General features: G+C 36.4%; 10 protein-coding genes across 11 annotated transcripts in view; 4 read left to right on the top strand and 6 right to left on the bottom strand.

The window, feature by feature from the left end:
- Window positions 1–5,175: 5,175 nt before the first annotated feature.
- Window positions 5,176–13,492, bottom strand: LOC121323431 (SAP domain-containing ribonucleoprotein-like). The gene is made up of 10 exons (XM_041264528.1): window positions 13,414–13,492; window positions 11,078–11,183; window positions 10,321–10,388; window positions 9,242–9,294; window positions 9,028–9,142; window positions 8,568–8,641; window positions 8,037–8,056; window positions 7,697–7,722; window positions 5,495–5,572; window positions 5,176–5,410 (listed from the first exon to the last, which is right to left on the bottom strand). The coding sequence occupies exons 1-10, from the start codon at window positions 13,432–13,434 to the stop codon at window positions 5,363–5,365; spliced, it is 609 nt and encodes a 202-aa protein (XP_041120462.1). The 5' UTR covers window positions 13,435–13,492; the 3' UTR covers window positions 5,176–5,362.
- Window positions 12,780–35,030, bottom strand: pms1 (PMS1 homolog 1, mismatch repair system component). The gene is given in 9 exon segments (XM_041263769.1): window positions 12,780–13,796; window positions 14,222–14,382; window positions 17,446–17,567; window positions 18,394–18,615; window positions 24,935–25,195; window positions 25,301–25,450; window positions 26,668–26,723; window positions 32,084–32,200; window positions 34,962–35,030. Coding segments are annotated over 9 exon segments (1,326 nt in total). The 5' UTR covers window positions 35,016–35,030; the 3' UTR covers window positions 12,780–13,613.
- Window positions 35,031–39,889: 4,859 nt separating this feature from the next.
- ormdl1 (ORMDL sphingolipid biosynthesis regulator 1) lies at window positions 39,890–47,133 on the top strand. Its single transcript, XM_041264854.1, has 4 exons — window positions 39,890–40,004; window positions 42,295–42,474; window positions 44,684–44,835; window positions 46,037–47,133. Exons 2-4 carry the CDS (start codon window positions 42,301–42,303, stop codon window positions 46,170–46,172), a joined length of 462 nt encoding a protein of 153 aa, XP_041120788.1. The 5' UTR covers window positions 39,890–40,004; window positions 42,295–42,300; the 3' UTR covers window positions 46,173–47,133.
- A 749-nt stretch (window positions 47,134–47,882) lies between these two features.
- adat3 (adenosine deaminase tRNA specific 3) lies at window positions 47,883–49,703 on the bottom strand. The gene is made up of 2 exons (XM_041264853.1): window positions 49,630–49,703; window positions 47,883–49,131 (listed from the first exon to the last, which is right to left on the bottom strand). The coding sequence occupies exon 2, from the start codon at window positions 49,118–49,120 to the stop codon at window positions 48,053–48,055; it is 1,068 nt and encodes a 355-aa protein (XP_041120787.1). The 5' UTR covers window positions 49,121–49,131; window positions 49,630–49,703; the 3' UTR covers window positions 47,883–48,052.
- A 250-nt stretch (window positions 49,704–49,953) lies between these two features.
- Window positions 49,954–53,890, top strand: osgepl1 (O-sialoglycoprotein endopeptidase-like 1). Its single transcript, XM_041262779.1, has 7 exons — window positions 49,954–50,507; window positions 50,952–51,339; window positions 51,746–51,950; window positions 52,119–52,267; window positions 52,542–52,672; window positions 52,787–52,858; window positions 53,800–53,890. The coding sequence occupies exons 1-7, from the start codon at window positions 50,248–50,250 to the stop codon at window positions 53,882–53,884; spliced, it is 1,290 nt and encodes a 429-aa protein (XP_041118713.1). The 5' UTR covers window positions 49,954–50,247; the 3' UTR covers window positions 53,885–53,890.
- Window positions 53,891–54,415: 525 nt separating this feature from the next.
- On the bottom strand, window positions 54,416–70,673 carry ankar (ankyrin and armadillo repeat containing). The gene is made up of 23 exons (XM_041262780.1): window positions 70,054–70,673; window positions 69,278–69,715; window positions 67,827–67,990; window positions 67,086–67,201; window positions 66,807–66,987; window positions 66,471–66,693; window positions 66,149–66,184; window positions 65,730–65,931; window positions 64,973–65,181; window positions 63,640–63,744; window positions 62,944–63,188; window positions 62,178–62,346; window positions 61,606–61,847; window positions 61,317–61,470; window positions 59,956–60,117; window positions 59,216–59,322; window positions 58,838–58,960; window positions 58,447–58,605; window positions 57,765–57,882; window positions 55,252–55,361; window positions 54,895–55,091; window positions 54,737–54,783; window positions 54,416–54,620 (listed from the first exon to the last, which is right to left on the bottom strand). The coding sequence occupies exons 1-23, from the start codon at window positions 70,667–70,669 to the stop codon at window positions 54,430–54,432; spliced, it is 4,314 nt and encodes a 1,437-aa protein (XP_041118714.1). The 5' UTR covers window positions 70,670–70,673; the 3' UTR covers window positions 54,416–54,429.
- A 1,125-nt stretch (window positions 70,674–71,798) lies between these two features.
- zgc:136439 (uncharacterized protein LOC678627 homolog) lies at window positions 71,799–78,393 on the top strand. Its single transcript, XM_041264447.1, has 9 exons — window positions 71,799–71,921; window positions 75,025–75,233; window positions 75,835–75,924; window positions 76,393–76,472; window positions 76,767–76,882; window positions 77,000–77,097; window positions 77,340–77,408; window positions 77,487–77,545; window positions 77,766–78,393. The coding sequence occupies exons 2-9, from the start codon at window positions 75,042–75,044 to the stop codon at window positions 77,884–77,886; spliced, it is 825 nt and encodes a 274-aa protein (XP_041120381.1). The 5' UTR covers window positions 71,799–71,921; window positions 75,025–75,041; the 3' UTR covers window positions 77,887–78,393.
- Window positions 78,394–78,418: 25 nt separating this feature from the next.
- On the bottom strand, window positions 78,419–84,059 carry asnsd1 (asparagine synthetase domain containing 1). Its single transcript, XM_041264446.1, is given in 6 exon segments — window positions 78,419–78,665; window positions 78,871–79,052; window positions 79,211–80,370; window positions 80,373–80,587; window positions 80,589–80,743; window positions 83,844–84,059. Coding segments are annotated over 5 exon segments (1,833 nt in total). The 5' UTR covers window positions 80,618–80,743; window positions 83,844–84,059.
- A 7,544-nt stretch (window positions 84,060–91,603) lies between these two features.
- slc40a1 (solute carrier family 40 member 1) lies at window positions 91,604–101,156 on the top strand. 2 transcript variants are annotated; one of them, XM_041264451.1, is made up of 8 exons: window positions 91,604–91,936; window positions 92,162–92,229; window positions 94,703–94,862; window positions 95,544–95,659; window positions 96,624–96,750; window positions 97,663–97,908; window positions 98,290–98,940; window positions 99,140–101,156. In XM_041264451.1, the coding sequence occupies exons 1-8, from the start codon at window positions 91,900–91,902 to the stop codon at window positions 99,457–99,459; spliced, it is 1,725 nt and encodes a 574-aa protein (XP_041120385.1). In that variant the 5' UTR covers window positions 91,604–91,899; the 3' UTR covers window positions 99,460–101,156. The 2 variants fall into 2 exon arrangements, with proteins under 2 accessions (XP_041120385.1, XP_041120386.1); XM_041264452.1 differs by lacking the exon at window positions 91,604–91,936 and adding an exon at window positions 93,377–93,462.
- A 9,893-nt stretch (window positions 101,157–111,049) lies between these two features.
- wdr75 (WD repeat domain 75) overlaps window positions 111,050–126,043 on the bottom strand; it is a 15,430-nt gene continuing 436 nt past the window's right edge. The window contains 22 exon segments of the mRNA XM_041262866.1: window positions 111,050–111,835; window positions 114,098–114,152; window positions 114,155–114,188; window positions 114,341–114,478; window positions 114,900–114,956; window positions 115,267–115,333; window positions 115,335–115,407; window positions 117,165–117,260; window positions 117,359–117,453; window positions 118,121–118,301; window positions 118,615–118,766; window positions 120,086–120,261; window positions 120,434–120,549; window positions 120,662–120,721; window positions 121,164–121,322; window positions 121,545–121,633; window positions 122,828–122,975; window positions 123,464–123,509; window positions 123,759–123,883; window positions 124,452–124,551; window positions 124,649–124,714; window positions 125,304–125,433. Coding sequence (XP_041118800.1) covers window positions 111,625–111,835; window positions 114,098–114,152; window positions 114,155–114,188; window positions 114,341–114,478; window positions 114,900–114,956; window positions 115,267–115,333; window positions 115,335–115,407; window positions 117,165–117,260; window positions 117,359–117,453; window positions 118,121–118,301; window positions 118,615–118,766; window positions 120,086–120,261; window positions 120,434–120,549; window positions 120,662–120,721; window positions 121,164–121,322; window positions 121,545–121,633; window positions 122,828–122,975; window positions 123,464–123,509; window positions 123,759–123,883; window positions 124,452–124,551; window positions 124,649–124,714; window positions 125,304–125,433 — 2,374 coding nt within the window. The 3' untranslated portion in view covers window positions 111,050–111,624.

The following is a 126,043-nucleotide window of genomic DNA, read 5'->3' as shown; positions in this document are numbered from 1 at the left end:
CATCCTGCAAATTGAAAACTTCACAACACCAGCATACAGATTCTAAAAGAACCAATGTCGTTTGGACTGCCATCTTAACATTCTCTATTCAGGATTAACATGCATTTTAGATGACCCTTGTTCCAAGATTTTAATTACAGTGCAGCTTGCCCCGTTTCAGGAGAGCTGATGCAGCAGAAATTGGCAGGACGTGCTGCCTTGTACACAAGGGGCATATCAAGGTAATTAGTGGAGATTAACTGACGATCATATTTGAACATATGACCAGGCAGAGCAAAAGGTCACGCCAGATTTATTTTACCATCTGTCATAAAATTCATACCTGAAAGTCTTGACAGCATATATTTTGGATTATATGCATGCATAAACGCTAATAAATCACAAGTTACATGATTACGGTATGGACCTAGGCTATAATTAACGTTCAGCTAATAGCTCATTAACAAGGACTCTTAAAGAATGCTGGTACATGTTTGTATGTGCATTGCATGATGTCAAATTAAACAGCCTCAGTTGCAGTTTTAACCCCCTACTGTTGGTGTTTCAACATTCACATAAGAGAACAGATTTGAAAGGTCACAGACAGATACTTGGGATTCCACATACAGTTAGCACTTAATTTAGACAATTGTGTTAGTCAAAGTAAAAAATAAAAATCAAATCTTTACATATTTCAGCACCAAAACCATATTTCATGTTTTTACAATTTCAGCACCTAGATGTGTTCCAATTATCTGGTGTGCTTGGAAAGTTTGGTATAACTACCTGGGGTGGAAATGTTCTATATGTGTAATAAAATAAGCATTGACAGTCCAATGTTTCCCTCTGCAAGCTTAGCTATTGAATGTCATATTGTAAAATAAAATCAAACTAAAATAACCTATTTCAAGAAAAGAGTGTTGGTATTGCTTTTGGTCTAAATAAATGCACAACACTGTTTATTTGAATAATGTTACATCTCTGATACTGACGACACAATATACTGTAGCTTCTTGATTATATGGGATAGAAATAAGTGAAAGTGTTAAATTTCATTCAGGGTACCAAGATGAATTTAAAAAAGCACCTGGTTAGAAATATAGCTATGAAGTTTCACCTTCAAATAACACACCTCCAATTAAGTGACTTACCAGTACGGCGTGTCCTAATATAAATCCATCAATGTTTTTGGGACGAGAAGGAAAGACTGTAAATGCCAACAGCAAGAGAGGTCCTGCCAACACTCACTTTGCAAATACATTAATAACCTGTTTGACATTTACAATTGCATATTTGTTGCCATAGCACATTCTCAGTCAAATAAAACTGATTCTTATCAGTTGGCGTACACATTATACATTTTGTTTTGGTTAAAAAAATTCACACATATCTATTTATTTTAAAAGAAATTAAACAATGGCAGTATTTTATACATAAATTAATATACCCACGTCATCAAAATGTGCTGTACTCTTCCTATTTTAGTTCTGCTAACGAAAAATCCACATGGGCCACTGCACTAGGTTAGCAGGTTTACCTTGGGGAATCAGAAACATGGTATAGGTTACAGCCACTAAACGCAAAACACATTTTTTGCACGCAGATACATCATACTGTTCCTTATGCAGTACAATAATGGAGTTAATACAATCAAGCACTATATTTGTACTGTAGAACATAAAATCATGCCATAGCTGTTATTTCTTTTTCTTCAGCTATGTTGTAGGGAAAAGGAACCACATACCCCTCCTCGTGTACCACATGGAACAGGTTACAGGCAATGTGCACTGTTTCACCGTCCGCTAGCCATAAGCACGCATTTAAACACATGGACTGTCCTCATAGTCCTGGAATTGTTCTAGCACTAACAACCTTGTTGCAGCTTTCTTTCAGCAATCTAAAACTGTAGTACAGTCCACTGCTACATACACATTCTTATAAACATAAAAAAGCTTTGACAATAACCCATTAAAGTCTGTAACTGTACTTGTAAAATGCTAAATACATTAGTGCAGCTTAGTTGCTTTGTAACACATACACCATGTGCTTGAGTAAAAGCTTCACAAATTTGGGCCAGTAACCCAACTAGGAGATAATCGAATTCTTCCTGCCAGTAAACTGCTGCTGCAGCTAGTTTTCTTGTTCCTATCAGCACAGCCATACAAGGACACAAAGTAGCCACCTACAGAGACCACTACTGAAAGCGCAAGTCTCTGCTAACCCACTTACTACTGCTTACATGAGCTAGGAATTTGGCTTGAGTGTTTACTCTTCCTAACGAAACTTGAATGCCCTCTCTGGGGCACCCTGTTCTTCCTGATCCCATAATGTAAACTGAGGCTATACGAGGCTTCTAACGCTGCATTTATATATTTTTTAATTCGAGTGGAAAAATTTGCACCATTAAAAAAAAAAAAAAAGCATATTAAGTCAGTTTCTAAATACCACAAAATGACAACAGACGAGATGTGGATGAAATATGAAATACATATTATTAATAGGTTTAGACCATTAAATAATATGACATATTAAACTGTACTGTATTAAAAATGGATACACCTGTTAGGACCATGTAAATATGAAGTCACCATCCTGTAGATGAGACTGTAATACTATAGAAGCTGTTGCTTTTTAAAACAAGAGATGCCTATAAAATATCATAGAATACAGTACTGAACACAAAGCCAATATCTCAGTCACACGACCAAAATATGTCAGCTACAATAAGTCACAGGTCAATATCACATTTCACCCAAGGAGTTTCCATAACATTGCAAATGATGTTGCAATCTCAAACAATTTGAGATATGAGCAGTTGAAGTGACGATTGCACAGAATTACATAAAATAGGGGATACCTAATTATCACAAATTCTGTGCCTAAAATCATAGTTTAAAAAACATGTGTGTATAATGAGGTGTATACTATTGAGGTTTAAAAGCCTTCTACTTGTTTAAGTCAATTTAGTAGAATGTTGCATTTCTTTCACACTCATGACAGCTAACACAGAGCACCTAGCTCTTAACTTTTACACATTAGTAGTACAGGGTAATTGCTGACTACAAGCTAAAGGGCAAAGATTGGTCACAAAAGACCATTAATATTGCAATTAAACTAAATTCAAACATGTCATATCTGGGGACTAATTCCACAACTTGACAGATTTAGAAATTATGGCTCATTACATTCTAGTCATAAATTCACTGCTTTGCGCCATGACCAGTAGGAGCTATAGTAATTAGAAGTTTTTGAAAGTCATGCGTTTTGACATGTTTTAAAAATCACTGCCGACAATTTCACAATTACAAAAAGGGGTCTTTATTACACAATTTGATTTGTGCAAATAATTAAAGCATCGTGTTTATTGGGTTTTAGATAAGCATGTATAACAAATTGCAGTATAAAGTTTATTAGATCAAAAAAAACAAAAAATACATTTCTTAATTAATAAAAGTGTTGTCCCAGAATTTTATTTTTTGTATGTTCTGGTAAGTAAGGGACTTGTTATGGGCATGTCCAACAGGGTTTAATCACCACCCATTACCTAAAACATCTCAAAACTAGGATAGGCAAATGATACAATTGCAGTGGTTACTCAAATGCAATTAATTTCTGATTAGTTTTCCCCCCAAAAGATGGGTTTCAAGAACAGTGGCTGTACCAATCTTAGCAGTCAACCCATCCAGACCAAGACCAAGTGCACTTGTGGAATGACGGATTATTTATTTAAATAAATAAGTGGTAAAGATCTGGAGTAATATTTCCTTGAAGGTTTAATTTATGAAAACAATTAAACCCACCCCTCCAAAGTTGTGTTAATCTTGAAACACTTTCAAAGGGCACTCCATGTGCCTAGAAGGCAAACACACTTAAAAATCTGTCATGCATCTGGAGTTTATTTTCAACAAGCAATTGTAGGTCCCTTACTGTCTCTGCATTTGCTGGCAAAACCCAGAATCTCACTTGCTATTTCATTTACAAACTTCAGCCACAGCCTTGTGATGAATGTTACAGGTACTGATTTTCTTTAACACAAGGTTTATAGCTGCACTGAATACAAGTTTGTGGTTCATAGACTTCTGCTGAGAGGTCACCACTTATTTCTCACTTAAATTTTTAATCAAAAGTCAATGAGCCAAACAATGAAGTTAGACTGAAAACCTCAAAATCAAATCACAGCAGGCACAACGGGAGTAAAACGGAAATTTCATTCATTTTAAATTACCCAATTTTTCTACCACCCTTGTGTTATTTGCACAAGTTATTTATTTTTTAATAGAGAGTTGATAAATTGAATTGAATTCACCAGGCGGCATGCAATAACTAGGCCAACATGAGCCTGGCAAGCTGAACATGCTGGGAGACACTAAACAGAAACTTCATGTGGCATGTGAACATTGCTGAACCAAAACATTTTTTTTTTTAAATGTGCACAAACCCCATGAAATATATTTTTTAATCAAAAGAATTATAATACTGAACAACATCTCAAAGACACATGATCAATATGGAAGATATAATAAGTCACAGGTCAGGGGGAACTTATATTTCCTCTGAGGAGTTTCCATAACACCAAGTCGGTAACTAAAAGATTACTCGACATTCTCGATCCCCTGCCAGTAAATACAACAGCTATCAGTATTCTGAAAAAGCACACCAAGGGGGCCCACCTATGTGACACGTGTAGTGTACCTAGACAATTCCATACAGAAGAAATACTGCATCCCCAAATCTATAACAGTGGCTCTCAATTCCGATCGATTCCATTCCCAATGGCATCCGAAATTACTGAACAGCCGTTGAGAACCTTGTTTCATACAGCTCTAACTGTTTCACTGAAACTGGGTTTTCAATTAGGTAATTAAGAAGCTGGTTTGAACAAGTTCTTTGATTGTGATAGACTGAAAAAGAGCCGAGTGAACCACTGCTCTACTGTTATATTCATAACTGGATACAAATGTTAAGTCAGACCTTGTTATAATTTCTTCTGGTTCTCTTACTCTAAATGACATCTGCTAAAGAGTGTTCTAACCAAGTTTCATCACAACTGGATAAGCAGTTCTACAGCAAAAAACATCACACTTTCAGGGCAGCTTTAGATTTCAAATATTTATTATGATAACTTGCAAAAGGATTACTGTGTGGAAGAAGCCAATTCTCTGAAAAGAGGTTTGTTATAAAATATACTGCAACACATTTTGACTACACTAACTAAAAAAAATAAAAATAACTTCCTAAACAAACATGCAAACAGAACAGTGAAAAGCATGACCGCACTTCCTTGTTTTAATTAACAATGACAATATTTAGTGTCAGCAAGTCTTTTTATCCCCCCTCAGTTTAAATTCTAAACACCCACAGTACTTCAACATTGTGTCAATGTTTAGTTCAGATTTATTCCAAAGCGCTCGGCTCTCATCCTTTTCTTGGCCTAGAAGGAGGGAAACAATTAGCTTTACTGGTTAGTTCTTATAAAACTGTGAAATATAGCAAATAAATTATACTTTGCATTTACCTGATTATCAAGCAGACTTGTTGTATCCATCACAATTCCAAATCGTTCCTTTCTCTTCTTTAATTTTTCTTGAGAAACCTAATTAAGTAATATGCATTAGATTCAGCAGTAACAATTTCTACACAAAGCAAAATTTAGTAGAATAGTCTACTGATAAATGGAATAGTCAGCTTTGGGTAGTCTTCAGTGAGTTGTGCTAGGGTTATTTGAATTCTTTCAACACTTTCACATTGCAAAAAGGCTACCTTATGATAACTACAAACGAGTGTCAGTGTCTTAGAATGAAAAATAAATACACATGGACACTTATGTCTTAGATGCTAGGATTGTGCAAAATGTTAACATTTGTTTTTCAAAGTTTTTGAAAAACTGAAAGAAATGATGTATGTAACAGTACCATGCCTGTGCTAATGAGAGCACTTGGTATATTATGGATGCAAAAAATATATACTGGCTGGAATGTTGTTTTACTCTGGTTTACAAGGTAAAACTAAAGATGATTCGTCTAACCATATCACATTTCTCCACTGCTCGGTAGTCCATTGTCTGTGCTTTTTGCACCACTGGACTCGCAAATGTGCATTGCCAGGTGTGATGAGCGGTTTGTGCACTGCAACCTGACTATGGTATCCTGCTCTGTGGAGTTCTCAGTGGACCGTTTTTGATGAAACTGGCCGCTCGCGCCCCAGGTTGAAATTTGGAGTCAATTGATCTGCAGTTCCTCGCCTGTTATGCCTTGCACTTTGAATTAATGCACAGATATCATGATCCTGGGGTATATGCTTCCGCCCACTGTTGCCCATTGCTGATGATGTCTTTCCCTCTGAATTCCATGCCTACATCACCTTAGACACCGTTGCTTGTGAAACATCAGCAAGTTGAGCTGTCTTGACCACGGAAGCTCCTGCCAAGCACGCCCCAACAATCACCCATCTTTCAAAGTCACGGAGGTCTCCTCTTGCAGGCATGCTAGCAATAATTACAAGCAACCAGGCCTGTCCAGCATTTTTAAACATTACTGTGAGACGGGAAGGATCTGGACTGGCCGTTGGGCGCATGTGTGAGTTGTGGGGGGTTCAGATACCCCATATATTCCCACGCTCTCGGGCAATATCTGGTCGACAGGAATCAGCTGTGAGGAATTTGTCTGATGTTCTGTCATTGGGGGGGGGGGGGGACTATACGCATGAGCCACACCTGTGTGGAACCCCTTGCTCTCAATATTGGTGTCCCTCATTTACCCAGGTGTTGCAATTTTTTTGTCCACTACCTGTGTGTGTGTGTATATATATATATATATATATATATATATATATATATATATATATATATATATATATATATATATATATATATATATATATATATATCTTTTTCTTCTTCCTAGCATTGTCCCACTGGTGCAGGGTCCGCTCTTCGGATCTTTGAACGCCACTTCGCTCGGTCTTGCGCCTCATTCGGGCGCAGGCTGCTGATTTTCATATCCGCGTTGATCGTGTCCTGCCATCGCTGCTTCGGTCTTCCACGTGGGTGCTGGCCGTCGATCTCACGATGGTAGGAGGTGCTGGCGATAGTTGCATCAATTTGAAAGTGTCATGGAGTATGTTCAGGTTCCAACAAAATTGGAAAACTTTTCAGGGGGTGAATACCTCTGCAAACACACACATACATATACACACACACACACACACATACATATACACACACACACACACACACACACACACTTACTTCAAGCTCTAAAAAGGCTGTTTTTTTGTGCTCCTCGACCTGCACATGTTCTTGATTAGCGTGAGTGAAGTACAGCACCTGTGCCCCCGTAAAACAGGCTGCACGTGCCAGTGAAATGAGGCCGATTTAGCATTTTCAATCCCACAGAGCAGCAAACATGTCATACAAGAATGAATAACCATTAGAAGAGATTATGTTGCTGCCTGTGTCATATAGAGGAATCACTTAACACAATTACTTTACCAAGAGATTAAAATGGGACCTTTAATTTAGGCAGAATTACATAGAAATCAGGAATAACACCACCACTACCTTGCTTTTAAGTAACCACAGGGAAAAATAACTGAAAATACAACAGTCTTGAAACACTCTCACTATTCTAATTCAGGCTTCACATCATACAGACCCATCTTTTGAATAATTATTTTAGCTTAAAAAATAAACAGTAATATTTGACAAGACACAACTTACAGTATTTTGTTTAATTTCTGTGCCACCTGTAAGGAAAGTGATAAATTACATTAAACAAACACCAGGCTATGGCATGTATAACTTACACAGTTCTATAATTTAACAAACAATCATGTTGGATAGCTTCACACTACAAATTATGAATACAACGTGTACACACAGCATAAAAACAGGAGCACTAACTCATGTTCCTGTGACTAGTTTCAGCTGTCAAGGTTAACAAATGCATATAATCTTCTGGGATTAGGATAAAATAATTACCAAACACACCTGCTATAGCACTGTAAATTGGGCATGTTGAGAACCCAAGAATGTCTCCAAAACTTGTTTTTTGTCTTACCGTAAACTGGAATGCCAAACCTATATAAAAAAAAAAAAAAAATAGTGACAAAGAAAATAAAGATCTTTTCAGCTAGAAACAGAGTTTAATTACACGTTAATAATCTTCCCTCTCCAATATATTGCAGATGTACACAATTCAACCCTAATGTAGACCAAAGATCCTTGTGTTCCACTCTGTGAAGAATAGGTCTTTCCAACACTTATAATGAATTAACCCTAAGGGTGCTGGAGTGCCACTAGATATGACAGTGTAATTACAACTCAACTAGGCATGCCAGTATCCAAATACACCATATACCTATAAAAGTATGTCTTGTGGGTCAGAAGATAGCAATCTGTTCCCCCTGGTTAAAAGACCAAGTCAAGTAAATATTTGTCTGAAAAAATTTGTGCAAACAGTCGTTTCAATACAAGTGAATGACAAATGCACCCTGGATAAGCAGTCTACTTGCTAACTGTTTAAAAAAAAAAAAAAAAAAAAAAAAAAAAGATAAAAACTGTTACAAAATCAGAAGTGGAATGAGCTTACCGAGCCGCTCGGGCTTCCTTCTTTGCTTGATCACTGACAGGTCTGCCGAATCTTTCCGTTCTCTTTTTAAGCCGCTAATCAGAGACAATAAGTAAATAAATAAATAAGTAAATAAAGAAATAAAACACATGAAGCCAAGACCTATATAGAGCACACTTCTGTAGATTCTTTAGGTTTTGAACAGTTCAGTAGGGTGAAATACTTGGCATCTCATTAAAACCAATCTTTATTGATATCCATTTGTTTTAAAATGTGTAGAACAACGTGTTTCGACACATTGGTGTCTTCATCAGGTTACAAACTATCAATGTTGATAGAAATACAGATAGATAGAAAACAGAGTGCCACTTTTTTGTAACAGACAATTTAATCTGATGCATCAAATAAAAATAAAATTCTACATGTATATACTTCCAACACAAAAAAACTCGAAGATTTATGATTAAAATATTGAACAAACCTCTTCTTTCGTCATTGATGCTACAGTTTTAATGCTCAGTTTTTCTGACTGCCTGGAACACAAATTTCCAACGCCTGGTCCGGAGACCACTTGAGGTACTGGAGTCAGGGGATTTCTGGGGGGAAAAAATGTAAATGAGGCTTCCGTGTCCACTACACAGCCAAAGTGTAGGGTTTGTAACTTCAAAATCAGCTATATTTTCCACTCTGCTTACTGGACATGTTCTTGCAAAGATTCTTCATCCTCAAGTACATCCAACTCCTCTTCCTTTGAAGAAAGGAAAACAAGAAGTAGAATTCATCAAAGGCAAACTCAAAATGTGCACAAAGACAACAAAGTCTACCATCACTAAGGCATCACTAAGGGTCATCTCATGTATTAAAGGTTCCATCACTAAGCAGTACAAAAAAAAACCCATAACGCAGCATTTCTTTAGCTTCATTAGCTCAATTGGGTCACCAAAACCTAGATCCTGGTGTTCAATATACTGTCCAAATTAATGTCTAGTTCTCAACATACTAATATATGAGACAAAGTACTGATCTGTGCAGCTGGGTGGAGCAGACCTGTGGTTCAGTTGAGACAGTTTGAATAATAATGAATAAACTTTTAAATACATTTGATGTATACATTTGAGTAATATAACAAACTGTATTGTAATATAACACTTAAGTTAAACCTTCAATAAGAACTACGTATTATACAATGCAGTAACTGCTGTAGAGACAGAGTTTTGTTTCATGATACCTTAAGGGATGATTTTGTAAAAAAAAAAAAAAAAAGGGTATAAAAAACAATAAATGTGCTATGAAAAAAATTATACAAAAAGGTCTAAATCAGCCAATGCACAATAGGGGCTGAAATACCCCTCTAATATTTAATGGAACAGGCACTACTCTTTAAAACATTATGCACCTGACTAGGCCATTTTAATCTCCACAGTATTCTCTGAAATCATCGCCATACTTTCTAGACCCTGGGTACTCATATATAACAGGACCTGGCCATCCTACTGTACAATGATAGCCTTGGACTAGAACATAACTGTATTTTATGTATTTATTTCACTTATTACTTCTAATAAACTTGAGACAACAATCAGGCGTTTTGCCAGATTTTTTAAAATGTTATTATTATTGTTCTGACCATATAAAACTCTGACATCAGTGATGGTTATATCTGATCATTTAATTTTCCCCCGATATGGAGTACCGGCAGAATTTCACCCCTGCCTGTAACCAAAGATATGCACACCTGGGATACAAGAAAAACTGAAAGAATGCCACTGCTTACCTTGGAGCTTGTACCAAAGACATCAGACTCAATGTCTTCAAAGGCAGTTTCTTCATCCACACTGTCTTCTAATTCACACAAGGAATATTAATAAGTTGAAGTGCATTTATCAAAAATGGAACCCCCAAAGCAATACCTTTGTTGTCTTTTCAGGTTAGAGTAATTTTTGGAAATTAAAAAAAAAAATCTTTGCATGGTCATATGCAATAAGGTAAGACAGCGTTTAAAATGCTGCACCTACTGAGCAAAATTCCACATTTTTACATAATTGAGACAGGGCCTCGATTGATATTGGAAATTTAAAATTTCCCAGAATAATGAAAGAAGCAATTTAGCAAATACTTTGCTACAAAATGCCATTTATCATGACATGTAGCAGTCTGACAGATTTAATGTTCACTATGCGGGCTTAAATCAGAGACAGTGGCTACAAAATTCATAACATTATGTTATTGATTAGCAGGAAAATCTTATGCAGGAAACAACTGCTATAAATTTAAAAACTTTGTGAGCACAAACAGTATTTTTTAGTTCCCAGTTTCCATCTTGCTACACAGGTTTCCACAACAGCTAGTCCTTGCTACTGATGTAAATGTGCTTTATGTGTCAATAGATCTATACTTCTATACATGAATAAGAAGGGCTACACGCAATTGCTTGTCAAGCTATGCACAGCTCCAAACAAATAAGGCATCAGGCTCGAGTTTTCTGCACAACTTTTAATATTGTATATTCAAATATTAAACTCATACTGTACCATGTTCTTCATCTTCGTAAGCCTTCACCAGCCTTGCCAAGAGTTCAGCCTTACTCCCTTTCGTTTTCAAATTACGAAGAGACAACTCCTGTTTTAGTTCTACAATCTGTAATTAAACTGTTCTTAAATTAGAGACTGCAGTATTTAAAGCAGGGACTGTTATTCTTCTTTTAAAAAATACTTTTTTCGAAAATAAATTATATAAGTGAGTTACAGGAAAGTAATTCCGCCTAGGGTTACTGTGACGCCATAAACTACGAGACCACAGATCGAGTAATTTATAAACTGTCACAGAACCCCGGGGTGTAACTGTTTTCCTGCAACTCACTGAAAAGGCACATCTATTCTTTTTATAATACATGGATACCCTTGTAATGTTAATATTAAAGAAGACAAGGTTCAGTACAGTTGGGTTTTTTTTTTTTTTTTTTAAACGTAGCGTTTCAGTGCTGTACAGACGTTCTATGTCGTTATCCATTAGTGCGTCAGATATATTTGGATGATTGCCTTTACCTTGTTTTACTTTCCAGTTCCTCTCCAGTTTCTCCGATTTACACATGTACCTGCTTTACACCATTTTTTTTTTCAACGTACTTTATTCTCATTTTGTTGATCACTCATTAACATTTCTGTACTGTGGGTGTTGTCGAGTGAATGAAAACGAGACATTTTGTGTTTTAATTGGAAGTGATGGTCTCGAGTCAAAGTTCAAATATATTTTCCTCTAGAGAAATTATCACTTTTCGATGTCACTGCTGGGGTATGATACCTTTTTACCGAATGGCTCAGAATGAAAATATAGCGTTCATCTCTCTCTCTCTCTCTCTCTCTCTCTCTCTCTCTCTCTATATATATATATATATATATATAAAACCTCTCCCCAATCGACATGTTAACCAAACAAGATTGATCAAGTAAAATAAACCATCTTAATTTATATGCAGCATGCTGCACGTCTTTTATTAAAGACTATGCATGAGCTAGCTAGACCCTATCTCTGTGCCGCAGGTCCCGATTGCAATGATAGTATAACTCGGGCTAAGCTCAACCCACGTTCAAAAACGTTGCATTTTTGCCGTTTGGGCTTTATGTACTCGATGTGACGTTATAAAATCAGACGCTACAAAGATAGTTTGCACTGGACTCAAAAAACAAAGGTAACAAAAAATAAATAAATAAAAAATAAAAAAATGCTGCACTTATGCCTGCCCTCGACTTCACAATTCTCAAGTTAGGTCGGTCGGGTCGGGTTCATCCAATGACGACTTGCGTCTACCATTTGATCACCTTGGTTGGAACCCCATCATTGGTAGTGATCCGAACCTAAAAACTCCGAAGATACATTCAAGTAAATTAATACAGAGAAAGAACGCACCTTAAGTTTTGTTAAATCTCGTTCTGCTTTGACAATAGCCATTTCAGTCTTCGCAAATCGACATTTCTTGGCTACGCTTCCGGTTTACATTAACGACGGTAGTTGGTTGTTTTTGATAAACTCAAGTCGCCCGCTGCTATCACATGTTAAGTGTAATACCTTCGTCACCAATTTAGATAATTGAAGAGTTGCATTTGCAGCGGTAATACAATAACTGGCGTGTCCTTGAAGTTAAAAGTAATATAGTAGGCCTATTATTATTATTATTATTATTATTATTATTATTATTATTATTATTATTATTATTATTAAAACGAGACAATAACAAAACAAAATATATTAGGCTTTAATATTGACAATAATTTGACTGACGCGGTGCGCTGTCTACATACTAATCATTTTCATTCAATTTATGACATTATCTCATTCTCCCAGTTTTCACAGCAGGGGTATGTTCTGATGAATCAACGGTAATACAATTTGGGAACTGCAGTCAGATTCTAATATGGTAGGATTCTAGTTCAGGAAAAATCTGAATAGCCAGAGATGCTACCAACAAATTCCAATACTCCTATGTTTACTACTGATCTCAGATCTTTTTAATTTGTATTATTAAGAATTAAAAATCATTGAATATACCGTATTATTATCCTCAAATATATATGGTCAGTTTTAAAATCAAGAGTTAACAATACTATTTGTAAAGTATAATATGGAAATGTTTTCATTCTGGTTTAGCCATTTATATCTACCCAGCCTATTTACGTAACTTACTGTAATATTTGATAAGTTAACCAAATGGGGTAACTAGGAAAATTGCTGTGTACCAACCATTAATACAATAATACAAAGCATACAATTTTTAACTCAGCTATAAACTCAATCACATGACCTCAATATGGAAGCCATATTAGGTCAGTGGGTCAATGTCAAGGTCACCCTGTAAATCTTAAGTCACTACCTCAAATGGTCCCTTAGTCATGAGGCTTTGACACTGGTGGTGAAAGCTTTTGTCTTGTGCTTTACATGGGGAATCACAGAGCACAGTTGTGTATTCAGTATGAAGCCAGTATCTTAGTGTTAGGTCTTGAAAACAAAGTCACGTAACCACAGTAGGGCCGCCATACCACAGGTCAAAGTGAAGGGTGCCGTTAGATTTTGTCAAAAGAGATTCCATAACACTGAAAATATGATAATATCTGCCAACAAATGGAAAAATGGGCGCCCATGTGTACAGCTCTGGCTGTCATTTCCAAGCTGTTCTTTCATTCTGGAGATTGTATCTTCAATATCTTCTTTTGAGAAGGTCAGTGGTAATTGGTGTGCTAGGCAGACAGCTTCTCCCTATATATGTACAATGAAAAGAAAACCAAAAAACAATAAAGCATACAAAAATGTGAATCACACAGTTTTTTTTTTTGTTTGTTCGTTTTTAATAGAATTCATTACAGTAAATGGAGCGTATTGATATTTAATGTCCCCAGGAAACTCAGTGTGTGATTTATAAAATAACAGTGCCAGTATCCATTTAAATTCACTTTCTTGAGAAATGATCTTTATAAAGACAAATTCATCAATTCAAATGTTAATGGTAATACCCTAATCTGTGTTTATACAGTACTATATTGCTGTGCACACAGGTGCTTTGCCACCACTGTACAAAACCACAAATTAATCAGATTTACACATTTTAATAACAAACTGTACATGTCTTGTTGCTCTATGGACCACTATTGTGTTGCTTGGAGCAAATATCTTCAGTTGCTTACCTGAAGGTAATTTTTTACTTTAAGCGGTCTGCCCTGTTGCACGCTTTTTGCTTTTCTGTTCAAAACGGCATTTAAAATTAACTTTAAATCTGATGTACTGTAGTAAGGCACACAGTCAGACATCCCTGCAACTTCCAAATGTCTTTCAGCGGCTGAGGCACCTAGCCAAGAAAAACAAAAAAAACCAGGAATAATATACACTTGATAATAAGTACAATCTCCAGCAAAGAATAATAAATAAATGTTTTGATTTACACTCCAGTGACTGACCAACAAAAACAAACTGGTCCCAAATACAGTCCTAAATGACTATTGCAATGCTGTACAGAATGGAAAACAAAGATTTCTGCTTAAGAACAAGGTGTACTCCATCAATCTTTTAGTTCCCCTTTAAAATACAGCTGCAACATTTTAAAGAATATAGCAACTGTTGCCTTGGGCAATGCCTAGCGTTAACAATGTATTCCCCTATGGCCTAATCTGTGACACTCCATAACCTGGCACTGGTATGAGAAATGTGAATTTAAAAATCGTCGCCCAGTGTTATTCCCCCAGATCAGGAATCTGTTGTCAATTGTGTTTAATAACAAGTTGTATCCAGGGTCAGCACGTGTCACTCCGGACGGGAGCAAGCCGGCGGACTGTCTAAGTGACAAACTGCCAAATTGCACGTGGACATTAAAACCGGTATAGCCATTGAAAAACGATCATTTAACAGGCACATTTTCTCCCCATTTGAAGGCAAAGTTACACCTTTTTCCAAGAAAAATGTTATGTTAACATATTGAATTACATACCGCTTTTTGGTTTTCCATATATTGAAAAAAATTAAAAATGTGACATTTCGATCTAACATAATACTGTACTACTATGACTGCTTCCGGTAGATATCATTTTGTAGTTTCTTTGATTACATGATATTAAATAAAAGATCTAAATTAAGTTCATATATATATATATATATATATATATATATATATATATATATATATATATATATATATATATATATATATGTCTCAGTCCTAAAATTCTGGTGATGCAAAACTTTTGTCCATAGCTGTACATTCTTCTTATAATATAAATAATGCAGAACCCCTTTTAGCTAAACCCTGTAACCCAAACTGAGTCATGTAACCATTTCCAACAGAAACAGAGCTTAAAAACTGACATTTTATACAAACTTGTTCCCCGTTATAGCAGTTTGTATAAAAAAAAAAAAAAGGAGTCTATTAAAGAATCCAGTCATGTTGTGGGAACACTACCATGCATCTGAAATGTGCGCATATCAAACCAATAATCAATCGTCGTGCACAATATTACTTCACATTTTATGAAGGAAGCATTTCCAATACATTACTATTCCAGATACACAGTCTGAAATAGGTGAAAATCATTAATATATTGCATCGAGTGGTGCTGCTGTGCAATATGTTACACAGATGTGGTCTGTCTGCACAATATAGCTATAAAATTACTGATTTTAACAGCTGTATGAAAAACAAAGCACACTCATTGGTATCTTCATTAGGTAAAAGTGTCAATTACAAATGTTATTAATAATAATGTATACATTATTTCTTCCCAAACTGTTTTATCTGAGGAAAGTCTTGAAAGCTTGTGTTTTAAAGTTTGAGGAATTGGTGTAACAAGCTCACCCCCCCCCCCCCCCCCCCCCCCCCCCCCCCCCCCCCCCCCCCCCTAAAAAAAAAACACCCTATTTTACTGTGAAAGCTTACAACTCCTTATTTAAAAAAAAAATCATTTCCACATGTTGGCATTCTAAATAAGAAAATAGGGTCAAACAGCTAATGTTTAACCGTTTTCACTCATTGGCAGATTTATGCATTTACTGTAGCAATGGCAAAATAAAGAAGATGGGATTGAAAGGCTTATTTCAGTATTTAGGATTCAGGTGCGGTGCGCAGTTCAGACTTGATGTACTGTATTATCACTTTCAAAGGTCAAACTCCTCAAATATTTTCCATGTGAGGGAGAAGAATCTGTAGCTGCTGCACCGTGCTTTATTTCAATTTTTTTTTCTAAAACGAAACAGTTACTGACACAGTAACTCTGTCAGAAGAATGTATGAGAATCTTCACCTGCACACCCTATAGTCTGATACTTTTCATGAACTATGAAAATAATAAAGCCAACATGAAAAAACAGCCCTTGTGATCCTAAAACAGTATGATTCAATGGGAAGCTTACATTACACATTGAAATGTGTTGTAAATGACTCTTTAACCCTGTTGGAAATTAATGCAAAACACTTTTAAATAGAAACTTCACGAAACTCTAATACTAAGGGAGAGCTTCAGTCTTTTTCTGTTCTACACAGACATTCAATCAAACATTCTAGGGGACAGTCAGCAATCCAGATAAGCTGTAAAGAATATGCAGAGCAATTTTGATGCACAGCTTGAGGTTGCATGTTATCAAGCTTCTTGTACTTAATTGGTTCCCAGTGTCTCAATGGTCAACTGTGAATATACTGCAAGCAGTGGTTAGGGAGTACCAACTTCCAGGACTGTAATATTACTGATATTATTAAGGCAGGACTAAATAGCTGTGAAAAAGACATTGTTGGATTCTTCAGATGGAATATAAGGAAATCCCAGTGTCTACATGTAGAATGATTGTAAATGAAGCTGTTGTTCAAAGTACGTTACAGTTAAAATTTAAGGCTGTAGTTGATGCATAAATCATAAGTTGCCATTACAGTATGAACAGTATTCACTGAAAGTACTCATGGCTTCAAGGTAATGTTGCATTTTGCTCACCCAAAATATATTTTATTCAACTAGTGTCTAAATTGGAGAGTATATATGTGTTTTAAAATAAATATGACTTTTTTAAATTAAAAAAACTCTTGACTCCTTGCTAATTCTGTAATGTATTCGGAGGCGAGAATGTATCCTCCTGTAACGAAGTTTGATTACATAATGTCCTAAAGTAGGGAAATAACAAGGGTCTTAAACTGCAATTTCCAATTATACCCCTAAGTGACAACACAGAAAATCAGATCAATACCCGGAACATTGTAGACAAAAAGGGTATTGTATGCACTACGATCACTTGAAACAAAGCTCAAAGCCTTTAACCACTTTCATATCAATGCCTCTTTCATATAATTTTTTTTAGGGCATTTCATATCATCCTAAACATGTTTAAAAAAAAAAAAAAAAAACGTTCAAAACAAGTACACTGCACATATTCCATACCTGGTCTGACTTTACATACGTTTGACACAAGCCTTGGGTCTGAGAAGGTCACTCCGTTCAACGCTGGGTCTTCCTTTTCCATGTTGTACAGCGCATCTGTATACTGCAGTCCTCCAAGCACACTGGATGAAAGCAACAATAAACTGTGCTATGACTTCAACTGAAATACTTAAAATTGTAACAGCAGTGACAGTTTTAATATTCAGGATGTACTGTACATGCCAAAAATAAAAGCAAAATACTTTGAAATAAGAAAGTGTCAGATAATCCACTTAAAGGACAAGATGGGAATTTTGCCATTCAAATTAAATATTTATTATGGAAGTTATTTAATCTTTAATGGAACTACCTTAGGGTATATTGACTGAAATTAACTAATTTATTACCACATTCTTACTTTATACATCAGAACCCAAATCCTATAATTTAGGCCCACTTGTGCAATCTGTCATACTTGAAGGCAATTTATCCTTCTTCATTTTTTGAGTGCCAACTTTAAACAATATCCTCTTTTAGTATATCACTTGGGATTTCACAAAAAAAAAAAAAAAAGTTGACCCAAACCTTCTTTAAAACATGGTTAAGGATGTTGGTCTCCTTTCATTGAACTACTAATTCAGTATTTGTATCACCTATAAAATATTATTATTTTATTCATCATGACACTGAGGTAGAAAACAATATAAAAATGCATTGATAAACTACCCATCTGTTAACTTTACAGGAGTGTCCAGGCACTCTGTTGGAAGTATATTAGTCTTCAGCAAGGCTTCTTCCACCCGAGATGGATATAATAACATGAGTTTTCTTCCAGATAAAACAATCCATGCAATGTGCGAACCCAGTCGGTTTACAAGTTGAAGGCCTATTGATTTTTGATGACACTGTTCTGAAAGGAGTCTAAGCCTGAGTTTTACTCAAGTCACAGAAAAAGGAACAGTTTTAAACACTATCTCCAAGTTGGATTTCTTTTCTTTCTGGCTTTGATAAAGCCTGTCGATTATTTGCTGGTTTGAAAGAGAAGCCTTGCGCTTTTGGATTTCAAGCTTACTACGTGCCAGTTTAGGACGCTTTTCTACCCCTTTTGAAAGTCTGTCACTGTTTTGCTCTGATGCTTTCTTGGTCTGTAATTTATATCAGTCCCTGTCCTTTTCAGCCTTGTCCTCATGTCTCCATATACAGTGGTTAAAGAAACAGGCTTATAACCAAGAGGTCCCTGGTTCAAATCCCAGCTTAGCCACTGACTCATTGTGTGACCCTGAGCAAGTCACTTAACCTCCCTGTGCTCATTGTTGTAAGTGACTCTGCAACTGATGCATAGTTCACACACCCTAGTCTTGTATAAAGTGCTTTGTGATGGTGGTCCACTATGAAAGGTGCTATATAAAATTATTATTATTATTATTATATATATATATATATATATATATATATATATATATATATATATATATATATATATATATGTAAGATAGCAGGGAGGGGGTTAAAATTCCTCCCTGCTAAAAACATGTGAGAATGCACGTTTGCTTAGTTATTTTATTGTTTAATTATTTAGTTATCCCCTGCACCTGGCGTTAATTGCAAATTAGAGCCAGGTGCAGGGTATTTAAAGAAAGCAGTTAGTTTGTTCAGGGTTGCTGAGGGAAGGAACAGAAAGTGTGCTCTGGTTCAGAGCAGTCAGAGTGAGGTGCTGTGAAAAACTGTGTGATTTTGTAGTTTAGGGTTACCGGTAAACAGCTTAGCTGTCCGGGGTTTTAGTTAGGGGAATCCTGACTGTTTGTTTGTTTTGTTTAATTTTTATTTGTGTTTATTAAAAGTGCGCATCAGCGCTACGAAAATCCATTTCTGTGTCCTGGGTCTGGTCTTAAAGGGGGAACGAACTGTGAGAGTTGAGAGGATCTTTCGCAATATATATTTTATCCTGATTCCCCCCAAAAAGTGGTATCCTAGTTTTACACCACTTCTGCCGAAAATCAATCTAGGTTTGCTAGCCATAAACCTAATAACCTTATGTGGTCTTAGTCGCAGTTGTTCTTCCCTGTAGAAATCAAATAACTTGATGAATATACTGCTTTATTTTTTTCATTAAACACTGCAATGTTAACTACTAATTGCTGGATAAACAATCTTATTTGTCAGTTGGTGAAAAAGTAAATACAAGGGATTGCAGGCATTCATCAGTTGCTGCCTTCTTTTAAACTAAATATAAAATAAAGAAATTATGCGCTCTTGCAGCCTCACCTAATTTGTTTTGTAGAAACTACAACAGCCTTTTATTAAGCTTTTAACGATAAGCACTTCTTAACTGAACATTCAGAATCAATTATTTGCAGGTGTTGTGAAAAATGGGTTTGGTGAAAAGGTCACCAGTTGTAACTAATTATAATATACTTGATCACATATGAAACCTTGATTCACTTTACTCTGGTGAATCTGGTCCCAAGGGACAAGCAATAAATCATACCCAAGAACACGTGGAGAGACCGTTAAGATAAAAACCATCTGCTACCTGTAAAGCTAGAGGGGGTGGGGGTGGGGGTGACCTGTATCCCTGAACAAAGTTACAGCTTTGACCTTACTCCATCGAGTTATACACTGTTACTAATTACAAAGCTGCTGTTGTCACATTAAGGCTTTAGATAATTATTGACCAAAACTACTGTGTATACTTCTTATTTAACTTAATCTGTTATCATCCTGTTTATTTTTAGGAGAATATTTTTTTTAACAAATGTAATCCATACTATAAACAATGGATTTCTTTGGACCTGTGTTGAATACTCATTTACACTAAGCAACTCTTTTGCACTCTGTATTAACATTGTTCATAGGGCTAAAGCAGTGGGCACACCTTTGAAATTTAAAGTATTTGAATGTTTCTCAGCATCCCAGCAACTGCAGACAATTAATTCCCTTAGCTGCCTGCTTCAACAGGACACAGAGTTTCAAAGCCATCTGGTGGAGACTGTTTGCATTGCATGTCTGGAACTGACATAGAATAGCATTTGCACAGTATATAAACTGTGCAGAATGTTCTGGATAGTTTGTGAACATTTGGAAATTGTCCAAGTTACAGTATCTGGACAACTGTGTAGCACCTTGTTCTACTCGTATTGAATAGGGCTTTTCAGAAAAAAAATACTAGGAGCAACCTACTAACTTCTGGCAAATTGCCAGATGAGGGGTAACTGACAAGATTTATTCGAACTTCAGCTTAACCCTTTACCCTGTATGGGATGTGGGTCCTAAAATGTAAGTATTGCTGTAAGAACCTTAGGAACCAATCTTCCAAAGACTTTTGGTTTCAAGTCCCACCACTGGTCATTAAACCCCCTTGAAATTTTAATTTTTGCTATTTGTACCAAGTTTAGGCCATAATAACTTGCGTGGGTAGTCTCCAAAAAACCACTCAAAGGTATGTTTGGATAGATGTTAATGAGATCTACAAGCATAAAGCTAAATATGGTGGTATCCTGGGATTTGGCAGATTTTTGAAGTTGCATTTGTCATGCATTCAAGGATTGCTTACGGCCACTTTGGTGAGGTTAAAGTACTGCATAGTTCTAGCCAAACTAGTTATTTCTTTGATTGTGAATTCTGTAAGAAGTGATTGAGAGGAAAAGGTAACAATGTGAGCTTCCACAAATGGCACTAGCTTGGTGCTGAGGGGTTATGAACTTGCATATGGGACTTGGGACTTAGTTGTTATGATGACACATTTGAAACTACGAAAACCTTACTTAGTTGAATTTTAAAAACCAAAAAGTGACAGTAAACTTTTTTATTTTTTATTTTATAAGTTGTGGTGCCTACCTGGGGGGATAACTGATTGACTGACCAACCATTTGTGAAAAAGCCATTTGCTGCATTCTCATGCTAGCCAATCAGACAATTTCAGGCACAACTGAAAGTCTTTGGTTTAGGAGGTCCTCGATGACAGACAGGTGTATTTAAACGGTGCTGTAGAAGATTTTTTTAAAAGACAAAAACATGAATTTAGTTTTTAAAACCCAACTAAGTAACATTTTGGTAGTTTCAAATGTGTCATCATAACAAAGAAGTCCCAAGTCCTATGCAAGTTTGTAATCACTCAGCGATGTGCTAGTGCCAGTGGAAGGTCACACTGTTACTTTTTCCTCTAGGTCAATCCTCAGAGAATGCAAAATTGAAGAAATAGCCAGTTTGGATCATTTGTTAAGTTAAGTTTGAAAGTTGCAATATGGTTCTAGAAAAAAAACACAATGAATTTGGTTCAAAGGATACTGTATCTTATTAACTCCTGGAATGTAAAATTGTAGAGGTCTAAATAAGGCTATTGTTCTACTGACCTGCTGCACATACAGACCCCAAATAATCAATCAAGTTGTACAGTGTTAAACATTCATAATTCGACAAACCAAAAGTAAATTCTTTACAAAATGAGTTATGCATATCAATTATTGTTCAATCAGAAGAACATATGTCAAGTTTATATTTCTTAATTTAAAACCCTACTGCTTATGATTTACAACAAACTCTACATTGCATTTAAAAATGTTTTGTCAGATCTGGTCTAAAGTTATGGAGAAGTTCAATTTGGTAGTTGGCCTGTCTTCATTTTCAGTGAAAAAACAGAACAAAAACAGAACAAAAACAAAATTACAAAGAACAGAACAATATTCACAAGACTAATCCTGTGCAAAGGTAGCAAAAATTTATTTTGAGTCAGATCAGATGACCAAGGCAATAACATGGCATGAACATATATCTACAAAGGTGTAATAAAATAATGGGTACTTGAGTACTGATAACCTTATTGGTTACATGTCATGTGGAATTTTATTAATATTGAACAAAAATACTTTTCTATGTCTTCCTCATTTCCTTCCTAATAGTTAGCATGTGCATTTTTTTTTTTTTTTTTACAAAATAATCTAATATAGTTGGACTGCAAAATGGAAATTAAAAAGATATGTGAATTAAAGAACATTGTCATGATTCAGTAAGATTTACTTGGTGTTGAATCTTTTGTAGTTTTTCTATGGCACTACTGCACTAGGTATTTATTGTCTGAGTTTGCCTAGTGCAAGTTCTCAAGATGTTCATGTTCTGGACACTTGTAAAAGCAACTGTTCATGTAATCTGTGAGACGTTTTATATTGCTACAAAACCCCAACATACACAGTGCCTTGCAAAAGTATTCAGCCCCCTGACCAATTCTCTCATATTACTGAATTACAAATGGTACATTTAAATTTCGTTCTGTTCGATATTTTATTTTAAAACACTGAAACTCAGAATCAATTATTGTAAGGTGACATTGGTTTTATGTTGGGAAATATTTTTAAGAAAAATAAAAAACTGAAATATCTTGCTTGCATAAGTATTCAACCACTGTGCTGTGGAAGCTCCCAGTTTGCACCGATGAAAGAAACTGCCCTAACGAGGACACAATTACCTTACCATTGGCCTCCACCTGTGAACCATTAAAGTTGCTGTCACATTTTCTGGATAAATTCCCACTGTTGAAGGATCATTGGTAAGGCTGTGAATCTGAAGGAAAATGAAGACCAAAGAGCATTCTACAGAAGTTAGAGATAAAGTAATACAAATGCATAGATTAGGGAAAGGGTACAAAATAATATCCAAGTGTTTGGATAGCCCAGTGAGCACAGTTGGATCAATAATCAGGAAGTGGAAGCTGCATCACACCACCCAGGCACTGCCAAGAAAAGGCTGTCCCTCAAAACTCAGCACAAGAAGGAGACTTGTGAGAGAAGCCACAGAGAGGCCAACAATCACTTTGAAGGAGCTACAGAGTTCAGTGGCTGGGAGTGGAGTAATGGTGCACCAGTCAACCATATCAAGAGCTCTGCATAACACTGGCCTGTATGGGAGGGTGGCAAGAAAGAAGCCGTTACTCAAAAAGTACCATCTGAAAGCACGTCTGGAGTTTGCCAGAAAGCATGAGAGTGACCCAGCTGCGATGTGGGAAAAGGTTTTGTGGTCAGATGAGACCAAGATAGAGCTTTTTGGCCAAAACTTCAAAGCGCTATGTGTGGCGCAAACCTAACACTGCCCATGCCTCAAGACACACCATCCCTACAGTGAAGTATGGTGGTGGCAGCATCATGCTGTGGGGATGCTTCTCATCAGCAGGGACTGGGCATCTTGTTACAATTGAAGGAAGAATGGATGGAGCAAAATACAGGAAAATACTGCAAGAGAATCTGCTTCAGTCCGCTAAAAAACTGAAGCTTGGGAGGAAATTCACCTTTCAGCAGGACAATGATCTCAAGCACAAGGCCAAAGCAACACTGGAGTGGCTCAAGAACAAAAACGTGAATGTCCTACAGTGGCCCAGTCAAAGTCCTGATCTCAATCCCATTGAGAATCTGTAGCACTATTTGAAAATTGCGGTCCACAAGCGTCGTCCAACCAACCTGAACAACCTGGAGCAAATCTGCCAAGAAGAATGGGCCAAAATCACTCCGACACTGTGTGCAAAGCTGGTACATACTTACCCCAAAAGACTTAAAGCTGTTATTGCAGCGAAAGGTGGCTCTACCAAATATTAATGTGTGGGGGTTGAATACTTATGCAAGCAAGATATTTCAGTTTTTTATTTTTCCTAAAAATATTTCCCAACATAAAACCAATGTCACCTTACAAAAATTGATTTTGAGTTTAAGTGTTTTAAAAAAAAAAAAAAATTATCGAACAGAACAAAATTTCAATGTACAATTTGTAATTCAGTAATATGAGAGAATTGGTCAGGGGTCTGAATACTTTTGCAAGGCACTATGTGTATATATATATATATATATATATATATATATATATATATATATATATATATATATATATATATATATATATATATATATATATCAATTAAATTGGTTTCTATTTATATATATATAAAAAAAGATTATAAAGAAGACTGCACAAACGTACAAAATATTATGATTATTATTTAAACTAATTTTTAAAGTTGAGGTTTAACGAGCAATACACCTACTTTCCAATGTAAAAAAAACGGTCCACTCAATTATGTCTTCATACAGTGATGTAAAAAATGTGCAGCACTACAGTAAATTTACTATCCAGTGACTATTGTTTGTGGTACGAATTACCAAGTGAAAGAAAAACGCTCCGTTATTAAATCACAGCTGTCAAGAAGATCCAGAGAGTCAAGAATAACACTGCCTAGGAGAATATATATACATGTATACATATAGTGTTTATATAGTCATGATGGAAAAAAGGGAAATGATTGAAAGGTTAAAACCTGGACTGGAAAATGTTGAGTATCTAACCTAATAATCAGATGCAGCAGTCTGGAAAAGACAAACATATCAACAATCCGCAGTCAGGATGACAGAAGGGACAAGCCAAAACCAATTTTCCACTCTATATTTTATAAAACCTTGAGATATGGTTTTTGTACCCTGTGAGTCACAAGGAATGCAAACTACTGGTTCAAAGGTAAAATCTGGAAACTTACTTCTTTTTCTCCTCTTCGCTCAGATTTTTCCACTGATCTTCAACACTGCTGGTAATCTCCTGCAGACTGGCCTTTGGATTCTCTTCTAGGATCCTTGGTCGCATTTCTTGCCCGAATATTGCACTGGCGGACATTAGCTGCCTCAGAGTTAGGTTGCTCATCAAGTCGTAGGCTGTAACCTTTGCCTTTTTCTCAGTCACTGCATTGGACAGCTTTTTGCATGGTCTATTGTTCGGACTTGAATCTGAATCTGCAGGTTGATTTCAATCTGGTTTGCAAATAGGCTCAAAAACTTTCACCGGTTCTAGCATCTCTCCTGTGTTGGAATCTTTCAATGCTCCAGCTTTCGGCAGTCTTTATTACCATCAGCCTTTGTGTCCATCGCAACTCCTGGGTTCTTCTCCGCGGATCTGGGTCGCTCTGGAGCATTGACCCAGAGCTGGAGCTGGGTCAGTGGGGTGCTCCGGAGCATGGAGCCGCAGCTGAGGTTTCCAGAGCAGCTCCACTATTTCCTGCCTTTCATCACATTTAAAAAAATAATTCCTCAATTATTCAGTTCAAACATTTGAATGAACAAAATAAAGTAGTATATAAAGTGCCTAATTCAGAATTCAGAAGTACTTTAATGTACATAATATTTGTGTTGATATAAGGGGCTGTACAAAATGATCAACTAGAATTATGTATTCTGGTATCTGGTAAATTATGTATTCTGGTAAAGCCATTACCTTTTATGAAACTAGTACAAGCATATAGAGCGGGTTCTTATAACTGCATAGAAGAGGACAGTGAGTGAAAGATTATAGGTAAATGCAATCCCAAACGTACAAAGGAGGCTAGGATTGAATAATAAAATAAAAGCTTGGTGAAGATTGGTACAAAATCAAGGCAGCTATCATATTCACAATGTCATGTGTGACAGACAGACCGCTGAATGATAAGTAAAATAAGACATGCTAGATATTGTACTTTATAGAACACTGATCCTATCCATGTAACATATATTTATAATTCTGCTGGAACAAACATGGTATTTTCATATTCAGATATCTGTTCAGGATTAAAAGAAAACTTTTAACAATTAAAATACAATGTTACTATGGTAGGCAAGAACACACATTATTGATTACAGGTTTTAGTGGCTCTGGAGCCGGAGCATGGCTCTCCATCAGCTCTGGAGCCATCCTGGAGCTGAGGAGCCGGAGGTGGGGATCTCCATCTGCAAAGCCGGAGCATGGCCAACGCTAGTTGGAAGTACTGAATGAGCTGTGAAAATGGGAATCATCTCAAAATGACTGAATTAGCTGCCAATATTGCATGGAGCTCAACAGCTGCTGTGCAACTGTGTATTTTAATTACAGATTTTAATGAACTTTCTAATTGCTCAGAAGTGAAACATTTATAGTAGCCATTGTTGTGCACTATTTATACTGCGCCATTACAGCATTGTTAATTGTAAACCGGTGATCACTGACTGCAAGACACTGAGTGAGAAAACATCCCTGAAGTAAAACACAGCCCATCATTGTTGGCTTTGTTGATACTCAGAAACTACAATACTAAGTATACAAGCTTTCTATTTGCATACAACTACTGCTTTATGTTTTACAACAATTCCTGAGGCAACCATTAGCCAATCTGCAGCAATTTATATTATGCAACGATTACACTGGCAAGCTGATGTAAAAATCCCACTTCAGAATTAAAAAACCAGGAGTTCCCCAGTGGCTCACCTGGTAAAGCAAAGTGAGGAGAGTTGCTTTGGTCCTGCAGGGTAGGAAGGCAAAACCTGGACAAAGAAAATAAAGCCGAATCAATATGGGTCAGAATAACGGACAAAAATTCAAAGGGCATAATAATAGGAGCATGCTATAGACCTCCAGATTCAGATGGTGAGCAAAATAATCTGTTATACAATGACATTAGAAATGCGTGTAGCAAAGGAGAAGCCATACTAATGGGGGATTTCAACTTCCCCCATATAAAATGGGAAAACCCGGTGGGTAGCACGAAGGATGAAATTGAAATGGTGGAAATGACAAATGACTGCTTCCTAACACAATTTGTCAAGGCACCGACTAGAGGGGAGGCATGCCTTGATTTAGTCTTTTCAAATAACGAAGACAGAATAACTAAAACAGAGGTCTGAGAACCACTGGCAAACTCAGACCACAACATGGTCTCATTTGAAGTGTTTTTTAAAACCCCAAAAGTAATGACTAAAGCTAAGGTTTACAATTTCAGAAAAGCAAACTATGAAGGTATGAAACAGAGACTAACAGAAGTAGACTGGAGCAAAATAGAGAAAACACCCACAGAAGAAGGATGGTTGTTCTTCAAAAATGTAGTACTAGAGGTGCAAAACAATTACATCCCTAAAGTAGACAAATCTAAATGTAAAACTAAATTGCCAAAATGGTTTAATAGATCAATTAAAAAAAATATTCAGCGAAAAAAGGCACTTTACAGAGCATTGAAAAAGGACCAAAAAGAAAGTACGCAGAAAGAGTACACAGAACTGAAAACGCAAGTCAAAAAGGAAGTTAGAAAGGCCAAGAGAGAAATAGAAATGAACATTGCTAAGGGAGCTAAAACCAATTCCAAAATGTTTTTCCAATATTACAACAGCAAGAGAACATTCAAAGAGGAGATTAAATGTTTAAGAGATACAAATGGCAAAATCGTAGATGAAGAAAAAAAAATAGCAAATATATTAAATGATTACTTTTCACAAGTTTTTACAAAGGAAGATACTGACAACATGCCCCACATGTCATCCAGTTCCTATCCAGTTTTAAATAACTTTAGCATAACTGAGGCAGAAGTGTTAAAGGGACTAGGAGCTCTTAAAATAAACAAATCCCCTGGGCCGGATGAGATCCTCCCAGTAGTACTCAAAGAAATGAAAGAAGTAATTTACAAACCGCTAACCAAGATCATGCAGCAGTCTCTTGACACAGGGGTGGTACCGACAGACTGGAAAATTGCAAACGTAATACCGATCCACAAAAAAGGAAACAAAACTGAACCAGGTAACTACAGACCAGTAAGCCTGACTTCTATTATATGCAAACTTATGGAAACTATAATAAGATCCAAAATGGAAAATTACTTATATGGTAACAGGGTCCTGGGAGACAGGCAACATGGTTTTAGGAAAGGGAGAGCGTGTCTAACTAACTTGCTTGATTTTTTTGAGGATGCAACATCGATAATGGATAATTGCAAAGCATATGACATGGTTTATTTAGATTTCCAGAAAGCTTTTGACAAAGTCCCGCACAAAAGATTAATTCTCAAACTGAACGCAGTTGGGATTCAAGGAAACACATGTACATGGATTAGGGAGTGGTTAACATGTAGAAAACAGAAAGTACTGATTAGAGGAAAAACCTCAGAATGGAGTGTGGTAACCAGTGGTGTACCACAGGGATCAGTATTAGGTCCTCTGCTATTCCTAATCTACATTAATGATTTAGATTCTGGTATAGTAAGCAAACTTGTTAAATTTGCAGACGACACAAAAGTAGGAGGAGTGGCAAACACTGTTGCAGCAGCAAAGGTCATTCAAAATGATCTAGACAAGATTCAGAACTGGGCAGACACATGGCAAATGACATTTAATAGAGAAAAGTGTAAGGTACTGCACACAGGAAATAAAAATGTACATTATAAATATCATATGGGAGATACTGAAATTGGAGAAGGAATCTATGAAAAAGACCTAGGAGTTTTTGTTGACGCAGAAATGTCTTCATCTAGACAATGTGGGGAAGCTATAAAAAAGGCTAACAAGATGCTCGGATACATTGTGAAAAGTGTTGAATTTAAATCAAGGGAAGTAATGTTAAAACTGTACAATGCACAAGTAAGACCTCATCTTGAATATTGTGTGCAGTTCTGGTCACCTCGCTATAAAAAAGATATTGCTGCTCTAGAAAGAGTGCAAAGAAGAGCGACCAGAATTATTCCGAGCTTAAAAGGCATGTCATATGCAGACAGGCTAAAAGAATTGAATCTGTTCAGTCTTGAACAAAGAAGACTACGTGGCGACCTAATTCAAGCATTCAAAATTCTAAAAGGTATTGACAGTGTCGACCCAAGGGACATTTTCAGCCTGAAAAAAGAAACAAGGACCAGGGGTCACAAATGGAGATTAGACAAAGGGGCATTCAGAACAGAAAATAGGAGGCACTTTTTTACACAGAGAATTGTGAGGGTCTGGAATCAACTCCCCAGTAATGTTGTTGAAGCTGACACCCTGGGATCCTTCAAGAAGCTGCTTGATGAGATTCTGGGATCAATAAGCTACTAACAACCAAACGAGCAAGATGTGCCGAATGGCCTCCTCTCGTTTGTAAACTTTCTTATGTTCTTATGTTCTTATGTTCTAAAACCATCAGGGACTGTTTCTCCTCAACACGCTATAGCTGACCCTACTGACCAGTAGCCTGGTGAACTGAAGCAGACACCTGCAGGGCTGGCCTTTGTCCACCAGGGGGTGGTGACATCCGCTCGAGTACCCGAGTTCTATGAGGCCATTGGCTTGGACAGGCAAGCAGAGGATGCCCACTAAACTTCAGTTCCTTAGCTGTTGTGGGGAATTGCTACATGAGAAAATGGGGGGTAAAAAAATTGGCTACTCTACATCCATAAAAATAAATAAACTGAAATAGAAAAAATATGATTTGGCAGTACTTTTACCCCAATTTTTGACCGAATTCCAAATAAACTGTTTGAAATCAGCTTACCATTGCAACTGCTAAATGACCAGGAGGACTGAAGATTTAACAGACAAAAATAATGTTCACCAAGTTATTTTCGTTGTCAAATCAATTGTCTCTTTTCACTCACTGAACCAGACTCTGGAGGTGAGGCCCAGCCTGGGAAGTCTCAGTCCGGACTTGAGGATGCTTGAACAGTAGGGGTTGCTGAATCGTGAATTATCCCCAAAACCCACAGAAGTGCAAAAGCCAATGGAGCACTCCATGTAGACCTCCAGCCAAGACTGGCAACTCAATGCAAACAGAATTTGGACCATACTGGCGTGACTCTCACCCTGCACTGAAAGCGGTTTGCTTTTACTAGCTGTGCTCCTTGCGATACACAATCAGTTACTTTAGAGCCATGCTTAATTGCTCTTACGATGAAATCTGATTTGCTCTCCAGGAGTTCAATAGAGTTACCAGTCTTTACAGAAGTTTTTTCAGGGGATGCTCGAAGGTAAATGTTATCCTTTAAACCTAACAACATTCAAGTTCAATTATCCAAGCTTTATTTTTAAAACAGAGATTTGTTTTGTGTCATACTACAGTACTGGTTAACAAATTGGCTGAATTTTATGAGCAGCTTTTAATAAAATGTAATGCAAATGGAAAACTACCACTGAATGCTAGGCAGCTACAGTAGATTCTGAAAGTCGTCACCATGCTAAGTGGAGTCTGACAACTTATAAAAATGTATTTAAAAAATAGGAAAACAACTTTTAACTTATGCCACAGCCCTCAATTCCTCTCTGAATATTAAATGGTTTATTTTTTTACATAAGGGATTAGGACGCAGAAAATTTCAGCAGTACACTAAAATCCCATTTCATCTGTCAAGAGAAATGTGTTTAGAAAAGTTGCAGGTAGCAAACAGGGGAACCGTGGCAGGAACAAGCAAACATATTCACGCTCTTCAGAAATGCAATTATAATTTGAATAAGATCAACCAGTTCATGTGACACAAATTATTATTAATGCTTTACAAATGCTGAGGAGAAAATCTGGAGGCCATCCAATGACAATATATCACGTATGACTGGCTTGCGTTCAGTATATCTTGATTAGAACTTCGAAGGGCTGCATTTTCTTTAGGAGCGCTCTAGAGTTTTGCACTAAAAATGCAACAGCTTGCATCATTTCAAAATGCGTACCAATGTTTTTAAATGTACTAAGCTCCTCATACATTGTGTTCTTTAAGTCACCCAGAAATGAAGAAGGATTTGAGAGTTCCCAGCCCCCTCCTGGTTGGAGCCACCAATGCCAAGCCTGCTGGCGGTCCGGCATTATGCCAACGGAGCTCAGCTATGTCCTTATGCTGGTCACACATCTACAAGACTAATGACCCTCCCAGCTAATCCAATGTTACATATTTTGCAAGCCTCCTGCACTAAACTTGGCTGCTGGGTCATAGAACTAGTTTAGTTATGTACAATAGGGAACATTTGCTAAAGATTGCACCACTTATTAAAAAAAAAAAAACTGGTTATTTTACAAACCTTGATTCAGTAAAGAAACACTTAAAACTGGAATTTACAGTTTAATCTCCCTAATATGTGTTTCTGTTTTGAAAGTCCTTTTGACTAAGCAGTAGGGTATTACTAAAAACATATTCAAATTCCTGCATAACTTTAAACACCCAAATGCACAGCAAGATCTTCAAAAATAGACGAAACCATGAAAACTCCCCTTCTGGATTTGCAAAAATGATTATGAGTGCCACCCAGAAGCATGATGTAATGGCTGAAGTCACTCAGGCTCCGCTAAACAGCAACACAGTGAAGATCTGTGTAAGAGTATCATGTAGCTCAGCTGACACCCTTGTCTGTCTCATTAAACATGAACTGTCTCTAACTTTCCCAAATCCTGTCCCCTTTTACCATAGACTCCTAGCCTCCTATTTAGGTATAATCCGGGATTTGCTCTGATTAGACCTGTAAATAAAACAAACAGTCTGCCCTGTGAGCACAGTGAATCTAATTTTAAGAGTCAAATTTGATTATATGACTTTGGGATGTATGGAAATGTGAACCCTGACAAGATCTTTCTTTGAAATAAACTATTGGGGGGTGTGGTTACTACTGTACATTCTTAGATTCTCCCAGGCAAAATATAAATAAGATAAACTGTAATATTATTCAAGAGGCTGGCACTGTCCTTTAAAACTGTTGTGTTGGTTGTTTTTTTAATTCACATTCTCATGAGTTTGAAAAGAATAACTCAACATTAAAAAAAAAACAACCTTTTAACACTTCTTAAAAACCACAGGCACTAATGTATAATATTAAATTAAACTGCTGTCATTTTAGGAAAATAATTCCAAAGCTGCTGAGCAAGTATTGCTGTTTTGGTATTTCCTTGTACTAGAATATAGCCTTGCACTGACCTCTGGATGCACCTGATGGTGTTGGAAAGGTAGCATGCTGCTCATCAAGGCAGTTCCAAGCACAGACATGAGGGCCATTTTGTGATCTGACACCCTGGCCTTCTGCCAAACAATTGCCTGAAACAACATGGTAAAGGGTCAAATATTTTTTATACTAAATTTAGATCTGTTGATCTCTAGTCAACTGCAGGATTACGTGCTTACGAACAGACATTCAGCAGCATTTCACAACCCCAAAAATGTTAATAAACATTTTTCATTTAACTTTCCATCAGCCATACAATCCCCTTTGCAGGTTCAGTGAATGAACAAGTCTAAAAACCTCAATTTTTATCAAATGAATGATTCAATAAACAATGAGGTTCTATATTGGGTGAATAGCAAAGAACATGGATTTGTATTAAAACACACAGTTGATTCAGTTGACCAGTGATTTTATAGAAGTAGCTCCAAATTTCCTTTGTTTATAATCATTCTGAAGGATTCTTATTCAATTACCGAAGCACTGTTCTTGCATTCTGATAAAGACAACTGCATTCAAACAATCAATAAAGTGTGGCATGTGAAGAGTACAGCAGTTTTATTTGAACATGACAACCTGGATTTTTGAGGTTTTTTTACACATAGCATATATTTTAACACCAGCATGCACGCTTGTCATGGATATTTCCAGATGCAAGCATAAATCCAGGCTGCTGATTTCTGCAAGCATGCTATCACACATCTCTAATCAAATATGCGATTTAAGAAACTGTAAAATGACCACTGTAGTAAACAGCTTTCAAAAAAGCTGTGAAACACGAGAAGCCATGAAGTGCAAAGTTTGTGATACAAGATATCTACGCATGTGCTGATGGTGTGAAAAGCAGGCCCACTCCTCCCTTGAGAATCTTTAAATGAATTAAATGAAACGGATACACTACAAACTTTTCCCCCTCCAAACATTTTATTCAGCATAGGATTTGCAACTATATCAAGAAGTATTCCAAATACGAAGCAAAGAATATTTTTTTGCAGCATTTTATAGCTGAACAGACAAATTAAAATACAGAGGAAATAGGACTGAAGTAGCTTCCACAGTTAACCCAAACCAGACACATTTCCCTATTAAATGCATTAAAAATTAAAAATCTTCAGCCACCACCATACACACTGTGGACAGGAGGCTTACTGTACTGTATAAGGGACTTTCACTTGAATCTCAATTGCAACTAGGTATGCTAAATTTAGAGTGGAGTTCAAATGTCAGTGCGATGACATTGCAGAAACCCCACACTAGAGATACAGTAAAGAGGTTAACAAGAACTGCAAAGCTTCAGCCTTTTTAAGATAAAGAAGGCCAACAACATCATTACACTTATATAATGTCTTTCACAGCACTGTTGTCACAAAGTGCTTTACAAATTAATAGGATTTGCCACTTCTTGCACCCTCTTGGAAAAAAATCTATAAAATGTAAAAGGGGATGTATTGGTTTGCGGCAGGGAACAGATCAAAATAAATCACCTAAACCTAATTGTACTGATTTATTTATTTATTTATTTTTTACAAAAATACCTACAAAATGGCAAATATCAGCATAACTAATATAACAGTAATCTACCGTATTTTCTGTACTGCAGTTTCGGGACTACTTTCTTTTTTATTTTTGCTATTTCAATTCAGTGCGTCACGTAGCTTCTCCTGTAACATTAGCTCTTTGCTCTTTGAAATTACTTCAATATGCCTGATTTAAAGTATGCTTTCCAGCAAAGCAATGATGAGTGATGGAAAATATACACTCCTCTCACAGAATGCCTGGCATGATTAATAGCATTATCAGTATTCGAACAATTTCTTGGCAGGAAAGCCCAATATTCAGAAGTAGGATGTGTGAATTTGGTTCTCCAAAATTATACTTAAAAAATAAATAAATAATATATATATATATATATATATATATATATATATATATATATATATATATATATATATATATATCATATTTTTTACATTTTTAAGTATATATTTTGGAGAACCAAATGTTAAACTTGAAAAAAAATTTAAAAATTATTTAACGTGGTTGAATTAAAATAAGTTGGTAAATTATTATATTTTATTCCCTCAACAGTAATTTAGGTTTTTAGATACATGTTAAACACACTGCATTTCACAAGTTTATCAGTTCATTGTAAAATGAAGTGCATACGGAGAGAGACATCTTGTGGTTAAAGCCATCACTACAGGAGGGAACTCATGAATTGTGTTGTGTTACATGAAGCACAAACCAGATTGCTACTTTAAATATCCACCTGTAGACGAAACTGTGCAACATTTTCAATCTGCACTGTTCCAAACAATTAAAGAATATTCATAGCTATGGAGACACTCACTGACCACTCATTTCCAGCAGGAATAATCGATTCCAGGCCTGCACTAGTTTCCATGGCGATCCTCACACCATGGACAACTGGGGCTTCCCACTATGATGTTGGATATTTGCATATTACCATCACAGGACACCTCACCTCATACCTGTTTAAATGACTCTAGAGGATGGTAGGCATTATTTCAACTGTGTTTGGAATTTTAACACTTAATATACAGATGCAGACAATTTATTTTATAGTAAACATACCCCCCCAACCCTAATATTCCAAATGATACAAATACAGTAAATGCACCAGTTTCAAAACAAACCAACATGTTACACTGTTTGGAGGAATACTCAGAAAAGAAAATGCTGAATGTAGGGATGGTCCTCCGAGTCTGTAAACCTGGTTTCAGATACATTTACCAGGAGTGTATGGGGAAGCCAACCTGCATCAGACAAGAACACACACATAGATAGAACTGGAGCTAATCACTCAAAGCAAGACCATATTGATTAGTTTCATGCTTTGTTGTGTGTAAATATCGTTCTCAGCTCCGGTTTTATTAAGGCATATGCCATTAGGAGATCCTGAACCTTTTTTAAACTCCTTTACACTTTTTGGCAGAACAGTAAAACCGTTTCCTCACAGGGAGATTCTTAAAAAGCTTTAGCACAGTCACCATTGTTCTTAGATAAAATAAGCATGTACAATAATAAAATTACTGGTAGTACCTTATCCATGTACAGGCACAGCAGCTGTGGACAAACACTACAAACTATGACTAGTTTAGTGCTCTTCCTAGTATCACCATTATAGGAAATACAAAATTAGAAATCTCAGTTGATTTCAAATAATAACAATACAAGTCAGTTAATTTATTTGTTAAATACATCTCTGCAGTATATCACACCCGAGTCATATAGTCATATAGTTCCTAAAGGCTTGGAATAAAGAATAACCTAATTTACTATTTAACATTTTGAATTAAATATGAAAGAACTTTAGTTTCCTACCTTAACCCAGATGAGAAGGCTTTTGAGAGACTACATTTCCAGTAAAGTCTAAGGAAATAAAATAAAAAATAATAAAGGATTCAATATAATTTGTATTATTTTCTCAACTTTTTGCCACTACCATACAAGATGATCAGGTAGCTTTATATAAACTGTCCTATATATAAACTGTCAGGAAAAAATTACTGATCTAGAACAGTTGAAATGAGCAATTCTTGATCACTTGACTTAAAATTTTTTTTACACATTTGAGGAATTGTATTGCCTCTTCTTGGGACATGCATGGAAAGCTATATTCATTTTGTTTGTGTTTCAGGTCACTTGCCCCTATGTAATTGCAGCACAGGCTAAGGTGTTAAAATGGTTTCGATTCCCTCAAATTGACAATGCTTACACCAACTGTTTGGTTTCTAAGAGTATAAATATGTCATTCTAGCCCAATTTTAACTCTTATTATAGCACTAACAAAGATAAATAAAATGCTCTTATTTAACTTCACACTTCAAGGGTGCATTCATCAGTGTGACAAAACATTTGATCCTGCTGCCGTTAATCTTTTTCAATATCCTAAATCAAATAATTTGTCATCACTATTTTCAATGCAGACTATTAAATCCAGATGTCATCAGATGTCTTCTGCCAAAAGGTTTACATACCTGACTAACATAACAAATATACTGACTTTAAAGACGTTGTCTAATATTCCATTAAGAGTGTCTCATGTTGAGCGGCACTTGCTGTTTGGCAAGATAGAGGTAAGCATATTAGTAATCAGATGTCAACCTGCAAGGAGCAAACCTGTTATATTAAATCTTTGATTTATTTTTTAATCGTGAAAAAAAAAAACATACTGATATTTTATGACCCTTATGTCACAATCAGAAGTTATTCTTCTTTGATAACCATTGTTTAAATCTACAGCTGGTGAGGACTCTTAATAAATTGTTGGTTCACTGTAACCAAACTTGTATTTCTACAGTTGGGAGTGGGGTGGTATGTATGTAAGGGTGGGAGTGGAAAGGGGTAGTAGAGAGGGAGAAGGGGGCGGGGGGCGGGGTATCAGAACTGCTAAACTACAAATAACACAGAAAATCAATTGTATTCTTCAGTGATAACTCCTCTACAGTTCATATAGTGAACAAAGGGCGCTCATCATCCCCCTCAATCATGCAGCTTCTCTGCCGCCTGGTCTGGATCTCAGTGACCAATAACGTCATTAATCAGGCCCGCCACATCCCCGGTTCCTTTAATAATGCCGCTGACGCTTTATCTCGCCTGCAGGTCCCAAGGTTTCACAGCCTAGTTCCAGGAGCAGATCCCAACCCGCAGCTGTTGCCTCCGTTCAGCCAGCTAATATTCATCTAAACTCCTCTCTCTGGTCTCCTCCAGTCTGCCCGCTGTTTTATGGAGCGCGCTCTAGCCCCATCTACATGCTCAGCTTACTCTACTGCCTGGTCCTCCTTCTGCGCCCAGAATCAGATCTCTCACTCCAACTTTATTCTTCAACACCTGCTGGCCTTTATCGCATATCTCAGGCTGTCTCGCAACCTCGCTCATTCCTCCATCAGAAACTACCTATCAGGCATTCAGTATCAGTTTCGCCTTCAGTCCATTCCTTCTCTCCCTGTCCTTTCCATACCCGAGGTTCGCCTGACAATCCGAGGCATGGAGAAGAGCCTCTCTCCTTCCTCCACTTCTAGACAGCCTATTTCTTCAGATATTCTTCTTCTCATCTCCACTCTTCGCCGTAGTTGCATCACTCCTTTTGATGACACTGTTATGGAAGCACTATGCTTAGTTGCTTTTTTCGGATTCCTTCGCTGCTCAGAGTTCTCTGTGCCAACATCCGCAAGTTTCTCAGCCTTAGGATTGCGGAGCTCTGACCTCACCCAAATTCCTGGGGGCATTAAGCAACCAGTGAAATATAATTTTCTTTATTATAATTCAGGAACGGTGAATTAAATTGGGTAGATAATGAACTGCAAAAATAACGTATTTTTTAGGAAAATGGTGTTTCAATTTTTTTTTAGTCGCTGTCAGCATAGAAGATTATTTGTCTCGCTCGCTTGTTTGGTGCTCCTGTTGGTGGAGGATGATTGTAAATCTTCACATAGATTTATTGAAAAAAAAAAAACACGAATTGCGGGTGTTGTCGAGTGATGACATTTTGTGTTGGAAAGTTGTCTCGGGGTGCACAGTCAAATATGGGTCAAAGGTCAAGTATAATCTTCTAGACAAATATGCCATTTTGACACTACTGTGGTATTATGCCCTTTTTTTCGAATGGCTCAGGATGCAAATATAGCCTTCATTCAAGTATTACAAAGGGTTTGTAAACAGCAGCAATACAAGTATGCCTGTGGTGATGTAGCAGAATCATTTTCAATATAGAGGGAGAAAGCCCCAGGGAATGCAACAATAACCTTGAATAAAACATGAGCAGTAATGTATGTCCATTAACCCATTTCAAATGAATGCACACTTACTCTTACAGATATTTCATTATTCAACAAATGGAAATATTATAACCTTCCCTTATATTTAAGCGCTTTACATCACTTAACAAGTGCTGCTAGAAATCTGCGTTCTAGATTGCAGTTGAATACAAAATTACAGAGAACTGCCTCTGTCTTGAGTAATAACAGTACTGTACATGTTGAACAGCTTGTCACCTTTTTGTTAAAGTCAGCGGTACTAGAAAAAAGACAGGACTGTAAGTCCTGAAATGTTTGACACATCTTTGTGAAAATCCAAAGCTCCACATTTGAGAATGAAATTACCAGTTTCACTTCAATGCTTGATGCACCAGCATTATTTCCACTAATTCTTTCACTACATTCAACACAGAGGTGATCACTTGGGAACTTGTCAGTAAATGGACGTTTTCCAGATGCAACTGATTCATGTTCATAAACAACCAAGAACGTCATAGGGGAAACCTGAAATACAGCAGGGATACATGTTAACTACTATTAATATGAATACATATTTTCTTTTTAAATATCAATATCGGATTATAAATTTGGCGTTGCAGCCTTGCATGTAAAGAAAGCACACCCATTCATTTTAATGTATTTTTTTTCCTACGTTGTAAGCAGAATCTTAAACTTCTGATTCAAGATGTTGTTTTGCATTTTGAGAAGAGACACATATTAAAAGATGATATTGTTTAAAGATGGGGCTCACATTAAAAATGGTATCCAATTCAGGAAAAATGCACAGGTGGCCCAATACAGGATAGACAAAATCAATTACTGTAAATATACCCAAAGAAGCTGTCTGAATGTGGATCTTTTGCAAGAGTTATGACTTTGTTAGGCTGGACTAATGACGGCGATAACTTCAAGAACATTTTCCTAAATTTCTTTAAACAAAGCATGTAAAACTGTACAGCATACTACTCCACTTACTGTGAATGCAGGTCATGGATTACAGTGACCTCGATTTCTGGGCACTGATTGGTCGAGATGCTAAAGACTATCAAAAAAAATGCATGAGGAACGCTTTGATAAAACCTTGCATGGAAATTAGTTATTAAACTTTTTTCCACACAATATTGTAAACTAAGGTAGTGTTTTCAAATAAACGATTTGTGATTTTTTAAAAAAATAGACAAACAGAAGGAGAGGTGATACATTTTACTGGACTTTCACCCGAAGAAATCGTGTGATTAATCATTGTTTATTTAATCCAATAAAACGTCCACATCTTTTTCTCTTTATCTCCGGACTGATAAGGCTACCATTTCACCTATCAAGCTATAATATATATATATATATATATATATATATATATATATATATATATAGATATATATATATATATATATATATCTGTGTTTAGTGTGTGTGTGTGACGAAATTTGTTTACTCACAATTGTAATTTCAGAAAGCTACAAATGTTATTGTGCATGTCTGCTGTCTTATTTACCGGTAAGGATCACCACATGTTATTGTCACCCTCCAGCTACTGATAAATACTGGCTACACCGTCATTAGCAAATTAACCATTTACCCACACAACTAGAACAGGACATCGCATACTTTTAAATAACACTAAACGTAATCAGTTCAGCTACATGCTACCATTTTTTGTACCTCTTCTCCTATGTGCATACACATTACAAAACAAACATTTCACCTTGTCGAGAACCGTCTCAAAACTATTTCTTTATACATTTAATTGACTCGTTTAAAATGCTACATGTCATTATGACACAACACGTATTTCATCATATGCACTAAGATTGTATAATTACTTTTCACGAGTAATCCAATGCTCCTCACTATTGTATTTTCACTTTTTTCCCCCTGCACAACAGCGGAAACCCCGCCTCCAACTACGAGTTTATTGTCACTTTAAAATAGTGGTTGGCTGTTCCCAGTATCAGCCATTCTGTTTTTCGTCCACTTCCGGTCTATGTAAATTCTTTGAGTGAAACAAAACTACTGAACAACATCGGAGCGGTGCAGCGGCTCTTGGCCTTTCAGTTACTTCGTCAGAGGCTTGTTGGGTTTTTCTAGAAGCCAGACATTTAACTTAAAAGACATTTCTGTAAGTATAATCGGTTATGTTACGCTTGTCTAGTTTAACAACTTTTGTTATTGAGAAGCCTTCTTGGTTTCTGTTAGGAGTGACCTAGATAATCCCAGATGAAAATGATTATTCAACTGGTGGAGACAAATATGACTAGAAGAAAATAAGATCTGGCTTAGTTGATTTCATTATAGAACACCGGTTTTCAACCGCTTTTGTCTGTTAGGTATTTTAGGAATCAAAATAAATTGCAAATAATGTGTAAACACCATTGGACAATAATATCATATTATTGACCTTTTTATTTGTTTATTTTTTTAACTTTGCTAATTTGATGTCAATGAACTGATAATATTTTGCTTACAATTTGTAGAGCTTGGTGATCAGATATTTTTTGTTTTCATGGCATGTACACATTGCACATTTGTTACACTGTAGTCTGTGCAATTGGCGTGAACAGATTCTAATTTTGCGCATGGAATTATTACATCAGTATTGCAATCTACGAGTTTTGGGAGCACTCTCGCCTACAGTTTGAAAATGCACAGTATGTCACGGTTCCCTGGCGCTGTTCCGGTCTGTTTTTTTCTAGGGTACTTTTCGTTTTTATTGAATGTACATAGTGCAATGTACACTAGATATACTGTACTGCAAGGCAGGGATGTACACGTTTAATGAAATCTATGCAATGAGCACAACTCAATCTCGATATAATATAAAATCAAAGACTATAAAGCCACTTTCACGCGATGGTACTAGTGTGTGACCCAACTTGCCTTTCTTAGTTCAACTACTTTAATTTTTTTAATGCAGGGCAGTGCAACTGACCAGACATTCACGATTGCGTCTGTATTGTGATTAATAATCACCAAACCTACTGGCTATTTTTAGAGAACTAGACTGTTTTTCTTTGATACTATAGCTGGTTTGAGTCACACGCTGACCAGTAATGTCGCATACATTAAAGCGACAGTGTTTAAGGCAAAGCAGTGTTAGGTTTTTGCTTGGTGGAGTTTTGCATAGGTGCATGCTATTGGGGGTTTCATAAATATCAGTAAATGTCAGTAGTATTCACCTGGTCTTCAGTTTAACTTTGCCCATATAATGAACCAGTGCTTTCAGAAATATGTACAGCCAAATAACAGTGAGTTGTATAAGACTGTATGTTAAGGGACAAACAGTTTTTTTTTTTTTTTTTTTTTTTTTTTTTTTGTCTTAACTGGGTCTACCACATTCTTTACAGTGTCTGTATTACATTACACAGTGCTACAGTAACAATGTTCTTAGAATGTTTACCTTTTCAACTCTGAAGTAACTTTACAGAATGATAACCCTAAGACACTGTAACTAATGCAAATGTTTACCTGATTAAGGTAACACTAGGTAGTCTAAGACAGTGCTTGATAATTGGGAGCTATGAAACCAGATATTATATCAGTGTTCTAAACTAGATCATTCATAAAGTGTTACATACATCATAGGCTTTAACCAATGCTGTTTACCAGTGAGCCTTGTGGAGTATTCTTTCCAGCACTGCAGTCTGCAGTTTTGCCATTACTTTTTTACTTCTACTGTATACACTCTTGTAACATGTCATTCACCTTGTGGGCTCAAATATGTCGAAGGGTTCAGCTTAGGCCCAGCAAGTGTTAATCATACCAACAGCAAAAAAGAAACGTCCTTGTGTAGGAATGAATGAGCTGGCAGTGATTTACCCCCAACTCCATAGAGGAGAGATTTTATGCACAGTGAGGGAAAAAAATGGAAATTCAGCCCTTGAGTCTTGAAGCGCTACATTTACACAACAAAAACTCTATTCAGTTTGGCTTAAGAGGGGCCAGGAAACTCAGTTAGGCTTTTTTTAATTGAAGCTTTTTTATAGGGTTTAACTTGCACAGTGGAAAACTAAATAATTTGACCCTATGGGGATGGATGACCCTGGGAAGCTCTGAAGAGTGCTTCACTATATAGGTCTAAATGTAGTTGGTACTAATGACAGTAAAAAAAAAAAAAAACAGAAAAACTTTAACGCCACAGTGTCCCAGATTGAAGTTAAATTGTAGACAAACCTAATGAATTCCTGTCATTCACTGTATTCTTCCATAGCTTAATTGCGTTGTTGCAGTCTTCTTTATCGGTTTTGTAGTTTTATATACAATGCAAATTAGCCAAATCATTTGTCAATTGACTAGCTGTTTTAGGTGCATCTCAGAGTGACTAAGTGTTTAAGGATGGTAACAACCTTCTCAAATATGTGAGCTATATATGTATTTTTTTTAAATGTACCCTAAATTATTTATTTCCCCAGGTCAAAATGAACGTGGGTGTTGCACATAGTGAAGTGAACCCCAATACGAGGGTAATGAACAGTCGAGGAATCTGGCTGACGTATGCGCTTGGTGTTGGCATGCTTCATATTGTGTTACTCAGCATTCCTTTCTTCAGTGTTCCAGTTGTGTGGACCTTAACAAACGTTATACACAATTTGGTGAGTAATCAGTTGCTCTGAAACCTTTCATCTTTTTCAAAAGGTGCAACTCCTGATGTGGAAAAGTTGCAGCCAGAGGTTACAGTAAATGAATCAACGATTGTGTCCTACAATTATTTTCAGAACCTCAGAGTTCCAAACATTAAACTTATTAACTGATTGGTCAACCGAACACCCACTTTTAGCTGGAAGTATGCAATCACTGAGTCATGCCTGCCTATAATGCAACCAGAATCCAGTTTAAAAAAGCGTATGGGCAACCTACTGATGTGGTAAGAACGTGTTACACTTTCAATTGAAAGAAAACATTGACAATATTTTTAAAAAGTTGACAGCAGTATCATCTTCTGCAATGGGAATATACAGTATAAGGAAAATGCCAGCGATATTAAAAAGTATCAAGAGCAGTAAAAACAGATGTATTGTACGCAAAGCTGGTGGGATTTTGATAAAGCACTCCTTACGCGGCACGCTGGTAATGTATAAGGCACAATTATTGTACAGCAAATGTATCCAGACACAGATGAGGCAGATTTCAAAGCAAGTACAGGCAATTTTACTAGGAACATAGGACTAGGAATTTTTTTAAGCCGTCTGAATGACTAAGTAAGCTGCACAAATACAGTTTGTTTAAAATAAAGTAAAAGCAAGCACTACCTTCATCCAGGCATTCCTTGATGTTTAAATCTGTGTTTTTGCTACAGTTACAATCGGAACAGTAAGTTCAATTTTAGCAGTTTTCCATTTTATAGTAATATGTTAAAGACTTCAAAACCTTAAAAATATGAGTATTGCGTTACTGTTCGGTGTCCTTGTAGTATTTGTAAGGCTTTGTAGCAGGTTTACACATTTTACTAAAACCACTGAAAACTCATTTTCAGAGTTGCAGTTACGAACAACCTCCATTCCCAAGGTGTTTGTAACTCCGAGGTTCAGCTGTACTAAAAAATTATTCCTAGGTGTCGGTTTACTATATTCTGTAGCTTGGAGCTTTCTCTGCACTCACTTTCCAGAAGGCAAATCACTTTGTTTGCATCCAAATCTTGTTCGTGTTCCCCAAAGATAGTTTTAGCTGCCCTTGAAACTTGAAAGTAATGTTGACCTTGAAGAAGACCAATAGTTCCACCCCTGTTTCTATTGATTGCCACAGTATAAGGGCTTGAATGTCATCTACAAGATCTTTTGTAGCTCAGGATGACAGAAAAACTAGAAGTATGACATTTTCTCCAGGTAATGTTATTGTATACTGGTAAAAAACAGTAGCATAATTTGTGGCTTAGTAGGCTTCACATTATGGGGTAACATTGGCAATCATCAAACAAAGCATTTTTCCCTGGCGCTGTGCATGTTTATTCTGCTGCCTATTTGAAGTTCATACTCTGATGGTTGATATCCTGCTGGGACATGCAACCTCCTGGAGATACATACAGCACTTGAATTCTATTGCCAGCTGTTACTAAAACAAAGGAAGCTTCCTCACTACTTCACACCTCATTGTTATGGAATGTTAACTGCTTTTAAAAATTAAAATCACCCAAAATATACAACGGGAGAAGGGGCAGTAGTTTGTCTGTGGTCAAATACGAAGATAGTCCATGTATTATTGGTATATGTAATACATGGCCCATCACCAAGACATTTTGTAAATAGCAATGGGTTCCAAGTTTTATTTTGTTTTTGTTTTTTTGCTGGGGTGGATGCATTTAAGAATTTATGTCACTGCTAAAGAACAGAACATTGCAGCCTTATGTGCTAAAAAAAATGACATGCATTTTAGGCATTAGTCTTCTCAATTTAAATATACAAAATGAAGGACTTTTTGTTTGTTTTTTAGCACTTGATAAGGCTTTGGTTGGTTTCTTATTTGAGTATTTTCAGAACATCTCTAGATAGCTTGAAGTGTTTGTAGCCCGAGACTAGAAAATTGATTTGGGTAACTTGTGAGCTGGCTTTGTCTAATCGGGGACACGTGCATTTATGTAAGAAAGCGTGAAACACAAACCAGCATAGGTTTTTCCATTTTTTTAGATAGCGAAGATATAGGATAGAAACTGTAATTGACAGTTTTCACAAATAGTTTCTAACATTTAAGCTAATTAAAATGTACAACCTTAACACCGCGACCTATTGCATTAGGCTTGAGGGATTCATAGCCATCAATGGTGCATGTTTCTCTTTTTAATATGTTTTATTTTGTTTTAATCTACAGGGGATGTATGTATTTTTACATGCAGTAAAAGGGACCCCATTTGAAACACCAGATCAGGGTAAAGCCAGATTACTCACACACTGGGAGCAGCTGGATTACGGAGTACAGTTTACTTCTTCACGGAAGTTCTTCACTATCTCACCAATAATATTGTAAGAGTAATTTTTTTTTATCTTATCTTTGCCGTAACAACATACCATTTTTTTTTTTTTATTATGCCATCATGTATTTAATTGCATTCCTATTTTAAAATTTTCATTTTTTTGGTTCTTTTGCTAAACGCAAGCCAATCTCCTATCAGAGGAATGTACTAAAAAAGAAACTATTCTCTTGAACTAACACATGGAAAGCCCTTTGCAAGACTTTTTATTCCAGTTGAGTCTCCAATCTGTTTGTCAGTTAAACCATGCTGGTCAACGGGCTTGTTTTTACTGTGGTCTTGGCTGGTTAAGCAATAACACAACAACTACAACTCTACTAACTCCCTATGAAGGAGGTATTATTCTGATTTAGTTGTCAGTGTATATGGATGTACATTATGACTTGATGATATATAATATATATATATATATATATATATATATATATATATATATATATATATATATATATATATATATATATATATATATATATAATTTATATATATATATGTTTTTGTCTTTATTATTATGTCTTTGTGGTGCATTGGAATATTACCTTCAACTGTTAGTAATTAATACATTGATTATCTAGAGCACTTGAATGAGTGCTAACTAAGACTGGGGACATATGTACAGATGTGCTTCTCATAGATTTTAAAGCCTTGGGTATCATTCCTTTAAATAAAAATGTGAAAAATTATCTGAAGTACAGACCTGCAAGAATAAATGAGCACTTAACATTTTCTTCATTTTGTAATTACATGACATTATTCCTTATTGACAGCACTTTGGAAATTCCCTTTGTCATATTAGAGTACACAGTCTTCCGACGCAATACAATTACACGTGCTGCTGTCACTGTAACAAACTTAAAAAGAATTCACTGCTTTTTCAGATTGATTTGCAGACAGAGGCATTGTACTCATCATATAATTTCAATGAATGGGCTGGCACTTAAAATTGATTAGCAGTGTCTCCAGTTCAAGCAGTAAACCTCTAAGATAATGCTTTGCACTCCTGTTAGCTAATGGCAGTGTCATGTTTTTATGTTTTAGTTTAAATGAAGAGCTATACAGCAATAACAATAGCTGAAATGCAAAATACAGTAGTAATTTATATATATATAAATTACTACTGTATTTTGCATACAGTATATGTATATTTTTTTATTTTTAACACTGTGCTAACACTTTTTTCTTTACTTTCACAGGTATTTTCTGGCAAGCTTCTACACAAAGTATGACCCAGCACACTTTATCATAAATACTGCCTCTCTTTTGAGTGTGCTGATCCCTAAACTGCCACAACTCCATGGAGTCCGGATCTTTGGCATCAACAAATATTAAACTGGGATACCTCAAAGCTGCAGTCTTATGATCAATTCTCCAACAAGCAAATTGCTTTTTACGTGGTGAAATGAATTGGTAATCTGCTGTACTTTGTACCCTGATAGTGTGTACTAATCAGTTTGTACAGTAAGTGTCCAATTGCCACTTTCATTGTTTATATACATTTGGGAAAACCATGTCAGGATTGTGTAAGAGGAGAATGCAAAGTACATTTACTAACATAAATAAACTGTTTAACGTTGGTTTTCTTCAAAGAACTGGGCAGGCCCAGTTCCAGCACTTGAAGCATTTTCAATAAGCTTAGTGAGTAGTTTTGATGCACGTCATTCTGTAAAAAGAATGGCACAACTGAAAGGAGGAGAGTACATAAAGATCCATCATTTATACAGGTGTTCTGGCCAAAAAAATAAGTCAACTGTATTTTTCAGATTAGCTGTACCTGTGATTAAGGGCCTATTCAATTTCAGATGATGTATTTTCCTAATTGAATGTGCTTTATTAGGATGTAACAATGTTTAAACTGTTGAAGAAAAAAAATAACCTTGTTTTGTATGGTGTATCATTGGCAAATTGAATCAACTTGGATATGGGACTGACTCATAATCTGAAAGGATTTTGCTTTTCTATGTAACATCATATGCATCTTGTTAGATAGTATCATAATGTGTACGATTTAAAGGTTTCAATTCAAAAGGCGAAAGTATAAAATGGTAAGGATTTAGTGAGTCTTGCATAAGTATTTAAGTTCATGCAGAGGAACTAGTTTACAGAGACATGTCTACAGTATGATTTATGTACTGAAACGTCATATAGCTGTACTTGTATAGGACATGTTGTGGATAAATGTTTTTTGTTATTGCTGAGACAGCTAGTCTGTCTCGGTCTCTGCTCATCTGTGATTCTTTTTAGCTTTTAAACAAACCATTTACCTTTGACAATAAAAATAATTTGTGTCCTACTATGTGTGCACTTTTCCTTGAGTGGTGAAAGCAATTTCTTTGTTGTATTTGCATGTGTTTTGTTCATTTAAATACGTTTGTGTATAAACATAGTACTTTTACGTGTGATTAAATATAAATGTGGAAAGCCAACACATTTGGACTACTATTTTACAGACAGTATTTGAAGAACAGCTAGAGGAGGGAAACTATTTCCCTTCAGAATTTTTGATCAGAGGTTCTCCCGTCTACAGTACAGGCCTTATTTATAAGTTAGTATACATGTTAGCAACTTTGCAATTTGTGGGCGATTCATTAACACACATTTGTTAAATTTGGTGGAAATGAACAATATCCTGACATGTTTCTGTTGTGAATTATAATTTGTTTTCACTATAATTATTTAATTATACACGGTTTTAAATACCTCTGAAAATGCCCCAGATCCAGGTTGTTTTTATTGCTATTAAAAGTCATAGAAAATGTATTTCAAATTGTTTTTATGTATGTATTACTTTATTTAAAGTGTTCACGGTTTTGAACTGTTTGTTCTGTTCTGGGCATTTCTAGACAATTAACAATGTAATAGAACTATGCTTGAACTATTTTTCAACATTATCATGTTTACATTATAAACAAGTGCTACATTGTATTAATAAATTGGTTCCAAAGTGCACCATATTTTAATTTCAGGACACCTCAATTATTATATATTGAAAAAATAATCTCAAACGATTTCTTCGTAAACAACAAACATTTATTTGTAAAACAGCATGGTATTGGTCCATCACATTATGCATCAAACTGAAAGCTATTGAATAAAAAAGTTACAACTAAGATGTACATAAAAAAATACATTTTAAAACCTGCACAAAACATTTTTTGCGACAAGGTATTGTTTTCAGTTAGCCCACCACTGTGCACGAAACCATTTTACAGTTACAATTGTGAGAGCTTTTGACAATCCTGTTCCATAACCCCTTTAAACACTTCAAAACGATGATTCAGATCTTTTTTGGTGTGGATTTTGTATTTGGTTCCCAAAGCTCCATCAGACGACATTACTCCAAAGAAGACTCTGCGTATTCTGGAGTGAACTAGTGCCATTGCACACATAACACATGGTTCTCTTGTTACATACAAATCATAACCAGTGCAAATATATGGCAAGCCACTCTCAGGTGCTTGTTCTAAACTACTAAGGTCTACAGAAGGCAGAGAGTTATCATTAGCTAGGTAATGTGAAGCATCAGTTGGCACAAAATAACATGCTGGGTATTTTTTGTAATTATAAGCACCTCCTCCTTGGCTATGGGCTATGAGGTCAATGCAAACCATAACAGCATGGAGTAAGGGGTTTGGGCTGTTTCTGCAGTCATGGGCCACAGCAAGGACTGTGTCAGTGTCCGGGTGAACAACCAGTGCACCTACGCTTGCCATACCACCTTCTTTCCCTGCTTTAGCTGCTGCGATTGCCTGCTCCATGTATGTCTGCATCTTGGCTTTTTCATCTTTAGAAAACAATTCTCCTTTCAGGGCCACTGTAACCTGCTTATCCTCATGGAAGGATGTGGGCCAATGTCTACTGGCTTCCTCAAACTGCAGCCTAGTTAATGGAGGAAAGGCAGGAATCTTCACCAAGAAAGGTTCACCGAGACCACTGCAGACACTTTTGCTATTATGAAATAAAGCAGTGATGGATGGAACAGTGCCACCTTCTACTTTGCTATTTAAGTCACTTGCTAAACATACTATAATTTCTAAAGGATGTGGACTATGTTTATCCCTGCATGCCCGCACCCTCTTGATGTGTTGAAGTCCTTCTAATGGATAAATAGCTGCCAGCTGCTTAACAAGGTGAGATGTGTCCTTCTTATTGATAATAGGGGCTGCGTAGGCTTGTAGAAACTCAATACCTTGAGACAGCTCTTCTGAAAGCACTGGTAAAACTTCCCAAAGAAACGGGTCACTTTTTTCAGTTTTTCTGCGTTTGCACTGTGGTTCCATTCCTGTTATCTCTAAAAATAGGTCAAATATGCATTTATTTAATAAACAGATAGTAACAAATATCTATATTGTAGTTAAATCACACTAATGCAAGACAATTTGTTACATAACAACACAGACCTTTGTGTAATTTGGACAATGCCAATTTCACCAACTTGTACAACAAATTTCAACCCCGTACAGCAAGACTGCTCCTCCGCACAATAGTGTGGTCGTCTGGTTCTGCAAAATGCTGTGTATACACTTTAAATAGGCATTGTTCTGTAGCAATAAGAGGTTATGGTCTATAAACATATATATATATATATATATATATATATATATATATATATATATATATATATATATATATGTGTGTGTGTGTGTGTGTGTGTGTGTTTTTTATACTGCTAACATTTTTTGGGGGGGAAAAAAACACAAACATAACATTTTTAACATTTCATTTTGATAATGTAACTGCAACTAAGTCAAGTTTAAACACGTGCTCAAAATGTATATTTTACTCTTACCTTCAGACCCTTTAAAAAAATACGCTAAAATCCACCGAGCTAGTGGCGCTCAGTCGACCACATTTGCAAAATGGTGCACATGTGTAAATCTTCCCCACTGAAACAATTTCTGAAACCTACAGTTATTTTATACTCTTAAGACTCTTAAGATTATTTGCACAATTTAACGAGTAAAGTGGAAAACTGATTACGGATGTGTTATTCAGCAGTTAGTTTGATTAAACTAAGCAGTGTAAAAAACACACTGCCGAAAGCATAGCATAGTAGGAACTCAAATGTACTTCTGTGTTTCATTTAGTTAGTGTTTACGTGGCGTACCGTGACTAGACAACGCCGAAAAACATTTGCTTGCCGTACTGCTGTCTGACACAGAATTCAAAGAAGTCAAGTACATTTAATTATTAGAATAAAATAATTGATGATAGCAGATTATGAAGCACTTTTTAAAATGCAATATCGACGTTGTATTGCACATGTAGTGGCATTCTAAATCGAATACAAGAGCAACTATGGCCAAACAAGTTGTATGAATATAAATACAGTATAACATACATTTTGTGTACAGTAAGTGTAAACTGTATAAAGAGAAAATAGACATCGTTTAACAGGCGTAACACAATGTCATCGTCATTTCTATCTTCAATTCGTCGTGCTTGCAATCAGAGTGTCGGAAAGATTGTACTCAACTCTGACCGCTGTTACTGGAATCTGAAATGCTTGGGCAGGTACAGAGCTGCTTGTACTAGTCAAACTGCGCTGCAACCCAGAATTGTTTTAGGAATTGAAACGAGTTGTGATGACACTGGAGCCGCCGTGATAGATGAAGCAGGAAGAATCCTCGGGGAATCTCTGCATTCCCAAAAAGAAGTGCACTTGAAGTAGGTGAATTTACTGTAGATAGAATCTATATGGGTAATCCCTGTAATATGTGTGATGTGGCATTTTTAGAAAACACACACAAACTACTGAAGCTAATACATTATTTCAAAGCACCCCTTAAAGTTGACTATATACCACTGCAAAAGTACAGCAAAGAAAAGCATAGTGAAGCACAGGCATTAACTTAAATAGGTTTAGTAAAGCATTATAGCAAACATGATATAGGCGTATAATGCATTGTAAAATTAGGCTACACTTGTTTTTCTTTGTCTTTAGAACGGCGGTTGTTTCATTTCTTAATAACGTATTTGACATGTTTATTTTTTTTTCCACATTTAAACTTTGCCGTATGGAAACTTTCCACTGTAATCTCAACAGAATACACATAAAAACATACAAAAAATATGTTTGTAACCAGAGCATTTTTGTTGTTGTTGTTGTAGAACGGGTGGGATCATTCCCCCAGTGGCCCAAAGACTACACAAAGAGAATATCCACAGAGTGGTACAAGAAGCTCTTGACATGAGTAGAATTTCTCCCAGTGAACTATCAGCCATAGCAACTACCATAAAGCCTGGTCTTGCACTGAGCCTAGGTGTGGGACTAGAGTACACCCTAAAACTCCTAAAGCAATATAACAAGCCATTCATCCCTATCCATCACATGGAGGCCCATGCATTGACAGTCAGAATGATCCACCCTGTCCAGTTCCCCTTCTTAGTTCTCTTGGTTTCTGGTGGTCATTGTTTAATAGCAGTGGCAAATGGAATCTCAGACTTCCTCCTTCTAGGACAGTCCTTGGATGAAGCGCCAGGTGATATTTTAGATAAGGTGAGTATGATGGACCAATGATACACTTTAAACACGTTCTTGGACGGTTAATTCTTCCCATAGATTTCATGACCTTCTACCACACTAGTGGATACAAAGACATTTTGAAAAGAAGAAAAAAAAACAAAGGTAGGAAATGCATCCACTTTTTTGTAGTAGTTCAGTACATCTAATTAAAGCGCACTGATTCTAAAACCTTCTGAAGTTGTTGTTTCATCCTTGCCTTTATCAGCAGCATAATGATGGTATAATGCTTTCTTTACTAACAAACTAGTCCTACAAAATGGAGCACAGGGATAAACGTGTTACTTCTCTGGATCAGTTACATTATCAGATCATACTTCCTGGTATTGTGCAAACTTAGATTAATATGCTATTTTATAACACAAATGTTATGTATTGACAGGTAGCACGAAGACTGTCCCTCATTGAACACCCAGAGTGTACTACAATGAGTGGTGGGCAGGCTATTGAGCATTTGGCAAAACAAGGTGACAGAAAGAAATTTTATTTAAAATCACCAATGGCACAACACTTTGATTGCAATTTTTCCTTTGCTGGCCTCCGAAATCAAGTTACTCAGATAATTACAAAAAAAGAAAAGGAAGAAGGTAAGATTCCATTGGTTTACTCTGAGCATGATTTTCTTATGTAGAAAACCCAGCTTGAAATAATGCATACTGTAAATAGCCTTTCTGAGATGTTGTTTACTATAGGGGTGCAATATGTTTATAGCAGTCTTGGTGATAGTTTGTTAAAAATCTGTATCTTTATTTTAGATATACAAAAATGTCAGATTCTATCTTGTGTCAATGACATTGCTGCAGCTGTACAGCACACTGTTGCATCCCACATTGCAAAGCGTACCCATCGTGCCATTCTCTTCTGTAAAATGAAGGGGTTATTGCCTCAAAGTAATGCAGCTCTGGTAAGTGATTAACAAATGTATTTCAACTTATTTTAAATATCATTGGTCCTAATATGTGTGAATATGATAGAGTAAATATGCAAACATCAGTCATTAAATTCTAGATGCACAATAGAGTTATGCATGCTTTAAAAGCATTAAAGAGGCACTTAGACATTTAATTACATGTAAACACTACAGCTGCTTTAAAGCTTTTCATAAAATAAAATAGAATTGAAGACATTTTTGGCAAGCTGGTGATTAATTTGAGAAAACAAACCATTTCTCATTGCAGGTGGTATCCGGAGGAGTTGCTAGCAATCGGTATATTAGAAGAACTGTCCAAATTGTGACTGATGCAACTGGCATGGCCTTGCTCTGCCCTCCACCAAAGTTATGTACAGATAATGGTGTTATGATTGCATGGTGAGACACTCTTGTTGCAAACACAGCCAGACATACTTCAAACATTTTAAGAACTTCTAGAGCTTGCACTTATTGTTATGGCATTATATAAAAAATGTTGTTTTATTTTTTTAGGAATGGAATTGAAAAACTTAAAGAAGGAATCGGAATCCTGCATAATCCTGAAGGCATTTGCTATGAGCCAAAGTAGGTTCTGAAGACTTAAGTAGCCTATAGTCTGAAATTGTAAATTAAAATGTAGGACTGTATTTCTATTTCATTTTTAAAATCATGTTTTGAGTTATGTACTGCAATGATATAAGATGTAATCTTGTTCATGCTCTGATTCATACTTCAATTGTGCAATTTTTTTGTGAGCTCCAACTGGTTATGTCAGATATGACCGTCTCCTAATGATCGCAATCAAGGGTTATTTTGTTTAGAAAAAGATAACAGATATTGTAATTAAGGAAGAGGGATAGCATTTTTGTTTCTAGACCCAATGCACTAACCTTTATTTGAAGTAGCATTCATGTATGCTTCAATTTGTCATCAGCTTATTGGTTTCATGCCTTATTGTTGTTGGTGTTGCCAGCTGCATGTCGACCTTTGCCTAGGCATTTTTTAACATAATCTTCAGGTTTGAACAGTACCAGTGGCAAGTCGACTAATCTGATGAACAGGGGCAACATGGTAGTTTTTTGGTGTTTTGCAGTTTTGGCTGTTCTATAATTTTCTTAAGAGTCATAGATGTCACATCCTAAATATAGCATTACAGAAGACATTTGTCATTTAATTTATGGGACAGGATTTTTTTTATTGTATGTCTTATACATAGAGTTCTTTTTTGCGACAACATTATTTTCCCCCCCCCCATACGGTTCATTATCTGCAAACTTTATAATTCTCGTCTGTCAAAAAAAAAGGTGTCAGATCTGGGATCCGGCATAAATTAACAGCTGGTCGCAATACAGAAATATGATCCAGCCTTTACAAGAATGCTGAAGTAGATTGCCCTTTACAGAACATGACTGCTCTTTCCTAATGCTGAACATTTATTTAGATTATTATCTTATTTTTTTATATTGTTTTTTTTTATTTAGATTGCAAGAATAACTGTTGATTTCACTTATTTTTCAATACTATAGAGCTGCTTTTGGAGCTGATATTTCAGGACAAGTGAAGGAGGCCGCTATCAAGTTGCCGTATCTTAAAATGAAGATTAGAGAATAATATTTTTATGTCCTTTGTGCACAAATTTTTTTAGTTTTACCTCTGAATTAAAAAGTATATGAAAATAGGTATGATTATTTTTGTTGTTCTGTTTCTTATGTTTGTCCATCAATAACATATAATAAATCCAACCATATGAGGGAAACCTATTACACTAAAATATCTTCTTCCTTTTGTTAAAATAATGTATACAAATTCTCTGGTTTCTTTTGTCCAAAGGTTTTAATCATTGTATAACTCATCCACTAATACCCAACTCTTATACACAAGGCAATGGAAGTAAAACTAAAGCAAATATACACTATTATACCTGTGCTCTCATGTAGTGTTTATTATGTTCAAAAGAAGATACAAAATAAATGTATTCACTTTTGTAGATAAAAAAAAAAATGTACTAAAAGCAGCAAATGTAGTACAATATTTATTTTGATCAAAGAAAGAGACTAATAGTGTTAATTCAATCCAGGTAAATGATGTTCAACTTCTGCTCTGTATTGTATAAAAGTAGTTATAATTACCCTATAAAAGCTAATTTAATTGGGCCCTTAATCTAATATTTTGCTCTTGGCAGGATGTATGGACTCCAGGTTATTCCTGGAAGATGCTGCAGTTCTCATTCTTGAGTCTGCAGTTTTACATCTTTGAGCCATTAAGACTGGAGCGGACTTTGACCGAAGGTGCTGGTCTGTTTGAAGTTCATCCTGATCCCTTGTGGTGCTTGTAGTTTTTGGTCTGTCTGTTGACAAACAAAATAACATTCTCCCAATATACTTGTAGTAAATATGAATTCAGTTAGAAACTAGTAATTGTGACTGGGAATTGAAGTATATACTGCACTTATTATACATTTACCTTTTTTATTCTGGGGCATCACGTGTGGGCCACCATTTACCACCAAGCTGCAATAGAGAAAAGAATGACTAGTTGAATTCATTGATGTGAGAACATTGTAATAATTACAGTATAAACAACACATACCTGTGAATCAGTTATTATGGCATGTACAGTACCTTTGGGAAGGCAGGCCCACCAGCTTTTGCCTCTTGAATTCAGCTGTAAAGATCTTGGAGATCTTTGCATCATTACTTAGATTTTTTGTTAACAGGTTGTATAGTCCAGGTCTGTTCCGGCACTGTACCATTAGGAGGCGATGAGCAGGCCGGTTGAAAGTAAGATAGCCCAGAGCAACAGCAGTGGCTACTCGAACCTAAACACACACACAACAATGTATTAGTATAGAAACTACTGTTCTTGATCAGATATTTAACTTAGTGTGTTTTCATTAATTGTTTTAGAATACACTAAATTAATTAAATAGTCAATTACTTTACATATAAAAAGTCATGAAAGCACTGTAATACTTTTACCTCTTCTGACTTGGAGTATAAATTAGCACAAAGGTGCTCCACAGCTCCCATTGTTACAATAGCATCAGGGATACCTGCTCTTGTGTGAGACAAACTGGCTAGCAGCCGCCCTGTAGTAAAATGAAAAATAAAATTGTATATTTTAAAGCTTTAATGGTGATTAAGTCACATTGCAGTTTTTGTCAATAAACATCAGTGATTGATTATAATTATGTAGTTACACTTTACAAGGAACAGACACACCATGGATGACCTAAAGTTTGTGACTTTAGAAAAAATAAAATTAGATAATGTACAGTATAGAAGAATAAAAGAAAATAAATGGATAAATAGACTAGATGCCATGATGCCTGAAGGTTTAAATAGAAAGGAACAGTAGATCGTTACATCATTCGCTATATAGCGAATGATATCAGTATATATCGCTTACTATAGTGTTTCTATAATATTAAACATAACAAAATTATATATATATTATAATATATATATATATATTCGATATATATATATATATATATATATATATATATATATATATATATAGTACTGTGTAAAAGTTTTAGGCAGGTGTGAAAAAATGCTGTAAAGTAAGAATGCTTTCAAAAATAGACATGTTAATAGTTTATATTTATCAATTAACAAAATGCAAAGTGAGTGAACAGAGGAAAAATCTACATCAGATCCATATTTGGTGTGACCACCCTTTGCCTCCAAAACAGCATCAATTCTTCTAGGTACACTTGCACACAGTTTTTGAAGGAACTCGGCAGGTAGGTTGGCCCAAACATCTTGGAGAACTAACCACAGTTCTTTTGTGGATTTAGGCAGCCTCAGTTGCTTCTCTCTCTTCATGTAATCCCAGACAGACTTGATGATGTTGAGATCAGGGCTCTGTGGGGGCCATACCATCACTTCCAGGACTCCTTGTTCTTCTTTACGTCGAAGACAGTTCTTAATGACTTTCGCTGTATGTTTGGGGTTGTTGTCATGCTGCAGAATAAATTTGGGGCCAATCAGATGCCTCCCTGATGGTATTGCATGATGGATAAGTATCTGCCTGTACTTCTCAGTATTGAGGAGACCATTAATTCTGACCAAATCCCCAACTCCATTTGCAGAAATGCAGCCCCAAACTTGCAAGGAACCTCCACCATGCTTCACTGTTGCCTGCAGACACTCATTCGTGTACCGCTCTCCAGCTGTGTACCAGGGTCCCACTGTTTTCTGCCAATTCTGAGCTGATGGCACTGCTGGACATCTTCCGATTGCGAAGGGAAGTAAGCATGATGTGTCTTTCATCTGCTGCAGTAAGTTTCCTTGGCCGACCACTGCGTCTACGGTCCTCAACATTGCCCGTTTCAAAAGAGCTTGGACAGCAATGCTGAAAACCCCTGTCTGCCTTGAAATTTCTGCCTGGGAGAGACCTTGCTGATGCAGTATAACTACCTTGTGTCTGGTTGCTGTGCTTAGTCTTGCCATCGTGTATGACTTTTGACAGTAAACTGTCTTCAGCAACCTCACATTGTTAGCTGAGTTTGGCTGTTCCTCACCCAGTTTTATTCCTCCTACACAACTGTTTCTGTTTCAGTTAATGATTGTGTTTCAATCTACATATTGAATTGATGATCATTAGCACCTGTTTGGTATAATTGTTTAATCATACACCTGACTATATGCCTACAAATTCCCTGACTTTGTGCAAGTGTACCTAGAAGAATTGATGCTGTTTTGAAGGCAAAGGGTGGTCACACCACATATGGATTTGATGTAGATTTTTCTTCTGTTCACTCACTTTGCATTCAGTTAATTGATAAATATAATCTATTAACATGTCTATTTTTGAAAGCATTCTTACTTTACAGCATTTTTTCACACCTGCCTAAAACTTTTGCACAATACTGTGTGTGTGTATATATATACACACACACATTTTAAAAATGTATACAAAAAGTTTAAAAGACTAAAAAATACTTTTATTTTCAGTTTAGTATATATATATATATATATATATATATATATATATATATATATATATATACACACACAACACACTGTAATTACTATAACAATCAATCATATTTACCCTTATTTAATTGCACAGTGTGTTGTTGTTTTAAAACATTCAAAACATTATGTAACACTGCTCTAATACAAAATACGGTATACTATATAGTGTGATGTATATCTGCCCACCTCTACTACATCTCCCTTGGGTATATGGATCCCCAGCATGGAATAATATCACACATATTTTTGAGCAGTATCTAAAGATTCAATAATGCCATGTATAATAATTTCTTACAAAGAAATTATATATATATATATATATATATATATATATATATATATATATATATATATATATATATATATATACACACACACACACATACACACAGGTAATGGGAATAACCGTAAATGTGAATGTCTGTCTGTTCTGTATAGGGTGTAAGTATGGTTATACAATATCAATGTTATTTAATGTTCGGAAACTGAGGATTCTTTTCTGTTACCTGTAAGAATGACTGTTTTGGAGCTTTGTGATTTAAGGAGTTGAACTAAAATGGTGATCCCTCTTGCAGACAAAGTAACTTGGTCTACATCCACTATTACTTTTGCTAGTATGACAATCTGAAAAAAAAAAAAAAATACATTTTAGGAAAAAGAGCAAATCATTTGATCAGCAATTAACAAATATGGATGAAGGCTATATTTGCATTCTGAGTCATTCTAAAAAAAAAAAAAAAAAAGGCATAATACCAAAATACATGACGTCAAAAAGTGATAATTCCTCAAGAGGAAAATATACTTGAACTTTGACCCATTCGACTCCTCGAGACCATCACTTCCAACTTAAACACAAAATGTCTCGTTTTCAAACACTCGACAACACCCACAGTACAGAAATGTTCATTAATGATCAACACATTGAGAATATGTTTTAAAAAAAAGATATTAAAACAAGGTAAACGAAATTAAAACTTGTCTTTAATATTAGCATCTTAAGGGTATTCATGTATTATAAAAAATAATAGATGGGCCTCATCAGTGAGTTACAGGAAAATAGTTACATCCCGTTTCTCTCTCTCTCTCTCTCTCTCTCTCTCTCTCTCTCTCTCTCTCTCTCTCTCTCTCTCTCTCTTCTCATTTAAAATAGTGTTTTTAACGCACACAAACAAACATCATCTAGATTACCTGAAATGCAGCCTTTGCCATATTAATCTCATTTCCAGATTGAAAAAATGGCTCATAGATAGATATTGGAATACCGCCATTCTGTAATATCATAAACTGTTGCATTGTGTTGTTATATGCTAAGAGTGACAAAGCATATCCGGCTAGCAAGCAGATATCCTACACAGAAAAGAAACATTTCATTGGTAACATACTTTGTTTTTACACACATTACTAACACATGGATCTGGACACTGATATTGTCAGTAAAATGTTTATTCTATTTATTCATTTATTTAGTTAGAAGAGCTATGACAATGTGATTGAAATAGTTCATTACAAACTTTACAGGAGGAGTAACTTTTATTTGATTAATCTACTGATTCTGATCAAATAATAATATTTTGATTACTTTGTCTTGTGCTTGAAGAAGCTCCAACACATCAGTGTAACTGAACCCTTCTGTGTCCATGAGGACCGTTTGCAGCTCTGTGTTTCTCAACACTATGCAAGCCAGAGCTTCTGCAACTGCCACCTGAATGAATAAAAAAAAACCCCACTATATACAGTTCATTTGTCACTGACTCAGAGTATTATTATCTAATCCACAGGAGCAACTCCAATTTATTGTTTTGTGAAGTATATGTCTGTGAAATACGAAACTGTACTATAGTTTCCATTCAATTAGATATGTTCAAATTTTGTAAAACATAACAAGACAAAAAGTAATTGTTGTGTGCTACTGAAACACAGACAAAATTACTGTTCTTGTTCTACTCCATATACCTACCTTGACCCGAGGAGACTTGTGATGTTTGAGTAGTTCAACCAGAATAGGAAAGGCAAGCTCCTCTGCAATGCTTTTCTGGCTGAAAGGATTGTTTGTATGTGCTACCCCTGTAAAACCACAAAAGGACTTTTTTGTTAGTGAAAAAAAAAAAAAAAAAAAACCTCCTGCAATGTTTTTTTTTTTTTTTTTAGCTCAGTTAAAATAATACTAGTCTCTTATTAGTTTACAACTTAGTAAACCCTCCAATTGCAGATCTAAAAACCCTAATCTGCTGAAAATTAGTATATAAAATAAACCCAGAAACATTAATGGTCACATACCTTCTAATTTTGTAAGTGATTGCTGTGAGAGTTGAGTGTCGTTTTCCCCTACAATTGTGTCTACGTAGCTTTCAGCTAAATTCATTGCTTCAGTTGAATCCTGACTTATCATGGTCTTTGGTTTATTTTTTTCCAGTAAGTCAAAGAGTACATTAAGAAGTAAAACAGGTGAAGTTGAAAGGACACAGGTTGAAAGGTTAAATTAGAAAATCAAAGACCATGGAATTCCATAGCAACTTATTATTCATCAAGCAAGGAAAACAAACACCATAAAAATGGTGTATAGCCAGCTCTTTTTATAGTCCATTATTATTCATACAAATTGCCACCTACTGTGAAGTGTTACCAATAAAAAGGCTACTATTAATCCACCAACATTGTATATTGAGTTTTTTGAGTAATACCAGGCCGAGCACACACCGATACACATGGTCCCCAGGGCCTTGATGACACTCAAAAGGGTGCGCTCTGTCGTCCTGGAGTTCCGCAGCAGCCTGATTAATGGTCCAACTCCACTGTTCTGACAGATCTGATCCTGGTGAACTTTACTGTCCCGACTTAGGGCAATCACTGCCTGGCAGCCTAAGAACAAACAAGTTTATCATAGGCTCATTAACCAGGAATCAAACTTTTCTAGCATATTTTGTCCTAAAAGAATTCCCTGTCAGGGACTGTTGATTCGAGAGACAGCTGTTGACTGGTCTAAACTGATCTCAGCTGTGCTCCAAGATACTTGTTCCAGACACAGAGCAACAGACCAAGCTGGCATTTGTTAGGATTTTATAACCCAACATAACAAGAGTGCATTTGTTGCCAAATCGTATGTCTTGCATACAAAGGAAGGTATTTGGGTTGGTCCCGATGGAGACCAGCATTCCAGACTGCATGGCTTCAGACATAATGAGTCTGCCAGATCATTGCTGCCCAAGAGGTTTTACTCCTCAGAGAGTGCCCTTTTCCACTGTGCTATAAATTACATCTTAATGAAACAACCAATGAGTTACAACATAACTTTTGGCATAGTGGTCATGTAGCCCCTGTAAGAGGTGTTATGCATACTGTGGCCTGTAATCTCTCTAGTGCCAGATAGGGATGGACAAAAAAGGTTTGTGGGATGCAGTTCAATTTTGCCATAGGTTACTCAGTGAAAAAACAAAATTAAAAGGATTAATATAATGATCTGTGAATCATGAAGAATCCCTCTCTTATACAAAGTGATTAATAAAGACACCTTATCGCTTAGACCAGTGGTGCACAACTCAGGTCATGGAGGGCCAGTGCCCCTCTGGTTTTTGTTCTAACCATACCCTAAATGAGTTAACTGGACCAATTAGGCTTCTAATAAGGTCCAATAAAGTACTTTAGAGTGCAGTTGGAATAAAAACCTGCAGGGACACCGGCCCTCCAGGACCGAGTTGTGCACCACTGGTTTAGACCCTTTTATATACAGTGCTCTCCCTTTACAAGGCGGCCCTTTATAAGGTGGTATGGTCATGGCCCATAATGCCATTACACTAATACTAGTATTCTCGTTATAAGGCAGAACAGAGACAGCATGGTCTCTTAACTATGGCTCCTGACTACAGCGTTATATAGAGGGCGCACTGTATAATATATATATATATATATATATATATATATATATATATATATATATATATATATATATATATATATATATATATATGTGTGTGTGTGTGTGTGTGTTAGAATTGGCATAGGGATGATTTCATGTTTTACAAGACAGACTCATGTGATATAAATGAGAAAGCATAACTTACCAACATACTGCATTTTGTCTGAAGAGGACAAAACAAAGTCTATGATAAAGTTGTGACCAATCTCATCAGCCATCATTTTCTGCTGCTTTAGTGTCTGTCCAGCAAGTGCCCACAAAGCCACTGCACCTTGTTCTCTCACTTCCAACTGAAACACCTAAACAGCCAAGCAAAGAAGTACAAACTAAAATGATTAATTTCTTTCCACTGGTAGTCACCTTATAACTGGAAAATGAGAGCACATAACAAGTAAAAATACGTCTGTCTGTTAGGCTTTAAAACTATACTGTACCTTTAAAAGTCGAAGAAGATGCTTTGTGACTGACTTTTCCAAAAATGCAGTCTGTATAGCTGCATTATGGTCAGCTAGAGCTTCCAATGCCATAGCTGCCTTCACCTGTACATCAATTTTTCTCCCACCAATGATTTTAACTAGTGGGGTGACAGCTCCCTCAGACGCAATAGCATCCTGGTTTTGTCGGTGGCCCCGTGCTAACTCTGCCAGAGCAGTTGAAGCTGCTTCCTGCAGAACTTCTATAATTTCAAAGAGAGATGAAGAAAACAAATCCTGTTAAAAAATAATTGACTTTATTATAGATACATAATTGCTACAACAAATAAAGTAATGCTAACCTACGCTTTAACATCAAATGGCTTACATCTAGCAACATTATCATCCTTTCTTGTGACAAAGACCTTGCTGTTTTGTCTTGTATTTTTTTCCTTAGGAAATCGAGACATGTAATTTTCATGTGTGATCACAGAATGTCTTTGTCATAAAGTTTTCAACTGGGAGACAACAGATATATTATGGGAAACAACAGATCTCCAGACACATAACATATTAAAACAGTATTTTATTACCTGATCTGAGCATCAAAAATTCCACCAATGGTGTAATCCCGCCCTCTTGTGTAACTGTGCTTTGATTGGCTGGATTGTTGATACACATGACCCGGATACAGTTAACTACATTAAGTAACACATCTTCAATGTCTGAATGCAAAAGCTTCACCAGAGGGGGTATAAGACCCTAAAAGAAGAACAAAAAAGTTAGGTTTTATCAGATCTTCAGTGAAATTTGCAGTTTTGTGAAAGGAAAAGAAAATAAATAAAAATGTTAAATAGAGAGGAACGGCCCATAAGGTTAATTCAAAGGTACTCTGGTGTCTACCTAAGTTTGTTTCTTACTAGTTTAATAAATATTATGTTGTTTTGCAAAGTTTTAAAAGAGTTGAACATTTTTCTTTGCAGTGGGACTGAACACTTTAAACTTATGGCTGTATAATGCATATACCCTAGCAGAATAAAATAGCTTACAATTTCCATACTGATTTTTCTTTAGTACCAAGTAATAAATGTGTTCTTTGTTGTTTATAAACATTTAACCAGACATTACTAAGATGTATTATAGAGTCTCAAGCAGAATTAAAAGAATATAAGAAATCACATTATCATTATTAGTTGTGATAGCAGTAGCAGTATAGGTAGTAGTATTTTTTATTTTTTTAAATAATTGCTAAGATAATCTTGATCTGAGTTCATTCATATATATATATATATATATATATATATATATATATATATATATATATATATATATATATATATATGATCTTGCACATCTTACTAATTTAGCAACGAGGGTCTGGTTGTCATTGATGTGTGCAAGATCAGCCAGGATGACAGAGCAGCGGGACTGAAGTTCAGGACACTGTGTCTGGAGCAGCTGGATAAGCACAGGAATAGCTCTGCATTCCACTACAGCAAGGGAAACAGGCACTTGATTTGAAATATTACAAAGCACAGCAGCAGCAACACACTGCAGGTTCTCCCGCTGGCTATGTAGTAAATCAACCAGGGATGGGATTCCACCTGCAACACAGAATGGAAAAAATCTGATACATGAGACGAGTAAGTCATACACTGACAGAATAGCATGTGGGGAATTAAAGAGCTGTGGGTGAGTGATAAATGGATGTATTAATTGTGTTGTTTTAAGCTTATAGTGTATGCATGCATGCAGTTTAGATTATATATTTGGAACATTTATTTAATATTTACATTAGTTGACATCACTAATAGTATACATGGCTACTGTACCTGCTTTTTCCAAATCCTTAGATCTAAGAATTTAAATAAAATCACGCTTTGTATAGGCCAAGTTAACTGAGAAAACCAAACCAAACCTGATGTAATAAGCACCATTAAATGAAAGACTTGAAAAAAAGTGATTCAGTACTACTATGAATTGTTATTGGTCTCCAAAGCTAAAAGGCCAGTTCATTAACCCCCCTCAGCCACATAGAACTTTCAAATCTATCACCTGCAGCAATAATGTCTTTCCAGTGGGTTTCTGCAGCCACACAGAGAACTTCTAAGCACCTCACTGACATTTCTTTCCTAGTTTCATCTTCACACCGGAGCATCTCTAATAATAATCAGAAAAAAAAAATCACTATTAGGGTTAGACATATAACTAGTAAGTTAGTTACATAGATTCCCTGCCTTGGTTGTAAATACAAATGTATGAAAGTAAACAAGTATGTCATGATGTACTGTAGATTTAAAAATATAAGTGTGACATACAGATGAAGAAACAGTCTCAATATAAAATGTAAGTGTGACAATCAGACAAAAAACAGTCTCAATATAGAATGTAAGTGTGACATACAGACAAAAAACACAGTCTCAATATAATATGTAAGTGTGACATACAGACAAAAAAACACAGTCTCAATATAAAGTATAAGTATACTGTATACTGTAAGTTTTATCTCAGTTGGATTGGTCTATGTGCAAAATGTAATTGTGACATATATATGTACATAAAAAGCAGATGACAAGCACCTCCTTATATCCCCATATTCTGAAAACTCTTAATCTCATCAATCCATTATCATTAAGAGCTTAATCCTTTACAGGGTCTTAATCTCACGTAATAGTAAATTTCACCACATTGGGATAAGCGGTTCTCTTATGTATGAACATTTTTAAGTATAGTTACAAGTGTAATATATGTTTTAGCATTTCCAATTGGGCTATCCAAATCACCATAAAAAAATCTGAGTTGATCTGTACAGACATTATATCTTTAATATTATCATTTCTACCACTAGAGGATGCTCAAATCTAATAAATTGTTAGGTATTAAATAGAACAAAACCTATTCAGAACATTTTAATTACACAACACAAAACAACGTATTATCTCATTTACCATATTTTATCTGCGATTATCGACCTTTCTTTTATTGTTTGATATAAAACCATTTTGTTTTCACTTTTATTTCACTTCCTGATTTTCTCATAGAAATCTTCCTCTTGGCAGTGAATTATGGGATTGTAGTTCAGGGCAAGATTTAACCTGATTAAACTCCACAAATAAATGCATCTCCTAATAAACTCAGCAGCGGACAGTTTATTCAGCTTGATAAGCTCTTAAGGTAGCGCTAAGGAAATATCATGTGTACATGATAAATCAGTGCATTTGCTAGTTTCTCAACATGTTTTGTGTCAGTTAACGAAACCGTCACAATGATACTTTTTAAAAAAGCTTGCATCGATTTCATTTAATACCTATCAATAAAAAGTGAGTTACAGGGAATTACTTGGATTTTCCGCCTATCTCAATACCCCTGATCTAAAATGAGTGCATACCTACAAGAAGTTTCCAAACTGGCAGCTCTTCCAGATCAAGCTCAATCAGGTGCTTCAGCATCTCAGTGTGAAAATACAGCACCGCCAACTGAACCACATTGTTTCCCTTACTGTCGGTTTTCTTCCAGTCAGCACCAATTGACAATAGATACTTGAGAGCATCAAGAGACCCAGACATGGCAGCCAGTAATAGTGGTGTACAGCGAGATCTAACAAAGCAGAAAGAAATAAATGGACTTTATACACCTGCTGCTGTTGCTGTATACAACTGCACAATATCATTTGGACCGCTACAACATATTTTCTTGCATATTGGTTATGGATATTTACTATTTCACTTAATTATGCTAAATTAAAAAATCTGCTCAAGTTAAATAGCTTTGTTGCATCAATGCTCATGCAAAATCAATGTCTGAATCAAGATTCACCACAATTGTAAAAACGGTTCTTTACAAGGTATGTAGTGTACAAACAGACAGATGCCTCCACTACAGTATATCCATACAATTCTAACAAAATACTCTAATCTTACTCATCATCATCATCATCATCATAATGAGGAAGAAGAAGAAGAAGAAGAAGAAAGAAGAAGAAGAAGAAGAAGAAAAATTGTATGGCGCCAAGAGTAATTCTGGCTGGGATATCTGACAGGATATTTACGTATTACCTATATTTATGGGTTTCTAAACATTTTGGAAACAACATAAATATGATAAGTATCCACATTTGTTTGCACATGAGTTGAATAGTAACTTACTCAGCAATACTTTCCATTTCTAACAGAGTTGGGTCCTTTCTGTACAAAGCCTGGATACACAGGACATTGCCATAGAAGGCAGCAAAATGAATAGCAGTCCATCCTCGTCTATCCACCATTTTGTAGTCCACCTGAAGGGCTAGTAGGCAGTGTAACGCTTCCAAAGAGCCATACTGAGCTGCCAGATGCAGTGCAGTGGCCCCTTGAACAATCACAAACAATAATCAGGTAAGCTTCTCTATCAGCTAAATACAGTACCACAATATAACACTGACTCATCTACAGTTTATGCTTGTAAAACACCATTAGAGAGCAGAGTGACTGGTAAAAATGAGCTATTAGCTACAATACTTTTGTATTTTTTGGAGACGAGTCTAATTAAAATATACATGCTTTCATGCGGTTTTAAAACAACTTACCAAATTTTGTTTTTAAAGCCGGTTCTCCCAGATGATCTAAACAAAATAGAAGAAAACAACACATTTTTTCATACAAGGAATTAAAATGTTTTTAATTTTGTTTAATAATAAGCAGGCCTCATATTAACATGGATACCTATACAGAGCTCACTTGTTATTTGACAATTGGACCATCTTTACTGTGTAAACACCTTTCACTTATTCACTGTCCATTCTAAAAATAAATATGTGTAAGTTAAGCAAAATAGCAAAAGAGTACTGTACTTGGTTGTCAGTATAGCACTTCACTTTACGTATGCTAAAACTGAATAAAAGGAAAAACCTGGACTGATGTATTTATCACTGCGTCTCTGGTTGAGGTGCAAGCCTGCCACTGCCAGCTGGCTGATAATGGGCACCTGGTTATGTATGGCTGCATAGTGGATGAGAGAGTAACCATATTCATCGAAAAAGCCCAGGCGAGAGGGAGAGTTCTTGCGGGACAATGTGTGGAATATGGCAGCAAGTCCTCTCTCTGCAGCACTTTTTAGGCCATATGATAAATTCTAAATGAACAGGAAAGGTTTGCATCACAGATCAGAACATAATAAAAAACAAGGATGAATTTCACATACTACAAGGTAAATATAGAAGAAAATACAAAATCAGAATACAGTACCTTACATTTTAGGGCCTTTTTGTAACCAAATGTTTTTTTGAATTGTTCATGCAATTGAATATCATTTAATGGTAGTCTTTTAATCTTCAGTGTTTTGATGAGAACCACCATGGCTCCCCACCACTGTGTCTTGTTAAACTGTTGATAGAAGGTTTCAAGCTCTACAGAAATCACATAATAGCTGTAACAAAGAGTACATTTGGAGTTATACCATGTATAATGTGCAAAGTGTACCTTCAATATTATACTGCCCTATTTTTGAAATAATACAGCACTTACCTTCTCCCTTCAAACTGCACAACTGGTATGGAGTAGTTTTCTCTGTATGATGTGTCCTGTTCCCGCAACTGATTTAAATGAGACGCTGCAAGGCACTGTAGATCTTCAAAGGCTGACTAGTTAGACAGTTTGCAAGAGAAATGTAATAGCTATTACTTAATAGCCATTAGAAGTATCAAGTGGCTTTTATTTGCAAAAAATAAAAAACTTTTCTTTGACATAATTCTTTGATTTTTTTCAAATAGATTAATAATGTAGTAATAGATAATGGATTTGTTTTTATTCTAGATAATTGTCAACAGAGAGCATCCAGTGAAAAACAAGCAGCCATATATAATATACAAATGGCGGTGAAAATAAATACTGCATGATCTATTCAATGATCTCTAAACAGTGCTGGATCTAAACACCTCCACAAACACTATTATAAACCTCCTGTGGTTTCAAAAGCTTGGAGTTAGAACATGTTTATAGAAACCAAAAAAGACAACTGTTACTTTAAACATTAAAACTGAGCCTTACTGGTGTGGAGAAACATTAATATTATTTTTGTGTATGAATACATGTTTTTGTACTGGATCAGACTAGGTGCTTGAAACAAAGCCACTTTTACAGTGTTCAAAGGTGGTAACGATGTACAATAAAGACAATCATTTCTTTTAATTTTTCAAAATGCTTTGTACAATGCATGTTTTGTATATAGTTTTCACAGTTGTCATTTTTTATAAGAAGTTTTCATACCTTTATTTCGTCAGAAACATCCCCCAGTAATGGTGTTCCTATATCAAACTCAATGCCACCGTGAAGGTGGAAGTACTTATTTAGCTCGTATTGGAAATGTTTACATGTAAAATCTGGACCATGATAAAGCGGAGGCAGTTCTCGTTCAGTCTTCAGTTTATCATCTGTAAAAAACGTAAAAACACAGGCATACAGGGAATAGCAGTATTAGCTTCACTCTATTTCTCAGTCAATGGGCCCTTTAGTTTAATCTCCATGTCCCTACAATTCACATTTTTTAGATGAAAAGCCCTTTCCTGTTTAACACACTGTACTGGTACTTTGTAATTTGAACCTAAATTCAAGAAGAACTAGGCTGAGACATTGTGAAAATGTGTACTTGAATGAGAAGTATTACATTTCTTTGGGTATTTTATTTGCTTCATAGTGCCTGTTGTACATAACTGTGATTTTTAGTATGTTTATTGTATTAGTATTTGGCTTATTTCCTTATTAAAAGCTAGCAGTTACAGAAATGCAGCTAAGACTGGAAAAACACAGCCAGTAAATGCACTTCCAAGTGTAGACACCGTAAGGTTTGTTTGGTTTAAGGATGATGTAATGTAAATATGCTGTTAGGCAGGCTCTGACAGTCGTGCTGCATCAGTGTATCCACTTTCAGTTCTGTGTTGCTAGGACAATATATACTTATATATATATTGGCACAAACAAACAAAACATGTAATAAAGTTGCTGTGCTAATCACCAAGTTACCTACAGTGTGATTATTTAACTGGTTGTAAATAGTACATTCTTTACTGGCTGGGGGCCCATATTAAGCCTGCATTGGCATTTGTATTCTGGCAGGGAATAGTTCACCTCATTTTGACCCTGTGACCCTTACTGATCAGGCACCCAATGAGACCAGGCAGACTTCCCAGGCTGGGAACTTGCCTCCAGGGTCTAGAAGATTTATGAAATCTGTTGGTAAGTTCTGGCAGGTGATATAAGGCAATAGGCTACATAGTAAGACATAGGTTTACGTTGATCTTCAGTCTGATCGGTAAGTGGGTTGCAGCAATGAAGTGACATTCAAATTCAAAATTGGGTGGAAACATAAGGGTTACTTTATTAGTAACTCTGCATATGAGGTAATTTGCTTTGTTAGTACTGAGGTTCAAAAAACTCCTGGGAACTATAACCTTGTTTTTGTTTAAAGAAAAAAAATAAGTGGTTTTACTGTGAAAAACTGTGAAAGCTTCAACTTATCTGTATAATAACTGAAAAACAAATGCTGGTATGCATTTTGTGAATAGGGCCCATATTTTCTTATTTACTCCAGTCTTTAATTATATGTCAGTTTTACAAAATTAAAAACAAACAAACAAGAGTACTGTAGTAATAGAAGGGAAAAGTAGAAAAGTAAAGGTTTTAAAAATGCCTGTAGTGTTGGAGAAACTAGCATTACTTACCAGAAAATGAAGGGAGGAGTCTGGATAGATCTGGAATCTTCATCTTCTTTTTTAGCCCAATAAGAAGAGGTATGAGAAAGCTTATTAACTGAACATAAGCCATGTTTTTGCGGACTTCTGGCTTCTTCTGCAGGTACTTTGTCACAAGTTTTTCTTGAAGTTTTAGTCTCTGCTGTAATCTCTGATAGATCACAGGGTTAATTTTGTCTTCTATGAGCCTCACCGTGTTAGCAATGTTATAAGTTCCCTCATACATAAACAGATTATTATGCTGTTTCACAGTCGTGAGGTAAGAGGTGAGTTGCAGTAAGAAATGGTCACAATATTGCATAAAAATCTTCACTTCTTCAGGGCTGTTGGGCTCATAGGTTGGATCTGTGTTGATGTCTTCACTATACATATTATGAAAGGCCGGATCATCTGAAATATCTACTAGACCTGCCAGAGATAAATCAAACACAAATCAAAGGAATTGCAGATGATGTGTTGTTTTATTCACCCACTGTTTTCAGATAACACCAATTGCAATTCAAACTTATGTTATCAGGAAAGCAACAGTGAATAAAACAACATGCCCAAAACACTTTATATTTAAAAATATGGAAAGCTTGAAACTATCAGTGCTGGTACTTGATCTAATATCCTACCCTTGAACAGTGGGATAGGTGACCAACAAGCATTAATTGTGCCTGAGTGCTACTATGGGGATCCCAATTGTATATTTACTATACATATGCAATCTCGTAGTTCATATAAATACAGTTTTATTTTCTCACCTGCTGCAAGGAATTCTGGATATAAGTTTTTCCTTGTTTGTGGAATTCCACTGGCATCGACATCCATGCTAGAACGCCACAGTTCGGAAAACCTGACCCTTTTCTCTTTCGGAATATAAGCTCCATGCCAAAGGCCTTTCATTAAGTAATCCACGCTGATCAAAATCTGACCAACTTTTGTGTCATAGTAAGCTGGTGGCATTTGACAAGTGGTGCTTTGATCAAAATTAGATTCCAGTCGTAATGATGGCATTTGATTAAAGCAGTAAATTCCAATCACCAGTTCCTTTACAATCTGGTGGATTTCTTTATAGTCCAAAGACACCTGTGCATCCACTGGCACAAGGATGACTGTGTTTGAGTAGCTGAAGTTTTTCACCTGGTTTATGATTCCAAAAGGTGCTTCTACTGGCAGGCGAAAGTCTTCACTGGAAAGCAACCAGTTGCATGATATAAGACTGAGCACTTCCTGCATTTCAGTGCGGTTAAACTTCTCAAAAAAAGCATTTGCATTTCTCTGGGCAGCTAGGGAGGCAACATAAGCTTCATCATCATCTTCACCAGCTCCAGGGTTAAGGGGTTTGGAGGAGGTACTAGAAGTTGTAGATTTTGCCATGCTAGGAGTCCTAGAATAATAATTAAAAAAAAAAAAAAAAACTGGCTGTCAAACATATAGTAATATGAATTATTTTGAATGATTGGTTGGTTGTACAGCTGAAATCAGTCTCAGGAGTGTCTTTTTGTTGTGGCAACCTTTAATTACACGCTTCTATTGCAGCAGTTTCTACTGGTTAAATACTCAAATATAGACACTTGCTGAGACATTGTGTATACAACACAATAGAGTAAACAGGACAGTGATATGTATTGTGCTGTTAAATGTTCTTTCATAAAAAAATGAAATATTAGGCTGTTCCAAAGGAATGCAGACACATTGAAAATATAGACAAAACACAAAAATTAACATTTGAGACAATGGAGAAAATAAAAGTATAGTAAATAGAAAATATCCTACAGTTAACACATGCGATTCAATAGAATCCCGTATTAAACATTCCACATATATCACAGTGGGAAATATTTCATTCAATCATTGTGGATTTTAACTATTTTAAATTTCAAATTCAGTTAAACCAACGATTGACCATTCTCATGGTCTGCTTCTATGCCTCACTTCGAGCATTTGCGCGTATTTGTTTTATTGAAATATATATTTAAAAAACAGATTTTTTTTAATTACATAAACCAAATTGTGCACCCATGTTGTGCTAAAAAAAAAAAAAAAAAAAAATAGAAGGGGGACATTTTCAATACGTTACCTTGAGTAAAACAGAAGTAACGATTTACCGTTCCCTCGTGATGGTTTAAAATCACAGCAACATACTTTTGTTCTTTTCAGGCTGTTGTAATCCAAAAAGACCAACGTAATGCTAAACAAATAATGTCAAGTGCCGGTAATATTCAAATTTGTTGTCTCCTAATTTCTACATTTACATTCAAATTGCATTCGGCTTTCAGTCAAACGGTGTCACTCACTTACAGAGATTGTAAACGGGCTTTCCTAGCAACCAGAGACGCCACAACCCTGTTCCTTCGAGACGCCGCAGAGGGGCGCTCGAGGAATAGGAACGCAGCATCGAACATGCAAGTGGAGGGCGCTGTGCTACAGATTTGTTCATCCGACGTTGACGTCAGCATAACGTTATGCTACTGACTCCATTGCGGCTCCACCATATAATTCGACTCCAGTTGTAAACTATGGCGATTATAGCCAAGATGGTAGATGTATGGTGTAGTTTCCTAAATACCGCATATTCTGTAACTCCTGAGAGTCAAAGGTGGTGAACCTGGAATGTAAAAAGTCGGTGGTAAGAGTTATTTATGTTATATTCGTCAACAACGTAAAGAAACATCTGAGTCTTTTTGTTTTAGGAATCGGGCTTAAATTAATAAACTTGCTGGCGTCTGACAAAAAACGAGCTGAAGGGTTATGTGGACTCATGGGCTACGAAAAGTAAACAGAATCCTAGGCTGTGCTGTTTACTGTACGATGACACGTTCACATTTTGTACATTGATTTTTTTAAAGCAAAAAATTGTGTTGTCTTTACGGAGACAGTGGAATAATGTGACTGTACTGTTGATCGAATCGATGCTATGCCCTTAACCAGATTTAAGTCATGCTAACGCGAAACGATGTAGAATTGCAGTCTAAACATGGACATTTTTCAAACATTACTAATTTACTTTTTAATTAAACTAAATGTGGGTTGTCAGCTGAAAAAAACACAAATATGCTCAATTTTCTCAAACACACGTGTTGTATAGTCTGTCGGTTCCACTATTCTTGCAGGCTATGGACTGTTGTATTTCTTCTGTACTTTTTCTTCCATAATAATAATGAACTGTTGAATAAGAGCAGAATATAAAAGATTAGTATTAAACTGTCAAAAATAAGAAGAAAGAAAAAGTTGACAGTTTTGATTATAAAACCAGCACCGTGCCAGGATGCGGGAGGCCAAATGCCATCCTAAGGCTGGTTCCCTTTCAATTCGAGAACAACCAATACTTTTGGGATATGCCCGACAGAGGCATATTTTGTATACCCTACCCTTCAGCTTCTGCTGTCTGTGTGTGTGTTGTTTTTTTGTCAAAAAAGTGTGCTTCCTCCCCTGTTCTCTTAGCCCACTGTGAGTAGAGTTGCCTACATTGACTACCCACCTCAGTGTGTCTGTACAAAAAAAAAAGGTCTCTTTCTGTCTCTCTTTTTTCCTGTATACTGTCTGAAGGCTGTACTCTGTGCCGCCGTAAGCTACACACTGCTCCGGCTGTGTGACTACACGCGGTCCAGACTTATACTGTCTGTAGGCAGTGGTCCACGCCACTGCAAGCTGTGCGCTTCATCAGTTGTGTGACTGCACGAGGTCCAGACTAGACCAGCCCAGCAACCTCAGTGCTTATGCTCATGGTGCTTGGTGCCTTCAGTGCCCTCTGTGCCATTGGTGCCTTGGTGCCACAGAGCCTCGACACCCCAGATGTGACAGACATCGTCGCGCGTATGCTGGGAGTCCCCACCCTGGTAGACAGGCCTCTCGCCTGCGTGAGGGCGTAAGGATGGGAGTGATTCACAGCTATCAGGTGGTGAAGACAGACACATCCAACTCGCGCTGGAATGCGGTGTAGGCAGGCAGAGGAATCCGCAGATCCTGGTCGGGTTGTTGGACATCCCTACACACAAATACGCTGGAAATGCAAGCCGTTCACTTCACTTTCCAGCATTTCCTCCCGGTGCTCCAGAGGAGACATGTTTTTGTCTGCACGGACAACATGTCAGTAGTAGCATGTCAACTGCCAGGGAGGACTTCGGTCCCTGGGGTTGCACCGCATAGCCTTTCGACTACTGACCTGGGCAAGGAGGCATTTGCTATCCCTCCAGTCTGTTCATCTCCTGGGAGTGGTGAATTGGGTGGTGAACCTCCTCTCCAGGGAGAGTCCTAACCCGTCAGAATGGCGACTTTTCCCTCAGGTGGTAGAGCGCATTTGGGAACGGTTCGGGAGGGCCAGAGTCGATCTCTTTGTCACGGCAAGGACGGCTTTTTGCCCCCTATGGTTCTTCCTCCACCTCTACGGAGGTCCCCTAGGCATCGACGCCCTAGCGCACGAGTGGCCCAAAACGCTCTCCCGTCAATACAGTTGCTCTCGGCCTTCTTAGAGAAGGTTCAGAGAGAAGGGGCGACAGTTCTTCTAGTGGCCTCCAGATGGCCCAGGAGAATCTGGTTTGCAAATCATTGCCAGCTGCTGCAAGGCCATTAATGGGAGATCCCGCTGCACATGGATCTCCTCAGTCAGACGAGAGGCACCCTCGCACCCAGAACTGGGCAGACTCCAACTGTTGGTCTGTCCCCTGAATGGGCCTTAGGGCTCTCAGATGTGGTAGCCCTCTATGCTGAAAGTGTACCTAGCAGCTATATCTGCATGCCATGTCCCCACTGACTCAGTTTCCCCAGGCGCTAATATTCTGGTGACCCGTTCTCTAAAGTGTGCTTGGTGGTTACGTCCTCCTAGAAAGGACGCCCTCCCCGTGTGTAGTCTGGATGGGGTAATGGAGGCTCTCACTAAGGCCCAGTTAGAGCCTATACATGCCATAGAGTTGAAATATCTATCTATGAAGACAGTCTTTCTATTAGCCATCACCTCCGCTAAATGGGTTAGTGAGCTACAAGCTCTGTAAGTGCACAATTCCTGTATACGGGTTTGGGATGATGGAAACAGAGTGTCGAACCCAGCTTTCCTCCCTCAGGTGGTTATGGCTTTCCACGTGAACCAATCAGTAGAACTAGACGCTTTCCATTCCTCTCCTTTTTCTTTGGAGGAGGATCAGAGATTGAATTTCCTCTACCCGGTTCGGGTATTGAGATGTTATATGGATAGGACGAGAGCGCTGCGTCAGTCTGACCAGTTCTTCGTTTGTCATGGTGAAAGGACCATGGTTCAAGCCCTCCCGAAGCAGCGACTGTCCCACTGGATTGTGGACACAGTTTTGACTGTATATACTAATTCCAGCCTACCCTCACCTGGGGGGGGGGTGGCCACACACTCTACCAGAGGAGTGGCTACATCATGGGCCCTCTTTTGACTGATATCTGTACCGCATACAGTCACCAGGTTCTACCGACTCAATGTGTCGTATCACTTGCATTCACGGGTTTGATGCAAAAAAAAAAAAAACGTGATATCCACGGAGTGACTACTTAATCCCTCAGTACGCGGGACCAAGGACGTCACACCCCGGGGGGGGGGGGGGGGGGGGGGCTATTGGCAGTGGCAGCTCTGACATAAAATGTTCAGAAAATACCTGACCTGTGGCAGGCGTATCCCAAAAGTATTGGTTGTTGGTCAATGATTCTAACCTTCCAGACTGTATCACTTTAAAATGAAAAATCAACTGTACTCTTCCTGTTAAAATATACAGACATCCACAAGTAAAGCATGAAGGCTGTTATTCTGGCTGCTGGTTATGGGACAAGGCTGCAGAGAGACCTGAAAAATGATCCCACTGGAAGATTCAAGTTCCTTATTGGGACCCCTAAACCGTTGCTTCCAGTAGGACACTCCGCTCTCATTTCACACTGGATTACAGCTCTAGAAAACACTGTCTGCATTGATGGCATCTTTGTGGTTGTAGGTATAAGCCATATTCAGGGTTACAGGATTCTATTGTAAAATACATGTTGAGGTCATGTGTTGTTTTTTTTTTGTTTTTTGTTTTGTTTTTTGGTGGGATGAGGAGCAGAGCAAAATGTCTTACGGAAATTAACACACAACTTGTATTGTTTAAACGTTAACTTAATCTTGTAATCTGTGTTCATTAAATGTGTGTAATAAAGGCAGGGTGTCAATAAAGCTAAATTGGTCCGGTGGTTAAAGAAACAGGCTTGTAACCAGGAGGCACCCGATTCAAATTGCAGCTCAGCCACTGACTCATTGTGTGACCCAGAGCAAGTACCTTAACCTCCTTGTGTTCTGTCTTTCGAATGAGATGTTCTTGTAAGTGATTCTGCAGCTGATGCATAGTTCACACACCCTAGTCTTGTATCTTGTAAAGCGCTTTGTGATGGTGGTCCACTATGAAAGGCACTATATAAAAACAAAGATCATATATATTATAAGGTGCTAGTACCTGTATATGTAGACAGAAATCTAAATAATGTACTTACGTCAAGATTTCAAGCATAGACACAGATCACACTTACTGTTTCTTGAATTTTGTTTTTTTAAACAGACAAATGACTTGTACTATCAAATCTTTGAGCAATGGGCAAAGCAGTTCACAGTTGTCAAAATTATAAATGATGGGACACGGAGCAATGAGGTCAGTGCCACACAATCCTATGCCTTTATAATTGCTTTTGTATGTTCACTACATTCTTCTATAATGTAGCCTTACTGGACACTAAACCTTTTCAGAAATCTGATCTGTTTCTGTAACATTCCCCACAGTTAGTTTTAACTGTTGGCACCGAAGGGTTGCTATGGTAAACTTTTAATATTTGACAAAATAGATTATGAATGGCACTAGAAGTGAAAACGCCTACTGTGTAGAGTTGGTCTTGTCATGGTCTTAGAAGGTTGTAACTGCATTTCATCTGGGACACAATACCTTTATACTCTCTGGCATATACAAAGCTATATTATATTATTTATTAAATTATTTGTATTCATAATAATATCATTTTGTGAGAGCAGTTGTATGCCTACATTCATTTCAGCTTGTGTTTTTTGTGGTTGTATTTGAGATATATCTATTCCATTTATTACAAATGTGTCATTATTCCGTCAGGATCGTTTAGGGGCCATTGCCTGTCTTCAGCTTGCCGTAGATCATTTTCAAATAGAAGATCACATATTGGTCATCGGAGGGTAAGTCTTTAAAAAATGTAAGGATGTCTGGAAAACAAATTTCAGAGAATAAAATGTTTATTTATTTGAACGGTCTCAGGCAAACTGCAACTGTCATGATTGAGAATATTAGGGGGATTTATTTAACTTACCAGTGCGTGTTATGCGAGACGGTGCAGGATGTGTATACATTTTATTTTGTGGTAAAAAATGAATTATTAAATGATATGTCTTATACAAAAGCTACTTTATTTGATGTCAGTTGTTTAGAAATTGTGAGCATGATAAAAAGTTGAATGCTGTGCTTTTCCACAGTGACACTTTGTTCAAAGAAGATTTCAGTCTCTCAGACTTTATAGATAGCTTTTTACATCTACAATCCACATGTGATGAAAGCAATCTGGTGTTGTCATGCCTGTGTAAAGATAAAGGTAGGTAAAATTAACTAATATATATATATATATATATATATATATATATGCGCTATATAAATTACTGGCTGAAAGTGGCTAGAGTGTTCCCACTGTTGAATTTTTTTTCCCTTACAGAAACTACAAAGTATGGGATTCTGGAAGTTGATGACGATTTGAGGGTCTGTGCCATGAAAGAAAAACCGTCTCCTGATGAAACAACATCTCGTAGAGCAGTGAGCAGTTTACTAAAATACCAGATCACATTTCAACAGTTGTCTTTTAGTTTGAGGTTAAACAGGAAGGTTTACAGATAGAATAACATTCTTTCATGTTTTAGCAAATGTATTGTATACACATTGTTACATATGTTAATATGTGGAGAAATTATTATATTACCATAATCAGCTTCACTAGAATGAATTAGTCACATTAAAACTAGCCAATTAATTTCAACATTCGTCTTTTTGTCTTTCAGTGCCCTTGTTTTTATTTATTCTCAAAGAATTCTGTCCCTCTTGTAAAGATGTTTCTTGAAGAAAAGGAGGTAACATATTTTCTTTTAATTCATTTCCCCAGTAGAAAAGTGCATAAAGTTAAAATGTATGCATTTTTGTTTCAACAGAATGCACCAATAGAAGTGAAGGATGCTCCAGGAAATTTCTTATCTTGGCTTATATCTAGGTACAGTAGTTAATTTGCAGTGTATTAGCTATTAAAAGTTAGTCCATACAAATACTCTAATTTAGGTAACATTCATGTGCCCTTGAAAGTCAGTGAGCAATGTACTGGATGTTTTGAACCAAGTCAGTTTAGACTCAGTATTTAATAATAATAATAGAATACCAATATAGGATGAAAATCTGTTAATACCTTAACACAGCCTTTTTAAAATCTATTTCAGGAAACCAGTTTACATTCACCAGATTTCTGGCCGCTTCGATGTTGGAAATTTGTCATCATATATAGAATGTGACCGCTATTTCCATGGAAAGTTGAAGGATGTGAACAATTATCTTAAGTAGTATTGCCAAGTATTAATAAAACTATTAAATTGTGGAAAGCTCTGAAAAAGTGCACCCACAACTGAATACCTGTAGTGCCCCATTTAAGAAAGCTGTAATCTTGAAAGACAGTTTCTTAGTATCAATTCTAGAACCATGCTTACTGTAAAATATTACTGGTTTAAAAATAACCACTTGGAAAGCCTAGCAAAAGTATGTATTTGCATCTTCTTGAACTAAGTAACATGCATCATCCTTAAAATTATAATTACTATCCTTCTACTGTTCTGTATTACTTGTTAAACATGCATCTTTTTTAATATATACTTCATTTTTTAACTGTTGTATTATTTTAGAAACCTCATTCTTAGCTATTGATTTTTAATAGAATAACTATGTAAGATGCCCAAATATGCTGCTGGATGAAGAAAGAAACCCGAGTATTCTAGTGGGACCAAAGAAATGAGGAAAGCACTTTACTTATAATAAAATGTATTTTAATAGCAGGTTGCTACAAAAAAAGAAACAATCCAAGTAAATAAAATATTTAGATTTAAACCCTTTGAAGTCTGTTGCATTTATCTGAGGCCTTTTCATTGGCGTTTTCCATTTTGGCGATCCTGGATCCAAACTGCATGGCTCTCTTTGGCAGGACAGCTGAGGCTGTGAGCCCCAGCTCCCGGGCTGCTAAGCGTAACAGCAGCTTCTCCCCCAACCCACGAGGTAGCGTCAGGTCAGCCTTCTCCCACACCGGGAGGGAACTCAGAAAAGAGATGACCTCTTCATATAGAAAGGGAAACCTAAAAGAAAATGCAGTCTTTCAATATTTAATTACACTTACTAGATAGCTATCAAAAGTAAAAGTAAATACCTTCAAATGTATCTGTAAATGTTTGGGTTTTTTTAGTATATTTTTTGGTTTGTACATTACAGAAACTAAAATATGTTCTAGCAGAACAGATCCAGATTTGATTTTAGTGTTTTCAAAGCAATTGCACCACTTGCCTGGCTTCTTTGCCATGATCCCCAATAATCCTATCATCCCTGCCAAGGTTTCTTGAAGAGATTCACTGCAGTTCCATTCCCAACTCGTTGACCAGGCCCTCCAGTCCCGACATTTTATAGCGAATGCGGTGCCTGGAATACCCGGCCAGCTGCTCATCTGCACCAATCCCTGTGAGCACCACCTAGAACATTTTACAAACCAGGCAATATACGGTATGAATAATGTTACAAGAACAGGGGTTGGACATCGTACAAGAACGATTAATGAACATACTACATAACAGTAGCTCATCAACACAGGATACATTCATATTTCTTAAGAGGAAAAATGCATACATACCTTTGCAGTTGAGGTGTATTCTTTCATTTCATTGTTAAGAAGAGCTGTACCTGCTCCCTTTGAAGCAAACCAAACAGCACAACCTCTTTCTAGGGGATACACCAAATGGCTTATTGTCTTTTGTCTCATTTCTTGAAGTTCATCTCGTGTGACATTAATTTCCACAAAATTCCATGTTCTTGTTGGATTAATGTCCTGCAGCTCCTGAAGGCCTGCTTTGCCAGTAATTCTGTCAGGAACATTAAAGCACTCGAAATCTCCTGCTTCAGTAGAACCAAGCTTAGCCTCTTCCTGAGATGGATGAGCATTCAAAACTGTCTTGCATTTTTTTGTGTTTTTGGTCGATACTTTCTTTTTTGGTTTCTTCAGTTGGAAAGCTACATTCAAAAGATCTATCGGTTGTTCAACAGGAATGTGACGATCAGCCAAAGTAGCCAGAACCATAGAGTCAATCCCACCTGAAAACAGTATAGCAACATTAGCTTTGTTAACTGAGGGACAAGTAGCTACGGTTTTGCTTGGTGGGTATTGGATTCGTCGTCTCACTGCCTCGCTTAAAACATCTAGGAGCTGATGGACTATTTTTTTCCTTTGGTCACTCTGAAGAAATGGCTGAAGATCTTCAAAGCTCGGTTGAGTATCTAAGGTGTGTTTGGATTCAGGCAGGCAGGCTGGGAATGTTATGTTTAGGGGAACAACTGGAGCTGTAAGAAAAAGTCCAGATTCGTTCATCGCAAATGAAAGAGAGCTAGAAAACTGTTCCAATCTCAATTCATGAGTTAGGTCGCTTTTTTGTAATTTACTGGATGGATATTTCCATGGACATGTCATCAAAACTAATGAGTCCAATAGAGAACAAGCCTTTAAATCCATTTTGTAAACTGCAGAGGCTGGTAATTCCTGCCACTGACCATGCTCAGTTCCAACGACCAAAGCTCCCACAGAGCTAAGCATGATTGATTTTTCTTCATCATCAAACTGCCAGAGAAGACTTCTTCGACCAAAGAAGTCTCTACCGAACCAGAGACAATGACTGTCTGCTTGGAAGTAAATGAAAGCCCAAGGTCCTTGGATAGCTGAGAAGATAGACAGAATCTCAGACTCGCTGGTGCACTTAGAAAGATGATTAAAGATGACTTGAGCATCATTTTCTTCACTCCAACTTTTAAGCCACCAAAGACCTCCCCGTTCCACAAGAAGACATTTCCCTTCTCATCTTCCAAAGGCTGGGGTGTTAGAAGACCCCTCATGTGAAGCACATGGCCAGAGAAAAAATAGTGGTAGTTAAAACCAGCAACAGCTTTAGTAACGTCTCGACTACAGTTAGGCCCTCTTTTTTTTAGATTTCCAAGCACAGCCTTGTCCAATGCAGACTGCAAATTGGACAACACAACAAATGCCACACATTTTTTGCCCGATGTTAACTTTTTATTGTATTTCAGATTTAATACTGTTCTTTATTTTTTATTTTTTTCCCCTGGTCTTTAGACTATTACAAATCCTGGAACTCCTTCTTCATGTTGTCCAACATCTCTGCAAAATGTGAAAAAGGGTAAAATATCAGTAAAAGGCGTGTCGCAAAGGGGGGAAAAATGAAGTCAACACATTTCTCATTCAACAACTTCCCAGTACAGTGGCTTGCGAAAGTATTGACCCCACTTGGCATTTTTCCTATTTTGTTGCCTTACAACCTGGAATTAAAATGGATTTTTTGGGGGGTTTGTATCATTTGATTTACACAACATGCCTACCACTTTGAAGATGCAAAATATTTTTTATTGTGAAACAAACAAGAAATAAGAAAACTTGAGCGTGCATAAGTATTCACCCCCCCAAAGTCAATACTTTGTAGAGCCACCTTTTGCAGCAATTACAGTTGCAAGTCTCTTGCGGTACGTATCTATAAGCTTGGCACATCTAGCCTCTGGGATTTTTGCCCATTCAAGGAAAAACTGCTCCAGCTCCTTCAAGTTGGATGGGTTCCGTTGGTGTACAGCAATCTTTAAGTCATACCACAGATTCTCAATTGGATTGAGGTCTGGGCTTTGACTAGGCCATTCCAAGACATTTAAATGTTTCCCCTTAAACCACTCGAGTGTTGCTTTAGCAGTATGCTTAGGGTCATTGTCCTGCTGGAAGGTGAACCTCCGTCCCAGTCTCAAATCTCTGGAAGACTGAAACAGGTTTCCCTCAAGAATTTCCCTGTATTTAGCGCCATCCATCATTCCTTCAATTCTGACCAGTTTCCCAGTCCCTGCCGATGAAAAACATCCCCACAGCATGATGCTGCCACCACCATGCTTCACTGTGGGGATGGTGTTCTTGGGGTGATGAGAGGTGATGGGTTTGTGCCAGACATAACGTTTTCCTTGATGGCCAAAAAGCTAAATTTTATTCTCATCTGACCAGAGTACCTTCTTCCATATGTTTGGGGAGTCTCCCACATGGCTTTTGGCAAACACCAAACGTGTTTGTTTATTTTTTTCTTTAAACAATGGCTTTTTTTCTGGCCACTCTTCCGTAAAACCCAGCTCTGTGGAGTGTACAGCTTAAAGTGGTCCTATGGACAGATACTCCAATCTCTGCTGTGGAGCTTTGCAGCTCCTTTAGGGATATCTTTGGTCTCTTTGTTGCCTCTTTGATTAATGTCCCCCTTGCCTGGTCCGTGAGTTTTGGTGGGCAGCCCTCTCTTGCCACGTTTGTTGTGGTGCCATATTCTTTCCATTTTTTTAATAATGGCTTTAATGGTGCTCCGTGGGATGTTCAAAGTTTATGATATTTTTTTATAACCCAACCCTGATCTGTACTTCTCCACAACTTTGTCCCTGACCTGTTTGGAGAGCTCCTTGGTCTTCATGGTGCCCCTTGCTTAGTGGTGTTGCCGATTCTGGGGCCTTTCAGAACAGGTGTATATGTACTGAGATCATGTGACACTTAGATTGCACACAGGTGGACTTTATTTAACTAATTATGTGACTTCTGAAGGTAATTGGTTGCACCAGATCTTATTTAGAGGCTTAATAGCAAAGGGGGTGAATACGTATGCATGCACCACTTTCCCGTTATTCATTTTTTAGAATTTTTTTAAACAAGTTATTGTTTTCGTTTCACTTCACCAATTTGGACTATTTTTTGTATGTCCATTACATGAAATCCAAATAAAAATCCATTTTAATTCCAGGTTGTAAGGCAACAAAATAGGAAAAATGCCAAGGGGGGTAAATACTTTCGCAAGCCACTGTACTATAATAACAACAAACCAACAGCCTTGCTTCTGAAAATTTGTTTAGTATAGGCCTTCTGAACTGAAATGTATCACAATCTGATATAATATAAAATGTTCTTCCAATGTGAAACTTTCACAGCAACGAACAGCTTTCCTTCTGACCCATTAATAAATTAGAGGCTCTAGATAAGTGTGTCTTATTTTGTTTCATGCAACAGACAACCTTTTATTATTCAATAAACGATGACAAATAATCTGTTTTGTCTGTAACAGTAATGGTTTTTAAGGAAGATTTTAAAACTATTATCATTATTCTTATTTAGCAGGCGCCTTTATACAAAGCGAAATTATAAGTTCATTAAAAAAACAAAAAAACTAAACAAAAAAAAAACTATGAGTCAAATTTTTGTTTTAATACTCAGTTCAAATTATTTATTTACATGGGGGGGGGGGGGGGGGGGGGGGGGGGGGAATTAAGGGATTACCTTTGGGGGGGGGAAAGTTTCACTTTTGTCTTTGGATTAGTCAAAGTGAAAGACTTTTGTCTTTCTTATAGATTAATTATATATAATATATATATAATATATATTATCTATATATATATATATAGCTCAAAGAGCCAGCTGCCCAACGTTTCGATATGTTGTACACATCTTTCTCAAGGGAGCCTGTGTTTGAATCAAAACATTGGAGGTATTTATAGGTGTTTGACGGCATGACAACTACTTGTTATTGTTTATTATATGTATATATATATATATATGTTAATGTTGCCGTGGATCACAACTAACTCCAGTCTGTGTATGTGAAAGAAAGTGTTTAAAAAAGACAAAAACAAGACACACATTAATAACCTTTCCCGAATTTTGTTCACGTTACAGAGTTCATCAACCAAAAAGTGTTGTTCTTTTATCTGTAAAACAAGTAGTTCTGTAAATAACGACGCGACTCTGGGATGCTGGTAAGAGGACACTGAAACTATGTAAAAATTAAGTGAAAGTATTTAAGATGACCAAAGTAAAAAAAAAAAAAACTTCACATGTAGTACTGCTTGTGTTGTGTGCATTGGAAAGCAGATTTAAAATGTTTACAACAATAATAATATACCTCACCTAACAAAACAATACAATACTGCAATTGAACAGGGCATTTTCTCTGCACTTAACCGAGTACAGTACACGCGATATACTGTGTAAATGTAATGATGTAAAAAAATAGAATAGAACTGTTCTGTTCGAGACACTTGTATACAAACCTTTACAATTACATGTAAATGACATTATTTTCCACTGTAACACACCTGACAAAAACAATGACACTTGTTTTTGTAGCATTTGCTAACATGTTTCATTGGTTCATAATCATGGGAGTTAATTGAAGAGTATTTTTGCTGGACTGTAACTTTACCATCTCGGTCTCGTGCACTCAGTGTCAAGATGCTACTGTCCTTCATATTAACGTCACCTTTTCATTTAATTCTTCTTTCTGCTCTGTGTTGACCTCAGATCTATTATGTTGTCTGCTCTTAGTTGACATCTTCGGTTCAAAAACGTATTTAAAATATTCTAAACCGATTTCTATTATATTCTACCGGAACAACAGCTCCGAATCCGATACATACAATCATCAACATGTGGTGAAAGTGTAACAAGAGGAACCGAATTCACTGTGATCATACGAGAGTGCTGACCTCTAGTGGGTGGAAACTATTGTTCTTAATAAAAAAAATGAATTAGCTTTATCTTTAATTACCTATATATACAAAAACATTGTCACTGCTTCTGTGCAATGTTGGTACTTTTGAATTCGGTTAACATTTACATTCCCAAACACACATTCTCTTCACAGCATAGGGATTATAAAAGAGCAATGAAACGGTGGTAAACCAGCATCATATATGTATTTACATTATTCTATAGTCATAAAAACAGGGTTTTGAAAATTGTAATTTTGATCGCTCTAAGTTTGGATGTATAGAGGTGGCATGGGGATGAATGTCACTGGCATTGTTTATTTATTCATCTGGCTGCTGAGTCATTCACTCTGTTCTCAAGATTTCCAACATCATTAAAATTAATTCAAATCAGCCAATAAAATACATTGAAAAAAGTACAGGAAGAAACATACTTAAATATCCTTGTCGAGTACAAACTATACAAGCCAGCTCATCATTATTGAACATTACAATCAATTTCATGTCATTTCATGACCTTGTTAATATTGTGACTAAGCATTAATCATTCTCGGATCTACAACATAAACCTGTCTATTAATGCACAGGCAAGCAACCTAGTATCTGGTTTATGCTTTTTTTTTTAACACTATGAATCTCAGCTTCAGACGCTTGCTTCTTACTCCAGGTATAATTCAACATTTTATTGAGGCCAGGCAGGGCATAGTCCTTAGGGTAGTGAAGTGATCATTTCTAGTGTTCACATTTCCCTTGGAATTACAGTTCATCGACCAACTGCTTACCATCTTTCTGCAGATCACATTAGACACATACATTATTAAGATTTAAAATGATTTTAATTTTGAAAGAAAAAATAATATCACACTTTGGTTAACAGCTGTAATCCACAGAACGCCAATAGAACAGCTGTTTCTAATCTCCTGCTGGGGGTGCATATCCCTGCTACTTAATTGAGCCACATGAGTGATATAAGCACAGTATATAATGAAACTTGATAAAGATATATAATTGAATGTATCAACATATGTATATTGCCCTGTCTGTCCAACTGTCAGTTGTGTGTCATACTTACAATTTTGCATATACTGTAGAATATCCAGGGAACCAATTGTGATGAAACATGCTAAGGACCACTTTGATGGATCCAAGATGGATGTCTGTTTCACTGACTGGCTGTGAGTATGTCATGCCTAAACTGTTATGAAGGTTTGTTTAAACCGAAGAGAACAAAGTCAATCTGATATCATGTGTCTACACCCTATACAAGCTTACTGTGGTAAACAATGGTAAATTATCCTAAAATATTTTTTGTGCCTTTCAATCACATTCTCCATATTTTAGTGTTATGCTCATCAGGAGTGGTAGAGCCAGTTGTTGTCCAGTTTGTTTACATTCAAGGTAGCTGCGAAGACACAAGCTTCCTCTCCTTTTGTTATTCAAGAAGCAAAATAGTTACACTTGCAGCAGTGGACAGTTATAAATGATGTTTCCAACTTCTGTTGATAAACTTATGCAGGACTCTTACACCTTTAAAAGTGAAATAACATGTCAAATAAATTCATTACAAGAGTATGTGCTCCAAGCAGTGCAACCTGGAATGTATTTTGTTATTTTGTTTTAATATTAACAGTACACAGTGTATGAAAACCAAAAAAATAAATATATTCTGCACAGATTTTTTTTTGATTTCCTAACTGTCTGAAAACAAGCATGTGATTGAACAAGACACAGCAAATAACAGGTCACTGTCTTTCAGGGCAAGCACCTCTGCTTTCCCAGGTGTGATTACATTTAAGCCAAGAGGACTTTGCCTCCACTTCACTGTTCACTTAATCCTTTCTTTGTCTGCAACTACATACAGTTGGTCCAAGTGTTCTATATACCAATATTAAACTGAAGATTTTAGAGAAAAGCAAACAAGTGCAGAATTTATAATCCGTTTAAGCTTGTTTTTTGTTAGTCTTGATTTAACAAAAAAAAAAATGTTTTGCCAAATGTCTTTGATTACATGTGGAAAAATAGGCAGACAGATTTTAATAAGCATGTGAATTTATATTGAATGCCAACATCAGCACTGGTCAACGTGTAATGAGATGGTGTCTCGGACCAAAGTACACCTCCAGATAACTAAAGGGAAGATGGATCATGATCAATTCGTAATTCATTATCAGTGGCTTCTGTTCAAGAGGATATGTTTTAATGTGTTGGATGGTGTGGAATACTTTGTAAACACATGCTGGATCAATCACTACACTGTCCTATTTTTAAGTTGTCATCTGTAACCTTTTACAGCTTGCAGTAGAATGAGAATCTGTTTGCCTCTTAAAGTGATACAATTACAAGCCTGCTTCAAGAGTAACAAAGCCTATGCCCCTACAGCTGAAACTACATTTGGGAATGTACACAAAAAATAGTTTAGCGCACATGAAAACGAAACTATGAAGTAACATACTTAACAATCATCACTTGTAATTTGGTTGTTTTAATTTTTTTTTTCATTCAGTAATTATTCATTGGAATAGGCTGTTTACAGACAATGATAGACAAAGGTAAACAAAATGTCTACCAAGGTTAGAAATAAATGATTTATGCAGTACAGAGCAGGAACACTTGGTCTGCCATTCCAGGACAAATCTATGTAAAAAAAAACAGCCCAGCAGATGTTAAGGGTCAGACATGTCATCAGAAAATAAAGTGTAAAGGTTATTGCATTGATTTAAATATCTGTTAGGTGTTAATCACATTTCCTAAAAAAAAAAAAAAAAAAACAGCCTGCCAAGCATTGAGTAATAGGTAACATGCTTTATTTGTCGACAAGCAGAAAGGATTACCAAGAATGCTTTGTGTCACAATGGCTAGCTTTAATAAATGCATGTGTACATTCTTCAGGATGACCAAATACAAAATGAAGTCATTGACCGTGTGGTGTGCACTGTGACAGTATGCACCAGACTGTACTGTTGTGAAGGTTCTTCCAGCTAAAATAAATATATTTGAATTTCATAATAATAATTAGCACTTTTAGTCTGTATAAAAATATTTCCATAACAAGCAACAACAACATAAATTGTGAAATTCATCAAAATGCTATCAGTTTTATCATCAAAAACATGTATATGCTTGCAGCATCAGGGTTAAAAAGTGACATTATTTATTTATTTATTTATTTATTTTACAAATTGTGCTTTTTGTTTTTTACACTATTTGTATAGTTTCATGGCAACTTAAGTAAAAAAAAAAAAAAAAACGTTTTTTTTTTTTTTGTTAAACCTAAACGTGGAGAAAGTAATTAACAGTATGTATATCTCCAGTCACAAGATTAACTTCCCCTTGGACCATATGACTCAAAGCATGATACAGCATGCATGTAGCAGGTAGAGACTAGCTGACATCACACCACACATTACCCCAAAGCATGTTTTGTTTTTTTTTTGTTTTTTTTTGTCAATAGAAATCTATTTGTAACTATCAAATAAAGCCTAGGATTAGGCTAAGGCAGATCCAGAGGATCTGCAGACCACAATATTTTGAAGTTGGTCTTGTATGTTAAAGCAGCTAGATGAGAACAGCTCATTTGTGACTAACAATAGTAATTGTTCACAAATAGAATATCACATAAATGTTTTCCATTCTTTAGGGTGAGAAAAAAAGTCAAATTAACCTTTCAACTGCTTTAGAGCAGATAAAATTCCCTGATAGCATTTGTTGTTAACAGGTTAATTATCCTTATTAAATGACCCACATTTAAAACAAATACATACCTTTTTAACAGCCTGTTAGTTACTAATTGTCTGCTCAAAATAGATAGATTGTCATACCTGTTGAATTTTCTCATAGTTTAAATACAAAAACACCACACAACTGTGATGAACTGTTATGACCTTATGTGTATAAAAAATATGCAGAAAACACAAATGACTTATTTGTTGTGTGTTTTTGATCAAGTCATAGCAGCCTTGACCTGTTTCCCTTGTAGCTCTTTGCAGCAATAAGGAGATCCAGAGACAGAGCTGCTAGCTTATCATAGCAAACTTTGGTCAGAAGCCAGCACTGAGTGCATTTTTTGAGAGTGACAATAAATTCAAAAGTGGCTAAATAAAAAGGCGATTTTCAGAAATCCAAAGGTATGTCAAAGAGCTATAAGGAACAATAATATAATGTTTCTGTGTGTCCTTCAGGTACAGCCTATAACAAACTTTTTGGTTAGTTCGGGTGAGACGTTGTTGTAAGCGACTCTGCAGCTGATGCATAGTTCATACACGATAGTCTTGTATGTTGTATAGCGCTTTGTTATGGTGGTCCACTATGAAAGACGCTATATAAAAATAAAGATTATTATTATTATTATTATTATTATTATTATTATTATTATTGTAACATTATTTATGCCATTATGGTACAAATATCCAATTACTTGCTTTAAGAATTCTATGCATATACATTTTGACAATAGCATGTGCTATGTATGTGTATATGCAATTATAGGCTTGAATTTAATCTGTGAAGCCAGAACAATAATAACCTGGCCATTACAGCTTGTTACTTGTCTTCGAGTATCTGGGGTTATTGTGAAAATGTAGAAAAAGTAAGGCACATTACAGCATTGCAACATCAAGGCCGCACTATGCATTACAGTGAGAGACAAGTTCCTTATGAGTACGATTAATGGCAGGATTTCAGATCTTACTGTAAGTATCCCAACAAGACACTGCATGACACCAGGACTGCTGTGGTTAAGCAGGTGGGTGTGATAGCAGATGTCTGTTGGTTAGGAGTTTAAATGATATTTATCAGAATTTGAAACTGAATCAATATATGGCTTTAAGGGTGTTGACCAGTAGGTTGGCTACTGACAGACAGTAAACTGAAATAACTGAGAATTTAAACAACTAGCTATAACTCATTACAAAGCTTTTTTTTTTTTTTAATACTGTATTGTAGAGTTTTACCAAATATTCTTTTTTTTTTGTTTTACTTTTTGTTTAGTCTGGGTGCAACCTGTCCTGTACATCATGAATCTTACCTTTAGGTGAAGGTTAACTGTAGAATAATACAAATATACTGTAATATTCTTTGTAAGATAACAAACACACTGATAGGTCTCTCTAGGAGGCTGTGTTGTCCATTGGTTAGAGTCAGCTACTGTCTCACTGGGTGGCCCTGAGCAAGTCGCTTAACCTCCTTGTGTTTGTCTTTTGGGTGAGATGTTGTTGTAAGTGACTCTGCAGCTGATGCGTAGTTCACACACCCTAGTCTCTGTAAGTCACCTTGGATAAAGGTGTCTGCTAAATAAGCAAATAATGACAGTGGTAACTGGTAAACTACACACCCACATTCTGTGTGAAATATGTGATCTATATTAGTGGTTTGTTTGGTCAGAATGGTTAATTTTCATTCAAACCAAAATGCCTGCCTTAGAAAAGATCGCTCATCTGTACAGGAAATGATCTTGTGGTTTGCAGGTTATCTGGGATGAATCACTTTGCGGTGGGTGCTGTTGCATTTTAAAACACCAAAATAGCTCATGATTTTTTTCTGTTGTTTTTTTTTTCACAATTTGATATGATAAATATTTTTTTCATCCAAGTACAGAAAACAAGATGTAGTTATTTAATTATTATTATTTTAAAAATAAGTTTGTTATTGGGAAACTGGCTTTACTTCATAAAGGTAATCTTACTATGACACAACCATTTGACACAGGTTTGTGTTATATACAAACAAGTTATTGATTCATAAAAGCAACCTAACAAAACAAAACATATCCAATCCCTTATATGTCTGATACTTGGTATTGGAAAAAAAAGTAATTTTATATATATATATATATATATATATATATATATATATATATATATATATATATATATATATTATATATATATAAGGTTTATAGGATTTGTAATTGCATTGATAGTACATAGAACATAGGATATAGAACCTCAGACTGTGGTGGTGAAGGGGTGTGGCAGTGCTTAGTATTGAAAGATTTTGATTATAGGATCAATCATGTTTTTTGGGGGTGGGGGTGGGGGTTGTAATATTTTAATATAATAGACTGAGAAATAACTAACATGTTTTTGTAATTTAATTATATATAATTAATATGAGGTTTTCATGGTTTTGGTCTATTAAATGTGCCAACACTTTTTGTATATATAGTTAACTGTTTGCTTTTCTGCCGTTTTCCATTTGTTTAAAATACATTGATAAAATACAATAGATAAAGGCTGTTAGCTTATCAGAATTACAGCCCAAAGGATGCTCACTTATACTAAGTCATCCTGTCATATCCTCAGTCATTAGATATTTACACTGGTTGCCATTAAAATAATGTATGGACAATAAAAAATATATTTTAAAGACAGCTTAAAATCTGTTTAATTTAGCATATACCCACTGAAACCACTGGGGTGTTACAGGCTGCAAAATATGTGTTAATGGTATGGTATTAATAATAATAATAATAATAATAATAATAATAATAATAATAATAATAATAATGTATATTGGAATGACTAGAAAGCTTTCTCCAATTTAGCTTGAACACAGTACCATATGCATTTTTTTTTGACTGTAATAAACATTTGAAAGTGTTTATAAAATTCAGTGATGGTAGCACGTCTATCATAAATTACACTATGTAACACAATTTTTGTTCCTGGGTAGTAAGTGTTATTTCCTAATTGCTTATGCCTCAAAAGTATAGAAAATGGCTATTATTCCCCACAGACTTTGCTTTTGTGACCAGGACAGTGATATTTCTAAATATCACTATTTCCAATGGGAAAACGGGCAAATGTGTATTTTTTCGTTCACATAAAGTCAGAAAAAACAACATATGAATCCAAATTAACATGTATTTATACTAAAGTAATACAAAAATTACTACAAAAGTAATTGTAAGAATTGTAAAAAGTGAGTAGTTTTTCGAGATTTACGATTATACTGTATTTGTTACACGGTGTTATGTAATGCATATCTGTTAGTCCTATAGAATTATCACAGCTGCCCAGCTGTCAAAAAAGGGCCCTGAAATCGAAATCCAGACATGCTGCTGTCTATAGGTTAAAGTTCATTTAGAAAGGAATATTAAATGGCTAGTTATATTTGCTTATATTGTGCAATATAGGGTCTAGTGTAGTCATTAAAATAGAATTATATTAGCCTGAAAATTGTCAGTTGACTTGCTTTTACTTAAATTGAAACATAACCATCGCATTCTATAAGAAATATAGTATACTGTAACTAGAGAAACTGGGCGATTTAATGATCTCCTTTTTTCTAGCAGATAGGCAGATAAAAAAAAAAAAAAGAACCTCTCAATAATATGATGACATACGGATTGTTATTTGTCATTTTTCACAATTCATGTTTGACAGTATTTGAAGACAAGAGTAACGTTGGCGATCATTGTTTGGCTGTGGTCAGGAGGCACGTGACTGTTACGTATTTAAACATTAAACCAGAGGACTGTAAATATACCGAGCAACACAACTCCACCTGAATCAGTATTGAAGTGGAGCTTAGCTCTGCGTAAGAAGACACTCTGCTCTTGCAGTACTAAAGCTCAAAACAGTTCAGTCTAAAAATATTGCCTCCCAACTTCAGCTACAGTGATAGCTAAGTTTGGAAGGAAGGAAAATATATTCGAACACAGCCAGGTTTGAAAACACATTTCAAGGTTTGCACAGCACTAAAAAAAATAAATAAATAAAAAAAGGCATTCACGGAATTCCATCCACAACAAGAGCAAGAAGAATAGTAAATATGACACTTCAAGCAGAAAGGAAGAAAAGGTGTTGTGGTAAGTATTTGTATTTAAATACAGTATACATAATTCTAGAAATGACGTATATTTACTGCATCAGGTACAAGTGACAGTTACACAGTGTTACAAAATATCAGTTGCTGTGCAGCTTGTACATAATTTGAAACCTTTCTGCTGTGTTGCGATACAGTGTGTATTTGTGGTTGCATGCAGTGTATGATATCCTGCTAATTTTACCCTCACACCGTATATGCATTGCAGATTCTCTCTCCGACTATTTCACGTCAGCAAAGTTCTTCATTTACCTTGGCCACGCTTTATCAACATGGGTAAGTACAATAGAAATATTACTGAGAAAATGCTATTTATTGGTAGCAGACAGCCTTGTATAGTCTGATAAGTGTTGACAATGCACCCTGTTTTCTTAATCTTATGGTTTTCTCTGATATAGAATGGCTGTGATTGGTTACCCATATCGTGTTGTTTCCAGGGCTGCTTTTGTTAACGCTTCTCTGCAGGACTGCATACGGGTATATTGCAGAAGGGTTCCACAGTACGAGGGAGAGGTACCGCCTGCTGTTGGTTATAAAAATCCCAATTGAATTTAATAGAAAATAGTAATATATATTTACTACTGTACTGTACGTAATTTTAAGGGCATTAGTGTGTGTGTGTGTGTGTTTTTTTTTTTGCCTAATCAGTGAACAGTTTCTATCGAAATTAGTTTAGGGTTTGGCATTTACCTAACCCCCTTTTCAGAAATGGTTACACAGTTTAAGAAGAGCGCACAATATGAATGACCGTGCGCGTTTTAAAATATGGTTTACATTAATGATATTGTTGTCTTTGGAATGTTTTATTACATATAATTAAAGATCAGTCCATTGACAATAAATTATTGCAGTATTTCGAGTTTAGTTATTGAACCGGATTAGGGCGAAACGTCAGCCGCTTTAAGATTATGAATAGACAATTTTTTAAAAAGGTAAAACACCTGTTAATTGAGCAAAACTAAAACTAGACAACGAAGTTATGTATTTAAAGTTCTCTTAAGCACTCTCAATGTGTCTTGTATCTCATTTTGTAACATTAACATGATTTTTTTCTCCTTTCAAAATATATTTGAAGACAAGAGTAACGCTTTGAAAATATGGATTCCTATGGAGTTACACATGGAATAATATATATATATATATTTCTAAGATATTTAAATGTTTATATATTTCTAAGATATTTAAATGTTTCTAATCTGTATCACCTCTGGTCAAGTTGATCCTAACGTACCATATTATGCCATTCCAACACCTTGTAGTGGGTGACATTTTCAGTGAGGGGAGTGAAAGAGGGACAGATTAGAAATGGTTGTATCTGTTTTTTGTTGTTCTTTTTTTTGTTTTTTTTACAATGCAAAGTAATCTTATTATTCCCAAATCACACAGTAATGTGGATTATTCTTGTCACCTTTTCTATCTGTAGGTTCAAGACTCATTCAGACAATGCAATGCTAGTCATGTAACTGGAACTTTTTCAATTGTATTTTATTCCTAAGTCTTGTTTTGATGGTAAGATCCAGTTGGGACACACAAGACACTGCTGTATACCATTGTACTTCTCCATGTATGAAACTGATTTGCATAAACTCTAGAATACAAGAGCAGGGATCGTGTGGGGTAGCTTTTAATCACATTCTTTTAAATGTTGTTTTTAGCCTGAAATCACATCTGCTTTTCCTTTTGGCATTTATGGAAAGCGATCCTGTTTTATTTCTGCGAATAAAGCACAGTCACACACGTTTAAAATATATTGATTGACAAGGTATTTTAGTATAGTCTCCATGTTTTGTTTAGTTTTTCCAATGCGTCAAGCCCAAAAAGGCAGAGATGACACAAACTTGTTTTACTTGTTACATGAACTGTGTTTGACCATGAGATTTCAAGTACAATTAATAACAAGATTTTGTAGTCTGCTGGAATAAGCTCTTCTGTACATGGGTCTGAGTTGCATTTAAAATACCAGTAGTTGTTTTCATTGCCAATGTCAGATTCTTCTTTTTTGGCATGTCAGAGCTGTAATATACAAACTCTGGTTTTAAATTTCACAGATTCAGTTATAGTTGTGGGTGTTTTTTTTTTTTTACCTTGTTCAGGCCTACATTATCTTTATTTTGTTTCACCCACTATGTACATTCAGACAGGAAATTAAGGCAAAATGAATGGGTCAATATTCATTAGTTACAGCACAAATGCCATTTAATGTGAAAGCGGGTCTTTTTGTTTGTTTGTTTGTTTGTTTTGTATCAAACAGATGTGTGTCCAAACTGTCAGAGACAAACCATTGTTTAAACTGAGTGAACAAAACCAGTCATCAAATCTACATCAAAGTCTACATGGCTTTGTATTGAAAACAAAGTTTTATGTGTAAAATTGACATAATACACGGTGCACTTAAATGCAGTAAACTTTTCCAACCAAAAATGCAGCTGATCAGCTGACTCTGTTTAGTTCGTAGGTGCTTAAGTTCCTCCTTGATATAATTAACCTTTGCACCGACTTTGTGCCCAGTAATTATTATAATGTTTTTTTTTTTTAACATTTCACCCACACACCACCAGCTCCTCAAAACAACCAACCTAATAGTGGCCTAGGAAAACAGTACATGGCCCTTGGTGAAATGTACTTGCCATAGGCCCTAGAAGGATAAACTAACTAATGACTGATGCTGTCAAAATCTATAGTATGTTCTCTTGGGGGTGTAACTCACTCACTTCCATTTCTAAACAGTATACTATATTTTTTCCCATAGGGGGACAGAATGTGGCACTTTGCAGTGGCGGTGTTCCTGGTTGAACTCTATGGCAACAGTCTCCTCCTGACTGCTGTCTATGGGCTTGTGGTCGCAGGGTCAGTTCTGCTGCTGGGAGCCATCATAGGAGACTGGGTGGACAAGACTGCCAGGCTAAAAGGTGTGTCTTAGCAACAGCTACTTAAAATGTGAACGCCAGCAATCTACCATACTGTTGAACTAATAATATGTTTTTATGCTATTCTTATAGGCAAGGGGTCAAACTCCATTGCATAACAATAAACCTTCTTCATGCAATACATTACTCAAAACCCTTGAGATATTCTTTTTTTTCTTTTTCTTTTTTTTTTAAAGAAAGCCAGCGATGTATTAGAATGCTTTTGTCAGTAAAATGGGATGACTAACCTACATTTTATGCCAAAAGAGTAATTGTTATACTAAAAAATTGATGCAGTTTTCATCTGGTTCTTATTTAGGTTGTGAATAACTTTTAACCCTTCGGTACCTGAATGTGTCTTTAGCAGCCTTCATTGGGACTGCTTGGAAAATGTCTAGTCCTGCTACAGTATATTGTACATACTTGAACTAATATAGCACGTAGTGATTTCGTAGCACAGTCAGTTTTATAGGCATTGATTTTGAAACACTTCATTGATCAAGGCACTTCTCTAAACTCTAGGTTAGGCCGCACAATTTGAAAAGAGTAAGCTAGCGGCACACTTTGCTGTTAGTTCACAACTAACATTTTTAATCTAAACATTGTTAGATCTAAGTGTACAGTGAACTGGTTAGCATTCTAGTTATTTTCTAATGTATTTGTTTGCTCTTTAATCCCTAACAGTCGCTCAGACGTCACTGATTGTCCAAAACTCAGCTGTCATTTTGTGTGGCATCCTCCTGATGGTGATTTTCCTGTGTAAAGTCCAGCTTGTTTCTCTCTTCAATGGGTGGCTCCTTGTAAGTGTTAGAATTTTTTTTTATCCATTATACGTTTAAGTTTTCAAAGAACAAAGAAACATTACTTATTTCACTCTGTCCTCTTAAGATACCAACAGAAATGTCACTGTTACATTCACATGTTATGTCTTTCTGATTTGTAATAAAGCAAATTGTGAGCCGTTTAAGTGCTTTTAAAAAAGCTGCACGCAACAAGAAAAAGAAAGCCAAAGTTTGCTCTGCTTAAAATAATCAGTCACATGCCTATCTATGCCTGAAAGCAGATACCAGAGCTCTGCTATCAGGTCCACAAATATGCATTGCCAGCAAATTTTTGTTTAGTGGAGAAAGGAGTTCAACTTTTATTATCTTTTCTTTTAATGTTAAATGTAGGCCCTGTAGGTTGACCTAGATCAAATAAACAGTAGCACATATATATGTTTACTTTATCTTTATCTGGCAATATATGTTACCTAATAAGTGCTGAAATAAAATATCAGTTAGGTAAACATTGCAGGCTGTTGGTGTCTCAGCGAATAGCTTCTTTTCCTCTGGGGGGCACTGTGCTGCTGAAAGCACAAATCTCCATAAAAAGATTGGAATTTGTTCGGGGGAGGGTGAACTCTAGCAACTTGTCTGCCCTCCCTTAATAAACAAAACATGACCACCTCTTAGCAAGGGCCTCTGAAAGGAACATGTTTGCTCATGGCTACTGTGAGTGAGTTTCTCCTGCTTTACAAGACATTTACATGAAACTTTGTTGCATGTAGATTATTTGTTACAAATTCCAAAATGCCATGCTTAAAATGAATCTTATCAATCCTCTGATTGATAATCTCATTAGGAGTTTGTGAAAATATATTTAATGGCGGCTTTTTCGTTTATAGTTTAGCAAATACATGAACATGCCCCACAGCCGCATTATCCCTGCTTGTCTTTAATACTGCTATAGAGTTAACTTAAGTTTTTTTTTTCTTGCTTACAGACTCTCTGCTACATCTTGGTCATCTCCATTGCAAACATTGCAAACTTGGCCAGCACTGCAACAGCCATCACCATTCAAAGAGATTGGATTGTCGTGGTGGCAGGAGAAGACAGAAGCAGGCTGGCAGGTATGCTGTCTTCATTTATATTCATGCAGTAGCCTAACCAGACCTGGTTCAACTTGTTACACAGAGTTAATTGGATGAGGTCCTCAAGTTTACAGTCTCTGTCCTTGTACTATGTGTTATGAGAAGCAATTTCTTGAAGGGAAGTAAGTTTTTTTTTTTTTTTTTTTTTTACGTACTTGACACTGTTAATGAGTTCTATAAAACTAGATTACACAACTAAACTATGTACTAATGCATTAGTGGTATTGCATGTATTACACAGTCTAGTTTGTTAAGGTTTATATTTATATGAGTGTACTTTGCACCCTTTATTTATGGATTCCCCACTGGTGGATGTCTGAACTATGTGAATAATATCACATGCTGTACACCTGACCATACCCCAGTTTTCCTATGTAAATAAGCACAATAATAACCGCAATTTAAGGATAGCCATACACATAGAAAGGAAAAAGTACATTGTCTAAAGGGTTAAAACTGTAACCTTTCCCCTAATTTTTTTTACTACCGACTCAGACATTTCTGTTCTGCATGTTGACTTGAGTGTGGGAAATGACAGAATTACAGTTTTGCTATTTTAAACCCCTTCATCATGTGTATTGATGGCTTCATATTATAAAAACATAGTTATTACAGGAAGATATTTTTTACCTGTGTCACTGTTATTTTAAACTCCATCTTGCATGAACAATGTTAGTGATTTACTTGTAGTTTTAGTTTTATGGTAAAAGGGTGTGCTTTCTGCAGTTTGTGGTCCCCTATAGCCGGTCACAAATAGAGTTAGGCAGGCTAATCAAGTAATACCAACATATCCATTATACCCTGTTTCATTTATTTGTTGGTGTTGAGTTCTATATGAAATGTTTCTTTTTTCTAAAATCAGTTGATTCTTATTTATTTATTTAAAAACAGACATGAATGCCACAGTGAGAAGAATCGATCAGCTGACAAACATTCTGGCACCCCTGGCAGTGGGACAGATCATAACCTTCTCTTCCCCTATGGTTGGCTGCGGGTTCATCGCTGGCTGGAACCTGTGCTCCATGTGCCTGGAGTACTTCCTCCTTTGGAAGGTTTATCAGATGACACCTGCACTCGCCATCAAGACAGGCCAGAAGGAAGAGGAGCAAGAGTTAAAGCAGCTCAATATTCAGAAAGGTATTCACACCATGTTATTGGATCACAAGTCCAGGAGTGGTGCTTGTGAATCTGAATGCCATCTGCCATGCAGTGCTCTCTTAGGGATGTCTGCCGATCGTGCAGAGCTGTACAGTGGCTTTGTGATGTAGACAAATGACCACAGGGCCACCTAAACTGAAGAGAAAAGACATGAAGCTGTTATGTAGAATACAAACTAGTAAATGCCTTACAAATTATATGTGAAGAGTAATATGTGTTCTGAAAATCTTAATCTGATACGGTACTGATTCTACAGTTGTGTTTTCTCTAATGTTAGTTACCAGCTTTAGATTACCACCTATATTTTTTATTTATTTTTTTGCAAAAAACTTTATAATTTTGTCTTTTCTATAACTGCAGAGCTTGAAGCTGTTCAGAAACCATCTGAAAGCTCTGAACTGATGAGCGGAGATGCCGAAGCAAACTCTGTGGAGAAGAAGAATGGATGCTGCTACAATATCACAGAGCCATTCCGCACATTACGAGATGGATGGGTGGCTTACTACAATCAGCCTATCTTCTTTGCTGGCATGGGCCTTGCCTTCCTCTACATGACTGTGTTGGGGTTCGATTGCATCACCACAGGATTTGCATACACCCAGGGCCTAAACGGATCCATTCTGAGCTTGTTGATGGGAGCCTCCGCCATCACCGGAATCCTGGGAACCATGGCCTTCACCTGGATTCGGAAGAGATGTGGCCTGGTCCGCACAGGGTTCATCTCTGGGATGGCTCAGATCTCCTGCTTGGCGTTGTGCGTGGTCTCTGTTTTCATGCCTGGAAGTCCTTTGGATCTGACTGTGTCCCCTTTTGAAGATATCACAAGCCACTTCATGGGAGACAGTTCCTTGCCTGAAGCTAACCCTACAACAGGGCATTCCCTCATTACTGGAACACCCAGCTTTATCAACGGGTCAACATCTGCTTATGATATTGAGGAAATGAAGCCTCAAGTTGTATCTTACGTGTCTGTGAGCTTCCTGTTTGCTGGGGTCATTGCTGCTAGAGTTGGTAAGCATATAGAACACAATTTTATATGATTGTTTAATGGTGTGAAGCAAACCAAAAAGCATTTTGGTTATCATACTGGTGCCATTGGATAGTGAGGACGTGGTTTTATAGTCAAGTACACATGTGCAATTTTCCAACGGTTCTGCAATAGAAGTGTGTGACTGGAATTTTATGTTGGTTTTTTTTTTTTTTTTTTTAGGCCTTTGGTCCTTCGATTTAACTGTGACCCAGATAATCCAAGAAAATGTGATCGAGTCTGAGAGAGGAGTCATAAACGGTGTCCAGAACTCCATGAATTATCTTCTCGACCTTCTGCACTTTATCATGGTGATCCTTGCACCTAACCCAGAGGCATTCGGCCTGCTGGTGATCATTTCAGTCTCCTTTGTCGTCATGGGGCACATGATGTATTTCAGATATGCCTATAAAACCTTAAGAAGCCGTCTCTTTCTGTGCTTCTCATCTGACCCTAAAAATGAGATTGACAACCCCTCACCTCCCGAGTCTGACAAGGTGTAAGTTTTTAAAGAGACAGTATCCCTATTACAGCTTTATCTAAAATGTACACATATCTGCATATGGGGCTGATAACATAGCATTGCATGGTGATTGCTTTTATTGATAGCATGGACTAACGTATAGTTTTAAATTAAAAAAATAGCACATCTGGCATCAGAGTAAAAAGGTAAGGTGATCAGTTGTAGGTATGTACAAGATGTGTCTTACTGTTAATAGAATAGAGTATTCAGAGATGCATTTGTACATGTCAAGGTGTGAATTAGGAAGCAATAATACAACTACGAGGGTGAAAACAGACAGGATTGGATGTGTGCTTTAGTACAAGTGGAGTAGTTTGACACAAGCAGCAAGAGGTGAGTTGGCCACTGATATGGGCACGCCATGGGATCAATGTAGAGGCCAAGCCTTCTGTTTAAGGTCTGTCAATCCTCAAGCAAGGACAGTTTCAGTCATTCTAATGGTTTTCCTGAACTGTTGATCAGCTCAATGAATAAACACATGGATACAATCCGAGAGGGGTCATTTAGTGTTCCAGAGCTGCAGGGGGAGTTTCATCTCCAATTGGGTGTGGAGTTAGGATTTCAACAATCTGAAAATAAATCGCAAAATAAAATATGTGATTTTATATGCTTTCATAATTTTGACCCTGCTTTTGACTTGAAAGAGCTTTTTTGCTAACTGGGTGTATTTAAAACAAATAATCAGCTACATATAATGTTATTTAGTGCTTCAGTTTGCAAATTAGAAAAGTTGAATAGTATACAACATTATAGAAATGTTCAAAGATAACCTATTTTTTATTTTTATAAAAGCTAAAAAAAAAACACCCTAATTGTTTTTATGTATATCTTCCAGTATATATGTTTTACATAGTGCTTACTTAAAGACTTGGGGTACAGTCTCTTTAAATTACTTTTAATTGTACAACTATATAGATCCTAAACTAATACCCAGTATAATATTTGCTGTATGGGCGCTAATATGTGATTAACCTACTTGCTGTATACATTTTAAAGGCCATCAATATTATACCAAAGTGGGATTTTAGAAGTGTTTTTTAAGGCAAGGATTAAAGGAGTGAAGCAAAATGAGATTGTTTAGCAGTTTCTGTACTGATTTTAATATTCTGTGTTTTGTGCTGCGTTGTTAGGCAACAGACTGTAAAAAAGATCAACATCCAAGCCATGACATAAAAGCAGTAAAGAATAATGTGAAAATGTATGAAGACAGCAATATAACATTACTTAGAGCTGTAAAACGAGTTTTCTTGATTCCATTGCAGGTGCACTTTTAGATTTATTACATTGCAGATATGTAGGCATAAAGGCACTTTTAGAGATGCAGTATCTTCTGATTTTAATTTTTTTTTTCTTTTTTTGTCCCATCAAATGTTAGCCATTACAAATTTTGAATATTTGCTGTGCCCAATAATTGTTCACATCCAACCTGCATCTTATTCTAATGAAGTGTTATGAAAGGTCATGGTTGTACAATATTGTCCATTTAGTCCCCACTTGAAAGCAGTTTTCATACATACTAAGTTGTACCAACATGTAATAAACCCAAGCTATCTCTGAACAAAAAACAAGAAGAATGATTTAACTATCTTTTTTTTTTTTTTTTTAGAACATTAATTCTTACATAAACAGATCGTTGCGTTTTATTTTCTACCAAGTAATGTTTGTCAGGTTCTATAATAAGACTGGACTGAAACACTGAGACTGGACTGAAATCACCTCTCCTTCATGTGGCTGGTAACAGTAAAGCCCCTTTTTGTTTGAAATGGTGGGTAGATTTCATCTCAGTCCGCGTGGTCTGAGTAATGACTTTATGTTGGATTAGCAACTACCTCTTCTCTGAAAAATGTGCTGAGCCAGGGGTTCTTTACAGAAAGGGTTTGAAAGAAAAATATTTGACACAGGTAGATAATATCCAAGGTCAGCACCTCAAAGTAAGCTTTTTTCCTCAGGATGTGAAATTGCAAAAAATGTCCATGTTTTTCTGCCTGTTAAGTGTTAGAAAAACATGCAGCTTCATTTGAAACACACAACTTGTCAAAAACAGTATGAACATGTTGTTTCAAAATGCCCCCAAAGGTTGTACAGCTATTTTTTTTCGGTGTTGTAGATTAAGATTTCCCGTGCTATGAAATGGCTAGCTTTGTAGTTCTGCAACAAAAATGCGCAGTAATATTATAAAAGTATGTAGTACACTCTTCTAGTTTCTTTTTTTATTTTCAGACAGTTTTCAGATTGTTATATTTTGTGCTGTTGCCTAAATCTCTGTTTTAAAACGAAAAAAAGATCAAATGTTTATCTTTGAAAACTATAAAGCAATATGAATGAAAGCCTGATATGCTTTTATAAATGAATGTAAAATGTACGCAACATCAACAAATCAACCAGCAACAGGTAATTTGCAACTACCATTACAATTTTTTTTTTTTTACTTGAGAATGTTAAGAAATTGTGTCTTAGTATAGCAAAAAAAAAAAAGTATTTTGTTAAATGTTTATGCATTAGATAAACTTTTTAATGTCATTTGAAATATGTCTACAATGGATTTTATACAAATGAAACACTCCATAGCTATATTAGTGGAGAAAACTGAACATTCCGCTTTCGATTGTAATGCACGAATTGTTTGCAATAAAACAAAGATATAAACACACCTACAGTGCTGTCTTTTTCTTTTTATTCTGGGTGCAGAGAATATGTACCAGCATGCCTCCAAAAGTTTTCTTCTGAAAGGAGAGGAAATGTTAAGGGCAGGCAATGAGTGGGATTATTCACAGAAAGCATTACGTCCAGTCAGTCTACCTATCACCGCAGCCATGAACTTTATGTTTCTGGCAACAGGCCAGGAGTATGTTATGCAAGATCGGGTTTACTGAGTTTGGATGGTTATATTTGCTCAGCTGTTACTTTACCAATTGAAGTAGTCTTAGCCAATAAGTATTTACATTCTGCTGAGTTGGAGTATTTGAGTAACACGACAAACCTTGTTATTTATCCAAGAGGTTGCGATATAAATTAATGCATCAACCTAAAAACCCTAACTGAACCTGCTGAAAGTGATATGATACAGTGTTCAACCCTATTTTAACTGCTAGTTTTACTGACCCTCAAGTGTGGTCAGTCTGACAGACCATAGGAAAGCATGAGTGAAAAACAGGATAGGTTTTTTAAAACCGTGTCTGTCAAAACAGAAAACTGTAAAATTGTCCTGCCAAAGAGCTGTGGTCATAAATGCTTTGCTGCTGTGTTTTATCAGAAGATCAATCTGTTGTGTTTTCTATTTAATGCTTTTTTTTCCATGTTAAATTATTAACACTGTATCCACTTTATTGAACACTCAAGTATAAGAAGTAAAACCAAAAGAAACTACTACACCATTGGACGAATCAGTCACAACTCATAAAGACACTTCACTGACAACTTCAAATTTAAACAACAAAAAGTTAGAAGCTATAGTTACAAACCAAACAGTTGGGTACTTCAATCGACTCAATCAGCCGGCCTCTGCTCAGTTTGCCAGTAGAGAACCCAAATACACCTTGCCGCTAGACAGGGCTTTCCATCAAGGTGGATCCTCTGATCAAGTCTCCATTGTAGAAACTTGTTCTCAATGGATTTTACCTGGTTGAATTAAGCAATTCACTGATTATTTGTAGACATCTCCTTGGGTGTAGTTTCAATAATATAACCATAATTTAACAATTAACAAAAAATAGGAGGACTATTATAAATCAGACAATGTTTTATAACACATTTGATTTCAGCATTTGTTTTGTCTACTTTTTCAGCCCACAAGACTTGCTGTTCATTAGTGACCGATTAAGAAGCAGACAGTACTTGGGAGAGCTGTTCTTAACTGCTACCCTGCTGTAAACCTGTAACGAACGTGCTTGAAGTTTTTAAATTAGGGGATACATGTTAACTGTAACACGCCCTATATATGTATATTAGGTCAATCACAAGAGTCACACTGCTGAATCCCATATGGAAAATCAAATTGTTCAGCAGGTACAAAGTTGGTCTTTCTACATTAACTTACATTTTACCATTTAAACACATGTATTAATGGTCTCTGACCAGCTACCTGGGTGGCACCACAGAATCAATAAAGCTACAGCTGCTTCTCGGAAACAGGAGAGGACCTACAATAAGAGGCATGCTATCTCACCTATTAGCAGTAAATATGTCGCAATTTGCTTGACGTATGACAAATGATCAGACAGTAAAGCACATTAAAATATATATTTTTTCAATTAATATGAAATTATCCATTTATTGAACTTCACTTAAATGTTAATAAATAGTCAATGTACATGCAATACAGTCATTTTGTGCCCATATTCCATGCCTGTTCAGAATGCTTTAAGTCTTATATTGGTGGTTTCTATTTTCAGTTTACTCTCTAAGTAGGTACTGAAATTTCCCTTTATGATACAGATTAAGATTATGCAGCTCTGACTGAATAATCTCAATTCAAATCATACCAATATTCTTCTTACTCTATGATGTTAGGAGTCAATATCAACCTGTATTGTAGTTGTTAAAATTGCTGAGTAAGTGTTTGAGACTCAGCATATTTGAAACTTCTGCTATGGTAATGGAAATACGGTAGACTGAAAGATAGATTATTGTACAGTAGATTATCAGTGTACTTGTACCAGCCCTTTCGTTTATGAAATTTGCAGCGGCTGTGTTGAGATTAGGTTGACTTCAGGACATTGCTATTAAAAGTGAATTTAAATTTCTGTGGTCTTGGAACTCACTGTGACTCAGCATTTCTTTGATTTATATTTCTGGATCCAGTCATGTGATGGTCTTGTGACTGTTATAAACACATTTCTCACTGCAGTATGTTTAAGACTGGAAATGCGCTTGGTGGATAAAAACAGCAGATGTATTTATTTGGAATAATACCTCGTTTCCATAGTCAAACCAACTTGAGTGCACTCAAGTGCACCCGGGTTAACCTGAATTTTGCAAAACTTGAGTTGAGGAGCAACGCAAGTTGGCTAATAAAATGGCGTTTCCGGGGTTTCCTGAGTTTCTCGAGTTATTAAATGAGCTGGACAAGTCTCACTCATGTTATTGTGAGAGGTGGCCAGACAGTAACCAGGTAACCAGATTACTGTATCATCGTTATTGACATTATAATCACCAAACACGGCAATAGATACTTTTCCAGAAAATTCACTGCAGACTGTCTTGTGATATTGGACGGTGTCCTAAAATCGCATCTAATCTGTCATAATAGTGGAATGTTTTGAGATTGTTTCTGCTTTTGTTATTGTGGTCATTGATTTTTTCCCTGCAATGGAGCGCATTCCTACATACACCAATAGAAAGTAGAACTTGACTTCTATTTTGAAACACTTTTTAATTTTGAAAAGATCTTTGAAGCTGACTTTGAATGACCCGATCTCCCCAGACAGTAATCAGTGTTAAAGTTTTATCACGATTCCACGTTGCATAATGTGCTGTCATGTTAAATCGTTTTTTTTTTAATTTATTTTTACAGAATTAGATTACAGGTAAGCTGTTATTTTGTTTTTTCCAACCGTAATTTGCAACTGACACTGGCTTTAGAGATTGTTGCTAAGATCCGGGATTCCATGATTAGAGACATATTTTCTGCTCGGCTCAAATTAATTCGGGCCAGCCTGCATAGTGAAATGGTACCAAAGAACTCGGGTACATGCCTCATGTATATAACTAATAAAACCAGTAAAACCAAAGATTTTAGTAATACAGTAGTAATACTGAAGAAAACTGATTGTGTTAAAAAGGGATTGAAATATTTTAATATCAATATTTAAATACTGATCACCACAGCAAATGTGTTTAATTAGTAGTGCAACACAGATATTAATTTATATGAATGTCAACACTAGACAAAAAAAGGGGCGTACACTGGGACTGTAAGGATAGAGCAGAGGAAGCATAAATGAGTTGTTAGTGGGACAGTAGCAGACGGAGAGAGCACAGACTTAGGATAGAGAAGCGATCTGCTGGCCCAGACTTAGGAGTGGGCTTGGAAGTGCCAAGACTTGAAATTAGAAAACACATAAAAGAGTCAGACTCAGCAGAGGCACCTCTCGGGGCAAAAGAAACAGTCCTGGTGTGTTAGGACCTGAAAGAAAAGGATAGTAAAGGGTCCCCTGACTAAACTGGTACTGCTCTCGGACGAGGTGAGGCACAGGCCTCCGAAGCCAGAAGCAGAGAAGCATCCTACAGGGAACCTGCAAGAGAGATGAGTTAGTCTGCAACTCAAGCACTCACTGAGAGTGTAAAGCAGGCCCCGTCCCGAAGGAAATAGAACAGAGCCTCACGTGACGAGGTAAGATAAGTGTTATGAAAGGATAATGTGGCCAGGGGTCTCTTCTGACTCATGTGATGAAAACTGCCTAGCGTAGCTGACCTGAGGTCGGGGAAGTGAGACTCACTTGCCGCCCAAAGGATGGACCCCAGGCTCCCTGCAGAAACTCCACAATACAAGTTGCGCCAGTGCATAACATAAAAGCAAGAAGGACATACAAGACAAATGACCAAGGAAAGGACATACAAGACAAATGGGGAGAGAGGTTAAGAAAGGGCTAGTGTGAGATGGTTATGTATTTACCTGCCGCTCGGTGGAGAGGAAAAAAAGCCTTTAGATATTAGGGGAAAACCTTTGGTCGTCCCGGCGGTCAGGTAGCCCTCATTCTGGGCATGCTAGCTATTTTCTGTGTCAAGTATTATTAAAGGAAAGCTGGAGTGTTGGAAGCTCTAGAGGGGGCAGTTGCAGATTGAAACAGTAGATTAAAGCAAGTTTGAACTTTTGCATGCTGCAGTAGTGAGCAGATCTGAAGTAGGGAACAGAGATCTGCTGTAGTGAGTAGTGATTAACTGTAGAGGGCAGGAGTGAGTGAACAGATCTGAGGAGCAGAAAAGAAACTCATTGTGAGATATGAGCAAATTTAAGCTGCATGAAGCACTTCTTTGGCAGTGGTATAGTAAACGGTATACTTAGATAAATGGCATTTAATTTGGGTAATATAGCGTTTATGCACTTCTCATACTAGAGATACAGAGTTTACTCACTTCTACTCTCCTGTGATGTGCAAATCCTGGATTTTAAAGACAAGATATTTTAACTGTGAGCATTTGTTTTGTGTTGCTAAGCGCGAGACTGACAGCTGAGAGCTCTCAGTCAAAACTACGGTGAGCGCAAGGGGGCGTGGCCATTGGACTGTGTGTGTTCTGTGATTGGTTGTTTATGTTCTGTTATTGCTCTAGGCATACTGGACCTGCAGGGCGATGCCAGTAGCCTTCATTCTAGCCCGCAAAAGGAAGCTCACAGAACTGTTCAGTGAAGTGTACCTTTGGGTACCTGCTATCTAGGTTATGATTAGAATAAAACCGTTGGCTTTAGACAGTGATGCAGGGTAGAATATATTAGATTATTGTGATTAATGATCCTTGTGATTGGAATGTTTATCCTAAATGCTCTGATGCTGTATCATGATTGTATTTGGACAGAGGGAGGTAGAAGGGTCTGTGGATGCACAGAGTCTGCAGACGCTGGCTCGCAAACCGCTGAAAATGTGGTTAAAGAGGACTGAATCAGGGGAAGACCGATTGATAAAATTGTTATCTGCTGATAAGATGGAGGCAGCTTTAGTGGAGAATGCTTTATGGTACTCACAGAACATAGTACCCCTGTATCGAGAGAGAGAGAGAGAGAGAGAGAGAGAGAGAGAGAGAGAGAGAGAGCGAGCAAGCAAGCCCTAATAGAAGGGGCTGTAGAAATCAGAGGTGGCTTGTCAGTACAGGCAAGTAAGAACATAAGAACATAAGAAAGTTTTCAAACGAGAGGAGGCCATTCGGCCCATCTTGCTCGTTTGGTTGTTAGTAGCTTATTGATCCCAGAATCTCATCAAGCAGCTTCTTGAAGGATCCCAGGGTGTCAGCTTCAACCACAGTACTGGGGAGTTGATTCCAGACCCTCACAATTCTCTGTGTAAAAAAGTGTCTCCTATTTTCTGTTCTGAATGCCCCTTTGTCTAATCTCCATTTGTGACCTCTGGTCCTTGTTTCTTTTTTCAGGCTGAAAAAGTCCCTTGGGTCGACACTGTCAATACCTTTTAGAATTTTGAATGCTTGAATTAGGTCGCCACATAGTCTTCTTTGTTCAAGACTGAACAGATTCAATTCTTTTAGCCTATCTGCATATGACATGCCTTTTAAGCCCAGAATAATTCTGGTCGCTCTTCTTTGCACTCTTTCTAGAGCAGCAATATCTTTTTTATAGCGAGGTGACCAGAACTGCACACAATATTCAAGATGAGGTCTTACTAGTGCATTGTACAGTTTTAACATTACTTCCCTTGATTTAAATTCGACACTTTTCACAATGTATCCGAGCATCTTGTTAGCCTTTTTTTATCCCTACATTGTCTAGATGAAGACATTTCTGAGTCAACAAAAACTCCTAGGTCTTTTTCATAAATTCCTTCTCCAATTTCAGTATCTCCCATATGATATTTATAATGTACATTTTTATTTCCTACGTGCAGTACCTTACACTTTTCTCTATTAAATGTCATTTGCCATATGTCCACCCAGTTCTGAATCTTGTCTAGATCATTTTGAATGACCTTTGCTGCTACAAGAGTGTTTGCCACTCCTCCTACTTTTGTGTCATCTGCAAATTTAACAAGTTTGCTTACTATACCAGAATCTAAATCATTAATGTAGATTAGGAATAGCAGAGGACCTAATACTGATCCCTGTGGTACACCGCTGGTTACCACACTCCATTCTGAGGTTTTTCCTTTAAACAGTACTTTCTGTTTTCTACATGTTAACCACTCCCTACGTAGGCATGGCCTTGCTGAGCATTCTCTATCTCTATAAATATAAGTTAACATAGGTCCACAAGACACGCCTGCAGCTTGATTTATGTGTCACGAATTCGGCTAGTTGAACTTGCTCTATCCGGTTGTGAAAGTGCAGTGGCAGGAAGGTGGAAGATTTCAGTACTGAGGCACATAGCTCACAGTGCCTCATGAAGCTGCCTGGTTACCATAGCAACTTAACACTCCCAGTAGTTGCTCCATGAGGGTGTTGCCATTGTAACCATGGCCTGTGAAGCCAAGAGTATATAGCTGCAGAACGAAGGCTCCCACAGCGTAGCTCACAAAGGGTAGTGCTCGGTGCGTAACTCGTAATTTATGTAGTGCTTCATTGATCCTCAACACCCCTATCACATGACCATAATACCCAACGAACCTTAGGTTTAAGGTTAGGTTATTGTTGAGTGTATTTAAAGTTATGGCCATTACCCCATGAACCTTCAGTTTAGGGTTAGGTTATTGTTATGAAATAAATTTTGTTTTAGTACCTAAATTTATCACCCTTATCATGTAATCGGACTGTAGCATATAATGATGACATCTATTACAAGTTGTGCATGCAGCATTACCCTTCTAGAGCTACCCTGTGTGAGCTACTCTGTGGGAGCCTTCGTTCTGCAGCAATACCCCTCTCTGTGAGGCACCAGTGGAAAAGTTGCAGCATAATAGTGTCGCTGGAGTTTATGAGCTTGTTTATTAACATTGCATTTTTTAATCTCCCTAGTGAAGTAGATTAGCCAACATATACAGGCATTAACATGCAAGCAGGATTTATTAGAATGAACATAACAAATGGCTACAGTAACCTATTATCTACTTTTTTGGTTTCCTGCTTAATGCACATACACCGTATGAACAGGTTAACAGTGTAAAGGGAATCCATAATAAAAAATAAAAAAAATCTCTTATTTTGAAAAAATGTATATTTTAGAATGATAACCCTTTTTATAACAATTCCACACTTAATACCTGTTTATTATTAACGCTTATCCTTAGTTTATTTGCATTGTTAAGTATGTCATATTTGTCTTAAGATACCATTATTTTAAACACTTTTGGTGCCTATGGTTTATTTCCATCAGGGTTGAATCTATTATCCATATTTGTTGTGGGTAATCGCCATTTAATTGTGATATCTGCCTGTAATTATATGATTTAGCTCACTTTCCTAGCAAATACTATTTGGAGCATGTCATTTTTTGGGTAAACGGTGTTTGCTGGCTTCTATAAAAATATGAATAATGTTTTCAACAATTGCAAATTGTAGTATGTAACTTAATTGTTTGGTATTTTTGCTGAATACAGTACTAAGTATTCGATTTATCAATTGAAATAATGACTTACAGTATTACAAACCCTGACCAAGAATAATTTCACCTTTGTTGGCATTCCATATTGTTGAATCATGATTGTGCTCATCAAGGGGCAGACTACAGAGAAGTGGTTGAATTCAGATTGCTGAATGTATTGTTACACTTCCTTAAAGATTGTTTATGCAAAACCATGCAGTCAGGTTCTTCTTTATAAAAAGAGAACAGAGGCTTTTATGATCATCTGACAATGTGGTACATGCTTTGCTTGCATCACTGTTCTTCCTGAGATTCTGCAAAAGAAAAACATATAAAACTTGCAAATAAAGTGGAACAGTTAAGAGCAGTTAAACAACATTCTTAGTTTTTTTTTCATGCACGTTTTTATCAGTAGGGTGTCAATAATGTTTCGTATCTGCTGGTTTCAGACCCAAAGGTGAGGACTAGTGCTGATCGTAATCAGTAAAATTAATCATATACAGTATTTTAAGATGCATCTCCCAAGCTAATATTGTTATCCTTGTTTATATATTTTAAAACATGACCCTGATATACCGAGGATTCACAAAAAGCATTAGTGTGGGCCAGGTAGAATATTTTAAAGTGGGTTTAATATCTGGCAGCGGCATGTCTGCCTAAAAAAGCTTTGTTACATAAAATACTCAGCAATTACGTCTACATTTAAATATTGAAGGGTTGAGTTTAGTTTTGACCCAATTAAGATAGAAGCAAGGTTTTACAGCATTGCATTTCTTTTTTAAAGAGCGCTAAATTTGCTTTCAAACTTTAAAACAAGCTGCTAACCAACTGTTGAATTATTTGTAGGACACAACTTAACTGGAAATGACTGTCAAATATGATGTTTACTGCAGGAGCAGTTATTATGGTATTGGAATAATACATTTTGATTGAATGTCTGTATTAATCTCAATGGCGTGAAAAGTTTAAAGCTTGAAAATGGTACTATTAGGCAAGACACGTGCTAGAAAGAATAATCCTACACACACACACACAAAAGGAGAACACAAGAAAAATGCGATCGTCCTCTCCAATTAATGTTAGGTATTAGTGTTTTAAAGCACCAGGAAATATAAGGAATGCTATAACTTTCAAATATAAAACAAGCCCTAGGGAATCATCACGATCTGATCAATACATTTCCCCCCACATTTAATAGACATGTTTGTTCGCATGCTTGGAACTAACATTCCTCACATGAACGTCTGTTTTAGAAGATAAAGAAACAAGCTAATTTTGCATTTCCCACTTTTAAACCGAGAAGTAGAATTACAAAATATAAAGGTCCTGTTATTGTCCTACAGTAAACTCACACTGCACACCAGTGATAAAATACCTAATTGGCTGTGCATTTTATTATTTTTCCTTTTTTTTTATTTCAGGTTTTTAAATCACAGAAAAGAAAAATGGTTATTATAGCAAGTATAAAAGTAGGAACTGAATGGTATTTTCCAAAGACAAATTCTACTGTAAAAATGTTCAGGTACAACTGAACAATCTGACATATAAAAATACAGCATATATGAAATATACAAAATACAACAGACCCAACCACCAGACCTGTGGTCAATTACAAATGTAATTGTGCAATTCGTAATCAAAATGTAATTGTAATTGAACCTTGGCACACCTGCGTAATTGTAATTACACCATGTCATTGATTGATTATAGTTCAATTACGCCTTTATTTACCACTGTCATCATTCTTGTATTTTCAACTACTCTTGGTGACTCCATTTGTTAAAAATAATACATAACACAGCAGTACGTCTCTGCCATTTTATTACAGTAATAACTTAACCGATATCCTTTTTAAACAGTTACTAATTACGTGACCCAAAAGCAAAAACAGATATAACTTTTCCAGAAAGATAATAAATACTTTATTGCATGATCTTTCATTTGAAGAATTTAACCGTAGCATGGTTCTCATGGGAGTTTGCCATGAAATGGGCACAGCCAGCTGTAATCGGTTTTTCTCACTCTCTTCAAATCCCTTTCTTCAGTTTTAGACACCTTTGGCGCCAGTTCAACAAAGTACGCTGGTTTGGCTTTATGTGGAGAATCACGAGAGTCCATTTCTTGATCAGAAGTTTCATCTTCCTCTTTCTCACTCTCTATTTCCTCCTCAGCAGCCTGTCTAAGGAAAGAAAAAGGGAAGCCACATCTCATGTTTTCATTTTTTGTTTTTATAAGTATCCAAGATAATTTCATTCGGATTTCTGTTATTGTTTATACATTATTTAAAGTGACAAAAATGAGCAAAAAAAAAAAAAAATTTAAACAGCTAAAGGGCTTTTGCCCGAAACGTCCTGAAAATAAATTAATGTTTTTGTTTAATCTTTTAAACTTTTTGTATACATCTAAAAAAAAAAAAAAAAAAAAATTTCTTTTCTTTAATTTTGTACACTGCAGTTATATATATATATATATATATATATATATATATATATATATATATATATATATAATATATATATATATATATACACACAAACGTGTACACACATACATATATACACATATACAGTACCAGTCAAAAGTTTGCGTAAACTAGGTTTATTTTCATAATTGACCATGTTTTATGTCATATACGTTTCTGTAAATACTTGAAAATGAAAACAGATGTTACAATATACAAAACAAAACATAAGGAGTATCAAAGCAATGTTCAAGAAAATTGAAAATTGTCTCTAAAACTTGGATTCCTCAAAATAGCCACCCTTTGCCTTAATAACAGCCTCACAAACATGAGGCATTCGGTTAACAAGTTTCAGCAGGAAATCATCCGACATGTCTTCCCAGCTCTTCTGCAGCAATTCCCAGAGATGTAGGGCACTTGTGGGTAGCTTTGCTTTGTCTCTTCTGTCCAGTTCGTCCCATACAAGTTCTATGAGATTGAGGTCTGGAGACTGGGCAGGCCAGGTCATTAGATTGAGTTGTCCTTCACGTTCCTTCTTCGTCAGATAGTTCTGTTTGTGTTTTGGGTTATTATCTTGCTAAAGAATGAAGGACTGCCCAACTAGCCGTAATCCTGATGGAACGGCACACATCTGAAGCATGCTATGATAGCCATGCTGGTTGAGCTTGCCATGGACTTGGTAAAGATCACCAACTCTGTCACCAGCAACACAACCCCAGACCATGACACTGCCTCCTCCATGCTTGACAATGGGAACCACACATGCAGAACTCATGCGTTCACCCTCTCTGCGTCTTACAAATACTTGACGGTTGGACCCAAATATTTCAAATTTTGACTCATCGGTCCATAAGACCGACTTCCACTCCTTAAATGTCCAGTTTCTGTGTTTTTTGGCCCAGGCAAGTCTCTTCCTCTTATGCTGCACTTTTAACAATGGTTTCTTTGCAGCAATTCTTCCAGTTAGGCCAGCTTCACGCAATCCCTTCTGAACAGTTGATGTTGAAACATCTGTACTTCTAGTAGCATTTAGCTGAGCTTGTATTTCAGGGGCAGTTAGTTGCCGGTTTTGCAGACTTGTGACTTGAATGAATTTGTTCTCTGATTCTGAGGTCACCTTTGGCCTGCCTGACCTTGTTTGGTCCTCATGAGTGCCAGTTTCTTCAAATCGTTTGATGGTCTTGGCCACAGCAGTTACAGACACTTGCAAAGTTCTTGTGATTTGTCTTAAAGATTGACCTTCATTTCTTAAATTAATTACAGACTTTTTTCTTTGCTTAACTGGGTGCATTTTGACAGTTTCTGCTCCCTTACATTCAGGAATGACAAACTTGTGCCTATGCTACCTATATTTATAGTAATCATGGACCCTTACCCGTTAACAATAATTGGTGACAAAAGGTTGATTAGGTAACATGCTAATTAACTCAGAAAACATCTAACAAAGACACTTTTATACTTAGGCCAGTGTTTTAACACCGTGTTATACATTTCAGACTTTTAACTAACTTGGGCTTCAGACTGAAATCCCTTTGCTTTGGGTGACCATTTCATTGAAATTGACAAAATTTATTTAATTAAATGCAATTCACTTATGATTATCAGCTTATATAAGTACACGTATCATATAATGAAATATTAAGTGTTTATACAGTTAAAAGCATAGATAATCATGAAAAACCTGGTTTTCATTGCTAAGATGGCAAAATAAGAAATAAGAAAAAGAGGCTTCAGTCATTTTCTAGTACTACTTCACCACCTGTACCGTACACTATTGTTCTACAAGAGTGCTGCAAAGGTGAGCTCATTCCTTAAATGTTTTTCTACTTGGTGTCATACATTTACATGATAAATAGACTTCAAACCCAAGTGGAAACATGTATGTCATTTCCTGTTCCAGGTCAAAGGCAATGCTGTGCAAATTGACTAACAATCACTTCCTGTACTCTACAACAGGTTCCACAGGTTTTGATCTCTTACCTCTTGCCGTCCTTGGATATTAGGAGAGAATTCACAAACATCGCGCACAGGAAGCAGCCGAGGGTAGAACATGAGCCGGGGTCTGAAGCAACTGAGGGAACACAAAACAAAAAGCCTGCTTATTCAACTGTGAAAGCTGAAGAATAATTAAAAAACAGTCATGTTTAAACATATGCAAAAATACAGACTTTTTCCTCAATGTTATATTTTAACCAGTGATACAACTTGTCTTTACATACTGACCTCTTTAATTGCAACAGATCCCTGTGGTAACTGAACCTGGGCTGCAAGAGTCCCATTTTCTGCATCCAGCCTTGCCTGTCTGTGTTTTCCCAACAGCAAGTAGAATGGACTTACAGGGATGTTCTCTTCTATTAAAAGCTTTATATATATTTAAAAAAAACAAAAAAAAAAAAAAAAAAAAAAAAAAAAAACACATTGTTAGACATTATAAAATATGTATTCATTTAATTCCATCTTTACTGGCTCAATAGGGGCTGATAGAATCCTTAAGAGGTCACTGCCATAGTTTACTTTACATTTAAGCAGTAGGGTTAAGTAATAAATAGTACTCTTAAAAAAGACATGCTGACATTTACAGGATTCTTTAAACCAGTTTGTTCTTAAAAACTGCTGTAATTAATACCCCCCCACCACCCTCAATAAAAATGGCATGCTCTGAATTGCTAAAAAACATGACAATGAACAATCAATATGACAACTACAAGGTCAGAGTGAAGAAACAGTTAAGGGGGATGGAGTGAACAATTGTTTCATTTTGTTTAGCTGTATGCGAACATACCTGCTTGCTTGAAGCTGCAAGCCTGTCTTGGGTCTTTGTACTGAATGTCATTAAATCCTTAAAGAAAAAAACATATATATACTCTAGAGAAACAGAAAGATCAATTCACATGGTACACACAGCATGTAGATATTGTATTGTTCAAGTCATGGGGAGAAAACTACACTACTTCTCCATATCACCAATAGACAGCTTTCAAACTTAAATGTATATCTCAAAACCCCATTCATAAACACAATGGTTATGCAATTTAAACTTTAGTCAAAAGCAGCCGACAGGTTTGTAGACAAAAAAAAATAATTGGTTTATTATAAACAGGTGTGTGATAGTGCAGAGCAGCAATTAGCTCAGCAGTTATTAATTTTACCATGTCTCTAGTCAGGAAGTAGAGCTGCGATCTGTTCAGCCACTGGCTGTTCTCGGAGCAGTTCTCCTCGCTGCACGCTGCCCTGGCAAATATCCTTTTGCAAGTACACAGGCCTGGGCTCACTGGGCCTGAAAATAAACACTGGGGGAGAAAACAACAAAATGGTTATGTTTAGATAGGATCTGGGGGTGACAGACTTTTAATGTGTATCTTCAGATAGTGAGGGTAAATTAAAAAAAAAAAAAAAAAAGCATATATTTTATATATATATATATATATATATATATATATATATATATATACACACACACACACACACACACACACACATTTTGTGGGTTGTAGTAGTATTTGGAGGGAGTAAGAGAAAAAAATGACACCTAAGTTTGGTGCCATTTTTTGCTTTCATTTGTTTGGTGTGCAAGGTAATCAAAAATGCAATCTTCATGTGTGAAAAAGTTCTTGCCCCACCTTGTTAACAACCCAATTAAAGGGATAATTAGGGTCAGCTGTTTGAATACTTTGGTTAACAATCAGGCCTGATTTGGGCCAGCCCTGCCCAATATAAATCTGACTAACTTTGGCACTTACCATCAGAGTGAAGTTGTCAGCACACATCTAGAGGCACATAGTGCCACGATCAAAAGAAATTCCTGAAGACCTCCATAAAAAAAGTTGTTGATGCCTATCAGTCTGGAAAGGACAGATGAGACAGGTTCTATGGACAAGAGTCAAAACTGGAACTTTCTGGCCAACATGAGCCCCCTTATGTCTGGTGAAAACAAAACCCTGCATTCCACAGTAAGAACCTCATACCAACGGGTCAAGCATGGTGGTGGTAGTGTCACGATTTGGGTATACTTTGCTGCATTACGACCTGGACGTACACACAAGCAAGTCTACATCAGAAAGATTGAAGAACAAGAAATTTAAAGTTTTGGAATGGCCTAGTCAAAGTCCAGACCTAAACCCCATTGAGATGTTGTGGTAGGACCTGAAACAAGCAGTTTATGCTCAAAAACACACAAGTGTCACTGAATTGAAGCAGTTCTTCATGAAGGAGTGGGCCATAATTCCTCCATGGTGCTGTAAGAGACTGATCAATAACTACAGGAAGTGTTTGGTCGCAGTTATTGCTGCTAAAGGTGGCGTAACCAGTTATTGAGTCTAAGGGAGCGATTACTTTTTCACACAGGAGCAGTGGATGTTGCATAACTTTCTTTAAAAAATAAATGAAATAAGTAAATTCACTATTCAGCAGGACAAAGATCCAAAGCACAAGGCCAAAGCTACACTGGAGTGGCTTAAGAATAAGAAAGTGAATATCCTTGAGTGGCCCAGTCAAACTCCTGATTTGAATCCTATTGAGAATCTGTGGAAAGACTTGAAAACTGCTGTCCATAAGCGATCCCCAAGCAACTTGAGAAAGCTTGAGCAAATCTACCAAGAATGGGCATAAATTGCACCAAGCTGGTATGCAAAGTTGGTAGAAACTTACCCAAAAAGACTTGTGGCTGTAATTGCAGCCAAAGGTGCTTCCATCAAATATTCAGTTGACCGGTCTGAATAACATATTTCAGTTTTTTCTCTTTAGTTTTTGCTGACATTTACTGTAACTTATCTTACCCTTAAAAAAATGTGTATGCATCATTTTGTAATTTCACAAAAAGGGACACCATAGGAAGGGTCTGAATACTTTTGCAAGGCACTAATATATATATATACACATACACACACACACACACACCCTTAATACTTATGCATTTCAAACATTATTTTTTATTTTTTTACAATGTATATTGAGCCTTGAAGTTAAAAACACAACATTAAAAAAACATTTGGAAATGAAGAGGTTAATGGTGAACTATTTTTCAACTGAATAAAGCTTTTGTACTCACAGTCGGAATTCTCAGCCACACACGAGAAAGCAGCAACATTTTCAGACAGGGGGTCAACCTGCAGCACAATGATATTTAACCCGACGCTCCATTCCACTGAAAAACAGCAAACAATTACCCAGCCCATCAGACATGGCTTAGAATAACAATGAACTGTCAAATCAAATGAAATCAATGCATGCTAGGACTCTTACATGTACAAGTCAGCAGGTTCCAGCAGCAGAGAAAGTTATTCATAGTGGTACCAAGGAGGTACTTAGAACAGCTTAACCTCCTGAAACAAAGGTCCCTGAAACATCAAAAAAGTTAACTTTATCAACTCCTTATTCATATCAAACAATAAAGCCACTTCACAGGGTTATACAAGTGTTATTTTACGACATCTGGCATACACTTACTCATAAATCTTGCATAGCATTTGCTTACAGTTTTACTATAAAAACTAGACTTCTAACAAGATATTATTTACCTTCTACAATTTATTAAGGACCTTGGTTGTTGTAATGCCAAGAAAACCAAGATATTTTTTTATTTTACTTTAATAAAGTTTGCAGGCACTTGCTTAGTAAGATGGAGGTGACATTGAAAGAGAAAGTTACAGTATGCTGAAACTAACAATTATTTGTAAAAACACATAATATAAAACGCATAGAAATTTTCCTTCATGATACTGTAGTGTTCTGGGTTTTATACATAGATCACTTTAGTTAACAGTTAGCTCTTACTTGGCTTACATAGTTTAATGGCGGAAGTGTTAGCCCCCATTTTGAAGAATTATAAAACTATCTAGAAAGTGAAATTCTCAGATTTACAAATACATTTTTAATTACAAATGGACTGCCTTTGCACTTTAAAACAGGCCTGTTATCTGAAGTGTGAATGTGCTGTTATGAACTACAGTTATGGTGCATTTATTTATTTAAATATTATTTATTCATTATTTAAAATGTACTAACTTTATTTTCCCAGGAGGTTGGCAGAATGTGCAAACGAGATCCCAAGTGTTGGGGTTCCAAATGGTGATAATCTGCTCAAATCCCACTGCTAACAGGGAGCCATCTTCAGAGAAGCAGCAGTTTGTGGCCTGGAGATTGTGATAGTTGCCAACAAAGTCACAGCTCCAGCATACACTCTCACCTGGAGTCCGGTTAGAGAAAGATTAGAAAATCATATAGCGAAGCAGAGGATATAAAACAATGGCAATCCACTACAACAGTGCCACCAAGTGGCTTAAATATGATGCCTTTCAGCACATGCCTTGTTCATCTTTTCTATTTGAAACTGGATTTAAATCATTTTAACACTTACATGTATTATTATTATTATTATTATTATTATTATTATGACCACCTTGTTGCTGCACACAAAACGGGATATAAAAAACAATCCCAAAATGGCAATTAAAAAAAATAAACAAACACTGTCATTATTAGAACCATAGCTAACTTACGATATATGTCTGAATCATCCCCCAAGACCCAGGCTTTAAACTGGCCATCTCTTCCAGTGGTTACTAACATTGTTGTTTCATTTGTGTTGCAAAAGCACAGTGCTGTGATATGGTCTTCATGTGGGCATGTTATGGTGGTGTTCAGAACAAAGCTAAAGAAAAACGAACAGAAATAACTAGTCAATAAAACTTCCTCTCTCAGTATGTCCTTATACTTGGAGCATTCCCTTTCAATAGGAAACACATACAAAAAGTCTTACAATAGGACGTGTTTAGACTGGTTGGGCAGGTTCCAAACTGTACTTCAACACTACGTAAGGGAAATACTCAAGTGCAAGATTACAAATGTAAACACTTAATACAAAACAAATATTAGATTAGAATGATGGACTGCAAAAGAATTGCAGGTCGTGTCACAGTTGTACAATGCCGGGAAAGAAAGGAAAACGAACCCCCTGCTTTGCTTTGTTAATCTGGCAATGAAGAAATCTCAAAGTAAAAACACACATATTGTATTCACCTGTGCCATTAATAGAACCAGTAAAGCATTTTTATTTTTAAAATTTTGTTTTAAAGAAAACAAGTCCTGGCCTCAATTTTAAACAGTGCACACTTGTTGCCCAGGCACTTGCACAATAAGCCCCCAAATCACCCCCACCCCACAGTGCGGCATCAAGATCAGGAACCCACGAGAGACCTGCTAAAATTAGAAAGTGGGTCTATTTCTATCTGTTTCCAGTGTCGAGGCCTGTGGCTAATTTAACACTCCTATTAGGTTTCGGGTCTATTTGTCCCGACTCTAGTTTCCAATTAGCTTAAATGCTAATTTTCTTTTCATTTTCTGCATAATATTTTATGACTTTTCCTAAGTTGGGGGTCATGAATTTATACACAGAAAACAGAACCTTTGAGATGTTTATTTATTTATTTTTAGAACAGGTCATGTATACAAATAAGATGTTTCGGGTCACTGTGACCCGTGGCATTTATCTATGTAGATTTGAGTGCAGGAATAAAACAAACTTCTTCAATTTGTTATTTTATTATTACATTTGTATTATTATCTCTTTAAATGGCTGTGCCTGTCTGGAGATAATTATAAACAAAAATACAAACAATATATATCTACAAGGCAGAGCCTAATTTTCTCTGTCAGTATTGCATCAGCATCTCACTGGTAAAGACATTCCAAAATGAGGAGCTCCCAGGTTGGCAGTCAAAGAAGTTTTGTCACAGCTCCTGGACTAAAGGAGCATAAAAGAGTAAAACCTTTGCAAATAAAAACAGTTAATCAGTTTAAGGCTGTTTAAATTTGTCTGAAATTGCATCGTGTCAATATGACCCAAAACATGGGTGTACCTAAATTCTGAACATAATAGGGAGGGTTAAACTAAAAAAGAAAACCGAGCCCTTTATCCACCATATCTGATGTAGGGAAATATGTTCTGTAAAACTGTACTCTGAAACTTACCTCTGTGTTTCATCCTTGTACACCCATATTTTCAAATGAATCTCCAGGTCAGCTAGTTTCTCTTTCCTCTCTTCTACAGTTGCTAACCACGATCCTTGAGCATCAAACGCAGCTTTCACAACTTCAAACTGATGCAGGCCAGACTGGTTGATGTACTCCTGCTGTACTGTATCTAGCTGTGTGTGTAGAGAGAAACAAACAAACGAAAAACATTACCACCTTCTACAAATGTTTCATACCTAAATACCTGCATGTATACATGCATAAAGGAAAAGAAAACACACAAGGGCAAAATGCCCCAGTAGTAACCTTCCTAGAACTTGTGCGTTGAGATGTCACGTTACTCACGTTATACAACTGCTTGTCATGCTGAAGAGAATAAAACTGCAAATGACCTGGCTTCCCATTCAGCACCAGAGCTTTAGTTCTTGGGTCAATCATCAAATCTGTTTTTATGTTATCACCTGGAAAAAACAAAAAACAAAAACACAAACAGGGTAAACAGATGTTGACCAAAAAATGTAATTACCAGAACGTTTTCTGTTTACATTTAAAAAGAGAATTTAAATGACATACCTTTTACTAACCCTTGGATAACTGCAGAAACTCTGAGATTGCTTTGGATAATAGTGATCTCTGTGGGTTAAAAGAATGATTCTCAAATTCAGATCCATTTTTACTGTGACAAAGCACTGTGTAAGCTTTCAATATGGATCAGTTTAGCTTGATCTTATTTATTTAAATGGTCTACCAATTTACAGTGCCTTGAAAAGCCTTGAATATTTCTATAATTGTTCTTTCACGTTGAAAGTGTAGATCAATGAAACAAACTCCTATTTTATTGCATCTTTAATTTTATTTTTTGGGCAGCAGAATGTGAAAAAAGTTCAAGGGTGTGAAGACTTTTTCAAGGCACTGTATATAAAGTAAGCTATGAAAAAAGTGAGTTTATATGCTGCATGTAATTACTACTCAACTAGATAAAGGTGAACCATGTTGGATTTGTATAAGTGCATTCTAAATACAGTAGTGCTACCATGTACATAAATGTGCACATAACATGAAAAGAAATTCTTACTGTTATCACTGTGGGATGTACAATACAGACAGCCATCAGGGGAAGTAGAGATGTGTGCTATAGCAGCTCCCAGACGAGGCAGGAAATCTTTTTTTGTCTCTTCTCCATACCGCCACTGGACCAACACTGACTCAATCCCACCACTCAATAGGCTGGTACCTGTAAAAATGTAGTTAATAACAAATACATATTTTATGCACACTATCAAGTTTCTAGATACTACTAAAACTAAAAAGCAAGCGTGCCATTAAAATGTTCTGCAAGGTTTTTTTTTTTTTTTTTTTTAAATAATTCAAGAATCTTTGTTAATAAAACATTTTACCAGCAATGCATGCATATATGTACTGTAATGAAGCACCTACTTTACAAGCTAGCTCTTACCTTCTGGTGTAAAGGACAAATCATTTACTGCACTGTGATGCTAGTGGTGTGTAGAGTGTGTATATTCATTTTTGCGATTAAAGTTTCTCCTGTGAAAACAAACAAAACATATAACACAGTGTTTTTTATTATTATTATTATTATTATTATTATTATTATTATTATTATATTATTATTAATTATTTTATGGTCACAGTATATACAAATCAATTCAGCATGGTGTAAGAGATCGCCCCATGCACTACAGAGATAACACGGATATAAACAAAGGAGATAGCTGCTTCTGCATCCAGCGCTCAAAGAATATCATGGACATTTGCTGAGCTTTTTGAGAGGTTACAGTAATAAAATAAAGACTTGGATTGCATTATTGAGGAGTTTGGTGAAAACGAGTGATCAGGAGAGGATTTATCAGTATGCACGTCTATAAAGAGGTATGTGAAAAATACAGCGAACAAGGAGTGGGGCTTGGCTGGAGATGCAGTACTGATGTCCTTTTACTATACAGGGCCTTTTAAACCTGGTTTACTCTGAAAAAATATTTAAACAGCGTGTTAAATAAACTGGACCTGACAAGTGCTGAGTACATGGTCCGTTAATGGTTAATGTTGCAAACAAAGTGAAAACAAGCTACTTTAACCCTAAAACTGCCACGGCAGTCATTTTGATTACTTTTTACAATACATGCTTTTATTTTGAATATAATCTATAATATTCTATTTTCTTTTTATATACAAGCCTGTCGTTATCTCTGCTGGACCTGGCAGCCATCAATTCTTTTGTTTTGTACAAGGAATGCACCGAGGACAATATCAGTAGGAGAGATTTCATCTTGAAGCTAGCCACAGAGCTTCAGCAGATACATTTCGATCAGAAAACTGCAAAGCAGCAGGCTGCAGCAGCTCAGCCTGGATTCAGTGCTGCGCTGAGTGACACATGCAAGAGAAAACACGTTACTTTCGATTTTACAGTTTTGTATGTACATACACCTGTTTACACGCTGTTTCTTTTGAAATGTTTATTCTATTATAGTTTTTCATTTTCTGAAGTAGTGTTTTATATGTCGCAAATTAAAAAAAATAAACCCTTTTATGTTTCATTTTTCTTCAGTTTGGGCTGTGCAGATGTTTGATTTGATGTGATTGAATAAAACGAGTTGTATCCAATAGTTTGTCTTTCATTTGAATATCGATGTTGTTTAAAACGCAACATTGCATTATATAACTGTACAGTTTAAAAACAGATGTTAGTTAGTGGTCATACTTTAAGACAAACTGACATACCAAAGACTTATTTTTCAATCTTCATGGCCTGTGGCGATACAGTCCTCCTTCGGATGGCATGCGACACAAGTAAATATGTTATTAGCCCCCTTCTTGTGAGAGGCTTTCAAAGAGAACCTTCAAGAAAATAAAAGAATTACAGTAACTACTTAAAAAAAGGGAGTGGGATAGAGAAGCAAGTACATTTAAATAAAAAACTGAAGGCTTCCATATGCGCCTCTGTAGTTTCAAGCAGGAACTAAACAATATTTATTTTAAAACATGCATTGATTTTTAAGTGCACAAAGAAATGAAAGAGATCCTTATACTGTAACAGTTATTTCTCGATTCCATAACTAGAGTGCAATACAAATTAAAAATAAAAAAGGTCTGGTTAAAAACAAACAAAAAAAAAAACAACAACTTAAAAAAAGTTTTGTATCACGCTCATGTAACCTACTCTTAGAGGTCGAACTGAACCCACCTGTAAAGGGAGGACGAGGGCAATCATTGGAACACACTGCTTATCAAGAACAGAATTCAGGAAGTGGAAACACAGATTGAAAGACATGTTGTATCTTTTTAAAAGTTCTGTTCAGGACAATTAAGAGAAACACAGTATGGAGGGAAATTATTAAAAACCATTAACGTACACACAATACACAGTGAGATGAAGGCCTTTCACTGAAGCTACAAATTCACCCTGCATGTAAAAAAAATAATAAAAAATAAAAAAATAAAGCAATCTGTACAGCTATGACATACCTATCACACTAACATTTAAGTCCTCTTAATTATAAACCAAGTACATGGAGAAAGAAAATGGGAAAAACTGCACTGTATAAACCTACATAAAAATGTCTAATCTCTTAACATGCTTCATATTGGGTGTTATATCTTCTTGTTGCCACTGACACACAGAACAAATAAACACACAGTAAATAAACCACACCTCTCTGCCATAAGAGGTACACTTTGGGAACTGGCTAACATCATTCAACACAAATGACAGTTCTGTGACTTCAACTTCTTGGTCCGGTGACTTGGGAAGCTTAACAGCAACCAGCTGGAAAGAATCTGGCAAATAAAGAACAGATGTCAAAAGACATTTGCAAGCAGTTATGTTTGGAGTGGGGTGGAACAAACAGGATTAACAAAGCCCCTTCCCCCACCTTTTCCTTTCTGCAGCATTCACAGAAAAACAAAACAGTTTATGTCAACAAAAACAGGCCTACATAAATCAAACAAGACCATATAAAACGTGCTACAACACTGATAAACACTGCTCTTTCTGCTCTGTTTCTGTCTCTCCTCATGGCTTGTTATTCAAAACAGCTAATCCTCATTAGTTCAATTGAAATGGCTGTGTCTTTGAAATATCTTCCTATTCCAAACTGAAGTATGAAATACAAGCAAACTCAGATTCAACTCCTGGCAGCAGAAGTCAGTATAACAAGGTATCCGACAGTAAACCTTGAATTATTAAACACAAGACTTACTACTGTTGGGATTTATACCATGTTTTATCAGTCCACATCCTTGATAAAACTATAAACCAAACCATGTTAGTCATAAGGTAGTTAAATAATCAGCCCTTGATGGAATGGTCTACAATATGTGTTTTATTTATTTTATATATAATTACCCAAAGCTTCATCATTTTCCTTGGGGATTATGACAAAGACACATCCTTCATGGGCTTTAGAGGTGTACAGGGATAACAGTTTGTAGCCAACCTTGAACGTCTACAATGAAGGTAAACAAACATTATTACAAATACATACATACAAGTGGCTTGTGTATAGATAAATAGGTTATGCAAAAGAATACAGAGCCACATACCTTAATCAGAATGTTATCTGTGAATTCCCACAGTTTAATAGTGCCATCTACAGAGCAAGAATAAACCTGCAAGAGAAATGTTTAATACAAATGTTCTGGTGTTGAAGATCTTTGGTCTCTTTGCTTGGTTTATTATACTTTAAATTTTGCATTTACAGGTTTATCAATAAAATGTTTAGCTCACAAACAAACATTTTCAACTTGGTAACTAATCACTTCCACTGGAGTGAAACCGTCACTGGACAAGAAGTGATTTTGTACCAAGAAACAGCAACTCTTAAATATCTTCAAATTTCAAATTGAAGTATGACATTCTAAGCCAATCAAGCTCTGATGTGCGGTGAAAATATTTCTCTAATATTAACAGAGCATAGACGGGGGCAACCGTAACCCAGAATGGATTTTTTATGTAGCGCATGTAAACAAAATCTTTAGAAGCCATATGAAATTTAAAAAATAAAGGTTTGCATTTTGAATGTTTACAAGATGAGAATATCCACATAAGAATCCACGAACATGAATGTGTGTAATAGATGCAAAAGCTTGTCTAAAACAATGAGAAACATATGCTTAACAATTTACACACCCTATCAATCTCAAAGAAAAAGGTAAAAAGTACTGTATATGTCTAAGTTAGGCTACATTTAAGACAAACCTGCAAATGGTTTGTAGGGTTCAAGGAGATGCCTGTAACCAGGTTTGTGTGGCCCTGCAAGACATGCACACATTCTTCAGTGGCTGTGCTGTAAACCTTCACTGTGTCCCCTGAGGTACAAAGGAGGTACCTGAAACAAAATGAGAATACATAAATAAAAACACACACACAGACAGAAATGATTCATTCTAGCTTTGAATTTCATAACATTGCAGTTTTAAAACACACTGAAAGAAACACACTCATGTTACAATGTATTTGGTTCGGGTGCATCAAGTTCCATATTCTCTGACAGTTGTTTTAAACCCTACAGATACAGCTGTGTGAATTTTACATTCAGATTATTTTAACTTTAAAAAAAAAAAGTATTTAACTAGACATTCCAGAACATCAAACTTTTGTCAGAATATGGTATCTCATTAACCTGTTTTAACGCTTTGTAAAGAGGCTGGACAGTACAGCAAGCAGTCCACATTATCACACTGTACCTATTAAGTCAGTAAATTTGAAAAAAGTCACCTGGGGCAACGTATTTAATACATTTGTTTAAGTTATAAAATCAACCAGTAAAAGACAAACAGAATTCAGGGTGGGTTGATGATGTAACCTACTGAATATACTACTTACACAACAGCGAGTTATACAGCACAATCAAACATGTGGCACATAATAAATCATTACACAGGTCTGCATACACTCGTGACGTGTAGAAAAATAAATAATTACTATAACCAAACTTT

This window comes from Polyodon spathula, chromosome 11 (assembly GCF_017654505.1).
Source record: "Polyodon spathula isolate WHYD16114869_AA chromosome 11, ASM1765450v1, whole genome shotgun sequence".
NCBI classification, from domain to species: domain Eukaryota; kingdom Metazoa; phylum Chordata; class Actinopteri; order Acipenseriformes; family Polyodontidae; genus Polyodon; species Polyodon spathula.
This window is presented reverse-complemented; position numbering and strand designations above follow the sequence as displayed.

What these genes read in the sequence shown, in the direction of transcription:
- LOC121323431 (XM_041264528.1), bottom strand. Translation starts at nt 13,434, where the DNA reads ATGACTAAGGGACCATTTGAG. An exon ending in TTACGAAGATGAAGAACATG is followed by an intron (nt 10,389 to 11,077) that starts GTACAGTATGAG and finishes TGTGTGAATTAG; the next exon opens with AAGACAGTGTGGATGAAGAA. An exon ending in TCTTTGCAAGAACATGTCCA is followed by an intron (nt 9,143 to 9,241) that starts GTAAGCAGAGTG and finishes TTTTCCCCCCAG; the next exon opens with AAATCCCCTGACTCCAGTAC.
- ormdl1 (XM_041264854.1), top strand. Translation starts at nt 42,301, where the DNA reads ATGAACGTGGGTGTTGCACATAGTGAAGTGAACCCCAATACGAGGGTA. An exon ending in CAAACGTTATACACAATTTG is followed by an intron (nt 42,475 to 44,683) that starts GTGAGTAATCAG and finishes TTTAATCTACAG; the next exon opens with GGGATGTATGTATTTTTACA. An exon ending in ACTATCTCACCAATAATATT is followed by an intron (nt 44,836 to 46,036) that starts GTAAGAGTAATT and finishes TTACTTTCACAG; the next exon opens with GTATTTTCTGGCAAGCTTCT.
- adat3 (XM_041264853.1), bottom strand. Translation starts at nt 49,120, where the DNA reads ATGGAACCACAGTGCAAACGCAGAAAAACTGAAAAAAGTGACCCGTTT.
- osgepl1 (XM_041262779.1), top strand. Translation starts at nt 50,248, where the DNA reads ATGTCATCGTCATTTCTATCTTCAATTCGTCGTGCTTGCAATCAGAGT. An exon ending in CAAAAAGAAGTGCACTTGAA is followed by an intron (nt 50,508 to 50,951) that starts GTAGGTGAATTT and finishes TTGTTGTTGTAG; the next exon opens with AACGGGTGGGATCATTCCCC. An exon ending in AATGGTGTTATGATTGCATG is followed by an intron (nt 52,673 to 52,786) that starts GTGAGACACTCT and finishes TTATTTTTTTAG; the next exon opens with GAATGGAATTGAAAAACTTA.
- ankar (XM_041262780.1), bottom strand. Translation starts at nt 70,669, where the DNA reads ATGGCAAAATCTACAACTTCTAGTACCTCCTCCAAACCCCTTAACCCT. An exon ending in ATCTTCTTCGACTTTTAAAG is followed by an intron (nt 61,471 to 61,605) that starts GTACAGTATAGT and finishes TTGGCTGTTTAG; the next exon opens with GTGTTTCAGTTGGAAGTGAG. An exon ending in TATACTCCAAGTCAGAAGAG is followed by an intron (nt 55,092 to 55,251) that starts GTAAAAGTATTA and finishes GTGTGTGTTTAG; the next exon opens with GTTCGAGTAGCCACTGCTGT.
- zgc:136439 (XM_041264447.1), top strand. Translation starts at nt 75,042, where the DNA reads ATGAAGGCTGTTATTCTGGCTGCTGGTTATGGGACAAGGCTGCAGAGA. An exon ending in CACATATTGGTCATCGGAGG is followed by an intron (nt 76,473 to 76,766) that starts GTAAGTCTTTAA and finishes GCTTTTCCACAG; the next exon opens with TGACACTTTGTTCAAAGAAG. An exon ending in ATGCCTGTGTAAAGATAAAG is followed by an intron (nt 76,883 to 76,999) that starts GTAGGTAAAATT and finishes TTTCCCTTACAG; the next exon opens with AAACTACAAAGTATGGGATT.
- slc40a1 (XM_041264451.1), top strand. Translation starts at nt 91,900, where the DNA reads ATGACACTTCAAGCAGAAAGGAAGAAAAGGTGTTGTG. An exon ending in AAGGAAGAAAAGGTGTTGTG is followed by an intron (nt 91,937 to 92,161) that starts GTAAGTATTTGT and finishes TATGCATTGCAG; the next exon opens with ATTCTCTCTCCGACTATTTC. An exon ending in GGTCATTGCTGCTAGAGTTG is followed by an intron (nt 98,941 to 99,139) that starts GTAAGCATATAG and finishes TTTTTTTTTTAG; the next exon opens with GCCTTTGGTCCTTCGATTTA.